The 144179-nt window shown below is 47.8% G+C and overlaps 10 protein-coding genes and 2 long non-coding RNA genes across 12 annotated transcripts in view; 6 read left to right on the forward strand and 6 right to left on the reverse strand.

Moving 5' to 3' along the window:
• The first annotated feature begins 2460 nt into the window (after positions 1 to 2460).
• Positions 2461 to 10088, forward strand: LOC128492588 (rho guanine nucleotide exchange factor 15-like). Its single transcript, XM_053465184.1, has 14 exons — positions 2461 to 3628; positions 4391 to 4427; positions 4545 to 4600; positions 4798 to 5042; positions 5764 to 5924; positions 6969 to 7121; positions 7386 to 7515; positions 7638 to 7712; positions 7808 to 7900; positions 8394 to 8551; positions 8739 to 8885; positions 9061 to 9146; positions 9235 to 9339; positions 9840 to 10088. Exons 1-14 carry the CDS (start codon positions 2551 to 2553, stop codon positions 10025 to 10027), a joined length of 2712 nt encoding a protein of 903 aa, XP_053321159.1. The 5' UTR covers positions 2461 to 2550; the 3' UTR covers positions 10028 to 10088.
• Positions 10089 to 16841: 6753 nt separating this feature from the next.
• On the reverse strand, positions 16842 to 27503 carry PLOD3 (procollagen-lysine,2-oxoglutarate 5-dioxygenase 3). The gene is made up of 19 exons (XM_053463406.1): positions 27337 to 27503; positions 24185 to 24276; positions 23963 to 24099; positions 23383 to 23546; positions 23175 to 23287; positions 23021 to 23084; positions 22825 to 22922; positions 22571 to 22672; positions 21191 to 21322; positions 20818 to 20939; positions 20286 to 20390; positions 19976 to 20101; positions 19718 to 19859; positions 19511 to 19624; positions 19321 to 19386; positions 18985 to 19089; positions 17615 to 17761; positions 17203 to 17328; positions 16842 to 17078 (listed from the first exon to the last, which is right to left on the reverse strand). The coding sequence occupies exons 1-19, from the start codon at positions 27422 to 27424 to the stop codon at positions 16923 to 16925; spliced, it is 2199 nt and encodes a 732-aa protein (XP_053319381.1). The 5' UTR covers positions 27425 to 27503; the 3' UTR covers positions 16842 to 16922.
• An 82-nt stretch (positions 27504 to 27585) lies between these two features.
• On the forward strand, positions 27586 to 31191 carry LOC128491181 (axonemal dynein light intermediate polypeptide 1-like). The gene is made up of 2 exons (XM_053463407.1): positions 27586 to 27724; positions 30283 to 31191. Exon 2 carries the CDS (start codon positions 30317 to 30319, stop codon positions 31100 to 31102), a length of 786 nt encoding a protein of 261 aa, XP_053319382.1. The 5' UTR covers positions 27586 to 27724; positions 30283 to 30316; the 3' UTR covers positions 31103 to 31191.
• Positions 31192 to 31539: 348 nt separating this feature from the next.
• Positions 31540 to 34305, forward strand: ZNHIT1 (zinc finger HIT-type containing 1). The gene is made up of 5 exons (XM_053465074.1): positions 31540 to 31658; positions 32413 to 32580; positions 33135 to 33214; positions 33552 to 33721; positions 34173 to 34305. The coding sequence occupies exons 1-5, from the start codon at positions 31637 to 31639 to the stop codon at positions 34192 to 34194; spliced, it is 462 nt and encodes a 153-aa protein (XP_053321049.1). The 5' UTR covers positions 31540 to 31636; the 3' UTR covers positions 34195 to 34305.
• A 1149-nt stretch (positions 34306 to 35454) lies between these two features.
• LOC128492486 (alpha-2,8-sialyltransferase 8E-like) lies at positions 35455 to 59710 on the reverse strand. Its single transcript, XM_053465065.1, has 7 exons — positions 59542 to 59710; positions 50764 to 50844; positions 39184 to 39270; positions 38771 to 38915; positions 37007 to 37119; positions 36800 to 36886; positions 35455 to 36182 (listed from the first exon to the last, which is right to left on the reverse strand). Exons 1-7 carry the CDS (start codon positions 59646 to 59648, stop codon positions 35720 to 35722), a joined length of 1083 nt encoding a protein of 360 aa, XP_053321040.1. The 5' UTR covers positions 59649 to 59710; the 3' UTR covers positions 35455 to 35719.
• Positions 59711 to 62608: 2898 nt separating this feature from the next.
• LOC128492489 (olfactory receptor 1020-like) lies at positions 62609 to 63735 on the reverse strand. Its single transcript, XM_053465071.1, has one exon. The coding sequence runs from the start codon at positions 63542 to 63544 to the stop codon at positions 62609 to 62611; it is 936 nt and encodes a 311-aa protein (XP_053321046.1). The 5' UTR covers positions 63545 to 63735.
• An 8694-nt stretch (positions 63736 to 72429) lies between these two features.
• LOC128492494 (uncharacterized) lies at positions 72430 to 73832 on the forward strand. The gene is made up of 3 exons (XR_008354099.1): positions 72430 to 72465; positions 73114 to 73196; positions 73699 to 73832. It is a non-coding gene; the product is annotated as an uncharacterized LOC128492494 (long non-coding RNA).
• Positions 73833 to 81033: 7201 nt separating this feature from the next.
• LOC128492482 (insulin receptor substrate 1-like) lies at positions 81034 to 92117 on the reverse strand. The gene is made up of 4 exons (XM_053465062.1): positions 91596 to 92117; positions 88643 to 88932; positions 86332 to 88198; positions 81034 to 81650 (listed from the first exon to the last, which is right to left on the reverse strand). The coding sequence occupies exons 1-4, from the start codon at positions 91918 to 91920 to the stop codon at positions 81643 to 81645; spliced, it is 2490 nt and encodes an 829-aa protein (XP_053321037.1). The 5' UTR covers positions 91921 to 92117; the 3' UTR covers positions 81034 to 81642.
• Positions 92118 to 113046: 20929 nt separating this feature from the next.
• NYAP1 (neuronal tyrosine phosphorylated phosphoinositide-3-kinase adaptor 1) lies at positions 113047 to 122302 on the reverse strand. Its single transcript, XM_053465063.1, has 7 exons — positions 122150 to 122302; positions 121884 to 122045; positions 121259 to 121539; positions 119973 to 121061; positions 115333 to 115515; positions 114794 to 114873; positions 113047 to 113762 (listed from the first exon to the last, which is right to left on the reverse strand). The coding sequence occupies exons 2-7, from the start codon at positions 122003 to 122005 to the stop codon at positions 113511 to 113513; spliced, it is 2007 nt and encodes a 668-aa protein (XP_053321038.1). The 5' UTR covers positions 122006 to 122045; positions 122150 to 122302; the 3' UTR covers positions 113047 to 113510.
• Positions 122303 to 122516: 214 nt separating this feature from the next.
• LOC128492495 (uncharacterized) lies at positions 122517 to 123966 on the reverse strand. The gene is made up of 2 exons (XR_008354100.1): positions 123907 to 123966; positions 122517 to 123071 (listed from the first exon to the last, which is right to left on the reverse strand). It is a non-coding gene; the product is annotated as an uncharacterized LOC128492495 (long non-coding RNA).
• Positions 123967 to 129511: 5545 nt separating this feature from the next.
• Positions 129512 to 136122, forward strand: TSC22D4 (TSC22 domain family member 4). Its single transcript, XM_053465072.1, has 5 exons — positions 129512 to 129644; positions 130355 to 130825; positions 131142 to 131299; positions 132053 to 132104; positions 135739 to 136122. The coding sequence occupies exons 2-5, from the start codon at positions 130388 to 130390 to the stop codon at positions 135925 to 135927; spliced, it is 837 nt and encodes a 278-aa protein (XP_053321047.1). The 5' UTR covers positions 129512 to 129644; positions 130355 to 130387; the 3' UTR covers positions 135928 to 136122.
• Positions 136123 to 142279: 6157 nt separating this feature from the next.
• The window catches only part of SRRT (serrate, RNA effector molecule), a 7780-nt gene continuing 5880 nt past the window's right edge, over positions 142280 to 144179 (forward strand). Inside the window, exons 1-3 of the mRNA XM_053465061.1 lie at positions 142280 to 142364; positions 143111 to 143249; positions 143951 to 144079. Of these exons, the coding sequence (XP_053321036.1) occupies positions 143131 to 143249; positions 143951 to 144079 (248 nt within the window). The 5' untranslated portion in view covers positions 142280 to 142364; positions 143111 to 143130. The remainder of the gene's footprint in view (positions 142365 to 143110; positions 143250 to 143950; positions 144080 to 144179) is intronic.

Below are 144179 nucleotides of genomic sequence, written 5' to 3' on the forward strand. Positions count from 1 at the left end.
CAGGTTAACTGCCCGGCTGCCACCTACCTCTGGCTCCCCTTCCCCAGCCTCACTCCTCTTACCCGTCCGTCAGTAACCTGCGAGCCGAGCCTCTCCACCTAATGTATCGGTTTATCCTCATCCGTCAATCCTCGCCTTATCTGACCCCTTACATATATGTATTATTATTTATATATCGCCGTCATACTCCGCAGCGCTGTACAATGTGTGTTATTATTTATATATCTCCGTCATACTCCGCAGCGCTGTACAATGTGTTATTATTATTTATATATCGCCGTCATACTCCGCAGCGCTGTACAATGTGTTATTATTATTATTTATATATCGCCGTCATACTCCGCAGCGCTGTACAATGTGTGTTATTATTATTATTTATATATCGCCGTCATACTCCGCAGCGCTGTACAATGTGTGTTATTATTATTATTATTTATATATCGCTGTCATACTCCGCAGCGCTGTACAATGTGTGTTATTATTATTTATATATCGCCGTCATACTCCGCAGCGCTGTACAATGTGTGTTATTATTATTATTTATATATCGCAGTCATACTCCGCAGCGCTGTACAATGTGTTATTATTATTTATATATCGCCGTCATACTCCGCAGCGCTGTACAATGTGTGTTATTATTATTTATATATCGCCGTCATACTCCGCAGCGCTGTACAATGTGTGTTATTATTATTATTTATATATCGCAGTCATACTCCGCAGCGCTGTACAATGTGTTATTATTATTTATATATCGCCGTCATACTCCGCAGCGCTGTACAATGTGTTATTATTATTATTTATATATCGCCGTCATACTCCGCAGCGCTGTACAATGTGTTATTATTATTTATATATCGCCGTCATACTCCGCAGCGCTGTACAATGTGTTATTATTATTTATATATCGCCGTCATACTCCGCAGCGCTGTACAATGTGTTATTATTATTTATATATCGCCGTCATACTCCGCAGCGCTGTACAATGTGTTATTATTATTTATATATCGCCGTCATACTCCGCAGCGCTGTACAATGTGTGTTATTATTATTATTTATATATCGCCGTCATACTCCGCAGCGCTGTACAATGTGTTATTATTATTTATATATCGCCGTCATACTCCGCAGCGCCGTGCAATGTGTTATTATTATTATTTATATATCGCCGTCATACTCCGCAGCGCTGTACAATGTGTTATTATTATTTATATATCGCCGTCATACTCCGCAGCGCTGTACAATGTGTTATTATTATTTATATATCGCCGTCATACTCCGCAGCGCTGTACAATGTGTGTTATTATTATTATTTATATATCGCCGTCATACTCCGCAGCGCTGTACAATGTGTGTTATTATTATTTATATATCACCGTCATACTCCGCAGCGCTGTACAATGTGTGTTATTATTATTTATATATCGCTGTCATACTCCGCAGCGCTGTACAATGTGTGTTATTATTATTTATATATCGCCGTCATACTCCGCAGCACTGTACAATGTGTATTATTATTATTTATATATCGCCGTCATACTCCGCAGCGCTGTACAATGTGTTATTATTATTTATATATCGCCGTCATACTCCGCACCGCTGTACAATGTGTGTTATTATTTATATATCGCCGTCATACTCCGCAGCACTGTACAATGTGTATTATTATTATTTATATATCGCCGTCATACTCCGCAGCGCTGTACAATGTGTTATTTTTATTATTTATATATCACCGTCATACTCCGCAGCGCTGTACAATGTGTGTTATTATTTATATATCGCCGTCATACTCCGCAGCGCTGTACAATGTGTTATTATTATTTATATATCGCCGTCATACTCCGCAGCGCTGTACAATGTGTGTTATTATTATTATTTATATATCGCCGTCATACTCCGCAGCGCTGTACAATGTGTTATTATTTATATATCACCGTCATACTCCGCAGCGCTGTACAATGTGTGTTATTATTATTTATATATCGCCGTCATACTCCGCAGCGCTGTACAATGTGTGTTATTATATGGAATGGAAGAAAGTTTTACTTTACTGAGAGGGTAGTAGATAAATGGAACAGGCTCCCAGCAGAAGTGGTAGAGGATAATACAGTGAGGGTATTAAACATGCATGGGATAGACATGCGGCTCCTGAATCTAAGACGAGACCAACGGCTGATTAAGGCTTGAGTCTTTACAGACGGGGGCCGGATGGGGCCGATCTGCCAGCGGGTTCTGGGTTTATGTTTAATTCTTTGGGTGCTGGGGGTGAGCAGCTCTTTACAATCCCCCATTGGCACCTGGTAAACGACATGCTCGGGGGCCCAGTCAACCGGTATTTTAATAATATATTTAATTATGAAAGTGTTAAATTCAGCAGAGTAGGCGGAACGGCAGCTTTAACTGGTGCATGACTCGGGAGACTAAGGAGGCTTTAAATAACTGGTCTGATCGCTTCTCGTTACCCCGCCATTAACAACGCTGTTTTCATTTCCCTTCTCAGCTCTTCCGCCCAAGCTCTTCCAGGACCCAGAGGACGGGGCAGTAAAGATGGGATCTTGCCCCCTGCGGGCAGCCTGCCCCTCTCAGTGCCGCTGCGCTTGCCATCAGCAGAGGCCGGGGCTGGTGTTGGTTTGGGTCCCAGAGTCCCTTGTTTCCCGGGGAAGCCATTTAAACGAGGCCTCCGACTCTTCAGACGACAGTGACGTGTTCCACGGGGTCTTATCCATCAACGATGAGCCTGATGAAGGAAAATGGGGGGCCCTAAGAAACAAGATGGCACCTGGGGCCAGCTACCCGGTGAGGCGGAGGTCGCAGAGATACGAGCGCTGTACCCGGGGGGAGGAAGCGGACGGGGTATTTAGTGATAAAGACAGGAACAGCGTGATTCTAACCTCTTACAGGTCCACGAGTGAGTGTGCGTTAAATGGCGAGATGGCTGGTTCCTCCGCTCATGTCTTCTCTCAGAGCACACTTGGGATTAGGAACAAAGAGGATGCTGGTAACTCCACCCCTGAGGATCTTCACTCGGAAGTGCCGGTTCCAAACACAACTTCAAGGGATGGCCCTTTATCACGGACAGACCAATCCAACAAGCAGACCACGAGTGACCCTTGTCTCGTTAATGAAGTATCACCCACGGGAGAGCCGGCTCTTCCTCGGTCTGAACCCCCGCCCTTGAGGAACCATAAATCCAAGACCGAGACGCGCTCAGCGACCGCTGCCACTACTACAGAGTTGGATTGTGCCAGTGGAGAGGCTTTGAGGCCTCAAACTTTGCCTTTAAACATTGCCCCTGCCCCCGAGCCTCCTAACCCTAATGCCCCGACCCTGAGGGACCAGCCAGACTCCCGCGCCATGATCCGCAAACCGGCTCGACGGAGTAAGCTGCCCCCTGTGTCCACCAATGGTTTTGGGGATGTTTCTTTGTTCCCGCCCCCTAGTGCCCCAACCAAACCTCCTCGGGGGGCTGCCCCTCCCCCGCCGCCGGCTCCACCACCGTTCGAGAGGAAAGGGTCCCTCAAGAGGAATCCAGAAGTTACGGTAAAGGAGAAGACGGGGTCATTAACCAGCCTATCGACGGATGGGTCAAACCAGGGCAAGGTCCAATCGGCACCGACGGAGAACAGTACTGGTGGGTGATGGGATCCATTAACCGGTTTCGGTAAATTAACCCCTTCACAGCAGGGTGGTTCAGCCATGAGTCCCCCCCTTTTCCGTGTTTGAGGAACCGGAGCAAATTAGACATTTTTCCAAAAAACTAAAAAATTTGAGAAATGCATAAAATATAATAATGAGTGATATGAGGAAAAAACTGTTAAAATAGGGGAAAAAACCACATTTTTTTGCAGTAGGAGCTACTGATGAACAGTGACCCAATTAATGTTCTGCACCATGCCCCGATCACATTAATACCCCACATACAGAGGGCCACACCCACCCCTTACATTTTACCCCATAGCGTATATTTGTTATTTATTTTACTACTACTGTTTTGGTTTTTTTTACTTGTAGTGTTAGGGAGCCCTTAACAATATATTAAAGTTTTAATTGTTTAATATAATTTTTTTTTTATTACATTTTTTTTTATTTTTTTCTCCCCAGTGGAGATCCCAGTAATTTTTTTTTACATTTATTTTATTTTCCTTTTTTTCATTTAAATTTAATTACCACTGGGCTCCAATTATTATTATTTTTTCTTTACTTTTTTTCATTAATATTGATTAATTTTTATTAATATAATTTTTTTCGTCTGCCTCAATTCTGACTGCCCCTCCCCCTTCCCACGTGGAATGTGTGTATAGGAAATACAGGGTTGATGGGGTTAATCCAGATTTGCGGGGGGTATTTTTTTTGCCCCTGAATGAAGTATTTCTCGTCTCCTGTTTAGATTCACTGGACGGTCCTCAGGAAGACTCTGCGTCCAGGTGAGTGGGGTAATTGTCTGGAGTGGGGTAACCGTGTGGGGGGCTGGGGTAACAGTGTGGGGGGAGGCTGGGCTTTTCATTGTAATCTCATTTTTTTCTTTATATTTTCCCCTTCAGGTTGCAGAAGGTGAGAAGCCCGCAGTCTATAGACTGGGAATCCCACCTGCGGGACGGTGAGTGCATGCGCATCCTACCTTCCTCTTCTCAGGATCTACAGGATTATTCCTCCCCATGAAGTGATCTCCTTCCTGTTGTTCGGTTGCTGATTGGTTCAGATATTGATCGGATAATTCTGATCTCCGCTTCCCAGAGATAGAATGCCCCACGTTCCCTCTTCTTGCACTTATTCCTTCCCTTTGTGCCCCCGCAGAGCCGCTCTACCAGACGTACCGGCAAATAGTCATCAAAAAGGAGATCCGGAGACAGACGGCCCCGCGGAACAGCAGCTTCACCAGCTACGACTCCACGTTAGACAGTCCCCTCTCATCAGGGGGGTCTCCGAGGCTGGGACGGAGATCGGCCGCCCAGCACAACACGTTATGGCAGGAGCTGCCCGCCGTGAAGGAAAGCGGGGTGCTGGAGGGCATGAGCAACGAACAGAAGAAGATGCAAGAGGTAAATGCCCCTCCCCTGCGGGGTAACACGGGGAGCTGGGAGTCTGCTCCTCCCCCTGCGGGGTGAATCAGGGAGCTGGGAGTCTGCCCCTCCCCCTGCAGGGTAACACAGGGGGCTGGGAGTCTGCCCCTCCCCGGGGTGACACAGAGAGCTGGGAGTCTGCCCCTCCCCTACAGGGGGTGACACAGGGAGCTGGGAGTCTGCCCCTCCCCCCTGCGGGGTGACACAGGGAGCTGGGAGACTGCCCTTCCTGGGGCTAATTTATAGGACCGATATAGGCAATTAATACTCTTCCATTAAATATAATGGGTGTTACTAAGATCAGATACTGAGCTCTCTGATTTGCCCCAGGCCATTGTGGTGTGTTCCCCCGGGGCGTTGTGGTGTGTGTGGTGTGTTCCCCCGGGGCGTTGTGTTGTGTGTGGTGTGTTCCCCTGGGGTGTTGTGTTGTGTGTGGTGTGTTCCCCCGGGGCGTTGTGGTGTGTGGTGTGTTCCCCCGGGGCGTTGTGGTGTGTGTGGTGTGTTCCCCCGGGGCGTTGTGGTGTGTGTGGTGTGTTCCCCTGGGGCGTTGTGGTGTGTGTGGTGTGTTGCCCCGGGGCATTGTGTGGTGTGTTGCCCTGATGGGTTGTGGTGGTGTTCCCCCGGGACATTAAGGTGTGATGGCGCGTCGGCACTCCATAGTGTTTAGGCTGTAGTCCCGTCTAACCCCCCCTCCCCCCAGAGCATGTTCGAGGTCCTGACATCAGAGGCGTCCTACCTGCGATCGCTCAACGTCCTCACCGAGCACTTCCTGGGGTCCCGCGAGCTCCTCGACGCCATCATCATCCGCGAGCGCAAGATCCTCTTCTCCAACATCCTCAAGGTCAAGGAGGTCAGCGAGAGGTGAGTGGATAGTGACGCTGAGTGTCTGATGACATAGAGTACTCGGATACCAAACACCACATGCTGTATAACGATAGCGGTTATCTATACTGAGTGATACTCGAGCTGTACGCGTTGTGGGGTATAATGATAGCGAGTATCTATACTGAGTGATACTCGAGCTGTACGCGTTGTGGGGTATAACGATAGCGAGTATCTATACTGAGTGATACTCGTGCTGTACGCATTGTGGGGTATAATGATAGCGAGTATCTATACTGAGTGATACTCGAGCTGTACGCGTTGTGGGGTATAGTGATAGCGAGTATCTATACTGAGTGATACTCGTGCTGTATGCGTTTTGGGGTATAATGATAGCGAGTATCTATACTGAGTGATACTCGAGCTGTACGCGTTGTGGGGTATAACGATAGCGGTTATCTATACTGAGTGATACTCGAGCTGTACGCATTGTGGGGTATAATGATAGCGAGAATCTATACTGAGTGATACTCGAGCTGTACGCATTGTGGGGTATAATGATAGCGAGTATCTATACTGAGTGATACTCGTGCTGTACGCGTTGTGGGGTATAATGATAGCGAGTATCTATACTGAGTGATACTCGTGCTGTACGCGTTGTGGGGTATAATGATAGCGAGTATCTATACTGAGTGATACTCGAGCTGTACGCGTTGTGGGGTATAACGATAGCGAGTATCTATACTGAGTGATACTCGAGCTGTACGCGTTGTGGGGTATAATGATAGCGGTTATCTATACTGAGTGATACTCGTGCTGTACGCGTTGTGGGGTATAATGATAGCGAGTATCTATACTGAGTGATACTCGTGCTGTACGCGTTGTGGGGTATAATGATAGCGAGTATCTATACTGAGTGATACTCGAGCTGTACGCGTTGTGGGGTATAACGATAGCGAGTATCTATACTGAGTGATACTCGAGCTGTACGCGTTGTGGGGTATAATGATAGCGGTTATCTATACTGAGTGATACTCGAGCTGTACGCGTTGTGGGGTATAATGATGGTGAGTATCTCTGCAGGTTCCTGGTGGATCTGGAGGCCCGTGTTGATGACAGTATACTCATTACTGATGTTTGCGACATAATCCATCTCCACGCCGTCAGTCACTTCTCCGTGTATATCGACTACGTGCGGAACCAGCTGTATCAGGAGAAGACGTACAGCGAGCTCATGTGAGTGGCTCTGTGCTCTCCGCGCGCCCCTTCCCCTCTCGGCGCGCCCATCCCCCTTTCCGTGTGCCCCTCCCTGCGCACCGCGCCCCCTCTTTATGCACGCTCCCCCTCTTCCGACACCCGCCTATCCCACTGACTGGGAAGCACGAATTATTTTGGTCTTACCCTGCACAGGGAGGATACCCCACGTCTTGCCCCTATGCCGTTTTGCCCCCCCATCATTGTCCCTCTCCCGTATATTAACCCTTCTGCGTCCTCTTTCAGGGAGAGGAACCCCCAGTTCCACGCGGCCATTTGCCGTTTGCAGGAGTTGCCGCAGTGCCAGCGGCTGCCGTTTATGTCCTTCCTGCTGCTTCCCTTCCAGAGGATCACGCGGATTAAGATGCTCATTGAGGTGAGAGCCCCCCGGGTCCCCCCAGCATTGTCAGCCGCAAAGCGTGACTGGTGGGGGTTGGTGACGGTGGGGGGGGGGGTGCGAGGGCTGTTTGTGATTAATGGACGTTCCGGACTTTTCAGAATATCCTGAAGCGGACGGACGAGGGGTCCGAAAAAGAGCAAAACGCCACGAAAGCCTTAGACGCCGTAACAAAGGTACTGAACCCACGGCATCTGCCCCTCCCCCTGCGGGGTGACCCGCGGCTCCAGCTGCCCCCCGGTAGAGCTCTAATCCTCCTGTCGCTCCGCAGATTATCGAGGAATGCAACCGCGAGGTCGGGCGCATGAAGCAGACGGAGGAGCTGATTCACATCGCGCAGAAGATCGAGTTTGATAAAATCAAGGTTAGACCTTTAAACCCCAGCCTCGACCAATCGTGATGACGGAGTTAGTGGATCCCAAATAATCCCCTCTAATGGGGTCTAAGAATTAAAGTTATCAATATGTTTGTATTAGAACCCCCCTCTTATTTGGATCACATGGGAGCGGCCATCTTAACTTCCTGTTCTCAGGATCTGCAGGATTAAGTTATCCCTGTTGTAAAGTTGCTGATTGGGTGGGGAAGGAGCAGGGAGTTCTCCAGATAATGCTGGCTCTGCCACAGGCTGCCACCAATCCCAGCCCCTGACTCTTAAAAGGGAATATCCCCAAACCATTGTTAAAGTAAAAGGGGGGGTTGGGTGAGTTCATTTAATTATAGCTGGGGGGGTCCCCTTTAATCCACTTTGTGATTGGAGAGCAGGCCTAGGCTTCTCTTTGGCTGGCAGAGGCTTTTTTTGTCTGGAGCACCGGGGGCCACAGCCCTGGCTCTGCATGAACATGGTGTTGTCCCCGCAGGCGATCCCCATTATATCTCGGAGCCGGTTCCTGGAGAAGCAGGGAGAGCTGAATGAGGTGCACCAGAAAGGGAGCCTTTTTGGGATCAAACCGACCAAACTCACCCCCGTCTACCTCTTCCTCTTCAATGACTACCTGCTCATCACCCAGAGGAGGAGGTGAGATCTTGGCAATCAGTTCCGTGTCCCAGTCCCACCATTGACCTCTCCCTCGCTTCATCTATGCTTCCCTTTTGCTCTAATTCCTCCCCGAAGCCCATTTTTTTTCTTCTCTCAATGTCCTCCACTTCCTGTTTCCCTCCCTCTCGGTCCCGTCTCACCTTCTCTGATTTGATTCGCTGTTCAGTTCAGACAAACACCTGGTTCTGGATTACGCTCATCGCTCTCTGGTTCAGCTCCAGTCCTGTCCTACGATGGAGAACGGCTTCTTCCTGACGCTGCTGGAGAATCACCAGGGAAAGACCTGCGACCGGCTCTTTAAAGCATCCAATCAGTGAGTACAACTGGGAGGTAGGAGTTTGCCCCTCCCCCTGCGGGGTGACCCGGGGAGCTGTGAGTCTGCCCCTCCCCCTGCGGGGTGACCCGGGGAGCTGTGAGTCTGCCCCTCCCCCTGCGGGGTGACACTGGAAGCTGCCCATGTGATAATTACTTGGGATTTGTCCTCCTAGGTCTGACCTCCATCGCTGGGTGGCAGCTTTTCCCAGCCAGAAAGATGATGGTTTCTCTGACAGTGACACGATATACGAGGACTGGGGTGAGTCTTCATTCATTCCCCGTCACGCTTCGCCCCGATATGTCTTCTTCTGCTCCTATCTGATTTTGAGTCGCACTTCTCTGCTCAGACTGCCCCCAGGTCCACTGCATAGAACCGTACATTCCTGTACAGACCGATGAGCTCAGCCTCGAACCCGCTGACATCATCAACGTGCTGAGGAAATCCCCCGAGGGTGAGTGGCGGAACTGCAAGCTAGCAGGGCTCTGATACACGGAACCGTAACCCTGCAGAGCTGGTATACAGAGCGGAGACAGCCAGTAATCCACAGAGCAGGCACTCAAATTTACAAAGAGGTTACAGTGTATAGGAGGGAAGGTTAGTGACCCACAGAGCTGACACTCTAATATACAGAGGATTCAGTGGATAGAGATTAGGGTTCGGCTGGTGCTGTGATGTACAGACAGGAGATAACCTGCAGAGGATACAGTGTATAGAGTGGGGGATCTGTAACCTGCAGAGCTGACGCTCTACTATACAGGGAGGATACATTGTATACAGTGGAGGGGTCGGTAACCCACAGAACTAACACTCCAATATACAGTGGTGATGCAGTATATAAAGAAGAGGTATGGGCCACCTGCAGAGCTGACACTCTAAATACAGAGAAGATCCAGTATATAAACAGTAGGGGTCTGTAACCCGCAGAGCTGACACTCTGATTCCCGTTTACAGGCTGGTACGAGGGGATACGGCTGTCGGATGGCAAGAAGGGCTGGTTTCCCGCGAGTCGCGTTCTTGAAATAACGAATGAACACGTAAGACGGAGGAACCTGCGCGAGCGATACCGCGTCCTCCAGGCCGCGCGCCACATTCAGCTGAACCGGCCCAGCGAGCACAAGAAGAAATGCAGCTCTGCGTGAGTGGCCGGTAAACAGGACCGGAAAGGGAGCGCGGCCGGTAAACGGGACCGGAAAGGGAGCGCGGACGGTAAACGGGACCGGAAAGGGAGCGCGACTGGTAAGCGGGAACGGGAGCAGCACGCGGCCTGTAAACGGGACCAGGAGCAGCGCGCGGCCGGTAAACGGGACTGGGAGCGGCCGGTAAACGGGACCGGGAGCGGCATGCGGCCGGCTCTTGTGGCGGATCGTCGTGTGGCCGGATCCGGTCGGACTCCCGGAGATGGAGCAGAAGAACCAGGAGATCAGGAGAAGACTCCGGATTCCGCGCGTCCTGAACATAAAGATCCGGCTCTTTGGGGGGTTTGTTTAGAAACGTGAAACGCCCCAAAACAGCTGCAAAATGACTCCCGACCCCCACTGCGCTACAGGCCGTCGGCGTGGGCTCCCTGGGCGCTCGCACCGCGCGGGGTTATTATGGTCTGCCATCCGTTTCACTCCTCCGGCTCGTCATTCGCTGCGTTCCCCGGGTTATCGTCGGTGAAGCGGATCCTGCCGCCGGAACTTCATTATTTCAATAATCGTGACTCCGTTTTCCATTTCCATGGATTTCTGCCGTTCCTGGCCAGGCTCTCATTGTGAAATGATCAGTATTAGCTGGCGCTGAGCCCAAGAGCTTGCACTCAGGATTAACTCGTTTCACTGCCGGAGAATTGGGGATTATCCCGGACGCGTTATATATATATATATATATATATACATATCTCGGAGGTCAGACTTTCCGCCATCCGTCCGGCCCCGCGGAGAGGCTCTCGTACAGGGTAACTCCTCTCGATGTAGCAAGTGGTTTGCACCGTGATGTAAAGTGATTTCTGTATACATTTTTTTATTGTGTCTCGCGTCATAAACCAATGATTTTCTTTATTACAAACTGGATGCTTTCTGAGGAAAATATTAAAAAAATATGAAAAGCAAACAACTGGTGGGGGACTCGGTGAAGGAACAGTCCTTGGGTAATGCACAGACCTGGGGTCCGGGCCCCGGGGTGGGTGACGAAGAGGTTTTATATCTCACTAATGCTCTGCAGCTAATGGCCAGGGAGTCCGGGGACTGCACATGGGGGGCACGATCTTGACAAGGGGCACTGGGGGCCAATCTTACAAAGGCAAGGGTTAATAACGGGAAAAGGCTGTTTCTCCATCAGCGCCAGTGGAGAGGAGCGGAATATTCCTAATGGTGCGGACGTGGGTGGGGCTAAAGACAAGCTCCTCCCACAAACAGAAGACACGGAAGATAACGTCTTTGTTGAAAAGGTTTTATTGGTGAAAGATCAGACTGGGGGCTGTAGGGTGGTCTTCAGTCTCCGATGTACTGAGAGAGAGGAGGCCTCATCTACACCTGGAAGCTCTGGACCTGTATGGGGCAAATAGGGAGAGTTCATTACAGACGGCAGGAGGGGACGATATGAAATGTGTGTGGGGATCAGGGTAATGGGCAGAAGGTGCGTATGGGGTATTTGTAACTGCTGGGGGGGGGGTTTAAGACGGAGCCATCACAGTATACACTGAATGAGGGAGGCTTGTAGTGTCAGCCAGACGGGGTATCTCTACTTACATACGTACGTGAGTGGCCTCGCCAAACTTTACAAACAACTCCATGAAGTCGGGGAGACGCCGTCTGTCGAGTGGAACAAAGCTGTCCTGGGTGTCGTTCAGGAAGGACGGGATCTCCTGGAACCGCTTCAGTTTCCTTTCAGGAATCTACAAGGAGAAGAGACACAAATGGACAGAGTTAGTGTTGGTCCGGCTTGGTTATTTCTTTACTTACTTGAGGTGGCTGGAAGAACGGGTGATGTCTGATGGAACCGGTCACCCCGAGGCGTTGGAGAGGATCCTTGGCCAAAAGCTGTAAAGGCAGACGAGAGGAACATGTTGTGGATACGTGGTAGCATAAGGAGAGGATCCGTTGAGCATCTTGAAGAGCACCACCCCAAAAGACCACCAGTCTACAGCGGCGCCATAACTGCTCGCATCCATTAAATGCATCTGAGGAGGCAAAGAAACAATGTATCCGACGCTTCCGAGACGTTCTGCCGGAGCCCGGAACCACTTCCATTCTTTATCATTTGTGGATCAACCCCAAACTGTACCCCTCCCCGCCTAATCCGTATCGGCCCTATTACCCCGCAGGGCCCATAATAATATATGAAACACAAGTAGATCCCCTCACCTCTGGAGCCATGTAGGCGAATGTCCCGCAGGCCAAGGTCATGAAGGCGTCTCCGAATATTCCTTCCCCGACCAAACTAAAGTCGCCAATTTTAACGTGGCCGTCCTTATCGAGCAAGATGTTTTCCAGCTTCAGATCCCTGAATGAGAGAATAAATATCTGAGTTATTTGCGCTTATTATACGATGAAGAACCGTGGACTCCGACAACAAAGTGGGCATCGGAGGAGGAGAGAACAGAGGAGAGAGAAAAGGAAGGCGAGCGCTCGCTCACATCGTTTCCTATTTATAGGGGATTTATCACAAAGACATGTTCCGGCCATCTCGCCCTTCGTTGTGATCTCCCCGTTCTCATTATTATAACATTAACTCTGAGAGAGGGGAGGACTAAGACAGACTCTTACTCACCGATGGACAATGCCCTGGGAGTGGAGATACCGGATGCCGCACACCATTTCTGCTGCATAAAACCTACAGGAGAGAAGAAAACACTCAGTGAGATGCATTGTCCAATAGAATCGTCCCGTGATAAATAATCCCAGCGCGTGACCATCTGTGACTTACGTGGCCGTGGTCTCCTCCATACAGCCGATCCTGTCCAGACAGGTCTTCAGGCTTCCTCCAGCCATGTACTCCATGACCAGGAAAGCGCAGTTCTGTGCGGGAGAGAAGAGATGAAGATGCGGGAGAAGCGGGGATGAAGGCGAGACGTTTGGGTGACGTTGTATAGAGGGGCGGCAGTTATCTAAACGGGCAGCGCGGGGAGGTATAGATTAATACTAAGAGGGGCTTTTATTTTTCCAGACCCGGGGAAGTAGGTGATACAATGTAACGCTCCCATTTACTGGTTAATGTATTTGCTGTGATGGGGCATTAAAAACACAAGTTGTAGGAACGATGAGTCTTAGGGGTGGATAATACGCTCAGGAGAGACTCGCTAGAGGGGAACCCTAACAAAGACAGAACAATAGCTTCATCTGGTAGTGGGGACCTCAGTGGTCTCTTCTTCAGATAGAAACAATAAAGCAATGCAGGATAGAAATCTGGAATTGAATACACCTTCCCAAAGGAGCCTCGTCCCAAGAGCGCGTGGAAGTGGAAGCTAAACGCGGACAGCGTGGGCGGTCTCTTCAAGCCCCTCACCGCAAGCTGACGGCTTCCTCCTATTGGATAGAAACAATCGTTATTACAGACACTCGCCGGACACCGGGCGGGATTCAGGGTCTAACAGACAGTAAGAGAGCAGAAAGAGCCCGCAGCGGAAATTCTCTTATCGCCGGCCGTCTCCATCCCCCGTTTTCTCTCCCCGATTCTCTTACCTGCGCTGCTCTGCTCCTCGATGATCCGGCGCTTGACGTCTTGGTCACAGCTGCCTCTGCTGCTCCGGGGACGTTTTTCGGGGCGCTCTCTCTGCACCGCCTTCTCTGGCTCGTTTTTTTTGAGCGATTTCTTAAGGGGACTCTTTCCTCTCTTCCTCCTGTATTCTTCCAGGTCCTCCTGCGGCCTCACGCGCTTGCTTGGCTCCTCCACATCCTTAGCAGCGCGTTTCCTCTCTCTTCTGTCCTCACTCCACTTCCCCGAGGTCACTGGTGAGCTTCCACTCGCACTTTTCTCTTCCTCCATAATCGCTTGTTGGGTCAGCAACACTTGAAATTCACTGACAGCAACTCGCAAGTGTCTAGTATCCACATAGATGTCGCTGATGATGTCACATTGTTACACACGTCTTCGGAGTAGTAGATACTGCATATATAATTGATACTAAGTATCACCAATGCGATTAAACCTTATAAGCGTACTTTTATTTGATGAGAGGGTCTGTACTGAGTTGGGGATGTTAGTGTTGATGGAACATACGCAGCCGCGTCCTTATAACGAGGATGTACAGAGGCTGCGGGGGGGGGGGGTCATGTGATCATCATTCTCCGTCCGTGTGTCACTTTGGGCTCAGACAGATGGACCAACCTGCTGTTCAGTGATAGGAGAAGCTGTCTGCTGTAGGGTTATCTGCTCTGACATTTGATCGCTGACCTTTGACCTTTAGCTATAGGGGCCGTTGGTTCTCCAACCTCTAATGTGATTCCGTTTGCCTAAAATTGTGGAAGTTGCCCAACCCCCAGGGATGGACTGGGGGTGTGAGGGGGTCTGTGTAAATATAATAATCCTGCCCACATTCCCTCCTGCATCAGAAGGGCTTTAATAGCCGCTTCCCTCCTTCTTTGGAGAAAAGAATAAGCTTAACAAATGAGATATAACTTTTACTAATTTCATTAAAAAATTCTAATTTCCTTTACTGAAAAGAAGTAGCTCCATGTCATTAAACTCAAAAAACTTTTACTAATTTCATTAAAAAATTCTAATTTCCTTTACTGAAAAGAAGTAGCCCCATGTCATTAAACTCCATACGCTAGGCTTCCCTTTCAGCCGGGTTTGTAAAGTCGCCGCTAGATGGCGCTCTCAGGTCAATTCCTGCCCAGTAAGAGGGAGGGAGCCTAGAACTCGTACAGAGGCTACCTCCACTCATAAACTTTGCAGAACGGCTCAACGCTAAACCAATGCCCTCGGCAGGTATTTCCAGAAACGATTCGTACAGCGACTCCTGGCGATGGGAGAGGCTCGACGACGAAGATTTCCCTGTGCTCCCTCCCAATAATTATTACCATCCAAACTAATTGCCCGACGCCGGCTACGCCAGGGGCTAGCGGGCCGGATAATTAAAGTGAACCGCGTAAGTGGCGGGGAGCACAGGAAAATCTTCGTCCTCGATGGCGGTCGTACCTCAGGAACGTGTGCCTGTATCAGTGTTACCAATAAACGAATTATAACGGGGTACTACAGCTCACCCAGTGACATCAGAGTTTCCCTGTATGGATGATTACATCACAGAAGCCCCACTAGATCTCTGATAATGATCAAAGTCCTAAATTATTATAAGAGACATTATTAATCCCAAAATAAATCATATTTAATAAACATATCGTGAATATCGGCTGGTGAGCGGTTATCTATCCAACTCCAGAGATTGCTGGGATATTCCGTCCCGGTTAATAATATAATAATATACCAATTGCCCCTGCCAATAGAAATGTAACTTCATATAAAGCAATGTGTTCTGTTTGTAGTTGCACAAAGTAATTGATTGTTGGTTAGAGTTAACCCCTGATGAACTAGACGATGATATAGCCGCACAGAATTAATCCATAATAATTATATATTTTTTTTTTTCTTCCATAATTGACTCCATTTTTCATTTCAATGGATTTCTACCGTTGCTGGCCAAGCTCTCATTGTGCAACGATCTGTATTGGCGCTGAGCCCAAGAGCTTGCGCTCATCATCAAAAATTCATATAAAATCTCGGAGGTTGGAGTTTCTGCCATAAATCCGGCACGTTGTAGACTTGATTACGTCTCGTGTCTCACGCAGAGACATCGTATCTCACACCTGGAGCGAGGGGCAGAAATACCCGTCAGCGTATGAAGTGTTTTTCCCCGTGATGTAAAGGGATTTCTCGGTATAATATTTTGTATCGTGTCTGATTAGGTGGTAAACACAAGAGAAGTATGTAGAAGGAGGGGTGGGGTCATGTTCAGTACATCTCCTATTGGCTGCTGCTACTCATTGACTAAAATAGGAGTTCTACTGAGCACGTGCAAGAGGCATACTGCAGTATGCTCCCTGCTTCCAATAGAGTAAGCCAGGGGAGGAGTCTCATGTTCTCGGATAACTTAAGAACGCGTGCAGTGATTGGCCTGCAGAAACATGCGCTGGATTCATGTACGCTGCAATGGAATATGTCTTTACTATGAACATAGGGCTGGAGGGATCCTTAATAGGACAGATTACTTATATTAACAAAAAAAACCCCGCCGTGGCTCTAAGAACCGAGACATATTTTATTAAAACGCGTTTACATGACTCTGCCTCCAAAAACAATCACTACAAGCAGCGCATCAAATAATTTAAAGCACTTTGTACAAAAGGTTAGAAATCATTTCATCTGCAGCATAAAAAAAAAAGCAAAATCCGGCCCATCCCCCATAATCTGATAAGCGACTTCCCACCGGAATTCACCGACCCGACGGGGTTACCAACGGCGACAAGAAAAATTCTACAAAAATAATCTGCTGGTCCTGCGGATCACACGGATGACTTTTTTGTGCAAAATCCCAGGCTTTTTGGTTAAAATGAAGGCGGACTGAGGTAAAGTAATAGAGGCCGTGAAATGTCCCATACGATACGAGCAGAGTAACGGAAAGAAAAGGCCACACAGGATACGTACGGGACTGGACTAGCGAGCTCAGGGACAGCTCGTCCTTTTCCCGTAAGATTCATGTACAACCGTTCTAACCTCTTCTCCGCGGACCCTCGCCTGCCCCTTAGGGGGGGGTGAAACAAGTAGGGGAGGAATTCAACGCGCCTTTTGTTGGGGACATTGTGAAAAGTCAAAGACAGAAGGGCCTTCGGTAAGTTCTCTTGGGGTGACCTGCAGATGACCTCTTCCGCCGACCATCCTTGGTCACCAACAGGTCTTTATTTCTCTCGATGGACCTTTGTAGCCGGCGTGTAAGACGTGACGCTCAGCGGAAACTTCCCCGACTCCGTCAACCATCAGTTGGGGCAGATGAGAATGTTCTCCACCTGGCGGCGTCTGACCGGTCCGGGGAGGAGAGCGTGGAAAGCGAGGGTGCGGTCAGGGATCTACAAAGGAGACCATGATGTAGCGGGTCCCGCTGGTGGTGGGAAGCCCTTCGTGGTAATGGGTGAGCCGACCCGGGTGAATGAAGGACCAGCCTTTGCGAGGAGCTTCCACTTGGCAGTTGTAGCGGATGAAGCGGCAACCACCTCCCTAAGAGTAGGAAAGACCAAAAGGGTTAGAAAGCAACGGAAAACACGCAGCACTGACTTGTGTCGGCCGGTGGGACCTGTGGAGAAGAACGAAGGAGCGTTACTGGCCGAGGGACCGTCCTGACCTGGAAGTCAACGCCTTTATGGTTGAGCGCGACGTTGATAGTGAAAGTGGAGGCGTCGTGGTGAGGACGGAGAGACGGCTGCTCGTCGGGTCTGTATCGGACAATGAAGTTCAGAAGCGCCTTGGCCTGGTGAGAAAGGACATCTCTTAGACGGAGAGTAATACAAGACCCAAGCGCCCTCCCCACCAGCCATCGCTCCCGCTCTTATTTCCCAGACGCCATCCCTGGGATCCCCAATCGTCAGAAGACGCCCCGTTAGGGGCATACGTCCTACGAGTATAATGATATACGCAGAGCATCTATCAGTCTCCAGACAGAACGGAACCCAACGTGGTTCCCTCTCTGATCTAAAGGCGCAGCGAGGGTACGGAGATACGTCGCCATATGATGTCATCGAGGTTGATGTCATTACCTTGGTGTAATATCCCGGGAAGAGTTTCTCGGTAACGGGCGCAATATATTCCTGCAAGAACTTCAGCCACTCCTCCTGGTAGCCGACCTGCGTCATGTGAATGTCCACGGTTGGCACGTTCTCGTAGCCGCCGGCGAGGCGCTGGTCCTAGAGACGCAAGAAAAAAAAACCTAGATTTAAAAAGGGAATCGTCCTTCTTATTGTCATCGGCGGGCGATTCTTTACTGTATGTCTGAGTGGGGTTCTTGGTGATCTGCACTCGCAGCGGCACGATGGGACAGGGAGAGGTCAACAGTGCGGGAGTTTAATGTTGATAAATGTAAGATAACGCACTTGGGACTCGGAGACTTAAAAGGTAAGACAGGCAATGCAACAAAGCACCGGAAAAAAACAAGCAGGGGGCCGGGTGTAAAGTGGGGGGCATTAGCAGCAGGAAGAGAGTTCTGCCCCCTTCACAGATCTCACCTAGAGTAGTGGGGACAGTTCTGGAGACCCCATTTGCAGAAGGATATTAATATTATGGGGAGAGAAGGTGACTGAAATGGGGACCGGTTTACAGGATAAAAGTGATCAGGAAAGACTAAGGGATCACAATACGTATGGCTTGGGGGGGAGAGAAGAGAGAGGGGGATGGGAGAGTTGTTAACCCCTTAAGGACAAAGCCCGTACATGTACGGGCGGGCTTGCAGTGCAATGTGATAACGACAATGCCCGTGCATGCACGGGCTGCTTTTAAACAGCTGCATGGCGTTTTCACAGTGATCGGCGGCTTTGCAGCATCCACGGAAGCCTCACAAGAGCGGCCGACCGTGGATCCGGGGAGGAAAGCCCCCCCCCCGAAAAAAAATGGCCACCACCGCGGCGATTAACAAAGATCGTGGCGGCGCCTGGCTACAACAGCAAGGTCAATGGAGCCCAGATAGTAGAATCTATTTAGCAGGTTTTTTTCAATCAGTTTTTGCAGATGAGTAAAAGATTTTTTTAAAACAAAATGAGAAAGAAGAAAATCACAGCTAAACAGCAACACTGAAAAACGTCCCAAAATGTACTACGAGTAAGAAACAGTCCTGTCATTAAGGGGTTAAAAGGATGAGAAATGTCACAAGAGGTCACAATCTGACACTAGAGGGTTAGATGTAACATAAGGAAGTTTTACTTTACTGAGAGGGCGTTAAAGATAAATAGAACCGCCTCCCAGCAGAAGCGATAGCGGGAATGTAAACACACATGGGAGACATACGGCTCCTGAATCTAAGACGAGACCAACGACTGATTAAGGAAAAAACAGGCGACTAGACGGGGGCCGGATGGGGCCGATCTGCTTGGGTTCTGGGTTTCTATCCCTCACACCCCGGACCCCCTCCACTCACCTGGTTTTTGCCCCCGGACCACTGGCCAAAATTCTCCATCTCTTCTACAAACTCATCGCACATCACGTCCTTAAAGATGGGGAACCAGTAAACGTCGGGGCAGGGCTGCAAGAACACAGACGGCCGCGGTCACATGACAGGCGGAACACGACAGGCGGAACATGGCAGGCGGAACACTGCAGGCGGAACACGGCAGGCGGAACAGAAACCGCCAGAACGCCTTCCTTTCACCAGCAGGGACTGTTTTATTACCCCAGGAAGCTGAGATCGGAGGCAGCCCGTGGCAGAGCCAGTATTACCTGATCACACACGGAGTGATTGGGGTGGAATAATTACCTGCTCATAATAATCCTCTTCAAAGATCTTGGAGTAATTCTCGTGGATATATTTCTCCTTCCAGTCCTGGAAATAATTAAAAACATTACAGAGTTGATTGGAGCCGCAGCCAGCTCCAGGGGGGGCACAGAGAGTCCGGCCCGGTTACCACTGATAGGGGGGAGTGAAACGCGCACGCGCAGCTTCTTACCACCGGGTTCTCGAAGATCTGCCACAGGTCGCTGTGAAGGTGGGACGTGTTGTATCTGGACGTGGAAATCAGACGCCCGAACTCATCCCGATTACTGATGTGCAGGAAGACGTTCTGGAAGGACAGACAGACGGCGGGGGCTCAGTGCGGACAAGCGGACATTATATGCGGGGGGGGGTCGCAATAACAGGAAGGAGAGAGCGTTACCTGTTCTCGCACGTTTTTACAGAAAGCCATGTCGGGGTCGGTCTGGGAGGAGGTGAAGACGCTTCGTTGGGAGAGCTCCTTGCGGAGGGTTTCCCCCTTGATTAGATACGAGTGAGCGATATACGGGACGTTCCACACACCCCTGAAACGAGACCTGACATTAGTGAAACGGACAGGGGGCGCTGTCTCTGCCTCTCCCCCTGCGGGGTGACCCCAGTGGCTGCCCCTCCCCCCGGGGGGTGACATGGCGGCACTTACACTCTCTTGGCCTGCACTATATCCACATAGTCCTCGGATCGAGCGTAATATCCCTCGGGGCTCAGAGCTCCCCAGAAGTTGGACCAGAGTTTTCCGCTGCGAGACACCATGGGGGCGATGACCTTCCTGCGAAGAGAGAGGCGGGAATTACTGACTGACGAATGAGAGTCTACGGTGGGACGGACTTCATTAGCATTGCCATAAAGCATGAGCTCTGTGTGGTGTCTGAGCTGGGAAATATCACATGACTGACAGCAGCTCCAGGTTTGTAAGTGCCCCCCCGCCCCGCCATTTAATCCCCGACACTCACTTGTTCTCCTGTATCAGTATATACAAAAGATCAGGATTTGTTACAACAACATCTGCATCCAAGCTGAAGTAGTAGTCGCATGTCTCATCCTGCCGGCAGAGATCCCTGCGTTAGGGGGGAAATCACAGGAGAGATTTAAATACGTAAAGGACAGGAGGGAATTTATTTCAGGAGGAGGAAAGTTACAACAAGAGACCGGAATCTAACACTAGAGGAACAGAGACTGGGATGGAACTGAAGGGAGTTTACTAAGCAGTAGATAAGTGGAACAGCCTCCCAGCAGAAGTGGTAGAGGGTAATACAGTGAGGGGATTAAACATGCATGGGATAGACATTCGGCTCCTGAATCTAAGACGAGACCAACAACTGATTAAGGTTTTTATAGCAGAAGAAACGGGCGACGGGGCTGCCGGCTCTTATCTGCCCCACGTGTCACACACATCGGACTCGGAATGTTCCGGCTACACGTGGAGAGGATACAATGTAGCAGTCAGGGGGACCTGGTTATCCGGGGGCCGGCTCCGGCACTCACATGCCCATGTCTCTGGCCTCGCCCTGGGACAGAGCCTCCTCCGGTCCCACCATCTTCACACTCAGGAACTCCTGGCGGTGCTTCTCCCAGAAAGCCTGGATGTGCTTCTCGTGATAAACTTCCTGCGCAAACACAACGGGGAGGAAAAAAAGATGGGAATCTGCCAAACGAACGTCATAACCAGCGAATCGTTTCACAGGGCGCCCGGTGGACCGAGCCTCTCTGTATGCAGACCGTAATCCCACGATAGATACAAAGTATCTCTCCCAGCGGATAAATGACATGCGCGGGGTCCCTACGGGGTATCTGGGAGGGGGAGGGGTCCCGCGCAGATTACAGGGATAGGGAGCGGAGGACGGACGGACGGACTCACGCTGTTATGGATGAAGAGGGACAGGCGATTTCGGGGGTAATCCAACGTCACCAATCTCTCCAGGAACTCGGGGAGGAACGGGGTCGGCTGCTCGATGAACACGGCCAGCAGCACACGCGGCAAATCATCATCCTGTACGGACACGGCAGAGGACATGGTTATTACATGTAACACGAGTAACCCGGTACAGACCGGGCGGACCTCACCGCAGCCGGCCCTCCTGTATAACGCATGGCTCAATCAGCGAGCCGCCTCCCTGTATAACGTATAGATAAATCAGTGACCGGCCCCTGTATAATGTATAGATAAATCAGTGACCGGCCCCTGTATAATGTATAGATAAATCAGTGACCGGCCCCCGTATAATGTATAGATAAATCAGTGACCGGCCCCCTGTATAATGTATAGATAAATCAGTGACCGGCCCCCTATATAATGTATAGATAAATCAGTGACCGGCCCCCTGTATAATGTATAGATAAATCAGTGACCGCCCCCTTGTATAATGTATAGATAAATCAGTGACCGGCCCCCTGTATAATGTATAGATAAATCAGTGACCGGCCCCCTGTATAATGTATAGATAAATCAGTGACCGGCCCCCTGTATAATGTATAGATAAATCAGTGACCGGCCCCCTGTATAACGTATAGATAAATCAGTGACCGGCCCCTGTATAATGTATAGATAAATCAGTGACCGGCCCCCTGTATAATGTATAGATAAATCAGTGACCGGCCCCTGTATAATGTATAGATAAATCAGCGAGCCGGCCCCTGTATAATGTATAGATAAATCAGTGACCGGCCCCCTGTATAATGTATAGATAAATCAGTGCCCGGCCCCTGTATAATGTATAGATAAATCAGTGCCCGGCCCCTGTATAATGTATAGATAAATCAGTGACCGGCCCCCTGTATAATGTATAGATAAATCAGTGACCGGCCCCCTGTATAATGTATAGATAAATCAGTGACCGGCCCCCTGTATAATGTATAGATAAATCAGTGACCGGCCCCCTGTATAACGTATAGATAAATCAGTGACCGGCCCCTGTATAATGTATAGATAAATCAGTGACCGGCCCCCTGTATAATGTATAGATAAATCAGTGACCGGCCCCTGTATAATGTATAGATAAATCAGCGAGCCGGCCCCTGTATAATGTATAGATAAATCAGTGACCGGCCCCCTGTATAATGTATAGATAAATCAGTGCCCGGCCCCTGTATAATGTATAGATAAATCAGTGCCCGGCCCCTGTATAATGTATAGATAAATCAGTGACCGGCCCCCTGTATAATGTATAGATAAGTCAGTGACCGGCCCCCTGTATAATGTATAGATAAATCAGTGCCCGGCCCCTGAGCGCCCCTTTACCTCCAGGCCGGACAGGTCGAGGAGGTCACCGTCACAGATCTCACAGCCGCCTTCGTGGGTCCAGGCGTTTGGGACGTAATTTGCCAGATAATTCAGATGGAGCTGAAATAAAAGCGGGAGAGATGGAGGCCACGAGTAACCCCCACGCGGAGACAGATCCGCCCGCTGCGAGGAAGGGGGGGGGCAGGTGGAACGGACGGGGAGGGGGGGCAGGTGGAACGGACGGGGAGGGGGGCAGGGAGAGCGCGCTGTACCTTTGTGGGGCCGTTTCCGTGAATAACTACAGGGATGGAGTCGTAAGCCACGTTCCGCGCACGCACTTTGTTACTTTCAAACTTCAGGACAACTTCATCTGCAGGGAAAGAAGTCACACGCAGGGTTCCTACAGGCCCAGCGACCCCTCTCTGATGGGGTAAGAAGGCATATCGCACCCCCATCCCCCATGCTTACCGATGGCTCCGTTAAGGTTCTGGAATATCTTGGATTTGTGGTCCAGAGTCATGCTGAACTTCTCCTGGGACGGGAGAGGACGGTTTTATTGACATGGTCAGGGCGTGGAGACACGGGGTTATTAAAGACGAGGGGTAATAGCGAGGGGTCTTACCCGCAGGGACGTGTCCAGGTAGACCTTGGTGTAAAACAGTTGGTCGTCGTCGTTATCCTTGTACTTCCAGAGCTGCGCCATCCGGTAGAGTTGGGGAGCGTAGCCGATAAACCCTGCAGGGATCAGCAACAAGGAAGGGTAAAGTAACTGCCCCAAAATCCGAGGCGTTTATCCCACCCTGCAGACCCCTGAGGGGCCCGGGCCCTACCTCCAGAGTTCAGGAAGCGTTTGCCATTGTTGACGACAGGATACTTCTCGGCCAGCGACCAGTCCGGCCAGCAGAAGCCCTCTGCGGAGAAGACCACCCGGTGGTCAAACTGATGGAACTTCCAGAGGAGCTCGATGGGACTGCCTGCTAGAACCACATCATAGCTGCGGGAGAGAGAGCGAGGAAAAAAGGAAAAGTGAGAAGAAAAAAAAGGAAAAGCGAGAAAAAAAAGGAAAAGCGAGAAAAAAAAAAAAGGAAAAGCGAGAAAAAAAAAAAAGGAAAAGCGAGAAAAAAAAAAAAGGAAAAGCGAGAAAAAAAAATATAGGAAAAGCGAGAAAAAAAAAAGGAAAAGCGAGAAAAAAAAAAGGAAAAGCGAGGAGGAAAAAAGGAAAAGCGAGGAGGAAAAAGAAAAGCGAGGAGGAAAAAGAAAAGCGAGGAGGAAAAAGAAAAGCGAGGAGGAAAAAGAAAAGCAAGAGAGAGACAATAAGTGAAATCGGATAAGAGGGCAGAATGATTGAATTTTCTGAAATTATTTCTTAGTTGCTCTTTTGCTCCCCAGGGGGGTGGGGGGGGTAGTTACCTGTCCACAAACATGATAACCAGGTCCTCCTCCTCCCGGTATTTCTCCAGCTCTTCTTTTAACCATCGCACCTTCTGCCCTCCGCCGACCGTGCGCGCCACATCACCGCCCTTCCATTCCTGCCCCAACCCCAGAGTCTTCCCCGAGAGAGAGAGAGAAGAGGTTAGATGGAGGAGAGACAGCCGAGGGCGAGAGTGTGACGGGAAGGGCGAGAGCGCTCACCCGGACTGTGTAGTTGAAATGCTTGGCCGTGCGCAGGAATCGCTGGTATCCTTCCGTATTTTCCGTGGCGACGGTGATGACCAGGAGCTTCTCTGGGGAGAGGAGAAAAAACATTCAACACTGAGACCCGGTACCCGCCGATTGAGAACCCGACGGGCGTGCCGGAGAGCCACACGCCGATCGAGAACCGCACGGGCGCGCCGGAGAGCCACACGCCGATCGAGAACCGCACGGGCGCGCCGGAGAGCCACACGCCGATCGAGAACCGGACGGGCGCTCCGGAGAGCCACACGCCGATCGAGAACCGGACAGGCGCGCCGGAGAGACACGCCGATTGAGAACCCAAGGGGGCTCTCCGGAGAGCCACACGCCGATTGAGAACCGGACGGGCGCGCCGGAGAGCCACACGCTGATTGAGAACCGCGCGGGGGCGCCGGAGAGCCACACGCCGATCAAGAACCAGACGGATGCGCCGATCGAGAACCAGACGGGCGCGCCGGAGAGCCATGCGCCAATCGAGAACCCGACGGGCGCACCAGAGAGCCACAGGGCAACTCACACCAGTGAACCAAGCTCAACCGGCTGGGAATAAGCCCCACATGGGGCAGAAGACAGCGAGTCAATAAGCCCCCCGTCACGTGGGGCAGAAGACAGGGGCGGGGGTACTAGAGAACGTGGGATCATTCAGGGCCGCTTCGGCCTCTGGGGTATTAATGACCAGAAACGTGGCGTTTACAGTCAGACAAAGAGACCCTTTCACTCCCCCCCCCCCAAAAGACGAGAAAACGAGGGATCCAGTTACCAAAAGGAAAGGAGAGAGCGCCAGAGAGAGAGAGAGAGCGCCAGAGAGAGAGAGAGAGCGCCAGAGAGAGAGAGAGAGCGCCAGAGAGAGAGAGAGAGCGCCAGAGAGAGAGAGAGCGCCAGAGAGAGAGAGAGAGAGAGAGAGCGCCAGAGAGAGAGAGAGAGCGCCAGAGAGAGAGAGAGAGCGCCAGAGAGAGAGAGAGAGAGCGCCAGAGAGAGAGAGAGAGAGAGCGCCAGAGAGAGAGAGAGAGAGAGAGCGCCAGAGAGAGAGAGAGAGAGAGAGAGAGCGCCAGAGAGAGAGAGAGAGAGCGCCAGAGAGAGAGAGAGCGCCAGAGAGAGAGAGAGCGCCAGAGAGAGAGAGAGGGAGAGCGCCAGAGAGAGAGAGAGAGAGGGAGAGCGCCAGAGAGAGAGAGGGAGAGCGCCAGAGAGAGAGAGAGACAGACAGAGCGCCAGAGAGAGAGAGAGACAGACAGAGCGCCAGAGAGAGAGAGAGACAGAGAGACAGAGAGAGAGAGAGAGAGAGCGCCAGAGAGACAGAGAGAGAGAGCGCCAGAGAGAGAGAGAGCGCCCGGGGAAGGGTTATTCTGTGACAGCTAAGACCTGAAACAGAAACCGGGTCACAGGGAGTAAAAGCAGGAGAGGGGGGAGAACTCCCAAGACGGGCGAGAGACCCCCAGGGGCGCGGGCAAAGAGGGGGGGGCCCCCGGGAGTACTGAACGGAGGGAGAGCGTCGCGCAGGCTGATGAGCGGAGCAGCTGCACAGGAAGCCGAGTGACGCGACTGGAATCTTTCCAAAGAACTTTCCGGGGAAAGCAAATATTCCAGAGAAGGAAAAACCAGGGGGGCCGGAGGGGGGCAAATCCACAGCGAGTAATTACAGAACGTGCCCGGCATAAAGCCACGGGGCGACCCCGCGCACAGAGACCCCCAGCGACCCCTCCCTCTGTCACCGCAGCCCGGGGGGGGGGCAGGAGGAATTTGGGACTCCCCCGGAGGCAGGAATGACACTCAGGTGCTGCTGGAATGTGCGAAGGTATGTAATGCCCGGGGGGGGGGGTGAGCACCAAATACACAGGGGCAAACTTAGAACCCCCCCCAATACAACACAACAGCATTAACCCTAAAAACAGAACACGCTACATACATGTCATTACACACGCGATGAGGAGATGTATGGCGGGATGATGATCAGCGAGGAGTACATCGTCGGTACATCACGCCAGGGATGCAACAAATAACCCCGTGTGACCCCGACTCACCCGAAGAGCAGACACTCTACACTTCTCATATCACTCTCAGCCAGACCCTGCATGACCCCGACTGCCCTCTGCAGATACACATCCTCGCCATAAGAGCTGACACTCTACACTTCTCATAACTCCCAGCCAGATCCTGCGTGACCCCGACTGCCCTCTTCAGATACACGTCCTCGCCATAAGAGCTGACACTCTACACTTCTCATAACTCCCAGCCAGATCCTGCGTGACCCCGACTGCCCTCTGCAGATACACGTCCTCGCCATAAGAGCTGACACTCTACACTTCTCATAACTCCCAGCCAGATCCTGCGTGACCCCGACTGCCCTCTTCAGATACACGTCCTCGCCCCAAGAGCAGACACTCTACACTTCTCATATCACTCTCAGCCAGATCATGTGTGACCCCGACTACCCTCTGCAGATACACGTCCTCACCCCAAGAGCAGACACTCTACACTTCTCATATAACTCCCAGCCAGACCCCGCATGACCCCGACTGCCCTCTGCAGATACACATCCTCGCCATAAGAGCTGACACTCTACACTTCTCATAACTCCCAGCCAGATCCTGTGTGACCCCGACTGCCCTCTGCAGATACACGTCCTCACCCCAAGAGCTGACACTCTACACTTCTCATATCACTCTCAGCCAGATCATGCGTGACCCCGACTGCCCTCTGCAGATACACGTCCTCGCCCCAAGAGCAGACACTCTACACTTCTCATATCACTCTCAGCCAGATCATGCGTGACCCCGACTACCCTCTGCAGATACACGTCCTCACCCCAAGAGCTGACACTCTACACTTCTCATATCACTCTCAGCCAGACCCCGCATGACCCCGACTACCCTCTGTAGTCCGGACCAAAAGAGCTGACACTCGAGAGATCTCATCACTCCCAACCAGACTCTGCATGAGCTCGGCTGCCCTGTCTTTGCCCCATGAGCTGACAATCATATACGTCCTAGCCCATTCCCGCAGGTATCCGAGTATTGCGTCACCTATAGGGGGGAGAAGCTCCTCCGCTGCCCGCCAGCAATCCCCGCTTTTTAACCCGAGGAAGCCGGGAGCCCCGTTATGACCCCACTCACCGGGCCGCACCGCCTCCTTGGTCTCCGCCGAACATATCCCAAGCAGGAGTACAGCTCCCAACAGGCTAGCCAGAGCGGTACGCAACATGCTGCACTGTCCGCCCCTCACGCACTCTGAACCGGCTACCAGCACCAGGACAGACCGGGGATCCAGTCTCCACCCGCTGGCGACAGAAAGAACCAATAGGAGCGCAGCACGCGCACACAGCAGCTAATCACTGCACAGACAATCATGCATTAGCCAATGGGCGAGGACGTCACCTACGGGCAACTCCTCAAGAGAACATCCAATCAAAAAGTTCGAAGTGTCAACAGTAGCCAATGGTACAGGCGAGAGTTTGGCACGCATCCAATCACGGAGCAGGAGGCTGGGCTAAGCGGGTATAAAGTAAGGCTGTGTGGGGAGGGCGGCTGGATGGGTGCCACGTAACAGCTGAGGGTGATGGGAATTGGCACTGGGGGAGGAGCGTCTCCTAGCTGGAGGGGCTGTGAGTGGTCACTGATCTAAGAGGGGAGGGTATTCAGCCAATGGCCCTGTATACAGTAATATAATCCCCCAGCGCTGTATACAGTAATATAACCCCCAGCGCTGTATACAGTAATATAACCCCCAGCGCTGTATACAGTAATATAACCCCCAGCGCTGTATACAGTAATATAACCCCCCAGCGCTGTATACAGTTATATAACCCCCAGCGCTGTATACAGTAATATAACCCCCCAGCGCTGTATACAGTAATATAACCCCCAGCACTGTATACAGTAATATAACCCCCAGCGCTGTATACAGTAATATAACCCCCAGCGCTGTATACAGTAATATAACCCCCAGCGCTGTATACAGTAATATAACCCCCAGCGCTGTATACAGTAATATAACCCCCAGCGCTGTATACAGTAATATAACCCCAGCACTGTATACAGTAATATAACCCCCAGCGCTGTATACAGTAATATAACCCCCCAGCGCTGTATACAGTAATATAACCCCCCAGTGCTGTATACAGTAATATAACCCCCAGCGCTGTATACAGTAATATAACCCCCAGCGCTGTATACAGTAATATAACCCCCAGCGCTGTATACAGTAATATAACCCCCAGTGCTGTATACAGTAATATAACCCCCAGCGCTGTATACAGTAATATAACCCCCCAGCGCTGTATACAGTAATATAACCCCCAGCGCTGTATACAGTAATATAACCCCCCAGCTCTGTATACAGTAATAACCCCCCAGCGCTGTATACAGTAATATAACCCCCCCAGCGCTGTATACAGTAATATAACCCCCAGGGCTGTATACAGTAATATAACCCCCAGCGCTGTATACAGTAATATCACCCCCCGCGCTGTATACTGTAATATAACTCCCAGCGCTGTATACAGTAATATAACCCCCCAGCGCTGTATACAGTAATATAACCCCCCAGCGCTGTATACAGTAATATAACCCCCCAGCACTGTATACAGTAATATAACCCCAGCGCTGTATACAGTAATATAACCCCCCAGCACTGTATACAGTAATATAACCCCCCAACGCTGTATACAATAATATAACCCCCCAGCGCTGTATACAGTAATATACCCCCCAGCGCTGTATACAGTAATATAACCCCCAGCGCTGTATACAGTAATATAACCCCCAGCGCTGTATACAGTAATATAACCCCCAGCGCTGTATACAGTAATATAACCCCCAGCGCTGTATACAGTAATATAACCCCAGCACTGTATACAGTAATATAACCCCCAGCGCTGTATACAGTAATATAACCCCCCAGCGCTGTATACAGTAATATAACCCCCCAGTGCTGTATACAGTAATATAACCCCCAGCGCTGTATACAGTAATATAACCCCCAGCGCTGTATACAGTAATATAACCCCCAGCGCTGTATACAGTAATATAACCCCCAGCGCTGTATACAGTAATATAACCCCCAGTGCTGTATACAGTAATATAACCCCCAGCGCTGTATACAGTAATATAACCCCCCAGCGCTGTATACAGTAATATAACCCCCAGCGCTGTATACAGTAATATAACCCCCCAGCTCTGTATACAGTAATAACCCCCCAGCGCTGTATACAGTAATATAACCCCCCCAGCGCTGTATACAGTAATATAACCCCCAGGGCTGTATACAGTAATATAACCCCCAGGGCTGTATACAGTAATATAACCCCCAGCGCTGTATACAGTAATATCACCCCCCGCGCTGTATACTGTAATATAACTCCCAGCGCTGTATACAGTAATATAACCCCCAGCACTGTATACAGTAATATAACCCCCCCAGCGCTGTATACAGTAATATAACCCCCAGGGCTGTATACAGTAATATAACCCCCAGGGCTGTATACAGTAATATAACCCCCAGCGCTGTATACAGTAATATCACCCCCCGCGCTGTATACTGTAATATAACTCCCAGCGCTGTATACAGTAATATAACCCCCCAGCGCTGTATACAGTAATATAACCCCCCAGCGCTGTATACAGTAATATAACCCCCCAGCACTGTATACAGTAATATAACCCCAGCGCTGTATACAGTAATATAACCCCAGGGCGTGAAATATTATTATATGCCCCCGGGCAGGACAAGGAGGGGGGGGTATTCAGCTGGAAATACTTCCAAATGGAAAACATGAGTCTATAACATATACATTGCAGAGGTTTCCAAAGGGTTAACACAGGACCTGCCCCATCCACTGGCAGGATTCAGGAAGGCAAATGCCTCAGAGCCCTGGGAATGAGCAGGAAGTTCCCTGTCCCGACTACCGCTAGGATCAGGCACTTTCACTCCTACAGCTCTCTGCATCATGTGACCGAGGAGTCACATGACCTGATGACATCAGAAGCTGGGCGGGCATTAGCTGCTAGCATTCGGTTGCCTAGGAGACGCTGCAGTGTTGGTTACTCGCTCTCTGCTTGCAGTTGCCCGTCCGGTGAGTCTGAAGCGGCTGCCGCCATGAGCTCCCCGGCCGACTCGCTGCTCAAATACGACAACCCGGTCCTCGTCAGCACCAAAAGCGAGAGGAAGTCCCCCAAATCCCGCACCCTGAGACCCATCGCCCCGGTGCCGCCCCCGCTCACCGCCCCGGTGCCCCCCCCGCTCACCGCCCCGGTGCCCCCGCCCCCGAAGAGCCTCACGCCGGACACCAGCAGGCCCCCCGAGGAGATCCTTGACGCCGTCCTGCCCCCCCGCCAATGGACGGAGAGCGAGCAGGCGTGGATCCAGCGGGTGTCGAGCGCGCCGAGCACGCGCATGGACGTCGTCCGCCTGCAGGAGGAGCTGGACGCCAAGCTGCAGCAGAGGCAGGCGCGGGAGACCGGCATCTGCCCCGTGCGCAGAGAGCTCTACTCCCAGTGCTTCGACGAGCTCATCCGCCACGTGACCATTAACTGCGCCGAGAGAGGCGTCCTGCTCCTGCGCGTGCGCGACGAGATCAACATGACCGTCTCGGCCTACCAGACCCTGTACGAGAGCAGCGTGGCCTTCGGGATGAGGAAGGCCCTGCAGGCCGAGCAGGGGAAGTCCGACATGGAGGGCCGGATCGGACAGCTGGAGCTGGACAAGAAAGAGCTGGAGAGGCAGCTGAACGAGCAGAAGGCCAAGTGCGAGGCCACCGAGAAGCGGGAGGCCGAGCGGCGCCAGGCGGAGGAGAAGAAGCACGCCGAGGAGGTCCAGTTCCTCAAGAGAACCAACCAGCAGCTCAAGGCTCAGCTCGAGGGGATTATCGCCCCCAAGAAGTGACCAACCCCACTGGGAGCCCTGACAGATAACCACTACTCCTTTACACGGTGGACGTGACAGGGCTGTTGGTTACTTTGTTGCCGCGTTTCCTCCGCTTCGCTGTAGCGGCCGCCGTTAAAGCCACACCGTAAATTTCTAATTTGCCAAATCCTGGTGAAATTGAAGTCACTGTGAAGTAAGAGGGTGTTTTTTAGGTGGAAACAAAATGTTCATCATCGTTTTCCCTTTTGCTTTGTTGTATTAATAATAATAATAATTAATAATAAAATGTAAAATAATAAAATCATTGTATTTCTCTGTTTTTGGAAACTCGTTTACGGTATCTTATTCTAATGACGTTGCTGCCGCCTAGTGGCTGGTCGCGGTAACTACATGTGCCCGCTGATTGAAACGCATGCGCGCTGCATGTAACTCCTCCCGTTCTGCCAACCAAGCGTGTGTACGCGATGTCTTAGTACTGCCCTCCAGCCGCAGTGCGCAGACGTGAACAGACTTCTCGCGTATGCGCATACTCGGCGCACTGTGTACGGAACCATGCAAGAGAAGAAGCCTTCAGGTCGGTGTATTATTGTTCGCACCTCGGTCGCCGGGCGCACCGGCCACCGGGACCCCTGCCTGCGCGTTCCGGCCTCCCTGACGGGGCTCTGCGCAGTGGTCGATCGCTCGGTGCATGATGGGATTTGTAGTCATGTGTTCATGCAGTCCAACTGAGGGGGCAGTTACAATGGTTACCTAAGGAGTTGGGGTGGATACATAGCAAGGCGTACCAGGGGAGGTGGGAAAGGTTGATCTTCCCCTCATAGTTATATGAGGGCATCGGGCAGGGCACATATGGGTCGAGCCACATAGACTGGGCATTTAATGGCGCTCCGGGGGCTTGCATTCATTGCGCTGTACGTGTTCTTTGCGAACCCCCCCGCCTCCCCACGGAGGATTTCCTGCGCACCCAGTGGGGTCGTGTGAGTTCATGGGGCAGTTACTCATGATCAGGCGGGGTAATAATGATGGGGGGGGCTTACACACTGATCGGGGGTGTAGATCGCTGAGGGATCGGGGTAATAAGAGGGGCAAATAACATTTAAAAATAAATGAGACATTTGTAAAGGCCCCGGAGACGCCGCCGGACTCGGGGGTCCGTCTGGTTACAAGAGAGACCCCCGAGGGATTTCTGGATGTTTCTGCCACGCCCCCTGAACACGCCCCTGCGGAGCCGCTGCTGCCCCTGGAGTAACATGGCCGCCCCCGCCAGTGATCGCTGCGCCGGGTATCTGCGCCTCGCTGCTCGTTATTAACATTCTGTCTCCCCCCAGTCCGCTCCAATGACCCGTCCCAGCGGCGCGTGCTGGACTCCGCCACCCGGAAGAGGCGGCTGAACCGTCAGCTCGATGCTCTGGAGAAGGATAATTTCCAGGACGACCCTCACGCCAACCTCCCGCAGCTGAAGCGCCTGCCGCAGTTCGATGACGACGCCGAGACCGGTCAGCGCTTTACGTGATTGGCTGACGGAGAGCAGTGGTGCAAACTTCCCTGTAACAGCGGGACTGTGCCGAGCCTGATATATATATATATAGATAAATGTGTATATATAGCGCCAACATGTGCCGCAGCGCAGTATCTGTGTTAGTGCCGGGGTCTCTGCTCCTGTATAACAGCCGGGTCACAGGCACCCCGCACACATACAAACCCAGAGCCTGCCGGCAGATCGGCCCCATCCGGCCCCCGTCTGTAAAGACTCCAACCTTAATCAGACGTTGATCTCGTCTTAGATTCAGGAGCCGTATGTCTATCCCATGCATGTTTAATACCCTCACTGCATTACCCTCTACCACCTCTGCTGGGAGGCTGTTCCGCGTCTCTACCACCCTCTCAGTAAAGTAAATGTCCTTCTGTTCCATCCCAGTCTCTGATCCCCTAGTGTTAGATTCCGGTCATCTCCAGCTCTGTCCCCACTACTCCTGCGGGCAGCGTAGGGGCGAGGATCGCTCCCTCCCGTCAGAAATATCAATTCCTGAATGTCTGTTTTTTGTTCCAGGAAAGAAGAAAAAGAAGACGCGAGGCGATCACTTCAAACAGCGATTCCGGAAGAACTTCCAGGCGCTACTAGAAGAGCAGGTAACGGGAACCGTGTCACCCCGCAGGGGGAGGGGCAGCTTCCTGTGTCACCCTGCAGGGGGAGGGGCAGACTCCCAGCTCCCGTGTCACCCCGCAGAGGGAGGGGCAGCTTCCTGTGTCACCCTGCAGGGGGAGGGGCAGACTCCCAGCTCCCGTGTCACCCCGCAGAGGGAGGGGAAGCTCCCCGTGTCACCCCGCAGGGGGAGGGCAGACTCCCAGCTTCCTGTGTCACCCCGCAGGGGGAGGGGCAGACTCCCAGCTCCCCGTGTCACCCCACAGTGGGAGGGGCAGACTCGCAGCTCCCCGTGTCACCCAGCCTTTTTTTTCCTCCCCACAGAATTTAAGCACGGCCGACGGACCCAATTACCTGACGGCGTGCGCTCTCCCGTCTGACTTCCCCCAGCGCCACTTCTGCTCCGTCTGCGGCTTCCCGTCGAATTACTCGTGCGTGTCGTGCGGCGCGCGCTACTGCTGCGTGAAGTGTTTGGGAACCCACCAGGAAACACGGTAAGAGCGCGAGCGGCACCGGAACCGACGGCATGCGGGGGCCGGCAGCCTCACCGAATCAACAAACCTTTTATTATTATCCGATAAAGCGAACCGACGGGAATTCTCACCGGATCTCCCCGAAACGCGCCATAACGTGGCGCAATCATGTAATAAATCCTATAACGGGATTAACCCCCGCCATACCAAGGTTCCCCAGTCCCCTCCGTACCGTACGTTTTTTGTCATTCTTATATTTGGGTTGAAATAATCCCCGTTTCGGTATTCGGTGAATTTGATGACGTTTTACATCCTTTTATTTATTTTTTTATTTATTATTATTATTATTTTGCTCGTTGCTATACGGGTTTAGGGTTATGCGTGCCAGTGATGTCACAATGACGTCACTAAGCTCACTTTAAATTTTAATGTATATTTCAATTTAAAAAAATCTTTTTTTTTTTTTTTTTAGGTGTCTGAAGTGGACCGTGTAATATCCGTGTAATATCCGTGTAATATCCGTGTTTTTACGGCGTCCCAGCGACCTTTAATGTGTTTCTTTTCTGTAAATATCGATCTCTGTAAAATAAATGTTTTTTGTATTATCTTTATTATTATGTTTTTACACAAATAATCTTTTATCTCTTGTATTGGAGACTCTTGGACGCTGTAAACGCCAAAATCAGGTAATCGTTTATTTCCAGCGGAACTTCGGCCTCCGCAGCCGTTGGTGCCGTGAATCTTATTGATTTTCGCCGTTTGAATGTCAATCAGTTCAAGAGATTTGGGGGGTGGGGGGTTAATGGTTATCTTCGTGGAAGCTGGGATCGCCGGCAGCCTGTGGCAGAGCCGGAATGATCTGACCAGCTTCCTGTCTGCCGTAGAAAGGCTGCCTGAACCAATGAACAATGAGATACGTAACAGGGGAGGAATGATCGTGCAGATCCTGAGAACAGGAAGTTAAGACGGCCGCTTCCATGGGATGCTCATTAAGGGGGGGGTTCTGATTCTCCATCGGTACGGTTTGGGAATAAGAGAGAGATTCGCTTTAACTCAAAATACATTTTAATATGGGGGTTTTTTTTATGATGTACAAATGAGGTGAAAAAAATGATAAAGGGGGAAAAAAGCTAAATAAACATTTAATTTTTTTTACTTTTGCTCCGGATTCAGTAACCTCTATGTTAAAATATCCCCAGAGATTTAATTCTCCCCCCCCCACAAAATCCTACAAACTTCTTTGTTTGATGCCCAAACCTGGCTTGTTGGCTAGAATTTAGGAGGAAATCGAACACATGATTTGATTCGCTTGGTCTATCTGGCACTAATATTATGCGATATGTTCTTACATCATCGCTTACATCATCAGACAGCCTGTGGCCTTAAAGTGCAACCTCACCATCACCAGTCAGGCCCATATTCTTATAAAAATAGCCCTTTGGACCCCATAGAACCTCTGGGGTTCTTCCCAAAGTATTTTAGTGAATAGCGGTGTTTATACTCCCCCTTCCCCGTTCTACACGTCGTCCATACGTCTCAAAGCTATGGCCGCCAGGAGAGAGGACACGTGACCATTCCAGATACCCAGAGGTCCGGTAGACCTGGAGGAGATCTTCTGGTCTGGAGACCCTAGCCCTTTAATGGAACGTGGGATGCTGATGATGATGATGACGATGTTAGTAGATCTTGCCCTTCCCAATTAAATGCTGTAACAGCTTGTGTAAAAAAAAATAAAAAATGCTGGCGATGGACTTGTTTTTTACAGGAAAGTTACTTTCATGACCCAGAAGCAGCAAAGATTGATTCAACCGAAATACATAAACAAAGCATCGCAGTCCCTCAGCCCAAAGCAGGTTCACCTCCTTGGGTGTTGGTTGAGAAAGTCCGCTCTTGGAATCGAGTGGGAACTCATCGCTTTTATTACGGATGGGTTTGGTGAAACCATTTACCCCCCGAGAAGGAGTCGCAAACGTCTCTTACGTGACCCATTTTACCCGACCCTCCTCTGACGCCAACATCTCAAAAGCATCTTCCCACTTTTAGTCGGAGGACTCCCATGCTGTGCATCTTGGTATAGAAGAAGAACTCGTCGGACATGGAGTGGAAGCCTGGTTTGGGAAGTTTGTTGTCGTAGTAGTGATGAGGAATTGGTTTTCCCGTTGCTCCCTGTGGAAACGGCCAGAACCCGTACATCGAGACCTCATCACAAAGCTCAAGGGCGATGCTGACTATCATGAGGCCGGAAGACAGACGTCGGACCTTCAGCCCCTTACCCTTCCAGTGGAGAGCAAGGTTCTTCAGATACGTCGGGTGGAAGAAGAGAACCTTCTGCTCCGACTCAAAGTCTTGCAGGGCGTAGAAAACCTTGAAGGACACGTCGGTGTTGCTCGCAAAGGAGAAAGCGGGCATCAGGAGAGAGGCTGACTTGTAGGCCTTCAGCATTTCGACAAAGGGTCGCCTTTTCTTGTCCAATCTCGAGTAGCTTTGGGGAAAGAGTTGGATAAAAAAATGGAGAGCGTGAAACCAAATTATTCAAACCGTACCCAACAGAACGGCTTGCGGCTATTAAAGATCCTCGCACCCCGCGATTAACACGAGTGAGATAGAGAAGGAGTTATCGAGGTGGAGGCTTGGAGAAAGGGATGACTGCAAGGAGAAATGAGAACAACGGATTATAGGGTAGGAAAAAGAACTGTAGAAACATGGAAGGGATGATTAAAAAATGGCGGATTACACGGGATAAAGGAGAACGGCTAGACTATGAGAGGAATGATTACAAGGAGAAAAGAAAATGGCGGACTACACTGGATGTCTAATGGTTAGAATATGGAAGGGATGATTACAAGGAGAGAAGGAAACCGATTACATGGGACGTAGGGGGATGGTTAGAATACGGAAGGGATGATTACAAGGAGAGAAGGGAACATATTACACAGGATGAAGGGGGATGGTTAGAATACGGAAGGGATGATTACATGCGATAAGGGAGGGGAAGGAAGTTAGGATTGGCCTGGAAAAGGAGGAAATAACCCAGTGACCGGCAGCGAGGGCATGTATGGTGTCCCTGTATAGCGATGCTGAGTATCTACGCCTCATTACTTGTTGTGCAGAATACTGGGGTTGGCGGTGACCAGATCCGTCTTGGTCCCGATGTCATACGAGTAATTCATCGGTGGCAAATTTAACCTGTGTGGAGTAGAGGGGACAGGAGAGGGTTAAGAACTACAAATAGGGGATGCTTACATGTCATTGAGTTGATTAACCCTTCGTGCTTTGGAATCCGGCACCCTCGCCCCAATCGCTTACCTGAAGACGTAGTCGGCTTGGTCTATTTCGGAACCACAGCAGCTGTTGAGTAAAACGCCGCCGTTTCCCACCACCGCGCAGCGCCGGAAGGGCTTATCCGGGAACGGCGAGGTCTGCCACAAAAATTGAGAGCTGCGTTTACAAAGATCAGTCCCGGTGCAAATTGCTAGAGGTGGAGCAGTTACCATGGCGACCGATGGACTGCTCCAGCTGATCACCCCTCGCTTTGTGCACCCCCCCCCCCAAACAAGACCATATTTATCAAGAGGTTCTGGAGAGACATATTAGGGCGGATTCACTAAAGGTTGTGATGTTGGTCCAGTTAAGGGTTAACTCCACATACCCCAGGTGAGAGGTGGATCACATACCATCTTTATTATTATTATTATTATTATTATATTGATATTCATACTGCTTATAGATGTAATAGAGACACGAGTATCGACGTGCTATACTGATAATTATAATATTTATCTATATTCATACGTTAGATAAAAATACACACTGTCAATCACACAGCGTCAAACATACGTACATAAAGTAACTAAGAACATCTGATATGTTTATTAATAAATACTTTGAAAAGCGTCCATGAGTGTATATTTATCATTATTATTATAATTGCTGTTATTAATAGTAGCAGTATATGTATTATTATTAGTAGTACTAGTATATTTATTGTTATTTATTTATATTTAATATTTGTAGTAGTAGTGGAAGTAGAAGTATATCTATTATTTTTTATTATTTGTGGTAGTAGTATATTATTTTTTTATTAGTAGTAGTATATTTATTATGTTTTTATTAGTAGTAGTAGTATATTTATTAATTATTATTATTAGTATATTATTATTTTTTTAGTAGTATATTTATTATTAATAGTTTTAGTAGTTTTTTTTGTAGTAGTAGTTGTAGTATATTTATTATTTTTTATTATTGTTAGAAGTACTATATATTTTTTTTGTAGTAGTAGTATATTTATTTTTCTGTAGTAGTAGTAGTATATTTATTATTTTTAATTAGTAGTAGTATATTTATTATTAATTATTATTATTAGTAGTAGTATATTTATTATATTTTTATTAGTAGTAGTATATTTATTATTAATTATTAGTAGTAGTATATTTATTATTGATTATTATTATAAGTAGTAGTTTATTTATTATTTATTATTATTATTAGTTGTATATTTATTATTGATTATTATTATTATTATTATTTATAGTATATTTATATTTATTATTCATTATTATTATTATAAGTAGTAGTATATTTATTATTGATTATTATTATTAGTAGTAGTAGTAGTAGTAGAATATTTATTATATTTTTAGTAGTAGTAGTATATTTATTATTAATATTTTTAGTAGTAGTATATTTATTATTAATTCTTCTTATTATTAGTAGTAGTATATTTATTATTAATATTTTTAGTAGTAGTAGTAGTAGTAGTAGAATATTTATTATATTATTAGTAGAAGTAGTATATTTATTATTAATATTTTTAGTAGTAGTATATTTATTATTAATTCTTCTTATTATTAGTAGTAGTATATTTATTATTAATATTTTTAGTAGTAGTATCATATACACTTGGCACTTGAGTATTTGCACTCTATTGCTGTCTCTTTGCGGTTTTGTATATTTATTTGTTGCCTAGTTCATATATTTTTTAATTAATTATTGGACGGGGTGGGGTATCTATTGAGGTCTTGGTGGGTGTCACTGCGCATGTTTCTCAGGGTTCCGTGGGGGCGGAGTTACCTGGGGAAGCATTTGATGGATTTGTTCTGTTATCTTTATTTGTCTGTTGCTCTGAGTCTCGTAAGTGATGACATCTCCGATCCGGGTGTTTTCTTGCGTGACTAGGAGGCCGCCGGTGGCGTTACAGCAGGATGCGAGCTCCGACCTGCAATCATACAACACACGTGATCCACGCTAACAGGCAGGGCTGGTAGTTTAACCCTTATATGCAATACCTGCGTGTGTGCGGAAGTACACTGCTAGCCAAACCCACAGAATGCCCCCCTTCTATCTGCCCCTTTGTCTACCGGTCTGTTTTATGTCTCACTGTTCAGGTCGGCCCCCGGCATACCGGGGAACCCTGTGGGGTCGGCCCCCCCATATTACAGGAGCACAGTAATATGTTCTCATTCAGCATGGACAGACAGACTCACCTTACTTCATGCAGCATCATTGTGTTCAGGGACCAGGGGCATCTTTGCAGACTTTTAACATTTTTCATCAGATTGATGGCATTTACCCTGAAATGGAGGTGATTCGATAAACTTCTAAATAAGAGTCATATTACATACTAAAATACACGAGGTCCCCGCACTGAGCTCCATTATATTTACACAAGTTTTTTCTACATATTGGTTGCTGTTGAGTGACTGACTCTCTGACTAATGAAAGTCTATGGGGGACGGACTTCATTAGCATCGCCATAAAGCATCAGCTCAGTGCATGTTATGCGGGACCTAGGGCAACACGGATGATGCACCCGCTATGCAGAGACGGTAGCGTAGCACAGCGCAAAGGGTATAGGAAATTCCACGGTCGAGGCAGGCAGCACAGGAGCAAAGTCGGTACACAAGCCAAGGTCGGGGCAGGTAGCACAGGATCACAAGACGATAAACAAGCCAAGGTCGGTGCAGGTAGCACAGAATCACAAGACGATAAACAAGCCAAGGTCGGTGCAGGTAGCACAGGATCACAAGACGATAAACAAGCCAAGGTCGGTGCAGGTAGCACAGAATCGAAGTCAGGAAACAAAGCCGAGGTCAGGTACCCGTAGATCAATCAGTAACGAACAAAAGCGCCATAACCCAGAGATACACGCAAGTGACTCTTTGAACGGGCACTGCAGTAATGGGACAGGAGGTTTAAATAAGAATAAGGGCGGGAAAAAACATAATTAACCAATGAGACGTGTGTGACGTCATCGCGACCGGCGCACACTAATGGCGTCGGCGCGATAAACAATAAACAAACGGCATCTGAGTGTGCTACACCCGCGAGCGCCGGCAGATGCTGGGGTAGTCAAGCCCTGCGAACGATTCCCGGCAACCCGCTCATAACACTGCGAGTGCCGCCGCTCGCTCATTGTTACAGGTGCGTCGTGGGCGTGCCGCGTCGACGCGACCCTCCCTCTGTGTACGGGCCGCGCGCACACTACACCGAGAAGATGTGTGCGCGGCACGTTACACTGAGAGGACGGGTGCGCGTCATCCTGCAAGTGCCGCCCACCAGTGGCCGACCGGCGAGGGGCCGCGGCGGACACGGTAGGTATCACAGTGCACAGTTTGGGCCAAGAAAGTCTCCCAAAATATCACATGACTGACAGCGACAGCGCCTCCAGGTCTGCAGATAAAGGGAGTTTATTGGAACAAAATGAGATAAAACCAGTAATGTCACCGACTGACATTACTGTATACAGCGCTGGGGGTTATTACTGTATACAGTGCTGGGGGGTTATATTACTGTATACAGCGCTGGGGGTTATTACTGTATACAGCGCTGGGGGTTATTACTGTATACAGCGCTGGGGGTTATATTACTGTATACAGCGCTGGGGGTTATATTACTGTATACAGCGCTGGGGGGTTATATTACTGTATACAGCGCTGGGGGTTATATTACTGTATACAGCGCTGGGGGGGTATATTACTGTATACAGCGCTGGGGGGGTATATTACTGTATACAGTGCTGGGGGTTATATCACTGTATACAGCGCTGGGGGGTTATATTACTGTATACAGCGCTGGGGGGTTATATTACTGTATACAGTGCTGGGGGGTTATATCACTGTATACAGTGCTGGGGGTTATATCACTGTATACAGCGCTGGGGGGTTATATTACTGTATACAGCGCTGGGGGGTTATATTACTGTATACAGTGCTGGGGGTTATATTACTGTATACAGTGCTGGGGGTTATATTACTGTATACAGCGCTGGGGGGTTATATTACTGTATACAGCGCTGGGGGGGTTATATTACTGTATACAGCGCTGGGGGGTTATATTACTATATACAGCGCTGGGGGGTTATATTACTGTATACAGTGCTGGGGGGTTATATTACTGTATACAGCGCTGGGGGTTATATTACTGTATACAGCGCTGGGGGGGTATATTACTGTATACAGCGCTGGGGGGGTATATTACTGTATACAGCGCTGGGGGGTTATATTACTGTATACAGCCCTGGGGGGTTATATTACTGTATACAGTGCTGGGGGGTTATATTACTCTATACAGTGCTGGGGGTTATATCACTGTATACAGCGCTGGGGGGTTATATTACTGTATACAGCGCTGGGGGGTTATATTACTGTATACAGCGCTGGGGGTTGTATTACTGTATACAGCGCTGGGGGTTATATTACTGTATACAGTGCTGGGGGTTATATTACTGTATACAGCGCTGGGGTATATTACTGTATACAGCGCTGGGGGTTATATTACTGTATACAGTGCTGGAGGTTATATTACTGTACACAGCGCTGGGGGTTATATTACTGTATACAGCGCTGGGGGGTTATATTACTGTATACAGCGCTGGGGGGGTTATATTACTGTATACAGCGCTGGGGGTTATATTACTGTACACAGCGCTGGGGGTTATATTACTGTATACAGCGCTGGGGGGTTATATTACTGTATACAGCGCTGGGGGGGTTATATTACTGTATACAGCGCTGGGGGGTTATATTACTGTATACAGCGCTGGGGGTTATATTACTGTATACAGCGCTGGGGGTTATATTACTGTATACAGCGCTGGGGGTTATATTACTGTATATATCGCTGGGGGTTATATTACTGTATACAGCGCTGGGGGTTATATTACTGTATACAGCGCTGGGGGTTATATTACTGTATACAGCGCTGGGGGTTATATTACTGTATACAGCGCTGGGGGTTATATTACTGTATACAGCGCTGGGGGGTTATATTACTGTATACAGCGCTGGGGGTTATATTACTGTATACAGTGCTGGGGGGTTATATTACTGTATACAGCGCTGGAGGGGGTTATATTACTGTATACAGCGCTGGGGGGTTATATTACTGTATACAGCGCTGGGGGTTATATTACTGTATACAGCGCTGGGGGTTATATTACTGTATACAGTGCTGGGGGTTATATTACTGTATACAGCGCTGGGGGGTTATATTACTGTATACAGCGCTGGGGGGTTATATTACTCTATACAGTGCTGGGGGATATATTACTGTATACAGCGCTGGGGGTTATATTACTGTATACAGCGCTGGGGGGTTATATTACTGTATACAGCACTGGGGGTTATATTAATGTATACAGCGCTGGGGGTTATATTACTGTATACAGTGCTGGGGGTTATATTACTGTATACAGCGCTGGGGGTTATATTACTGTATACAGCGCTGGGGGTTATATTACTGTATACAGCGCTGGGGGGGTTATATTACTGTATACAGAGGTGGGGGGATATATTACTGTATACAGCGCTGGGGGTTGTATTACTGTATACAGCGCTGGGGGTTATATTACTGTATACAGCGCTGGGGGTTATATTACTGTATACAGCGCTGGGGGTTATTACTGTATACAGCGCTGGGGGGTTATATTACTGTATACAGTGCCGGGGGGTTATATTACTGTATACAGCGCTGGGGGTTGTATTACTGTATACAGCGCTGGGGGTTATATTACTGTATACAGCGCTGGGGGGTTATATTACTGTATACAGTGCTGGGGGTTATATTACTGTATACAGTGCTGGGGGATATATTACTGTATACAGCGCTGGGGGTTATTACTGTATACAGCGCTGGGGGTTATATTACTGTATACAGAGCTGGGGGTTATATTACTGTATACAGCGCTGGGGGGTTATATTACTGTATACAGCGCTGGGGGTTATATTACTGTATACAGTGCTGGGGGTTATATTACTGTATACAGTGCTGGGGGTTATATTACTGTATACAGCGCTGGGGGTTATATTACTGTATGCAGCGCTGGGGGGTTATATTACTGTATACAGTGCTGGGGGGTTATATTACTGTATACAGCGCTGGGGGGTTATATTACTGTATACAGCGCTGGGGTTATATTACTGTATACAGTGCTGGGGGTTATATTACTGTATACAGTGCTGGGGGTTATATCACTGTATACAGCGCTGGGGGGTATATTACTGTATACAGCGCTGGGGGTTATATTACTGTATACAGCGCTGGGGGGTTATATTACTGTATACAGTGCTGGGGGGTTATATCACTGTATACAGTGCTGGGGGTTATATTACTGTATACAGTGCTGGGGGTTATATTACTGTATACAGCGCTGGGGGGTTATATTACTGTATACAGTGCTGGGGGGTTATATCACTGTATACAGTGCTGGGGGTTATATTACTGTATACAGTGCTGGGGGTTATATTACTGTATACAGCGCTGGGGGGTTATATTACTGTATACAGCGCTGGGGGTTATATTACTGTATACAGCGCTGGGGGTTATATTACTGTATACAGCGCTGGGGGGTTATATTACTGTATACAGCGCTGGGGGTTATATTACTGTATACAGTGCTGGGGGTTATATTACTGTATACAGTGCTGGGGGTTATATTACTGTATACAGCGCTGGGGGGTTATATTACTATATACAGCGCTGGGGGGTTATATTACTATATACAGCGCTGGGGGGTTATATTACTGTATACAGTGCTGGGGGGTTATATTACTGTATACAGCGCTGGGGGTTATATTACTGTATACAGCGCTGGGGGGGTATATTACTGTATACAGCGCTGGGGGGGTATATTACTGTATACAGCGCTGGGGGGGTATATTACTGTATACAGCGCTGGGGGGGTATATTACTGTATACAGCGCTGGGGGGTTATATTACTGTATACAGCCCTGGGGGGTTATATTACTGTATACAGTGCTGGGGGGTTATATTACTCTATACAGCGCTGGGGGTTATATCACTGTATACAGCGCTGGGGGGTTATATTACTGTATACAGCGCTGGGGGGTATATTACTGTATACAGTGCTGGGGGTTATATTACTGTATACAGCGCTGGGGTATATTACTGTATACAGCGCTGGGGGTTATATTACTGTATACAGCGCTGGGGGGTTATATTACTGTATACAGTGCTGGGGGTTATATTACTGTATACAGCGCTGGGGGTTATATTACTGTATACAGTGCTGGGGGTTATATTACTGTATACAGCGCTGGGGGGTTATATTACTGTATACAGCGCTGGGGGGTTATATTACTGTATACAGCGCTGGGGGGTTATATTACTGTATACAGCGCTGGGGGGGTATATTACTGTATACAGCGCTGGGGGTTATATTACTGTATACAGCGCTGGGGGTTATATTACTGTATACAGCGCTGGGGGGTTATATTACTGTATACAGCGCTGGGGGTTATATTACTGTATACAGTGCTGGGGGTTATATTACTGTATACAGCGCTGGGGGTTATATTACTGTATACAGCGCTGGGGGTTATATTACTGTATACAGCGCTGGGGGGTTATTACTGTATACAGCGCTGGGGGGGTTATATTACTGTATACAGAGGTGGGGGGATATATTACTGTATACAGCGCTGGGGGTTGTATTACTGTATACAGCGCTGGGGGTTATATTACTGTATACAGCGCTGGGGGTTATATTACTGTATACAGCGCTGGGGGTTATTACTGTATACAGCGCTGGGGGGTTATATTACTGTATACAGTGCCGGGGGGTTATATTACTGTATACAGCGCTGGGGGTTATATTACTGTATACAGCGCTGGGGGGTTATATTACTGTATACAGCGCTGGGGTTATATTACTGTATACAGCGCTGGGGGGTTATATTACTGTATACAGCGCTGGGGGGGTTATATTACTGTATACAGCGCTGGGGGTTATATTACTGTATACAGCGCTGGGGGGGTTATATTACTGTATACAGCGCTGGGGGTTATATTACTGTATACAGCGCTGGGGGTTATATTACTGTATACAGTGCTGGGGGTTATATTACTGTATACAGTGCTGGGGGGTTATATTACTGTATACAGCGCTGGGGGGTTATATTACTGTATACAGCGCTGGGGTTATATTACTGTATACAGTGCTGGGGGTTATATTACTGTATACAGTGCTGGGGGTTATATCACTGTATACAGCGCTGGGGGGTATATTACTGTATACAGCGCTGGGGGTTATATTACTGTATACAGCGCTGGGGGGTTATATTACTGTATACAGTGCTGGGGGGTTATATCACTGTATACAGTGCTGGGGGTTATATTACTGTATACAGTGCTGGGGGTTATATTACTGTATACAGCGCTGGGGGGTTATATTACTGTATACAGTGCTGGGGGGTTATATCACTGTATACAGTGCTGGGGGTTATATTACTGTATACAGTGCTGGGGGTTATATTACTGTATACAGCGCTGGGGGGTTATATTACTGTATACAGCGCTGGGGGTTATATTACTGTATACAGCGCTGGGGGTTATATTACTGTATACAGCGCTGGGGGGTTATATTACTGTATACAGTGCTGGGGGTTATATTACTGTATACAGTGCTGGGGGTTATATTACTGTATACAGTGCTGGGGGTTATATTACTGTATACAGCGCTGGGGGGTTATTACTGTATACAGTGCTGGGGGTTATATTACTGTATACAGCGCTGGGGGGTTATATTACTGTATACAGTGCTGGGGGGTTATATTACTGTATACAGTGCTGGGGGTTATATCACTGTATACAGCGCTGGGGGGTTATATTACTGTATACAGCGCTGGGGGGTTATATTACTGTATACAGCGCTGGGGGGTTATATTACTGTATACAGTGCTGGGGGGTTATATCACTGTATATAGTGCTGGGGGTTATATTACTGTATACAGCGCTGGGGGGTTATATTACTGTATACAGTGCTGGGGGGTTATATTACTGTATACAGCGCTGGGGGTTATATTACTGTATACAGCGCTGGGGGGTATATTACTGTATACAGCGCTGGGGGGGTATATTACTGTATACAGCGCTGGGGGGTTATATTACTATATACAGCGCTGGGGGGTTATATTACTGTATACAGCGCTGGGGGGTTATATTACTGTATACAGTGCTGGGGGGTTATATTACTGTATACAGCGCTGGGGGTTATATTACTGTATACAGCGCTGGGGGTTATATTACTGTATACAGCGCTGGGGGGTATATTACTGTATACAGCGCTGGGGGGGTATATTACTGTATACAGCGCTGGGGGGTTATATTACTGTATACAGCCCTGGGGGGTTATATTACTGTATACAGCGCTGGGGGTTATATCACTGTATACAGTGCTGGGGGGTTATATTACTCTATACAGTGCTGGGGGTTATATCACTGTATACAGCGCTGGGGGTTATATTACTGTATACAGAGCTGGGGTTATATTACTGTATACAGTGCTGGGGGGTTATATTACTGTATACAGTGCTGGGGGTTATATTACTGTATACAGTGCTGGGGGGTTATATTACTGTATACAGCGCTGGGGTTATATTACTGTATACAGTGCTGGGGGTATATTACTGTATACAGCGCTGGGGGGTTATATTACTGTATACAGCGCTGGGGGGTATATTACTGTATACAGTGCTGGGGGTTATATTACTGTATACAGCGCTGGGGGGTTATATTACTGTATACAGCGCTGGGGTATATTACTGTATACAGCGCTGGGGGTTATATTACTGTATACAGCGCTGGGGGTTATTACTGTATACAGCGCTGGGGGTTATATTACTGTATACAGCGCTGGGGGTTATATTACTGTATACAGCGCTGGGGGTTATATTACTGTATACACCGCTGGGGGATATATTACTGTATACAGCGCTGGGGGGTTATATTACTGTATACAGTGCTGGGGGTTATATTACTGTATACAGTGCTGGGGGTATATTACTGTATACAGCGCTGGGGGGTTATATTACTGTATACAGTGCTGGGGGTTATATTACTGTATACAGTGCTGGGGGTATATTACTGTATACAGCGCTGGGGGGTTATATTACTGTATACAGCGCTGGGGGGTTATATTACTGTATACAGCGCTGGGGGGTATATTACTGTATACAGTGCTGGGGGTTATATTACTGTATACAGCGCTGGGGGTTATATTACTGTATACAGCGCTGGGGGGTTATATTACTATATACAGCGCTGGGGGGTTATATTACTATATACAGCGCTGGGGGGTTATATTACTGTATACAGCGCTGGGGGTTATATTACTGTATACAGCGCTGGGGGTTATATTACTGTATACAGCGTTGGGGGTTATATTACTGTATACAGCGCTGGGGGTTATATTACTGTATACAGTGCTGGGGGTTATATTACTGTATACAGTGCTGGGGGTTATATTACTGTATACAGCGCTGGGGGTTATATTACTGTATACAGCGCTGGGGGTTATATTACTGTATACAGTGCTGGGGGTTATATTACTGTATACAGCGCTGGGGGTTATATTACTGTATACAGTGCTGGGGGTTATATTACTGTATACAGCGCTGGGGGGTTATATTACTGTATACAGCGCTGGGGGGTTATATTACTGTATACAGCGCTGGGGGGTTATATTACTGTATACAGTGCTGGGGGATATATTACTGTATACAGCGCTGGGGGTTATATTACTGTATACAGCGCTGGGGGGTTATATTACTGTATACAGCGCTGGGGGTTATATTACTGTATACAGCGCTGGGGGTTATATTACTGTATACAGCGCTGGGGGTTATATTACTGTATACAGCGCTGGGGGTTATATTACTGTATACAGCGCTGGGGGTTATATTACTGTATACAGCGCTGGGGGGTTATTACTGTATACAGCGCTGGGGGGTTATATTACTGTATACAGCGCTGGGGGTTATATTACTGTATACAGCGTGGGGGTTATATTACTGTATACAGCGCTGGGAGTTATATTACTGTATACAGCGCTGGGGGTTATATTACTGTATACAGCGCTGGGAGTTATATTACTGTATACAGCGCTGGGGGGTTATATTACTGTATACAGCGCTGGGGGTTATATTACTGTATACAGCGCTGGGGGTTATATTACTGTATCCAGCGCTGGGGGTTATATTACTGTATACAGCGCTGGGGGTTATATTACTGTATACAGCGCTGGGGGTTATATTACTGTATACAGCGCTGGGGGTTATATTACTGTATACAGTGCTGGGTGGTTATATTACTGTATACAGCGCTGGGGGGTTATATTACTGTATACAGCGCTGGGGGTTATATTACTGTATACAGTGCTGGGGTTATATTACTGTATACAGCGCTGGGGGTTATATTACTGTATACAGTGCTGGGGTTATATTACTGTATACAGCACTGGGGGTTATATTACTGTATACAGCGCTGTACAATGTGTATTATTATTTATATATCGCCGTCATACTCCGCAGCGCCGTACAATGTGTGTTATTATTATTTATATATCGCCGTCATACTCCGCAGCGCTGTACAATGTGTGTTATTATTATTATTTATATATCGCCGTCATACTCCACAGCGCTGTACAATGTGTTATTATTATTTATATATCGCCGTCATACTCCGCAGCGCTGTACAATGTGTGTTATTATTATTTATATATCGCCGTCATACTCCGCAGCGCTGTACAATGTGTTATTATTATTTATATATCGCCGTCATACTCCGCAGCGCTGTACAATGTGTTATTATTATTTATATATCGCCGTCATACACCGCAGCGCTGTACAATGTGTTATTATTATTTATATATCGCCGTCATACTCCGCAGCGCTGTACAATGTGTTATTATTATTTATATATCGCCGTCATACTCCGCAGCGCTGTACAATGTGTTATTATTATTATTTATATATCACCGTCATACTCCGCAGCGCTGTACAATGTGTGTTATTATTATTTATATATCGCCGTCATACTCTGCAGCGCTGTACAATTTGTGTTATTATTATTTATATATCACCGTCATACTCCGCAGCGCTGTACAATGTGTTATTATTATTTATATATCGCCGTCATACTCCGCAGCGCTGTACAATGTGTTATTATTATTTATATATCGCCGTCATACTCCGCAGCGCTGTACAATGTGTGTTATTATTATTATTTATATATCGCCGTCATACTCCGCAGCGCTGTACAATGTGTGTTATTATTATTTCTTTATATATCACCGTCATACTCCGCAGCGCTGTACAATGTGTGTTATTATTATTATTTATATATCGCCGTCATACTCCGCAGCGCTGTACAATGTGTTATTATTATTATTTATATATCGCCGTCATACTCCGCAGCGCTGTACAATGTGTTATTATTATTTATATATCGCTGTCATACTCCGCAGCGCTGTACAATGTGTGTTATTATTTATATATCGCCGTCATACTCCGCAGCGCTGTACAATGTGTTATTATTATTATTTATATATCGCCGTCATACTCCGCAGCGCTGTACAATGTGTGTTATTATTATTATTTATATATCGCCGTCATACTCCGCAGCGCTGTACAATGTGTGTTATTATTATTTATATATCGCCGTCATACTCCGCAGCGCTGTACAATGTGTGTTATTATTATTTATATATCGCCGTCATACTCCGCAGCGCTGTACAATGTGTTATTATTATTTATATATCGCCGTCATACTCCGCAGCGCTGTACAATGTGTGTTATTATTTATATATCGCCGTCATACTCCGCAGCGCTGTACAATGTGTGTTATTATTATTATTTATATATCGCCGTCATACTCCGCAGCGCTGTACAATGTGTGTTATTATTATTTATATATCGCCGTCATACTCCGCAGCGCTGTACAATGTGTGTTATTATTATTTATATATCGCCGTCATACTCCGCAGCGCTGTACAATGTGTGTTATTATTATTATTTATATATCACCGTCATACTCCGCAGCGCTGTACAATGTGTGTTATTATTATTTATATATCGCCGTCATACTCCGCAGCGCTGTACAATGTGTTATTATTATTTATATATCGCCGTCATACTCGGCAGCGCTGTACAATGTGTTATTATTATTATTTATATATCACCGTCATACTCCGCAGCGCTGTACAATGTGTGTTATTATTATTATTTATATATCGCTGTCATACTCCGCAGCGCTGTACAATGTGTGTTATTATTATTATTTATATATCGCCGTCATACTCCGCAGCGCTGTACAATGTGTGTTATTATTATTTATATATCGCCGTCATACTCCGCAGCGCTGTACAATGTGTGTTATTATTATTATTTATATATCGCCGTCATACTCCGCAGCGCTGTACAATGTGTGTTATTATTATTTCTTTATATAGCTCCACTTTATTGCTCGGTATTGTACTGTAACCCCTCAGCAGTGGCTTTTATCTTATCTCTGTATGAGGGGTAATTTATTAACCCCTTCAGGTCTCTCCACCTCCTCAACTTCACCTGGAATTCAGCAGGAGATTACGGCAGCATCACGGAAGTCTCTTTTTCGATGGCTCAGCGACAATAAAATGTAATAAAACTGAGCCGCTTATCTTTTCGCCAAACACAGATCTCCTCTATACAGGGTGCTCTAGGAACATGGATAGGGGGGAAAGTCGGCTCCATAATTAATTAACCCCTAAGACGAAGCTGGGGGTGACTTACTTTTCCAGAGGTGTCTGGATGATGGATTTCTTGATTCTCTGGCACGTTTTTTTCGGTACCCACCAAGTCGCACGACGGGAGCTGGGGGTGAAAACAAACACAATGGTCAATGTCCCTACCAGGGATACCCCTGTTACCCCTCTGCCTCCGCCCAGCGTATAATATTATATCACTATAATACTATTATATCACTTTTACACTATCATATCACTATTATACTAATATAACTATTATACTATATAACTATATTACTATCATATCACTATTACACTATTATATCACTATTACACTATCATATCACTATTATACTATTATACAACTATAATACTATCATATCACTATTACACTATCATATCACTATTACACTGTATAACTATAATACTATCATATCACTATTATACAACTATTATATCACTATTATACTATATAACTATAATACTATTATATCACTTGTATACTATATAACTATAATACTATTATATCACTATTACACTATTATATCACTATTACACTGTATAACTATAATACTATCATATCGCTATTATACAACTATTATATCACTATTATACTATATAACTATAATACTATTATATCACTTGTATACTATATAACTATAATACTATTATATCACTATTACACTATTATATCACTATTACACTATTATATCACTATTACACTGTATAACTATAATACTATTATATCACTATTATACTATATAACTATAATACTATTATATCACTATTACACTATTATACAACTATAATACTAATATATCACTATTACACTGTATAACTATAATACTATTATATCACTATTACACTTTATAACTATAATACTATCATATCACTATTATACTATATAACTATAATACTATTATATCACTATTACACTATTATACAACTATAATACTATTATATCACTATTACACTGTATAACTATAATACTATTATATCACTATTACACTTTATAACTATAATACTATCATATCACTATTATACTATATAACTATTATACTATCATATCACTATTACACTGTATAACTATAATACTATCATATCACTATTACACTGTATAACTATAATACTATTATATCACTATTACACTATTATACAACTATTATACTATCATATCACTATTACACTGTATGACTATAATACTATTATATCACAATTACCAGGGGAGGGCTGGCAGCCTAAGGCCTGGGGGGCAAGTCTAGTCAACTGGCCCATTGCACCATCAAAGCGGCTGCGAGCGACATTGAAAGTGGCCGTCGTGCGGCAGTCACTTCTCCAGCGCCTAATGAAATTAAAGTGGCCGGTGTGCATTCACCGCATGCCTCAGCTCTTCATCACACCCCTTTTAAGACGTGGGAAGAGGAGCTGAGGAATGGCCGTTGGGTCGGACAGCCGCCTGATGCAGGGGCGTACCTAGAGTATTTGGCACCTGTGGCAGACCCTGTATGTGGCACCCCCCCACACACACACTTTAAAACTGCATAGTTTCTATGGTTAGGCAAACATTGACAGGGGTACAGCATAACTGTTATCATTATATACTTAGGGATTACGCAGCACCACCATCAATGTGTGCCTATACACTGAGCCAGACACTGACAACCCCTATAACTATATACTAAGCCAAACATTGATGTGGTGTAGGCCTACCACTTTAGTGACTGGCTTAATATATAGTAGGGATGCACCGAAATGAAAATTCTGGACTGAAACTGAAAATTCAGCATTCACTTGGCCAAAACTGAAAAAAAAAAAACAACAAAAAAAAAACTTTCAAATACTTTATTAAAAGTAACACAAAAAATAAAACAAAAAAATCAACAACAATATTAACATATATATATATATATCTATATATATATATACAGACACATATATATAACAACAATCACAATCCTATCATGCCCAGGTTCTAGCATGTGCTAGCTGACTTAGCATGATAGGAGTGTGATTGCTGTTTGCAATTATATATATAATTATTCTGCCCAATAAAAGTGTTAACACACCGAAGTTGGACCAAAAAATAAGTTATAACAGCAATCACACTCCTATCATGCCTAGGCAGCCACTACATGCTGGAATCTGGGCATGAAAGGAATGTGATTACGGACTCCCTATGCCAAGCTATCCCCCAACACTTACACATCCATGCTATCTGAAACCCTCATTCACAAACATTCAGCATAACACCCATCACTTTCACACACTTACATTCAGCATAACACCCATCACTCTCACACACTTACATTAGGCATAACACCCATCACTCTCACACACTTACATTCAGCATAACACCCATCACTCTCACACACTTACATTCAGCATAACACCCATCACTCTCACACACTTACATTCAGCATAACACCCATCACTCTCACACACTTACATTAGGCATAACACCCATCACTCTCACACACTTACATTAGGCATAACACCCATCACTCTCACACACTTACATTCAGCATAACACCCATCACTCTCACACACTTACATTCAGCATAACACCCATCACTCTCACACACTTACATTCAGCATAACACCCATCACTCTCACACACTTACTAATCCACTCTCTCCTACCTTTTCTTCTTTCACTCTCACTTTTCCTCCTCTTCTTCTTCTTCTTCCTGTCCTGTGCACTGAGCGTGGAAGACGGTGGGCGTGGCTTCAGTGTCCCGGCGCACAGCCACAGTTGCCGCGCGCATCTTTTCTGGAGGCGTGCCGGCATGGTGGCACCCCTCAGATGAGCGGCAGCGGGGGCGGACCGCCCCCCCCCCCGCCAGGTACGCATGACGGCCGCATTCAATCCTGCTCACGGCCGCTTAGTTTTTAACTTTGCGGCCGCAGCCGCATTGAATGTTCGTCTGCCGGTCGTCCGGCCCACCGGCCCGGGGCAACTATTACACTATTATACAACTATGACGCTATCATATCATTGTTATACTACATAACTATAATACTATTATATCACTATTATATAACTATTATACTATCATATCACTATTATACTATATAACTATAATACTATTATATCACTATTATACTATTATACAACTATTATACTATCATATCACTATTATACTATATAACTATATTACTATTATATCACTATTACACTATCATATCACTATTATACTGTATAACTATAATACTATTATATCACTATTATACAACTATTATATCACTATTATAATGTATAACTATTATACTATCATATCGCTATTATAATATACGGTAGAACTAGTATACCATTATATCACTACTATTAAAGCACTATTAAACTATCATGTAGCTATTATACAATATAACCATTATGCTATATCACTATTATACTATTATATCACTTGTATATCACTATTATACTATCATATTACTTTTATACTATATCACTATTGTACTATACCACTATTATACTATTATATCACTATTATACTATCATATCACTATTATACTATATCACCATTGTACTATACCACTATTATACTATTATATCACTATTATACTATCATATCACTATTATACTGTATAGTTATAATACTATTATATCACTATTACACTATTATACAACTATTATACTATATAACTATAATACTATTATATCACTATTATACAACTATTATATCACTATTATAATGTATAACTATAATACTATTATATCACTATTACACTATTATACAACTATGACACTATCATATCATTGTTATACTACATAACTATAATACTATTATATCACTATTATATAACTATTATACTATCATATCACTATTATACTATATAACTATAATACTATTATATCACTATTACACTATTATACAACTATTATACTATCATATCACTATTACACTGTATAACTATAATACTATTATATCACTATTATACTATTATACAACTATTATACTATCATATCACTATTATACTATATAACTATAATACTATTATATCACAATTATACAACTATTATATCACTATTATAATGTATAACTATAATACTATTATATCACTATTACACTATTATACAACTATGACACTATCATATCATTGTTATACTACATAACTATAATACTATTATATCACTATTATATAACTATTATACTATCATATCACTATTATACTATATAACTATAATACTATTATATCACTATTATACTATTATACAACTATTATACTATCATATCACTATTATACTATATAACTATAATACTATTATATCACTATTACACTATTATACAACTATTATACTATCATATCACTATTACACTGTATAACTATAATACTATTATATCACTATTACACTATTATACAACTATTATACTATCATATCACTATTACACTGTATAACTATAATACTATTATATCACTATTACACTATTATACAACTATTATACTATCATATCACTATTATACTATATAACTATAATACTACCATATCACTATTACACTATTATACAACTATTATACTATCATATCACTATTATACTATATAACTATAATACCGTATTTGCTCGATTATAAGACGAGGTTTTTTCCAGAGCAAATGCTCTGAAAAATACCCCTCGTCTTATAATCGGGGTCGTCTTCTAATCAGACCCCAAAAAAATGCTGGCGCCATGCTGCTTACCGGTCGCGAGCAGCGTCTCTTCTGTTAGAAGCAGGGCAGGAAGCTTGCAGCGTCCTCACAGAACTCTATCTCCCCCCTCCCTCCTCTGAGGGCGGGGCCAGAGAAGTTGCTACAGCCGGTCCCCTGCAGAAGTCTGCGAGTGGGAGATCTGCAGTTCAGGTGAGGGGGTGGGGGAGGGTTTTTGAGTATGTGTGAAGTGTGTGTGATTAAGGGAATGAATGAGTATTTAAATGTTTGTGAATGAGTGTGAGTGTGTGTGTGATAGCATGGATGTGTAAGGGGGGTGGGGGTTGTAGCATGGCATATGGAGGCTGTAATCCCACTGCTATCATCCCCAGGTTCCAGCATGTACTGGCTGCCTTGGCTTGATAGGAGTGTGATTGCTGTTAGCAGTTTGATATATATATATATATATATATATATCAAACTGCTAACAGCAATCACACTCCTATCAAGCCAAGGCAGCCAGTACATGCTGGGTTAAAAGGCATATCATGGGGCTGAGTGGCATATAGGGGGTTAAAATGCATTTCTGGACCTCCAGAAATGCATTTTAACCCCCTATATGCCACTCAGCCCCATGATATGCCTATATACCTCCAGAAATGCTTTATACCCCCCTATATGCCACTCAGCCCCATGATATGCCTTTTAACCCCCTATATGCCAGAGTGGCATACAGGGGTATAAGGCATATCATGGGGCAGAGTGGCAAATAGGGGGGTATAAAGCATTTCTGGGGGCAGAGTGGCATAACTGGGGGGGGCAGGTTGGCAAATAAAAGGAAATTTAAAAAATATATTTTTCTCAATCATAGCTTTTATTAAACATGAAAATAATTTACATTAATTAATATTTACTGGTAAAACTTTTTCCCTATAGGGTAGTCTTATATTCAGGCTTTTTGTTTTTTTCCTAAATTAATATTTTGATTTTGGGGGGTCGTCTTATAATCGGGGTCGTCTTATAATCGAGCAAATACGGTACTATTATATCACTATTATACTATTATACAACTATTATACTATCATATCACTATTATACTATATAACTATAATACTATTATATCACTATTATACTAATATACAACTATTATACTATCATATCACTATTATACTGTATAACTATAATACTATTATATCACTATTATACAACTATTATATCACTATTATAATTTATAACTATTATACTATCATAGCGCTATTATAATATACGGTAGAACTAGTATACCATTATATCACTACTATTAAAGCAGTATTATACTATCATGTAGCTATTATACTATATAACTATTATGCTATATCACTATTATACTATTATATCACTTGTATATCACTATTATACTATCATATTACTTTTATACTATATCACTATTGTACTATACCACTATTATACTATTATATCACTATTATACTATCATATCACTATTATACTATATCACTATTGTACTATACCACTATTATACTATTATATCACTATTATAGTATCATATCACTATTATACTATATAACTATTATACTATTATGTCACTTTTATACTATATCAGTATTATACTATTATATCACTATTATACTATCATATCACTATTATACTATATCACTATTGTACTATACCACTATTATACTATTATATCACTATTATACTATCATATCACTATTATACTATATAACTATTATACTATTATATCACTTTTATACTATACCACTATTATACTATTATATCACTATTATACTATCATATCACTATTATACTATATACCTATTATACTATTATATCAGTAATATACTATCTCACTATTATATCACTTTTATACGATAATATATCACTTTTATACTATATAATTTTATGGAGTGTTCAGACTGAGGAGAGTGACACACTGCCTCTCTAGTAGAGGATTGGGTCCTGCAGTGTGTGGCTGCGTCTAAATCATTAAAGTGCCAGGGCCACTTAGTCCTCCCCAGTCTAGCTCTGGTATTAACCCCCAATAGGTGTGATATCACAGTGGTGCACAAGCCAAGTGTTAAGTCCCTGTGAGCTGCCTCTGTCCACGTTGGTGATAACCACAAGGGGAAGATTCATTCCCCTTACACCCGTGGCACCTTGTGGCCATTATTATTGCGTTTAAAAGCGTAAAACACTGCGGAGTCTGATGGTGAGGTGAAATAGGTAAAAGTGTCATGAACAGCAGTTAAACAATCTCTAACAGAGAAATATAGATACAGAGCCGTGTAAACATCACATTTTATGAGTGCGATGAGCCTGCTGAACCTGACACTGCTGATAGGTTGTTGCCATAGAAGCGGATTAGGGTTTCTGAGCTGTTTTTATAATGTCATTAAAACCTTCCGAGGAGTGCTTAATGTACCGGACGGGGCACGGAATGGAATGTCTAAGTGGCACTGCACATTCAAAAGACGTGGCGGTGGGTTTTACATGTTGGGGGAACAGCGGACAGAGAAAGCAGACATGAAGCGGTACCAAGTACCGTCCTAATGAAGAGTCCGTCCTTCACGCGGGCTCGTTCACGCGTCAGACAATGCGATCTGAACACCACATCAGCCTCTCGCTCGTATAATTAAACGTCTATAATAACAGGTTTTGCAAGTCAAGGAATTTGCCCTGAGACGGAAGGGACCGGTTGAGACCCTACCCCTGACCACCTTGATTACTATAACCCAAGGTAACGCACCCGACAACCGTACACAAACACTCGATGGGACCTCCGGCAACGCAGAGTGCAGGGGAGGGGAAAAAAAGAACATTGCAACCCCGACGCTTCTTAAAAGTGTCCGAGCTGATTTTTTTATGATGTGATTACACTTTCAAGGGAAACAATAAAAATGACAGATCTGCTGAGAGGGTCGCTTCGGGGGATTCACTGAAGCCTTTCGCCAGTAATCCCTAAAATAGTCTTTATAGAATATACCCCAGGGCTGCCCCGACTGACCCCGGCAGGAATTATTCAGACATCTATCTCAATGATATATTGTGGTATTTAGATAAAAAAAAAATAATAAGGTCTCAATTCACATAAATGGATGGCAGGGAAGGCTCAGCCGACTACAGACATAAAAAAAACATACCTACTGTTGTGGTTAAATGGAACAGCCTCCCAGCAGAAGTGGTAGAGAGTAATACAGTGAGGGGATTAAACACGCATGGGATAGACATACGGCTCCTGAATCTAAGACGAGACCAACGGCTGATTAAGGTTTGAGTCATCACAGCAGGAGAAACGGGCGACTAGACGGGGGCCGGATGGGGCCGATCTGCTGGCAGGTTCTGTGTTTCTATGTTTCTGACCGTTTAAGTGTTAAACTTTTTCAAAATCTTGCCGTTTTGCACCAATTTCTTCAAAATTCACGCCGAAGCATCATGCTATTCAAATGTAATCCCCCCATTTAACGTGATACTGGGTAAGGTGGGCACCCATCTGCAATCAGCCGATCAGCATTCCCTGCCCCCCCACACTGCAAGGGGTGTGCAGTGATGAATTACCCCCCAGTGTTACATCAGAAAGGTCCTCTTTTTGGGATTTAATTTAGTGTTCTGTATATCCCATAATACCCGAGAAAAAAATCACTAAGGACAGACTGGAAGATGAATTTTAAGGGGTTAATAACTGGTTAACGAATTAGAACGGGTTAAAGTAACACATATATATATATATAGGTTTCATTTTACTGCGAGGAATTAAAGAGCTAATTACTTTAAACGGGATGTTAACCTCTATAAGATCTGGTTTTCCAACAGATCAGATATTTTCATCGGGGAGGAAAAATTAAAAAAAAACCCAACAATTAATTTATATTCCTATATTTCTAATTTCGTTAGTTCTACAAAAATTATTGACAGTTCCAAAGGCAGATCACTCAAAATGCAAAAAAAAATAATATATATATATATATATATATATATATATATATATATATATATATATATATATATATAAATTAAATATATTAAAAAATTTGTACAGAAAATCAAACTGAAATGAATAAACTAATTCAGGCAATTTTTTTACATCAAATAATATAATTTTTTTTTAGGAATTAAAGATGCGATTTCTTCAGGTCAACGAACGAAATAAAAAGTATTTAAATTTAATTTTCGTGCTGGAAAAAAATGAAATTCTGGACGTACTCACCCCGTACAGACATCTGCCCGTTTCTGAATGTTTTTGTAAAAGCCGAAAAGAGATAAAAAAATGAGGAGAAAAAGGAGATAGAGGAATCTGCTTCTTCTGCGGGACATGGTGGACAGGGCACTGCTCTCCAGCGGGGATGGTGGCCGTCACCTTGGGTGTTTCCTTTACAGGTGTGTTCAGGTGACGACCTTCAGAGCCCAGATTAGCAGGTAAAACTTGTGAGGTCATATAATCTGCGCTTTCAGACAGGTGCTTCTCCGCTTCATTGGGCAGATGACAAGGAATGCGTAGAGAAGAACCCTGTACCGGGGCAAATGGGATTCCCCCGGCTCGTGAGTTTGAGGTCTGGAATTTAGCTGGTATCCGGATTTTTGGAATTATCAAAGGTAGGGGCCCCAAAGTTATTCCCCCCCCCCACGTAGCCAGTGCTGAGAGAAAAACCTCATTAGTCCCCCGCTCATGCGGTCTTGTGCTCTTGGAGACCCCTCATTTGGTCCTTTGCTTTGAGGCAGCCCTCATTAGTTCCTGCGCATGTGCTTCTGTCCTGTGAGAGGTCTCATTACTTATTTGTCCCTGCCTACCAGAACCTCAAAAAATCTGGGGGGATAGCTCAATCCTGCCCCTGAGTCTCACGCATACACTGTTCGTACACGCTGCCTTTACACACACCTGCCCACTAACACCCATATACACATACACTGCCCTTACACACCACTGCCCATATTGATGCCCACGGGGGCCAGCATGGCCAGAGCGGGCCCTGACTGGGATCCCGAGTAGGGCCGGGCTTTGACGCCAATGTTTCATAAGTTGGGAGTGGGGTTGTGACACGAGGCTGAGGGACATTTTGTTTGTTGTGTTATGTTGGGGTATTTATGCTGTCGGGCGGGGAGCTTACCAGGCATCTAGGGGGTGTGAATGCTCTGGGGGAGAGCGTTTGGTGGGAGGCTTCCGGTAGGTGGTGCCGGGAGCCTCAGGTTTGGCCGTCTTGTCGGTCCCTGTGTGGCTGTTCAGTGTTTGCGTGGAAGGCTTTATGGTTTTTGTTAATTATTTATATTTATTTATTATATTTATGTGTTCAGTTCCATAGTCTTTGCCCTTTTAATGCAGCAAGGTGTTGGGCCTAAGGTTGCGCGGCAATGACTTGGTTAATAAATATTTTTTTTTTTCAGATGTCTGTCGTTATTGGGAAATTGGGTGGGGGGCCGGCATAGAGGGTACTTCAGTCAACACGCATATACACATACACTGCCCTTACACACACCTACCCATAAACATACATATACCCATAAACCCACATATACACACACAGCCTATAGACACCCCTACCCATAAACACGCATATACACATACACTGTCCTTACACACACCTACCCATAAACATACATATACCCATAAACCCACATATACACACACAGCCTATAGACACCCCTACCCATAAACACGCATATACACATACACTGCCCTTACACACACCTACCCATAAACATACATATACCCATAAACCCACATATACACACACAGCCTATAGACACCCCTACCCATAAACACGCATATACACATACACTGCCCTTACACACACCTACCCATAAACATACATATACACATACAGCCTATAGACACCCCTACCGATAAACACGCATATACACACACAACTGCCCTTACACACAACTGCCCATACACACACCTACCCATAAACACATATACACACCAGCTTACAAACACACAAATACCTACACTGCTCTTACACACAACTGCCCCTATATACACACACACCAGCTTACAAACACCGACACATATATACACATACACTGCTCTTACACCCCTTTCTCCCCATCTCTTACCTTTCCTATCCTCCATTCTCCATCTTCCATCCTGTCGTAGGAGCGCGGGGTCTTTCACTTCAGATCTCTGCTTTATTGCTCCCTCATCACTATGCGCGGGGTATGACATCATATCACGGCACTCGGCATCATTTGCCGGCACGAAGTGATTAGGGAGCACAGAAGCCAAGATCTGAAGTGACCGACCCCGCTCGTGATCTCCCCAACCAGTCCCGCAGGCTGTGTGCCCCCAAAAAATCTCTGCTGCTGTGGACTACTCTTCCAGTGATACTCAGCCGGCATTATGGTGGACACCTGGCTGGCTGAGAATCATGGGAATTGTAGTTCACAGCTAGCATCTGCAGCTTTACTGTTGACTGCACTTCCCATGACTCTCAGCCAGCATCATGGAAGCAGTACGTCTGGCTGAGCCCCATGGGAATTCAGTGTGTTGGTTATTTTTAACATGCGTGACGAAGCGTGTTTTACGTGGCGGTGCGAGCGCGGCATGGTAACGTGCGATTGGGAGAGCGATCTCAACAAACAAACCGTCCCCGCATCCTGGGGGCCGCCATACATTTCCCAGCGACCGCTTCTCAAAGAAAACGTTCAGATGCCGGGCGGCAGGACGGGTTTTTCGGGAGTTATTTTCCACGCGCTTCGTCTCCATTTAGTTTATTGTGCAACAAAACCAACAGAACGATGTCTGTAAAAGCCACGTGACATTTCTGCTCCGACCGGTTATCATTGTCTTTTACCATTCACCCATTGTACAGCACTACAGAATATGACGGCGCTATATAAAGAAATGCGCATAAAAGCCCTGCATACCCCCCATATGTATTTGCCCCTTCCCTCACCCCCCGGGGTTTCTTCGGCTGCTGGTATACTCCCTGACAGTCAGCTCGAGCAGTGGCTCCGTGAGGGTTCACATTTGCATGCGCAGAGAGCGCTCCCATTGATTTCATTGGGAACACTTTCCTGCCACTGATTGGCTTCAAGTAATTAAATATATATTTTTTTTAAGAAAAACCATGAAAATGTATGTTTCTAAGCAACCTATAGATAACCTCACGTAAAGCAATTCTGTTATTTTTCCAGTCTATACACCCCTCACATACTGTGTATCCCACAGAAGCGGCCATCTTAACCCTACTCTGCCCAAAAGAGAGATGTCTTCTCCAAGCTTTTTTATGATAACGTGGTCCATATCCCTCGTTGACGTCTTGGTTGGGGGTCAGGTGTCAGCGAGATGCCATTTTGCGCAAAGTGTCCATGATAATCTGCTTAACCTGTTGGTTCCTCAGGCTGTATATCAGAGGATTGAGCATCGGGGTAACCACCGAGTAGAAGACGGACACCACCTTATCTACTTTATCAGACGCGCTGGAAGAAGGGCGCAAGTAAATGAAGAACACGGTGCCGTAGAAGATGGAAACGCACGTGAGGTGAGAGGAGCAAGTGTTGAAGGCCTTCTGTCTGCCCTCGGCAGAGTTCATCTGAAGGACCGAGGAGATAATGAGAGCGTACGAGACAAGGACGGTCATAAGTGAGCCTACGCCGCAAGACAACGTGAAGAACATGGTGACCATTTCACAGGAGACCGTTTCGGAACAGGAGAGCTTTAGTAATGGCCCGATGTCACAATAGAAATGGTCGATCAGGTTCCCACCGCAGAAGCAAAGGCTGAATACGCAGCTGGTCTGGACCAATGACTGGAGGAAGCCGAGGGCAGAAGACAGGAGAACCAGCCACAGACACTTCTTCACGGTCATTATGGAGGCATATCGCAGAGGGTGGCATATAGCAACGTATCGGTCGTACGACATGCCCGAGAGCAGAAGAGCCTCGGTTACTGCCAAGGCTGCGAAGAAGAAAAGTTGAAGGGCGCAACCGTTGAACGAGATGGACTTTCTCTTGGAGACCAGGTCGGACAGCATCTTGGGGGTGATCACCGTGGAGTATAGGAGGTCCACCAAGGAGAGGAAACCCAAGAAGTAGTACATAGGGGTGTGAAGAAACGAGGTGTTGTAGACTAGACTCATCATTCCAAAGTTACCTGCCATGGTGACCAGGTAGACAATTAGGAAGAACAGGAAGAGGAAAGGAACAAGCGATTCTTTATCAGTCAGTCCAAAAAATACAAACTCTCTCACCTTGGTCTGGTTCAAGAGATCCATCGAGCTCGGATCCTACTGTAGAATATCACCCCATTAGTCACAGCCACAACATGACAGACTTATCTGCCCTAATCTGCCCCACTTCCTTTAGTAATTGCCTATTGAGGAGAGGACATGGGTTCGTGGTTGACCTCGGTCAGAATGGAACTCCATTAGAATGCCCTTCTTCAGGTCTAGGGTGTCATAGAATATGGTGGCCATGTCTACAGGACCTCAATCATCTTAACGTACCATACATTTTATTAAACTAGTTTTCTTTGGACTAATCTGGTTCCAGACGTACAAAAGACGCCTCCTTGACCAAGGACAACGGGGTTCAGTCCAGTTCTGCAAGCCCAACTTACGCAATCAGTTCTGGAAACCGAACATAGAACATTACGGACCTAGAACGTTGTGTTCCGCTCCAGCCTCCGGCCGAATGATTTTACATTCCGTTCCAGAGAGGAGATTTCACAAAGTTTTGTGTCCAGCGGACCCGCCCAGCGTCGGAGACAAGTGATCCGTGTCACACGAGGAAGCTGCGCCTCGGGCTACATTCAGTTCTAGAGGCGAGACATCTACTCTATTCATAGTCTTATTATTTCTTTGGTGTTCTCTCGTCAGCGTAACCCGCCGACGGGTCAGGCTCCGAGCTCGCCTATAGTCCCCCCCGTGGTTACCGGCGACGTGTCAGCGCTTGCCCGTGTTTCCTTTAACGCGCCTCCTAGCTCGGAGCGCACGTTATCTGCTCCAAAGCAGATAAGAGCGAGGTGACCGAGAGTCTCCAGCTCATCCGACACCCGGCGGCTAACCTTAAACCCGCCGGAGCAAAATCCAGCTAGTCGGAGAGATACGTCATCGCAGGCCACCGCGTTCCCACGATCTAGAGCGGCTCCGCTCGTCGCGGGTTCCAGAACGCAAAGCCAATCAATGCCCGGATATCTGACCGCTATACATGTTAATATTAAATGGGAATGGATTAACCCCGTGAGCGCCAGGGTCGTGTGCAAAGATATCCAGACGGCTCCGAAGGGGTTAATTTAACAATGGGAATGTAACGATTTGAGACTAATGTAAATACATTTTGAATTATTATTTAAAGTTTTCTGATAGTGTTATTCTTACAGCTAAGTTCATTATTTTATTATTTATAATTAATATTAAAATAGTAAAAAATAATAAGAATAAATATTTTCATTTAATGTTTTAATGTCTGTCGAACATCCTTTGGAAATAAATCCTCGCTGCATTTTAATCAGTCGTTTTCAGGAGCCGTACGCCTATCCCATGCATGTTGAATCCCCTTGCTGTATTACCCTCTACCACCTCTGCTGGGAGGCTGTTCCACCTATCTACCACCGCCGCCATACCTTAAAATGTCCTTACATTACATCTAAGCCTCTGAGGTCATAAAATCCTTTCTGCTTTCACCGAAGCGTTTAACGAAGATGACCCGATTTAATAAACGCATTTTATTTACGCTAAATCCCTGCCGTCCTGCGCCCATACTGGCTTTTCATGAAAAAAATGAATTTATTCATCGGTCGAGGCTTCTTAAAAAAAAAAAAAACAAAAAAAAAAAAGACTATTCCTAGGTTGTTTTTAAAAAAAAAAAATTTTTTAATCCAAATAATGTTTCCTATCGCCGCCAGCTCTGTTTATACAAAAACTACTGTTTTTAGAAAATGGAGAAAATGTTATAATTACATAAAATGATAACGGTAAGTTACCTGGGACTTTGCGGGGTTAATCCTCTGTCTGCCGCACAGGCGGGAAAGCGTTTAATATCTTACCTGGCAGTTTATATATTAAAGCGGAAGCTCCGGGGGAAAGCATTTCCATCCCAGGGGGCAAACCAATCACCATCCAGCAAACTCGCAGCAATTAACGTTATTTTCCCTCCGAGGACACCGCGAATCCCCGTCCGCGCCTCCATATCCAATTCATTTCATGAAAATCACAGAAAGCCTCATGAAAAGAAATCGAAGGCGGAAATCACGGAGATTTTGGCCAAAACCATTTCCCGATTCTAACCTGGAATGGCGAATATCGGTCGCCGACGGTTACCATGTTATGCTCACGACAGCGCTGTAACCTGGATACCGACAGACGGAAATGGATCGTTCTTAAAGGACAGTGCTAAGCCCCCCATTCATATTTGTCCCTCCCTTTTTAGCATGCCCCACCCCTTTCCTGTCTCTGCCCCGCCCACAGTGCCTATTTAAGCAATTTCTTTCCAGAGCTAAGGGTACAATTGCTCCCAGAATATAAATATGGCCCTGGCTTTGGGTATTTGTATTTTTTACTTTACTGAGAGGGTGGTAGATTAGTGGAAAAGCTTCCCAGCAGAAGTGGTAGAGGGTAATACAGTGAGGGTATTAAACATGGGATGGGCATACGGCTCCTGAATCTAAGACAAGACCAGCGACTGATTAAGGTTTGAGTCTTTACAGCAGGAGAAACGGGCGACTAGACGGGGGCCGGATTGGGCCGATCTGATGGTGGGTTCTGGGTCCAGATATCACATTTCTCATCCTGAATCCCCAAACCCTTGTTGGGAAAAACTTTCATAATATAACATTTTATTTCAGTGAGAAGTTTTATCGGGAACACTTAAATATCATGTGACAGAAAAGTGGGCACTGATAGGTTGTTGCCATAGAAAGTGATTTTTTAATTAAACCCTCAGAGGGAGGAATAAAATGGCAGATCTGCTGAGGTTTATTTCCTTAACAAAAACATTGTTTTGGGTAAAACATTCCTCCCGCTGAGCGCCGTGGCGACACTCTCCGTCAGCCATTGTCCCGAGAATCTAAATTCTTTGACGGTAAGAGATGCCATTGTCTCGGAAGGGATTCATCCCCAGAAGCGACACGCCTCGGAGGTCTCCGCTTCGCAACACGTCTGAATTCAGCGCTCGGAAGCCTTTTCTCATTGTTCCATCGGATTACTTCATTATTCACATTTTTTGAACTGTAAAAAAAATATTTACTATGAAAAAAATGTTAAATATGTTTAAAATGCACAATAGGTGTTATTTTTGTTCTTACGCATGTTGTGCATCGCGGCGTCCCGGACAGGCTTTCGACGTCACTCCGTGTTAATAATTTGAAAAATGAAAGAAATCGGGAAAAATGCAATATTTCATAGTTTTATGTCCATTCACCACGGCCGCCCATAAGCAGGAATAGCCTGGGCTCTCTTGAGACGGTCCACATCTTCCCTGCATTAAAAGGCGCGCTGTGACTTTAAGACGTGGAGCACCAGGAGATGACATCATATCCCGGCGCTCTGTGTCGTAAGGGGGCGGAGCCTTCTTATGCTATCTATGGAGACTGCGTTGAGTCAGTGCGGCCACAGCTAGGAATCTCCTGGCTACCCGGGGACCCCCTTCCTGACAGATGAGTATGAAGCCACGCCCATTGTGGGCGACCCCACAGACGACATTTTTTTGTCCCTCCTACTTCCGTTTATGGTCCCGCCCATGTCAGCGCATGGTCCGACCGAAATCAGTTTGTGGCCCCGCCTGCGTCAGTTTGTGGTCCCGCCCACATCAGTTTACGGGACACTCCCTATTTTAAAAAAAATAAAATCAAGGCGAATTACTAATATTACACCGCTAAACCGCTAAAATTAAAGCCTAAAACGTGTAGATTAAAGACCCGCAAGTCCGCCGAGAACGACAGGAAATTTTATGCCGAAATCTATGAGTTTGGTAAAAATCGGGGAGGTCCCAACGTTCATCTTTTTTATATTATAATCACAATGGCGTCTGTTTCAAAGAAGATTTTATCTATAAAATATTTCCAAACACAAAAATGCAAAACGACGGCTGAGATGGGATGGAAGGAAGTTTTACTGTACCGAGAGGGTGATAGATAAGTGGAACGGCTTCCCAGCAGTGGTAGAGGGTAATACAGTGAGGGTATTAAACATGCATGAGATAGACATACGGCTCCTGAATCTAAGACGAGACCAACGACTGATTTAGGTTTGAGTCGTTACAGCAGGAGAAACGGGCGACTAGACGGGGGCCGCCGGGGGCCGATCTGCCGGCAGAGTCTGGGTTTCTAGAAGGATGTTTGCAACAGAGAAAGTAAATACCGGAGATGATTTAATAAAACGACATTTTAAAGCCCCAAAAATGTTAAAAGCAATAATTCAAATAATTTACATAAAAATAAAATTGGTCCCGGAGGCTGATTTGTGAGGGAAGCAGAGTAAAACATTTCAATAACAGACATTATTACAAAGAAAATTACATTCTGGAGACAGCTCTGCGAGGGCGTCACAGTAAAATCCCTAAAAAGTATAAAAGTAACCCAAATAATTACAATTAAATTAAAAAAAAATAGTAATTCCGGAGACAGAATTTTGAGGGGGACAAAACTAAAACCCCAAAGGAGATAACAGAAATTATTAAAATAAAAAAACAAAATTAAAATTAATTTCTGGAGCTAGAGTTTGGAGACACGGACGCACGTAGGACACGAGGAGCAGGCGGGTTCAAGGTCAAAGCCAAGCCAAGGTCAAACACTGAAGGGCACTTATAAAAGATGGGAAATGACGCGGCACCAATTAGAGGTTTTAGCGCCAAAATATAAAAAATCTGACGTCACTTCCCAGCTGGTGGACTCCAGCGGCCATGTTGAGTGTGGCAAGACCGTAATCTATAGGCGCCTGCAGTTCTAGGTCTTGCCACCAGAGGGCGGCTGCCGATTCAGGTAGGTGACGGTAAGTAACAGAAATAAGTAAAATAAACACACACAAAAAAAAAAAAAAAAGAAATTCTGGAGAAAGGCATGGAAGGGTGACATTAAAAATTGTAAAAAAGTAAAATAAATAATTCAAATGAAAACAAACAAAATTAGAATTAAATTCTGGAGATTTGTGAGGGTGACATTAAAATTCAAAAATTTTGAAAGTAACGGAAATAATTAAAATAGAAATAAACAAAAATTAAAATTACATGCTTGAGACAGATTTTTGAGGGTGGCATTAAAAACGCTAAAATTTAAAAAGTAAGTAACTGAAATGATTAAAATAAGAACAAACAAACAAAATAAACTGAATTCCGGAGATAGATTTGTGAGGGGGCGAAATCAAAATTCTAAAATTTTTAAAGTAACAGAAACAATTCAAATAAAAATAAACAAAATTAAAAAATTTTGGAGACAGATTTGCGAGGGGGGCATAAAAAAATTCTAAAATTTTAAAAGTAATTAACAGGAATAATTAAAAAAAAAAAAAAGAAATTTGTGAGGGGAAGATACTGGGGGGGGGCACACGAATATTAAGTATTTTTATACCGTTCATAAGACTTGGGGGATCTGAACCCCCAGAGCCTACAGTTCATTATGTCTGGTAATGGAGCCAATTATCAAGGGGTTAATTAACACGCTTGTTAAAGGAACAATTCTCTGCTTTCTCGGCATAATTTAATCCTCGCAGTGACAATTACTTATTTAGTTAATTAGTTACCCCGGATTAATCCACTGAAGGGGGCGTGTACTTTGTTTAACCCTTTCCCCTGGTGAGAGGCGGGGTCAGGTTTCATAATTCGATTTCCCGGTGAGCGTAGGCAAGGAATCATCTAGCACTCGATTAAGAATCCCGTGCGGCGGGAGAGCACCCCGGCCATGCAGCGCCTCAAAGGGAGTTCACTGACGCGAGAGGCTGTGTTTATGTGGAGATGGAGAGACCCCTTGAAACATGGCGGAGAAAGAGCGGAGTGTACGCTCACTCATGTAAGCACTCAACGGTAGAGATTCCTCAGGACGTAGCAATAAAAAGGCCCCACCACCCATACCCGGGGGGAAATCCGGATTATAGCGAATGGGGGTCAGGGGCGAGGGGTATGAAGTCAAATGGGCAACGTGCAAAACCGCAAGGGAGGCCCCGACACAAAAGGACTATCCCCGGCCGCACGGCGCGCAGCACCCGGATCTAACCACGGCAGAACACGAATGGGGACGGAGGCGGCGGCTGCTTCCAGAGCTATCCACGATTTATGAGGCGGGCGGTGACATCATTCCAACGTTTGCAGTAGATGGCAAGCAATGCAGTAGGTGTGAAGTCATGGCAAACCCAGACCACCCTCAGCCTTAGGTTTTTGTAGCAAGGAGATCGCCAACCGCGGGGATTTACCCGCCCAGATGAAAGAAATAAAAAGCACGAGGTATCCTAACAGGTAAAGCCTGCAACACTCCGGGGGGGACATTCATCTTACATTAATCCGTCCCACCCACGAAACGTAGAGAGAGTTCCAAGCCACAATATTTTTCCTTATCGCCTCGAGAAGAGGGAGCACCATCGAAACGGGAGCGCAGAGGACAGAGAGTCCACTTCAACCGGGGGGGGGGGCGTTCAACAACTCGGACTTGGAGAAATTGATTTTCAAATTGGAGAGGTAGCCGTAGGTGCGAAATTCCTCCATGAGCACCGGCAAGGATCTCCCACTGCTGCAAGAAAGGACGAAAAGCATAGGGGACAGGGGGCAGCCCTGCCTAGTACCATTGGTTTTGGGAAACGAGGGGGAGAGTGCGCCATTGATCCTAACTCTCGCAGAGGGTACAGAGTAGAGGGAGGCAATCCACCGAAGCATATGAGGGGCCAAAACCCATACCCCTGAGAACAGTGAACATGAAGGACCAGTCAAGGCGATCGAACAGGAGAGAAGCACAGCCCCAGAACCCGAGCGTTTAAGTAAGTGAATGAGGATGAGGGCGCGGATTGTACCATTCCTACACTCCCTCGCGGGGACAAAGCCGGATTGCTCTGAATGGATCAGTGTCGGCAGAAACCAACCGACCCGTAAAGCTAAAATTTTTGCGCACAGTTTGAGATCTACGTTTAAAAGGGATATGGGCCGATAATTCCCGCACAGCTCAGCATCTCTCCCGTCTTTAGGAATTAGCGATATATCGTGGCAGAAGGGTATGGGGATGGGAAGACGCACCGTCTCAGATAGAATTATAAACCGCCAGCAATCGGGCACCCAAAACGCCAAAGAATTTTTTAGAATAGACCAGGGAGAACCCGTCCGGCCCAGGGCATTTCCCCGTCCTAGAGAGCTTGAGTGCCGTCTCCAACTCGAGAAGCATCTAGTGTATCTACGAGTATCCTCACCGTCCGGAGATGTCTGCGAGGGGGAGCAGTCGTACGGGTCGGAGTAATAAGAGACAAACGTCGCAGCTATATCAGGAGGTGGCCTTTTTCTTTTCCGAACCCAAACGAATCAACAGCCCCCGCAGCATGCATTTATCTGCCTCCCAGACCGTAGCGGGGGGCACCTCCGGTGTCGATCTCTGAGGGTAGAATCAGCGGAATCACACACTACAGCGTCAGAGGAGTCATTCAGACGCCAAGTGAGCTGAGCAGGTCTATGGAGGGAAGGGACAGCGCGGGGGGGCATGGTCCCACCAAGCGATAGAGCCATAGCGGGCCTGCACCAGGGAGGGCAGATGGTAAAGCGGGAGGAACAGACAATCTATGCGGGAATAACGCGCATGAGGGATAGAGAAGCAACTGAATCCCTGTCTGAGGGATATAAAGCTCTCCAGCAACCCACCAACCGCGCCCCTCGCAATACAGCTCGTATCTTCCGGATCACAGAGGCCGGGACTGGCCAGTAGAGGAATCCAACTTCGGGTCCAGGACCACAGTAAGGTCACCACCAAAAACCAGGACCCCTTCCTGGAAATCACACAAAGGCCACAAAGTTTTAGAGAGCCGCACATGCTGCTCGGTATTGGGAACATAAATATTGGCGAACGCATACATCACGTCAGCCACCTTCCCCTTCATAAAAGGAACCGTCCCTCATCGTCGGATAGGCAGCCAAAATCCCGAGCGGTCAACTGCGGGTGAGAGGAACCGCGAAAACGAGAAACGCGACAGACACACGGTGATGGTTCAAGTCTCGAAGCAGCGTAGAGCGCTTCTCGGGGACATTAAGACCCCGAGTATTGAGGGAGGACAGCACCAAACCGGCAGGACGGAAAGCCATGTCTACCAAGCCAAGGGTTTAGCGAGAAGGGCAGACAGACAAAGAGTAAAGGAGAGAGAGAGAGAAGAAAAGAGAAGAGAGAGAAGAAGAAAGAAAAGAGGAAAAAAAGGGGGGGCAACAAACACCAACAAAGAAGGAGAGCAGGTAAGGAAAGACAGGGGAAGGAACAGAGGGGAAAGGAATCAAGTACCTAGGGTGTCAGCCAGGAACACGAACGGGAGAGCGGGAAATCTCCTCCACGGCGAACCAATGACACCTACAGCGAGACGGCTACGAAAACCCCAAACAACCCGGCCAACGAGAGCAATCGCTCTGTGAACAAAACCGAACAATCGCACGGATAAATCTACCCACCAGCAACCTAACCTGTACAGAAAAAGACAAATCGCGTGGACTCTGTGCGTACATGGAAAATAATGAAACAAACCCCCCCACCCCACCCACTCACCTACCACCCCACCCCACCCACTCACCTCCCACTCACCTCGCACTCACCTCGCACTCACCTCCCATAATATGCAGCTGCCTGAAAACATTATATGATGGGACAAAGACTACAACTGGGGTAAAAAGGAAAACTGTGAAATATTTTTTTATTTTTAATATTTATAATAAACATTTATAAAAAAACACGTCTGTCCCTTTAAGAGGCATCGCCTTGTGGCTGTGGTTCCCTTGTCCCGCCTCTGGGTGGCAGTGCGGGGTCAGGCAGACACCCAGCGAGTCCTCCGGCCGGCAGGGGGCGGCGATGCGGGGAGGTGACGCTGCTGACGCGAGGTTCTTGCCGCAGCGCCCCATAGCGGGGTCACCCGGAACTACAGGCATGCTTTCCATTACTCACGCGTTGATGTGGCAGCGCCATCTAGCGGCATCCGAATGCAATCACTGGATCTGCCCCAGCGCGTCCACCCGGAGACCCTCTGCGGAGCATCAAGTACCCCAAGATGAACTATTGTTACATTTACCCCGGGCCCCCTTGGCCCTAGACTGGCCTCCCTCCAGGGCTCCCCTGGCCTAGAATTGCCCCCCCCGGCTCCCTTGGCCCGAGCTGGATTTTGGGGCATATTATAGTCTGGGGTCCGCCTCACCATCAGTGCGGCGTTGGCTGAGGGTAGTGTGAGTTATATCACACTCCTAACCAGTACTCACCCCGTGATGCATTCTGGTGGGGGCTGGAAGCAGTCTGAGGGAACTGGGGGGCAAATGTTGTAGGAGGGGCATTTAAAGCTCGGTTGGTGGGAAGGCCATGTGGAGCAGTTATGGAGGAATTACAGCAACTGCCCCATTGTACAGAATGATAACCCCCCTTAATAGTGTTACCCTGCCCCCAATTACCCCTGTCCCCTAAATAATGCTACCTCATGCACCCCTGCCCCCTAAATAATGTTAAACCATGCACCCCATTATCCCTGCCCCCCAATAATATTACCCATCACCCCATTACCTCTGCCCCTAGTAATGTTACGCTGCCCCCCATTACCCCTGCCTTCCCAGTCATTATATCATGAGCCCCATTACCTTCTGGCTTGTTACCCCTTTAGATAATGCCCCGGGGTATTTGATGCCCTCTCCTTGTTGATAGATGACCTGGGAGCCGGCGTGCCGCCTGAACGACGATGAGGATGGAGACTGGAGCGAAGAGGAAGGCAGTGACGGCGACTCGGGGTGAGAGACGATCACCAATACCCCCCCTGCACCAGTCCTAGAAGTTTGGAGGTTTGGAGCTATGGCCCCTGCGCCAGTCCTAGAGGTTTGGAGGTTTGGAGCTATGGCCCCTGCACCAGTCCTAGAGGTTTGGAGCTATGGCCCCCTGCGCCAGTCCTAGAGGTTTGGAGCTATGGCCCCTGCACCAGTCCTAGAGGTTTGGAGCTATGGCCCCCTGCGCCAGTCCTAGAGGTGCCCGGAAATAACCCCCACTGTGTTATAGAAACTTACAAACTCAGGCTCTGCCGGCAGATCGGCCCCTTCCGGCCCCCGTCTGTAAAGACTCAAACCTTAATCAGTCGTTGGTCTCGTCTTAGATTCAGGAGCCGTATATCTATCCCATGCATGTTTATATCCCCTCACTGTATTACCCTCTACCACTTCTGCTGGGAGGCTGTTCCACTTATCTACCACCCTCTCAGTAAAGTAAAATGTCTCCCTGTATGATGTCTCCTGTGTCCAGGTCTGCAGAGGACTCTACAGACACCGAAGAACGTCCCCTCTGCCCGACCCCCTGGGGTTTTACCTGCACAGGTGAGCATCCGATCCAGATCCCCAGAACCAACGTCCCCCGCTGGGAGATACCATCTGGAGGGGTTTCTTTCTTTGTAGGTGGAAGGGCGCTGGGGAGTTCAGCCATCAGCCAGACCTCTAGGGCAATCTACCACCCCTCCTTTGAAGCCTACTACGCAGCCGTGGCCATACTCCAGAAATCAGAGTCCCCCTGGCTACACGAGAAGCTGGAAGAAGGTAAAGATTTCATATTCACCCGCTCCCCCCCGAGTGTCCACCTGGCTCCCCCGAGTGTCCAACTGGGCCACCGCCCCCCCCCCGAGTGTCCACCTGGCCCCCCGAGTGTCCAACTGTGCCACCGCCCCCCCCCCGAGTGCCCACCTGGCCTACCGCCCCCCCCGAGTGTCCACCTGGCCTGACGCCCCCCCGAGTGTCCACCTGGCCCGACCCTCCCCCCCGAGCCTCCCCCCCGAGCTTTCACCCGGCCCAGTGCTCCACCCCGAGCGTTCCCCCGGCATGCCATCCCCAGTGTTGCGCTCTTCTCTGTAATTCAGCTTCATTTCTCGGGGGCGGTTCTTTTTCACGGGTTCTGCCCCCGCTCTCCGCTCCCTCAGGATTATTCCACCCTATAATTTACCCCTCGGGGCAGGAAATGGATTGGATAATGCTGGCTCTGCCACCGGCTGCCGCCGGTCTCAGCTTCCCCAAGGCTTTTAAACAAAATATCTCCAAAACAGGCCCTTGAGGACCGGGAGGCGGCTCCGGCACTTTAAGGCCAATGGCTGCCCGATGATGTCATCGTGGGCGGTGGCTGCACTTTATGCCGCATGCTGTGAGCGGGTTGCCGGATGGCCGGCCTGGACCTGCTCTCTCTCCTGCTCTCTCTCACTCTCTCATGCGCTCTCTCCCACTCTCTGTCTCTCACGCTCTATCTCCAGCTCGCTTTCCCGCTCTCCCCTGCTCTCCCGCTCGCTCTCTCTCTCCCGCTCTCTCTCCCGCTCTCTCTCTCCCCCGCTCTCTCTCTCCCCCCGCTCTCCCTCTCTCTCTCACGCGCTCTCTCACGCGCTCTCTCACGCTGTGTACCCTGTAAACAGAGTCGCGCGGCTGTTTGCTCAGTGAGTGCACTCACACAATGGCCGCTGGATGATAGCGGCGAGCGCGGCTCCGGGTGCAGCGACCGAATAGATTGATCCGGAATATTCCAGATCCCCGGCTGTAGAAATCAGGGACTGTTTAACCCCGTGGGATGTGGGGCCGGTGGCAGAAGCAGCATTATCTGATCCATTCCCTCCATTCACTGTTATATTAACCCTGCCTGAACCAGTCAGCAACTTAACTTAATGGGGAGGAATAACCCCACATGAAGTTCAGACGGCCGCTCCCATGTGATACACAGGAGGGGGGTCTCTAATATATATATTATATATGTTATAGAAATATATTATTTATGTGTAAACAGCGTTATATTAAATATGCCCCTAACCTGCCATTACTGCACCCCGCGGGTTACTGACCCAAACCTTTCCTCTGAGTCGGCGGCCTCATCTCTACTACTACTGTGCATTTACCGGTATTTTCTGTACATTCAGGTTTCAATATTAACAACGGAGATTATTTCTACACGGACCCCTCGCTGAGCGCCGGACACCGCGTCTACAACTGCCTGTCACCGGCTGCGCAGAATGTGAGTGTCCCCCCGCAGGGGGAGGGGCAGACTCCCAGCTCCACGTGTCACCCCGCAGAGGGAGGGGCAGACTCCCAGCTCCCCGCGTCACCCCGCAGGGGGAGGGGCAGACTCCCAGCTCCCCGCGTCACCCCGCAGGGGGAGGGGCAGACTCCCAGCTCCCCGCGTCACCCCGCAGGGGGAGGGGCAGACTCCCAGCAAACTGCATCACCCCGCAGGGGGAGGGGCAGACTCCCAGCTCCCCGCGTCACCCCGCAGGGGGAGGGGCAGACTCCCAGCTCCCCGCGTCACCCCGCAGGGGGAGGGGCAGACTCCCAGCTCCCCGGGTCACCCCGCAGGGGGAGGGGCGGACTCCCAGCTCCCCGTGTCACCCCGTAGGGGGAGGGGCAAACCCATCTTTTTAACATTTCCTATTTTTTTTAGGTTTTCGGCTGTTTCCGCCTTAATACCCCCCCTCCAATCATGTCTCCCTGTGTTTATGCGCCAACTACAGCAACCCCCGGCCCGTCCGGTGAGCTGGGAGACCATCCATGTACAACCAAACCAGATCCTATTGATTACCCTCATCCCTGCCCTACACCAGGGGATCCGGTGACCGGAGATTACCCTCATCCCTGCCCTACACCAGGGGATCCGGTGACCGGAGATTACCAATATCCCTGCCCTACACCAGGGGATCCAGCGACCGGAGATTACCAGTATCCCTGCCCTACACCAGGGGATCCAGCGTCCGGAGATTACCAGTATCCCTGCCCTACACCAGGGGATCCAGCGTCCGGAGATTACCAATATCCCTGCCCTACACCAGGGGATCCAGCGTCCGGAGATTACCAGTATCCCTGCCCTACACCAGGGGATCCGGTGACCGGAGATTACCAATATCCCTGCCCTACACCAGGGGATCCAGCGACCGGAGATTACCAATATCCCTGCCCTACACCAGGGGATCCGGTGACCAGAGATTACCAATATCCCTGCCCTACACCAGGGGATCCGGTGACCAGAGATTACCAATATCCCTGCCCTACACCAGGGGATCCGGCGTCCGGAGATTACCAATATCCCTGCCCTACACCAGGGGATCCAGCGACCGGAGATTACCAATATCCCTGCCCTACACCAGGGGATCCAGCGACCGGAGATTACCAGTATCCCTGCCCTACACCAGGGGATCCAGCGTCCGGAGATTACCAAGATCCTCGCTCTACACCAGGGGATCCAGTGACCGGAGATTACCCTCATCCCTGCCCTACACCAGGGGATCCGGCGTCCGGAGATTACCAAGATCCTCGCTCTACATTATGGGATCCAATAATCAGAAATGACCAATATCTCTGTCCTACATTGTGGGATCCGGTGACCGGTGATCACCAAAATCCGTGCCATACGTCAGGGGATCCGGCGACCAGAGACTATCCAGATCCTTATCCTACACTAAGTGATCCTGTGACCGGGGATTACCGAGATCCTTGCTCTACGTCATGGAATCCAGCGGCCAGAGATCGCCCTGATCCCGGCCCTACGGGTTTTGGGGCAGAATGCGCCGTTTCCGTTCCTCTCACCTCGGCGGAGGTAGAAGCCGTCTGCGGCCTCCTCCGGCTCTCTGACCACTAGAGGGAGTAATTCCTCCCCGATCGCTTGTTTACTTTTCTTATTTGTTTAAAGAAGTGGTTTTTTATGTTTATTAATCATTTAACTAAAATCTGTTTATCTAAAACAAAATCTGCACCCTGTAAAGTTATTTTTCTCACCGCGACACCCAATGTTTAATCTCCAAAATAAACACTTTGCACTAAAATAAAAAGGCGCCCGAGTGCTGCGGGAACTTTTCACAGAAACGGTAAAAAGTGGGTGAAATAATGAAAATGTTATTTTTACTGCCACCCCTCCCCCTCGCGAGGTTATACAGCGATGCCTGGAATCAGAGTGACATTTTTCCGGATGGAGGGGGTTTAAACCGCTGTCAGTCATTGGTCAGGTGCTATAGTGAGGTAGCCTTATGTCTATCCCATGCACTGGGTTAGCCTTTACCACTTCGGCTGGGAGGCAGCTCCAATTATCTACTACCCTCGGAGTGAAGCACTTCCTTCCGTTACATGTAAGTCTCTCTCTCTCTTCTCTCCTCCAAGCCGGACATATAAAACTCTTTAATTTCCTGATAATCTGCGTCCCCCGTTCCTCTAACATTAAACTGCAGCCGCCGCGCTCTCCCCATTCTCCTAACATTAAACTGCAGCCGCCGCGCTCTCCCCCATTCTTCTAACATTAAACTGCAGCCACCGCGCTCTCCCCCATTCTTCTAACATTAAACTGCAGCCGCCGCGCTCTCCCCATTCTCCTAACATTAAACTGCAGCCGCCGTGCTCTCCCCCATTCTTCTAACATTAAACTGCAGCTGCCGCGCTCTCCCCCATTCTCCTAACATTAAACTGCAGCCGCCGCGCTCTCCCCCATTCTTCTAACATTAAACTGCAGCCGCCGCGCTCTCCCCCATTCTTCTAACATTAAACTGCAGCCGCCGTGCTCTCCCCCATTCTCCTAACATTAAACTGCAGCTGCCGCGCTCTCCCCCATTCCTCTAACGTTAAACTGCAGTCGCTGCGCTCTCCGTTCTTCTAACATTAAACTGCAGCGGCCACGCTCTCCCCCATTCTCCTAACATTAAACTGCAGCCGCCGCGCTCTCCCCCATTCTTCTATCATTAAACTGCAGCCGCCACGCTCTCCCCCATTCTTCTATCATTAAACTGCAGCCGCCACGCTCTCCCCCATTCTCCTAACATTAAACTGCAGCCGCCGTGCTCTCCCCCATTCTCCTAACATTAAACTGCAGCCGCCGCACTCTCCCCCATTCTCCTAACATTAAACTGCAGCCGCCGCGCTCTCCCCCATTCTCCTAACATTAAACTGCAGCCGCCGCGCTCTCCCCCATTCTTCTAACATTAAACTGCAGCCGTTGCGCTCTCCCCCATTCCTCTAACATTAAACTGCAGCCGCCGCGCTCTCCCCATTCTCCTAACATTAAACTGCAGCCGCCGCACTCTCCCCCATTCTCCTAACATTAAACTGCAGCCGCCGCGCTCTCCCCTATTCTTCTAACATTAAACTGCAGCCGCCGCGCTCTCCCCCATTCCTCTAACATTAAACTGCAGCCACCGCGCTCTCCCCCATTCTCCTAACATTAAACTGCAGCCGCCACGCTCTCCCCCATTCTTCTAACATTAAACTGCAGCCGCCGCGCTCTCCCCCATTCTCCTGACATTAAACTGCAGCCACCGCTCTCTCCCCCATTCTTCTAACATTAAACTGCAGCCGCCGCGCTCTCCCCCCATTCTCCTAACATTAAACTGCAGCCGCTGCACTCTCCCCCATTCTTCTAACATTAAACTGCAGCCGCCGCGCTCTCCCCCATTCTTCTAACATTAAACTGCAGCCGCCACGCTCTCCCCCATTCTCCTAACATTAAACTGCAGCCGCCGTGCTCTCCGCCATTCCTCTAACATTAAACTGCAGTCGCTGCGCTCTCCGTTCTTCTAACATTAAACTGCAGCGGCCGCGCTCTCCCCCATTCTCTTAACATTAAACTGCAGCCGCCGCGCTCTCCCCCATTCTTCTATCATTAAACTGCAGCCGCCACGCTCTCCCCCATTCTCCTAACATTAAACTGCAGCCGCCGCGCTCTCCCCCATTCTCCTAACATTAAACTGCAGCCGCCGCGCTCTCCCCCATTCTTCTAACATTAAACTGCAGCCGCCGCGCGCTCTCCCCATTCTCCTAACATTAAACTGCAGCCGCCGCGCTCTCCCCCGTTCTTCTAACATTAAACTGCAGCCGTTGCGCTCTCCCCCATTCCTCTAACATTAAACTGCAGCCGCCGCGCTCTCCCCATTCTCCTAACATTAAACTGCAGCCGCCGTGCTCTCCCCCATTCTCCTAACATTAAACTGCAGCCGCCGCACTCTCCCCCATTCTCCTAACATTAAACTGCAGCCGCCGCGCTCTCCCCCATTCTTCTAACATTAAACTGCAGCCGCCGCGCTCTCCCCCATTCTCCTAACATTAAACTGCAGCCGCCACGCTCTCCCCCATTCTTCTAACATTAAACTGCAGCCGCCGCGCTCTCCCCCATTCTCCTGACATTAAACTGCAGCCGCCGCGCTCTCCCCCATTCTCCTAACATTAAACTGCAGCCGCTGCGCTCTCCCCCATTCTTCTAACATTAAACTGCAGCCGCCGCGCTCTCCCCCATTCTCCTAACATTAAACTGCAGCCGCCGTGCTCTCCGCCATTCCTCTAACGTTAAACTGCAGTCGCTGCGCTCTCCGTTCTTCTAACATTAAACTGCAGCGGCCGCGCTCTCCCCCATTCTCCTAACATTAAACTGCAGCCGCCGCGCTCTCCCCCATTCTTCTATCATTAAACTGCAGCCGCCACGCTCTCCCCCATTCTTCTATCATTAAACTGCAGCCGCCACGCTCTCCCCCATTCTCCTAACATTAAACTGCAGCCGCCGCGCTCTCCCCCATTCCTCTAACATTAAACTGCAGCCACCGCGCTCTCCCCCATTCTTCTAACATTAAACTGCAGCCGCCGCGCTCTCCCCCATTCTTCTAACATTAAACTGCAGCCGCTGCGCTCTCCGCCTCTACTCTGCTGCAGACCTTTATATCATTCGCAGAGACCGACCTCAGCATTAACAGCTTCTGTAACCCTTTGCCTCCCCTCCTCACCCCTGTGCCCATAACCCCCCTCTCACCCTGTGCCCACACCCCTCCGCACCATGGCGGACCAAATACATTAAACTTCCATTAATGAAAACGCGCAGCCAATAATCATGAACTTTTAATATATTAAGCAGATTTTTCCGCGCCGGATTTAGAACCGACGCCAACATTTCAACTGCCGAAAAATTCATCAACTTAACATTTTCCCCCCCAGAACCAGAAACAACATTTAGTAATTTGCCCCAAAACTCATTTCTTTATAGACGTAGCTTATGTGACGATCGCCGAGGATCCGCGAGTAACGAGGAGCAGCAGCCATTCCGTGAGAAGTCCAAAAAGTCTTAGCGGTGCCATCGGGTTCCTTTATAGGCAATGGTCGGGAGGGGGAGGGGGGACACGAGGAACGGAGGATCCTCATTGGCTCAGATTGTTATCATTCTATCAGTCCCGCCCCTTCAGTTTTTGGAATGTTCCATTCGATCACGAAAATCAGGGGGTGGAGGGAGAACAGCTCACCCTGTCGAGTCTCAACGTTATTTTTCTGACCTTTTGATCGCCGGTCGGCGCGCCGTCTGCCCCCCCGAGCCGATCGATCATCCGTGTGCAAAAACTTCGATTTCATCCTAAAAAGTGTCTCGCCGATAATACTTTTACCTTTCCTATATATTATTTCAACACACATTCTATATATTTTTTTGGTTTCAGTAAATTCTTCAAAAAAAAAAAAAAAAAACTCCAGACGACCCCCGTCGGTTGGGGCGAAAATCCCAAAATCCCGCCGCTGCCCCACCGAAAATTAAAGTGATTAGTAATAGTGCCGATTTTTTCCACCGAAACACAAATATATATATTTTTTTAACATTTTAGGCAATTCAGTGCCGTTTTAGTCACTTTGTGACGTTCTAATAGCGTACATTTTTTTATTATTTATTTTTTGTTTGTACCGCTTTAAGAGGGCGGCCATTTTGTACCGGATTTTGAAGCAGCTTCCGTGTACCCCGTCTTGGACCCCCAAGGGGGGGGTATTTAGGCCCTGTCCATCACAAACGCTCTGCTTTTAACCCCTTGTATACCAGAATGCACAGTCTGGAACGCGGAGCGCGCGGTGGGACGGAAACCGCGGACCCCCATAAATTAAGGGTGATTTGGTTAAATATGGCTTTACCACCGAGCACAAAAAAAAACACAACTTCCTGAAACTCCTTACATAAAAATTGCACATTTTTCTTTACGCCGTATCCGTGGATACTCCACAGTAAGGCTTTGCGGCCCGGCGTCGGCAAAACCCGGAAATCGGTGACGGATTCCCATTTTATGGGAAAAAAGGCACTTTAAAAAAAAAAAATTTAAACGAAAGACAGACGCGTCGTAAAAATTCGTGTAGGATTTTTGAGTGCAAATACACAGAATCTTCCACGTGGTTCCACGCCTGCCCCGTGTCCCCTCCGGGGGGGCTCCCGCGCATGGTCTCCAGCCGTGACGGGGATCTAGCACTCTAAGGGGAGAGAAAAAAAAACAGACAAAAGCCCCATTATACAAGACGGCAAAGTGCGGGTTTCTGCAAGTAAAGAGAAGGGTAATTTCCAGCACGGGTGGGGGAGGGGGGGCCGCAGAGGGCCAGTCACTTAAAAAAAAAATACATACATTAATCAAGGGAATGTACTCCGCGTGTTAACCCCTTCAGCAGCCACACAGATCTATGCAGCTCTTTATAAAGTTCCTCCCGTTGGTGATTAAGAGGTTAAAAAGCTGGACAGTGGGGGGGGAGGTAGGCAGCAGAGCAAATTCCTAAATTATTACACAGTTGCCCCCCCTCCCCAGATACCGGGGTAGTTAACGCAGCATATTATTGGCGACTGAGATGTTGGGGCAGAATATTATTTAGCCAGATACAGTAAATGGGGCAAATTATGAGTAGGCTGGACACAGGGGTAGTTAATGGGGCAGATTATCACCGAGCAGGGGCAGTTAACAAGGCAGATTATTAAAGACCCAAGAGTAGGGGCAGTAAACAGGTAGATTATTAAATAAAAAATATACAGAATGGGGAGCTCACAACCTAAAACATTCAGATTCCGGGGTCGCTGCTGGAATAAATACACAAAATAAAAAGAAATCACCCCATACCCAGCGAACAGCAGTCAAAAAAATATTGGGGGTACTAAGTCAAAGTACCCCAAGTGGGGTGGCTGCTGTCTAATAGATATATCGCTTACCGACGAGCTGAAGCAGTGGGACTGCACCTTAACCCACTGAGACAATTTAAAGCCCTCTATGGACCCCCCCATATTTATGCCCCATTGGGGTATTTTGGATGGTATCTGCCGGGCATGCGCTGAATTGGAGGGCAGTTAAGGGGGCAGATTATTTCCAGGACCCGTAAGGAGGGCCGGTTTTTACGGGGCAGATTATTGCTGATCTGCACACAGGGGCAATAAACAGGGCAGATTATTACTGAGCTGCTGGTATAGAAGCGTCTGTCCCAGTAGGTCTCAGATTGCCTCCCACCCCCCACAGGAAGACCCCCTGACATCACAGCTGTGACCCCCCCCCCTTCTCTCCCCTCTCAAATCCTCCACATCTGCTCCGGTCATAAATAACCTCCAGGCAGGGGCTGGGGTGACCCCCGGGGCGCGCGGGGGGGGGGGCATTGGGCGGGTGATGGTAACAGGTGAAACGCAGCTCGAGGCTGCCGCGAATGCCACGTGTGCCCCAGCCTGCGAGACACACAAGGGCCCCGAAACCCACGCAGGGGGCCGTAGAAACAGACAAAACATCCCCCAAATGTCCCTCTGTGGTCTCCAAAGCCCTGAGTCCCATCTCTCCCCCCCTGATGTCCCCCTCTCCCCCCCTGATGCCCCTCTCTCCTCCCCTGATGCCCCTCTTTTCTAGGAGGTCAGAATGTTTACTGGGTATGAGGGGATCGCAGGGTTCTACGGCCCTAAAAGCCCCGATAATGTGTATAGAAACAGCAGGAAACGGCTCTATAAATTAACCCGTTATTCTCCTAATAGCCCCGCCTCTAACATGGAAAATATATATATATTTTTTTTTATTCATTTCAGAAAAAAATAAAGAGGGAAAAGGAATAAAAGGCGCTTTGTTTACCGGCAGAATTTCCTTTCTGGTGATCAGAGAATATATTTAAAGACACCGTTTATGGCCGAGGAAAGGGGCAAATATAAGACAAAGGGTGGTTAGGGCACAATGTTTAAGGGGCAAATATAAGAGGTTGAAGCACAAAGGGCAGACAGTGGGGGGATGGAGGACAAAACGGGGCAAGAGAGGAAAAGAAAACAAGAAATATTCAGTCTGCTTATTATGAGCAAACCAGAGACAGAACCTTCCAGAAACAGCCTGGCAGCCAAAATATAACGCGCTCCGTGCCAACGCTCTGACTTCCCAGCCACACGAAGAGCCCAGAGCACTCTGGGAGTTCTGGGCGGAGACATGCAGATTAGGACACAAGGTATGCAGGTATTGGTATTACTTGTGATCGTCTGAATATTATTTATTACGTAGCACCGTCACAGGCTGTAGCGCGGTAATTATCCACCGGTATCCACCTGCACCTCCCAGAGTGCTTAGGGAACTTTTCTCTGTCACTGCCCCTCCATCCTGCCCCACACACAGCTCTGTCACTGCCCCTCCATCCTGCCCCGCAGCCCTCTCTGCTATTCCTATACTAACCCCCCACACACAGCTCTGTCACTGCCCCTCCATCCTGCCCCGCAGCCCTCTCTGCTATTCCTATACTAACCCCACACACACAGCTCTGTCACTGCCCCTCCATCCTGCCCCGCAGCCCTCTCTGCTATTCCTATACTAACCCCACACACACACAGCTCTGTCACTGCCCCTCCATCCTGCCCCGCAGCCCTCTCTGCTATTCCTATACTAACCCCACACACACAGCTCTGTCACTGCCCCTCCATCCTGCCCCGCAGCCCTCTCTGCTATTCCTATACTAACCCCGCACACACACAGCTCTGTCACTGCCCCTCCATCCTGCCCCGCAGCCCTCTCTGCTATTCCTATACTAACCCCTCACACACACACAGCTCTGTCACTGCCCCTCCATCCTGCCCCGCAGCCCTCTCTGCTATTCCTATACTAACCCCCCACACACACAGCTCTGTCACTGCCCCTCCATCCTGCCCCGCAGCCCTCTCTGCTATTCCTATACTAACCCCCCCCCACACACAGAGCTCTGTCACTGCCCCTCCATCCTACCCCGCAGCCCTCTCTGCTATTCCTATACTAACCCCGCACACACAGCTCTGTCACTGCCCCTCCATCCTGCCCCGCAGCCCTCTCTGCTATTCCTATACTAACCCCGCACACACAGCTCTGTCACTGCCCCTCCATCCTGCCCCGCAGCCCTCTCTGCTATTCCTATACTAACCCCACACACACACAGCTCTGTCACTGCCCCTCCATCCTGCCCCGCAGCCCTCTCTGCTATTCCTATACTAACCCTGCACACACAGCTCTGTCACTGCCCCTCCATCCTGCCCCGCAGCCCTCTCTGCTATTCCTATACTAACCCCCCCACACACACACAGCTCTGTCACTGCCCCTCCATCCTGCCCCGCAGCCCTCTCTGCTATTCCTATACTAACCCCCCACACACACAGCTCTGTCACTGCCCCTCCATCCTGCCCCGCAGCCCTCTCTGCTATTCCTATACTAACCCCGCACACAGCTCTGTCACTGCCCCTCCATCCTGCCCCGCAGCCCTCTCTGCTATTCCTATACTAACCCCGCACACACACAGCTCTGTCACTGCCCCTCCATCCTGCCCCGCAGCCCTCTCTGCTATTCCTATACTAACCCCGCACACACAGCTCTGTCACTGCCCCTCCATCCTGCCCCGCAGCCCTCTCTGCTATTCCTATACTAACCCCCCCCCACACACACACACAGCTCTGTCACTGCCCCTCCATCCTGCCCCGCAGCCCTCTCTGCTATTCCTATACTAACCCCCCCACACACACAGCTCTGTCACTGCCCCTCCATCCTGCCCCGCAGCCCTCTCTGCTATTCCTATACTAACCCCCCGCACACACACAGCTCTGTCACTGCCCCTACATCCTGCCCCGCAGCCCTCTCTGCTATTCCTATACTAACCCCCCGCACACACAGCTCTGACACTGCCCCTCCATCCTGCCCCGCAGCCCTCTCTGCTATTCCTATACTAACCCCACACACACAGCTCTGTCACTGCCCCTCCATCCTGCCCCGCAGCCCTCTCTGCTATTCCTATACTAACCCCGCACACACACAGCTCTGTCACTGCCCCTCCATCCTGCCCCGCAGCCCTCTCTGCTATTCCTATACTAACCCCCCACACACAGCTCTGTCACTGCCCCTCCATCCTGCCCCGCAGCCCTCTCTGCTATTCCTATACTAACCCCCCACACACACAGCTCTGTCACTGCCCCTCCATCCTGCCCCGCAGCCCTCTCTGCTATTCCTATACTAACCCCCCCCCACACACAGCTCTGTCACTGCCCCTCCATCCTGCCCCGCAGCCCTCTCTGCTATTCCTATACTAACCCCCCACACACACAGCTCTGTCACTGCCCCTCCATCCTGCCCCGCAGCCCTCTCTGCTATTCCTATACTAACCCCCCCACACAGCTCTGTCACTGCCCCTCCATCCTGCCCCGCAGCCCTCTCTGCTATTCCTATACTAACCCCCCACACACACACAGCTCTGTCACTGCCCCTCCATCCTGCCCCGCAGCCCTCTCTGCTATTCCTATACTAACCCCCCCCACACACAGCTCTGTCACTGCCCCTCCATCCTGCCCCGCAGCCCTCTCTGCTATTCCTATACTAACCCCCCACACACACACAGCTCTGTCACTGCCCCTCCATCCTGCCCCGCAGCCCTCTCTGCTATTCCTATACTAACCCCCCCACACACAGCTCTGTCACTGCCCCTCCATCCTGCCCCGCAGCCCTCTCTGCTATTCCTATAGTAACCCCCCCCACACACACAGCTCTGTCACTGCCCCTCCATCCTGCCCCGCAGCCCTCTCTGCTATTCCTATACTAACCCCGCACACACACACAGCTCTGTCACTGCCCCTCCATCCAGACTCAATAACCCATCCAATCAGTGTTGTAGTGTCACTCTGCTTTTCCACAGCAGTCATGCATTATCATACCTGTCCCGTCTTTGCTGTTCCTCCTCAGTTCCCCTGACATCTGGAAATCAATGCTGGCGTACATGTTGCTGCAGGGAGTGGCCCCCAGTGGACAGCTTTTTGTTGCCTGTGTCATCGTGGTGCCTACAAGTGCAGCCGTAGGGATCGTCCCTCCATCTTTGGCCAGATCAAGGTCAATATAATTGAGACCAGACTCAGCTGGCAGGCGATTTCCATTACAGGAGGAGGCAGAAGCGAGGGTATCAGAGCAGTGTCTTGCCCGGGCAGGAGGGTCGCTCCTCACTGCTTTTACACGATCCATCCCCTTGAGGAGACCGCATCCTGCGACGGCTGTCACCAGAGGCCTCATCTCCCCATCCTCAATGGCTGGTCGTGCGGCCAAGGCTTTTTCTAGAAGCCCAAAAGCACCGTCTGGGGAGACCTCGGGTGCCAATTTTGCGTTAGGATACAGCATTTCCTTGGGTATCTTCTGCCGAAAGGTCTTATCTGTGGTCATCGCCGGCCAAAAGTCTTTATTTGTCGAGGGCTTTACAGACTTTTCCATGGCAGGTCTCATTTTTGTTTCTGTGGCTGGCATCGAGACAAACAAGTTTTCTGTAATAGGCCTTAAGGCCTTCTCCGTGGTAGGTCCACAGGTTGGTTTTGTTTGAGGCTGGACGTTATTAAGTCCTAAAACCATTTCGGTGTAGTCTCCGTTGGATGCTTGGGGGTGCTGCATCTCCATGGCAATATATTCTTGCGGAGGAATGTCTATGTCTTTAGAGGTTGTCCTCTCTTGATGGGTTCTGAAGTGGATGCTAACATACTCTCCGGGGCTGGGAGGTCGACAATAGTTCCCCATCATGGTGGTGGTCCTCCAAGAATCCACAGAAACACTGAGAGGCCTGCGATTCCTCCCGGCACTCGCCTCTTCCAGACTGTCTGAAGATGAGGATCCTGAGGTGTGGGCAAGGTGCGATGGGTCCATCTTGTAGGAACGAGGCAACGAACGATAGGAGGCAGGGATTCTTGATGGCTTTCCAAAAGACGACGGAGCGGACTCCTGCGGAGGTGGCGTGCTGGAGGCCGAACGACTCAACGGCCACATGTTCATGTAGTCCGAGGAGTGGCTGTCTGCGCTGCCAACAGAAATTTCTCCAGAGGGTGGCCAGCTGGTCCTCTCCGTCTCAGGAGAACAGCTGCCAAGTGGAGACATCATCACATATCCTGCCAGTTCCAAAGGAGCGGGTGGGGAAATGCTGTTGGGTGTCATAGGCATGTAATCTTGACACCTCGTGCCAGGTAACATGGGCATGTAACCAGCTTCACGACGATCGCTTCTGCCCATCATGGCATAGTTATCCTCATCGTCAAAATGCGCGACCCGGTTTCCTTCCTCTTCTGCCGTTCCGATGTTGGAAGTGCTCGTGTCCACCACTAAAGACTTCCTCCCGTCTTGTGCCATTGAAATGTAGTTGGTTCCTCCTGACACAGGAGATGGTGGGAGGAAGGCTGGGGTCTCGAGCATGCTGGGGCTGGAACCGTACTCATCGGAAGAGGCCGAGGCATTGTCAACCAGCGGTTGGGCCGATTCCATCCGTGAACGTTTCTCTTCTTCTTCCTCTGGGGACGGCGGGCTGTGATCCCTAGGCGATGAGTGGGATTTGGTGGTTAGAGAACTCTCGGGATTGGCTTCCGCTCTGGAACGCCGGGAAAAACCCACCTGGCTGGGTGGGGGAGGGTTAGGAAGGTGGCGTCGTGATGGCACAGTGATAGGTGTGGAGGAGAGAGACTGACTCTTGGTCCGTGGACGAAATTCTTCACTTAGGGACTTCATAGCCTCCAATATGGTTTCATGCATGTTCTGGGCGACAACAGAGTCCTCCACCTAAAAAAAACATTAAGCAGGCCGGAAATTAACAAGTACCTGAGAACATGCGCAACACACCTGAGTGATATTACCTACGGGTCAGCGTAACGGGATTTAACACTAAAATATTCGGTAGATTAGCCCAACAATGGAAAGGGATGGACTCCGGCCAAGGGTCATGAGAGTTAAATTAAAAATAGCAGATATTTTAAAATGTATTTTAGCAGGGATTGGGGTGATGTGCGGCCCTCCCGTTTTGTTAAAATGTAGGTCGGCATTGGGGAAAAAAACCTGGTTTTATCTCATTTTCCCCCAATAAACCCCCTTTATTTGCAGACCTGGAGCCGCCGTTGCTGTCAGTCATGTGATATTTGGGGTGAGTTTCCCGGCTCAATCACCACACTGAGCTGACGCTTTATGGCGATGCTAATTAAGTCCCTTCCTCCATAGGCACAACATTACCTGCATCCAGAGCTCCCCGGGGCCGGTGACGGCGGAGCGTCCCACCTCCACAAAAAAGAAGTTGTCGGAATGGCCGCAGCGCCGCACGTTCATCAGCTGGAGGGTGACGGAGGGCGCGTCGGCGCGCAGGCGGACCAGGCTCAGGGTGCGTTCAGTCAGGCAGAGGCGGTAAATGCCAGAGAGGTTCCGGCTCTGTCCCAGGCCCCTGGGGCGCACACTCACCTGCCAGACCTCCCTGAACGCCGGACCCGGCCACACCGTGGACTCCGGGGAGGAAGAGAGGCATCGAGCTGGGGAAGAAACACACGGCACGAGACGAATTAGAATCTCCTTATTTTCTGGTCGGCCCAACCGAGAGTCACAGACCCGCCACGCGCATGCCACAAACACGCGCACTCTCCCGGTGCCATATCGCCAAATGGAGGGCCGAGCTGCTGGAAGGGTAACTATCAACGGTTACAAAAGCCCCGGCGGGTGCGAAGGGGTAACACGAGGCTCTGAGCCGGTTACACCTGCCCCGTTGGGGTAATTTCCTGCCCAGGCACCTGACGCTGGCCGTGGCTTGGGACTTTGGGGGGCAGCAAAGGCGTCCATGGAACTTGAGTTTCTGCGCAGGGCCCGGCTGTATACATATGTATGACGATGCTTGTACACGTACATACAGCAACGCACACGCATGCAGCTCCAAAGCGGCTGTGACTCAGAAGGTCAAGAGTTAATATAGGGACCATCTGCAGAAAAACAAAACCAATGACGCCAGCGTTTCCATAGCAATGCACCTTTAACGTGCACTGTTCCCGTCGCCATGGCAACAGGAGTTTTACTTCCAGCCTTGGAAATCAATGTGGGGTGTGAGTGAGAAAGGAGAGAAGTACCCCAAAACTACGGGGCATACAGCGCGGCCCTGAGAGCCATGGGGGCATTACTGGGGTATATACGGGGGAATCAGCCTCCCCTTACACACTACTACACCATCACACCTATACACAGCGCAGACACACACTACTACGCCATGACACGTATACACAGCGCAGACACACACTACTACACCACGACACCTATACACAGCGCAGACACACACTACTACACCACGACACATATACACAGCGCAGACACACACTACTACACCACGACACATATACACAGCGCAGACACACACTACTACACCACGACACATATACACAGCGCAGACACACACTACTACGCCATGACACGTATACACAGCGCACACACACACTAATAAACCACGCCACCTATACATAGCGCAGACACACACTACTACACCACGACACATACACAGCGCAGACACACACTACTACACCACGCCACCTATACACAGCGCAGACACACACTACTACACCACGCCACCTATACACAGCGCAGACACACACTACTACACCACGACACATATACACAGCGCAGACACACACTACTACGCCATGACACATACACAGCGCAGACACACGCTACTACACATATACACAGCGCAGACACACACTACTACACCACAACACATATACACAGCGTAGACACACACTACTACACCATGACACCTATACACAGCGCAGACACACACTACTACACCACGTATACACAGCGCAGGCACACACTACTACACCACGACACATACACAGCGCAGGCACACACTACTACACCACGCCACCTATACACAGCGCAGACACACTACTACACCACGCCACCTATACACAGCACAGACACACTACTACACCACAACACATATACACAGCGCAGACACACACTACTACACCACGACACATATACACAGTGCAGACACACACTACTACACCACGACACATATACACAGCGCAGACACACACTACTACACCACAACACATATACACAGCGCAGATACACACTACTACACCACGTATACACAGCGCAGACACACACTACTACACCACGACACATATACACAGCGCAGACACACACTACTACACCACGACACATATACACAGCGCATACACTACTACACCACAACACATATACACAGCGCAGAAACACTACTACACCACAACACATATACACAGCGCAGACACACACTACTACACCACAACACATATACACAGCGCAGACACACACTACTACACCACAACACATATACACAGCGCAGACACACTACTACGCCATGACACGTATACTTCTGTGGGGTTATTAATGCTCCCAAGTCCCCTCTTCACTCGTCTATAAGCGAGATCCCGGCTACACGGCCGCCCTTCTCCCCCTCTATCCTGTTCTGCGTATTATTCCTCCTTTTCCAAGTATAAAGGTCTCGGCCCGGCGTCCAAATTACTCCTGGAACGGGCTGTGGAAAATCTGGGCAAACAGAACCCCAGAAGTTCCGACTACATGCGGACCGTGAGCTTGGTGCGTGTCCACGCCACACATTTAAAGCCAAATCTGTGCCGGGGCGGGGGGCATCCGCTGGCATTAACTCTATTAATCTGGGGGGCTCATGGAAACTGGAAATCTAATTTCCATTGGGAGAAATGCCACATTCATCAGGGTCATTTAAGCCAACGGAGCGTGGATTCCCTGCCTTAAGTACACAGCAGGAATAAAGAACTTTACCGAGAGGGTGGTGGATAGGTGGAACAGCCTACCAGCAGAAGTGGTAGAGGGTAATACAGCGAGGGGATTTAACATGCATGGGATAGACATACGACTCCTGAATCTAAGACGAGACCAACGACTGACTAACGGCTAGCCGGGGGCCGATCTAGGTTCTAACACTGCCATGAAATATGGGTCCCATATGACGCTCGGCTAACCTGATGGGGCCCGAGGCTGGCGGCATGGTCCGGTTACCCGCAGAATAATAACAGAAGGTCGAAGTGTCCCGACCCGGCTAACCTTACCGCACCCACCTGGGTGCAGATCCCTCGCTACACACCAACACAACACACACACACACACACACGTAGGGTTCTTTTACCCTGCGCCAGGAGCTCCATGATGGCGCCGTACCACTCCTCCTGTTCTTCTTCGCCCTCGGCCGACACGGTGAGGCCACCATCGCGCGTGTAGAGAACCAGTAGATGTTTCCTCTTGGCGTCCGCCCTTTTATTCACCCCGATTGTCTCCTCCAAGTTGAGGGTCCCGCGGGGACCCCCAGATCCTTCCACCAGCCTGAACTTCTTTTCATTCTCATAGTACTCGAGCCGCGCAGGAGCTCGCGATCCGCCGCCGCGGAGAACGAAGAACCTCCTCCTCATGGACTTCTGCTTCCGCAAATAACCGCTTTTCTTCACGTCCTCCATCTCTCGGGAACCCAAAATCACCGATTCCGGCTTATTACGATCTCAAGGTTGATGGATTTTTTTGCCCATAAACCTCAAAAACAGGCCAAAATTAGATTAAATAGTCCAGAAAGTTGCATGTAAGTCAGTTTATGGACGACCCTCGACTGATAAAAGCACCGGGGGGGAAAAAAAACAGCACCAATCGTTTCACAATAAGCCATGAACCTTTAAATAAAGTTGTTGAAGGTTTGCAAAAATTGTCCAAACAAGTCAACTTTCACCAAAAAAAAGACGTATCGCTGATTTATTTTGAAAGTTCATTCTCCGATTCGGGAAAAAATTGCTACAAAGTCTCAATTTAATTGATAATAAAGCTTATTTCTGAAGAAGCTGTACCCCCCCTCTTATAAGTAGCACAATTGCATTGTAAGAAAAAAAAAAAAAAATAAGGAAAAAAATAGGTTTTTTTTCCACCAGGCCTCAAAAAAAAAAAAAAATTAAAATCAGAATTTATGAATAAACCAAAGCGCCATCACCCCAAATAGAAAAAAATCTGACTATTTAGAGTTCGGGGTAAAAAAAAAAAATTAAAAAAAAACAAAAAACAGATTTTCTTTTAATTCCCAAAGACGACCTTTTTCTGTTTTTTTTCCCCAAATTGAGATCGTCCAAGTATACTTTTAAATCAATTTTGAAAAATTAAAAAAAAAAAAACACAATGCAGTGAATTTTTTTTTATTTTTTTTTATGTACCAGAATAACAAAAAAAAAAAAAAAAACTTTTATCAAAACAAAAAATCTAATTGGGGAAACAAATCGAAGCGCTATGGGGGCGCAAATTAACAATAATCACACTGCTCGAAAAAAAAAAATCAAATATTGTGGCGAGCTAGAAATAGAATGTTTCTATCAGATTTCTTTTTCTTCAACAGGCTTAATTATGACATCATACTCGTCATCACATAAAATATTTTATAATTATAGCAACAGCTCAGTTTGTGTTGCCGTTTAAGAGAAATTGTAAAAAAAAAAAAAAAAAAAAATAATAAAAAAAAAAAAATGGGAGCAGCCAGTTTCAAGTAATTTACTGGTTTTTTTGTTACGGAAAAAGGCACAACGTTGGATTTAATGATATTTGTTTACCAAACGAGGCAAAATTTATACTCTTTGGATATTAAGGGGGCATTAAAATAATTGGCCGAAAAAAACAAAAATAACATAAAAATCTAGATTTCTATTGGCTACCAGCTTTTTTCTTTGGAAATGCTGTTTTGCACTTTAATTGCAACATGCAATTTCAAAAAAATACAGAATTTGGAACAAATTAAATACTCTCTTATTTCTCTAAATTTAAGTAATTTTTATATTTGGCAATTATATTAAAAAAAAATAGCAGAAATTAAAAATTATTTGCAGATAAGGCAGTTACTGTATTTTCTGCTGAAAAAAAAATCTATTCTGGGTTTTTAAAGAAAAAACAAACAAAAAAAAAACCTATATATTATTCTTTATATATTTTTCTGTACCTTCCAGTCAACAGACACATTTACACATATGTTGCGTGATATTTTGGCTATGATTACATTTAAAGCACCAAAAAAACAAAAAAAAAACACATATATATATATATAAATATATACACACACAATTATAACCTGAGAATATATCCCAAAAGTTGGGTTTTTCGTTAAAAAAAAAAAAAAAAAAAGTAAATTCACAGTGACACGTCGAGTTAAAAAAAAAAAAAAAATTGTAAGCAAAATGAGTTTCTCTTAAGAGTTTGGTAAAAGCTCGAGGCTCCAGAAACCGGCAGCTAGAAAAGGAGGCTTTCAGGAGAAGGAAGATTAAAAAAAAAAAAAAAAAGTTGAACAAAAAATGCTGAGTATCAGAAATTCTGCAATTCATAAATTTGCATGTTTGAGTCTTGCAGAAAAATTTAAAAATCTATATCTATTTAAAATGCAGGAAAAAAACCAGAAAAAATTATACATGCGCTACAATGTATCAGTTTAAAAAAAAAATGTCAGGCCTTTTTTTTTTCCTGGAAAAATTGTGAAATTAACCGGTTAAATAAAAAAATAATAAAAATCCAGAATTCTTCTGCAACTGTTGCGTTTCTAAATACTCTACCCTGAATTGTCAGATTTTACCCCACCTAAAAAAACATGAAAAATGACCCCCCTCCTTCCCTGCAAACCCTGAAGTAATTCTGTGTTTTGAAGGATTTCTGGTGAAATAAATGCTATTTTCGCACGCGTGTTTCGGGGGAATTTCTCTCCTATTTGCTCTGGAGGCTTTTGCAATGAGCCTGTCCTTTGCCCTGAATTGCGAATGGGTGCAGGAGTCTGCCCTGCAGGGGGGGAGCAGCCATGCAGCTGCCCATGTGCTCTCCCTGCCCTTGCTGGGGGCAGACTGGGCCACACATGCAGGGACCCCTCTGCTACTCTGGGGAGGAAATACCTTTTCTGAGCATGCACTGCGCTCCTTCCATGCAGAGTGTGGCTGAGGGGGCTCTCCTAGTCCTCATGCAGCTCTCCCCCGCAGGGGCCCAGGGGTGCAGGATCAGTGCTGAGCATGCTGGGGGCGGGCGGGGGGCAGCAGGGTGCTTCAGTGGGGGGGTTGCATGGCTGTGTGCAGGCTGGCAGAGAGGGGCAGATAGAGGGGCAGATAGAGGGGAGGCAGTCTGCTAACTAAACTTGTTTTCTTCAATCTCCTCCCATGGTCAGAGGGCTGCCTCCTGGCAGGGTCCTAGAGGTAGCAGGATACGAGTCCTAGTGGTTGGAAGGGGAGGTGCAGGCGTGGGGTTTGGGGCATGCCGGGCATGTCTGCTGCTGCTGCTGCTGCTGCTGCTGCTGCTGCTGCTGCTGCTGCTGTGTTTGGGGCTCAGCTGCTGGGGCTGGCGGGGCAGCTGGTAAATGGGGCTATTATTACATGTATGTAACATGTGGAGATATATATATACATATGTGTTCACGTGTCGGTGCACCGGTGACATCGGTATGAAGAGACGCCCGAACCCGGCCATCACGGGAGCGTCCTTTGAAATAATTATTATTACTCCCCAGTCTACTGCCCCCACTCACCAGTTATATCGTCCCCACTCACCCAGTATACTGCCCCCACTCACCCAGTCTACTGCCCCCACTCACCGGTTATACCATCCCTACTCACGTAGTATACTGGCCCCACTCGCCGGTTAGACCATCCCCACTCACACATTATACTGCCCCCACTCGCCGGTTATACCATTCCCACTCACACAGTATACTGCCCCCACTCACCCAGTCTACTGCCCCCACTCACCCAGTCTACTGCCCCCACTCACCCAGTATTCCGCCCCACTCGCCCAGTATACTGCCCCCACTCGCCAGTTATACCGCCCGCAGTCGACAGTTATACTGCCCCACTCACCGCTTATACTGCCCCCACTCACCCAGTAAACTGCCCCCGCTCACCAGTTATACTGCCCCGACGCACCGTTATGACACGCTGAGTCCCTGCCCACAGGGAGCCAGAGCCGGAAAGTTCCTAAGTATGTCCCCAACAGTCCCGTGTTTTGTAGGACAGTCCAGATTTTCAGGCAATGGGGAGGGTGCGCTGGTTGGGGGATCCTCTGATCTCGCCTAACTACCCCAGGGGGTCTATGGCAACAAAGCTCTCCACTGGAGCCTTATGCCGATCCCATGCATGTTTCAATTCCCGCTACCACTTCTGCTGGGAGGCAGTTCCGGTCTCCCTGCCGCATTGTACAGGTTATGTGTGGGGTTCGAGGCGTGTGGCAGTAAATCACTGGATGAGGTGTTTGCGCTTGAAGCACCGGGTTTGTTTTTTTCTGATTTGTGTTGTTGCAGGTTTTGTTTTTTGCGCCCCGCAGGGGGTAATTAAAGGAACGCGTCACGCAATTCCCTCCTGCCCCCGTGCCGTGCCTCTGGGGGCTGGGACTCTACCCTTTGCCCCCGCAGGGCTCGGATGGCATAGGCATGGCGCCATACATCCCAACTCTCCCGGTTTCATTTGTCCGATTCCTCTCACAAACCCTTCCACCCCTCTTTCCTCCCCTGATGCCCTCCCTCCTCCTCTCTCCTCCGCTCTCCTACCCTGCTGCCCGTACCTCTAGGTCAGGTATAGCAACAGCCAAGGCCTGGTACTAGCGTGACCACATTTTATTTCTGCCATTCAGAGACACGCTATGAGGCCCATGAGATCACACACACAGGTGTATATATATATATCTGCGTTATATATATATTATAATATGTACTTATCTCTTTATAGTAAAGACCTTGATTGAAATACGACTTCAAAATAACAGCTGAACTGTGCAGTTCTCTTTAATATAACCCCCTGCTGCTGATATATATATATATATATTAATATTACCCCCTGCTGATATATATATATATTAATATTACACCCTGCTGCTGATATATATATATATATATATTAATATTACACCCTGCTGATATATATATATATTAATATTACACCCTGCTGCTGATATATATATAAATATTAATATTACACCCTGCTGATATATATATATATTAATATTACACCCTGCTGATATATATATATATATATATATATATATTAATATTACACCCTGCTGATATATATATATATATTAATATTACACCCTGCTGATATATATATATATATATATATTAATATTACCCCCTGCTGCCTATATATATATATTAATATTACCCCCTGCTGTCGATACATTTTATATTGACAAAAATTGGACTCTACACAAGCATTTCCTTGGGCCCCGCTTCTTGTTTGTCCAGACGGCCCCCGCACTACAGGGGGGATAACACAGGCGGGGAAATCCATCGTATCCCTTAATCCCCTCACCTGATACATCCCCTGTGACCCCCCGAGCTGATGGGGTTTGGGGTTGGGTTCTGTGTCCCCCCCGAGCTGATGGGGTTTGGGTTCTGTGTCCTCCCTGAGCTGATGGGGTTTGGGGTTGGGTTCTGGGTACCCCCCCGAGCTGAAGGGGTTTGGGGTTGGGTTCTGTGTCCTCCCCGAGCTGATGGGGTTTGGGGTCGGGTTCTGTGTCCTCCCCGAGCTGATGGGGGTTGGGTTCTGTGTCCCCCCCGAGCTGATGGGGTTTGGGGTTGGGTTCTGTGTCCTCCCCGAGCTGATGGGGTTTGGGGTCGGGTTCTGTGTCCTCCCCGAGCTGATGGGGTTTGGGGTCGGGTTCTGTGTCCTCCCCGAGCTGATGGGGTTTGGGGTTGGGTTCTGGGTACTCCCCGAGCTGATGGGGTTTGGGTTCTGGGTACTCCCCGAGCTGATGGGGTTTGGGGTTGGATTCTGGGTACTCCCCGAGCTGATGGGGTTTGGGGTTGGGTTCTGTGTCCTCCCCGAGCTGATGGGGTTTGGGGTTGGGTTCTGGGTACTCCCCGAGCTGATGGGGTTTGGGGTTGGGTTCTGTGTCGTCCCCGAGCTGATGGGGTTTGGGTTCTGTGTCCTCCCCGAGCTGATGGGGTTTGGGGTTAGGTTCTGTGTCCTCCCCGAGCTGATGGGGTTTGGGTTCTGGGTACTCCCCGAGCTGATGGGGTTTGGGGTTGGGTTCTGTGTCCTCCCCGAGCTGATGGGGTTTGGGGTTGTGTTCTGTGTACTCCCCGAGCTGATGGGGTTTGGGGTTGGGTTCTGTGTCCTCCCCGAGCTGATGGGGTTTGGGGTTCTGGGTGTGTTGAGAACGTCTGGTAAAGGAATGTTGATAGAGTGAAGGATTTATATAAGTTCTGTGTGTTTGTAATAAAAGTGGTTCTTGTGTTACGGCACGATTGTTGGTCTGACTGATCAGTGGATAGCAGGGGTGCCCAGCCTTGGTACGGTGACCCTGTAACACATGCCAGGCGCAGAATAACCTGATTTATTAGGGGCCGAGGTGGCCGGCCCTGGTGTGTAGATGAGCCGCCGGCGAGGATGACAAACACGACATCTAATACCGGCAGCGCATTTAATTTAACAAACTGAGAAAACCCTGGGGAGGGACACAAAGGGTTAATACGGAGGCAGTTTTCAGTATTTGGGTAAAAACCTGTTATTACACATTAAAAATGTCACTTGCTGTGTTTTTAAAACAAACACAGGCGTTTGCTACCAACAAAGCCGGAGATAAGAAAGAGGGGCAGGGGGTGCAAACAGGAGTGACTCCAGATTAAAGGAGCAGAAAAACAGAGCTGGGTGCAAACAGGAGTGACTCCAGATTAAAGGAGCAGAAAAACAGAGCTGGGGGTGCAAACAGGAGTGACTCCTGATTGAAGGAGTGGAATAACAGAGCTGGGGTGCAAACAGGAGTGACTTCAGATTAAAGGAGTGGAATAACAGAGCTGGGGGTGCAAACAGGAGTGACTCCAGATTAAAGGAGTGGGATAACAGAGCTGGGGGTGCAAACAGGAGTGACTCCAGATAAAAGGAGCGGAATAACAGAGCTGGGGGTGCAAACAGGAGTGACTCCAGATTAAAGGAGTGGAATAACAGAGCTGGGGGTGCAAACAGGAGTGACTCCAGATTAAAGAAGTGGAAAAACAGAGCTGGGGGTGCAAACAGGAGTGACTCCTGATTAAAGGAGTGGAATAACAGAGCTGGGGGTGCAAATAGGAGTGACTCCAAATTAAAAGAGTGGAATAACAGAGCTAGCGGTGCAAACAGGAGTGACTCCAGATTAAAGGAGTGGAATAATTTAAATCAACATAAAATAACACCAAATTTCCAGATGATGTTCTGTAGGTGTTATATACAGTAAAAAAACGAATTAGAAAAAAATAAGTAATTTTAAATTTATTTAAAAAAAAAAATTCCAACAAAAAGCAGCATAAATTAATGCAACATTAGCCGATGGCATTCAGTGGGTGTGGCCTACGGGAAAAAAAAGAAGAAAAAAATAATAATTAAAAAAAATTTAGATTTCTGTCATTTTTTATTTATTTCAAAAGCAAAAACATTCAAACCAAAAAATCAGCATAAAATAATGCAAAAATTGCAGGTTTTTCGTAAGCGTGGTATACGATAAGAAAAAAAAGTGTGTATTTTATCAATGGCTCAATGAGAAGCGCATATTGTGACATCCGCAGCCTTTGATTGATATAATATACACCGCGCCCGTTTGGCGTAATTTATAGAAACTTTTTTTTTGCCCCAAAAATTCCAAATTTTTACATTTTCAGGAAAAAAAAAATATTAATTTTGGTAAAATTCAGTGACAACTGCCCCAGTGACATTGTTTTTCTTGTTGGCACGTGACGGCGCAGGCTAGGAGGCCGCGTGGATCTGTAACTGTGCTTTTGTTGCCATTGAGCGATAACACGGCTTTGCCGAGAGCCCCCCCCCCCACGCACGCACGCGCGCCTTATCTCGGAGCCTCAGGTGTATGAATAACCAGGCCTGTTTTGTCCCTTTTTGTATATTGTTGTGTTATTGGCAACAGTCACACAGCCCACGGTGATAACATCGCCATGTTTACACATATCACACTGTAACACAAATAATATCTGAGAAGTGTGTCCTATAAACACAAAACTCTCTATTTTGACACATTTCTAACATACCACAAAGTGCTGTGTATATGTGTTGTGGTGTAGTAGTGTGTGAGGGGGAGGTCGGTGCTGTGTATATGTGTTGTGGTGTAGTAGTGTGTGAGGGGGAGGTCGGTGCTGTGTATATGTGTCGTGGTGTAGTAGTGTGTGAGGGGAGGTCGGTGCTGTGTATATGTGTTGTGGTGTAGTAGTGTGTGAGGGGAGGTCGGCGCTGTGTATATGTGTTGTGGTGTAGTAGTGTGTGAGGGGAGGTCGGTGCTGTGTATATGTGTTGTGGTGTAGTAGTGTGTGAGGGGAGGTCGGTGCTGTGTATATGTGTTGTGGTGTAGTAGTGTGTGAGGGGGAGGTCGGTGCTGTGTATATGTGTTGTGGTGTAGTAGTGTGTGAGGGGAGGTCGGTGCTGTGTATATGCGTCGTGGTGTAGTAGTGTGTGAGGGGAGGTTGGCGCTGTGTATATGTGTTGTGGTGTAGTAGTGTGTGAGGGGGAGGTCGGTGCTGTGTATATGTGCCGTGGTGTAGTAATGTGTGAGAGGGAGGTGCTGTGTATATGTGTCGTGGTGTAGTAGTGTGTGAGGGGAGGTCGGTGCTGTGTATATGTGTTGTGGTGTAGTAGTGTGTGAGGGGGAGGTCGGTGCTGTGTATATGTGCCGTGGTGTAGTAATGTGTGAGGGGGAGGTGCTGTGTATATGTGTTGTGGTGTAGTAGTGTGTGAGGGGGAGGTCGGTGCTGTGTATATGTGTTGTGGTGTAGTAGTGTATGAGGGGAGGTCGGTGCTGTGTATATGTGTTGTGGTGTAGTAGTGTGTGAGGGGAGGTCGGTGCTGTGTATATGTGTTGTGGTGTAGTAGTGTGTGAGGGGGAGGTCGGTGCTGTGTATATGTGTTGTGGTGTAGTAGTAGTGTGTGAGGGGAGGTCGGTGCTGTGTATATGTGCCGTGGTGTAGTAATGTGTGAGGGGGAGGTGCTGTGTATATGTGTTGTGGTGTAGTAGTGTGTGAGGGGAGGTCGGTGCTGTGTATATGTGTTGTGGTGTAGTAGTGTGTGAGGGGGAGGTCGGTGCTGTGTATATGTGTTGTGGTGTAGTAGTGTGTGAGGGGAGGTCGGTGCTGTGTATATGTGTTGTGGTGTAGTAGTGTGTGAGGGGGAGGTCGGTGCTGTGTATATGTGTTGTGGTGTAGTAGTAGTGTGTGAGGGGAGGTCGGTGCTGTGTATATGTGTTGTGGTGTAGTAGTGTGTGAGGGGGAGGTGCTGTGTATATGTGTCACGGTGTAGTAGTGTGTGAGGGAAGGTCGGTGCTGTGTATATGTGTTGTGGTGTAGTCAGGGCCGGCCTTAGGGGTGTGCGACCTGTGCGACCGGACTATACCGGCGCTCAACATGAAATGCCGGCAGAGCGAGAAGACGGATGCCTCCCGCTCTTACCGCAGGACTCCGGCAACAAGGTAAGTGGGGGGGGGTAGTTTGAAGGGGCAGAGGGGGGGTAGTTTGAAGGGGCAGAGGGGGGGGTAGTTTGAAGGGGCAGAGGGGGGGGTAGTTTGAAGGGGTAGAGGGGAGGGGTAGTTTGAGGGGGGGTAGTTTAAAGGGGCAGAGAGGGCGGGTGGTTTGAAGGGGCAGAGGGGGGGTAGTGAGGGCGGGGCAGAGAGGGGGGGTAGTGAGGGCGGGGCAGAGGAGTAGTCCGCACAGGGCGCCACAACGCCTAAGGCCGGCTCTGGGTGTAGTAGTGTGTGAGGGGAGGTCGGTGCTGTGTATATGTGTTGTGGTGTAGTAATGTGTGAGGGGGAGGTCGGCGCTGTGTATATGTGTCGTGGTGTAGTAGTGTGTAAGGGGGAGGTGCTGTGTATATGTGTTGTGGTGTAGTAGTGTGTGAGGGGAGGTCGGTGCTGTGTATATGTGTCGTGGTGTAGTAGTGTGTGAGGGAGAGGTTGGTGCTGTGTATATGTGTTGTGGTGTAGTAGTGTGTGAGGGGAGGTCGGTGCTGTGTATATGTGTCGTGGTGTAGTAGTGTGTGAGGGGGAGGTGCTGTGTATATGTGTTGTGGTGTAGTAGTGTGTGAGGGGAGGTCGGTGCTGTGTATATGTGTTGTGGTGTAGTAGTGTGTGATGGGGAGGTTGGTGCTGTGTATATGTGTTGTGGTGTAGTAGTGTGTGAGGGGAGGTCGGTGCTGTGTATATGTGTTGTGGTGTAGTAGTAGTGTGTGAGGGGAGGTCGGTGCTGTGTATACTTGTTGTGGTGTAGTAGTGTGTGATGGGGAGGTTGGTGCTGTGTATATGTGTTGTGGTGTAGTAGTGTGTGAGGGGGAGGTCGGTGCTGTGTATATGTGTTGTGGTGTAGTAGTAGTGTGTGAGGGGAGGTCGGTGCTGTGTATACTTGTTGTGGTGTAGTAGTGTGTGATGGGGAGGTTGGTGCTGTGTATATGTGTTGTGGTGTAGTAGTGTGTGAGGGGAGGTCGGTGCTGTGTATATGTGTTGTGGTGTAGTAGTGTGTGAGGGGGAGGTCGGTGCTGTGTATATGTGTTGTGATGTAGTAGTGTGTGATGGGAGGTCGGTGCTGTGTATATGTGTTGTGGTGTAGTAGTGTGTGATGGGGAGGTTGGTGCTGTGTATATGTGTTGTGGTGTAGTAGTGTGTGAGGGGAGGTCGGTGCTGTGTATATGTGTCGTGGTGTAGTAGTGTGTGAGGGGGAGGTCGGCGCTGTGTATACTTGTTGTGGTGTAGTAGTGTGTGAGGTGGAGGTGCTGTGTATATGTGTTGTGGTGTAGTAGTGTGTGAGGGGGAGGTCGGTGCTGTGTATATGTGTTGTGGTGTAGTAGTGTGTGATGGGGAGGTTGGTGCTGTGTATATGTGTTGTGGTGTAGTAGTAGTGTGTGAGGGGAAGTCGGTGCTGTGTATATGTGTCGTGGTGTAGTAGTGTGTGAGGGGGAGGTCGGCGCTGTGTATACTTGTTGTGGTGTAGCAGTCTGCGCTGTACCTGCACTTTGTGGATTATGATAGAAATGTGTATTTATTAGGTGCTCATCCATTAGTTGCTATGGTAACAGTTAACTTCCTGGCATCATTTACGGGAAGAAATTATTTTGCCTGTGGGAGGGTGAGTTGATGCTCTAGGAGATCATCATCCTACAGAGAGAAGCTGGGAATGGACTTTGAGTCTGCCCCTCCCCCTGCGGGGTGACACAGGGACCTGGGAGTCTGCCCCTCCCCCTGCGGGGTGACACAGGGAGCTGGGAGTCTGCCCCTCCCCCTGCAGGGTGACACAGGGAGCTGGGAGTCTGCCCCTCCCCCTGCGGGGTGACACAGGGACCTGGGAGTCCGCCCCTCCCCCTGCGGGGTGACACAGGGACCTGGGAGTCTGGCCCGGGGCATAGTTATCCATAGTGTATAGGGGCTGATTACTAGGGAGACCAAATGGCCTGCGGAGCACTAGGGGGCCTGATCGCCATACCTGGGAACGTCTGGGCTCCAGCTACCCGGAGCCTTCCCTTGCGGGACGCGGCCAGGACTGCCCACTGACGGCAGCGGGAAACAGCCCCATGTTACGGGAAAATGGGCGGGGAGCGGGGCGTGTCAGGACCCCGTTCCCACGACCTGGAGGATCCGGGTCTTGACCCGGAGAAGCGGAGAGGTCCCAGGTATGCTGATCGCTCGGTAGGGTTATCTTGTCAGATATTTTATGATAGAAAACATGTATTCCATATATTCTGTATTTTACATGAGCACAAAATGGAGTCAGAGCCATTTTATTTTACTTAATCATGTAGTGATTATTTCTTTTTGTCCTTGTTCCCTCTATAATTGAGAACAAAGGAGCATTCATGTATAATGATGTTTCAGCGTATATATGATACAAGTAATGTTATCTTCCATGAGAAAGTTAAGGAGTAGACACTGCATATCTTTAGGAATGTAACTTGGAATGGGGGATACATGGGAAGACCACCAAGGCCTGAGTTACTATCTAGGAAGTAACATTTGGCGATTAGGGTGACCAAGGATAAATTCCAAACACATATGTAATGGTTTTAAGTTAATTCTTAGACCAGAGCGTCTCTCACAGGTAAATTAAGAAATTACAACGGTGTAAATATGAGTAGAAGTCCTAATTATAATGGGTAAAACCCACCGTTATGATTGGAGAATTCCAATCAAGAGGTGGAGGCTTTGATAATGAGCCCTGTCTTTAAAAGCTTATGTCTTTAATAATTTAAAAAACGGACCATAAAAAAAAATCGCACCCTGAAATAGACCGTCCCGGACGGACTCATTCACCAAATTTACCCCAGAGAATTGGAATCTTAAGATCCTGGCACCATATTTCACTCTTAGAGTTACTTTGAGTTCTAACCTATATAACTGGTAGAAAGTTATATTCTTTCCCACTTAATTTCTTGCCACTGAACCTGGATTAATTTCTACAAGGACCAGTTGGACCACAGCAACAAGTGGTGGTAATTATAATTGTTTTATTATTCTGAATAGAGATGAATTTTGTCTTCTTCGTATAGAATTCCCTGTTTCTGGGAAGTAGTATATTGCATTATTGTATATGACGTTATTATATATGGTGTTATTGTATATGGTGTTATTGTATATGATATTATTGTATATGACGGCTTGTGAGACTGCAGCTTATAACCCGTGATTATAACAATAATGAAAAGGTATTTTTACCTATAGATGAAGTTTGACATTATTTGCATCTATTAGGGACTTCACTAATACTCTTAGACACAATTAAATTATTTTTAATTTGTTATATTAGTTGAACTAATATATAGATAGAGTTAGTGATATTTTTATTACTGCCCTGATTATTATTATTTTGGTTGCTGAGTGGACTGGAAATTAATTGTGTGTTAGACTCATAAAGTAGTAACTCATATTGATAACTATCGATAATATACTGTATTTGAATTGATTTATTTTTGACATGTTTAAGAACTTTGTGTTTTATATCATGCACTGTGTGACTCATATATAGATTTTATAAATTGTAATTTCAATAAATAATATTTTTGATTGACTATCGTGGCGAGATATATCTGATTTGAATTATAATTTTCGGCGATCTGAAAGAATTTAGGGTCGGAGATAAAATATAGGGTATCTCCTTAAATTAATATTGTGGATGTGGTTCTACAATATTTGGTAGCATCGTTATTTTATGTATGTGATAAAATATTGGTTTTGCCTATTTTGTCTCATTAATATCCAGCAGAGGTGCTGTCACTAACCACAGGCCAGACATAGAAGACCTCTGAACGCCGAGCACCGTGCGCTGATCAGAGACCTGTGACAGGGCCAGGTGAACTGGAGTTGTCCCGGACCACCTGTCCCAGGGCAGAGACATTTTCGTGGTTGTTTGGGGGCAGTCTGCACAAGTGTTTTGTTGTGTGAGGGTGTTTTGGGGGTCTTTGTTGGGGATTGGTGTGCGGTTTAGCCGGGTCATGGAGTGCGTCTGTGTCCTGTTTCTGATCCAGTGGCCCGGTAATATTTTATAATGTGATTTATGGGGTGGGGTTCTGTGTTTATTGAGAACATATGGTAAAGGAATGTTAATAGAATTAATATATATATATATATATATATATATATAATATATAATGTATTTATGTGTATGTGACGGTGTGTATATGTGAATCAGTGTGTATGTGATATATATATATATATATATATATATATAATATATAATGTATGTTATGTGTATGTGACGGTGTGTATATGGGAATCAGTGTGTATGTGATATATATAATATATAATGTATTTATGTGTATGTGACGGTGTGTATATGTGAATCAGTGTATATGTGATATATATATAATATAAAATGTATGTTATGTGTATGTGACGGTGTGTATATGTGAATCAGTGTGTATGTGATATATATATATATATAATATATAATGTATGTTATGTGTATGTGACGGTGTGTATATGGGAATCAGTGTGTATGTGATATATATATATAATATATAATGTATGTTATGTGTATGTGACGGTGTGTATATGGGAATCAGTGTGTATGTGATATATATAATATAAAATGTATTTATGTGTATGTGACGGTGTGTATATGTGAATCAGTGTGTATGTGATATATATATAATATAAAATGTATGTTATGTGTATGTGACGGTGTGTATATGTGAATCAGTGTGTATGTGATATATATATATATAATATAAAATGTATGTTATGTGTATGTGACGGTGTGTATATGTGAATCAGTGTGTATGTGATATATATATATATATAATATATAAAATGTATGTTATGTGTATGTGACGGTGTGTATATGTGAATCAGTGTGTATGTGATATATATAATATAAAATGTATGTTATGTGTATGTGACGGTGTATATGTGAATCAGCGTGTATGTGATATATATAATATATAAAATGTATGTTATGTGTATGTGACGGTGTGTATATGTGAATCAGTGTGTATGTGATATATATATAATATAAAATGTATGTTATGTGTATGTGACGGTGTGTGTATGTGAATCAACGTGTATGTGATATATATATAATATAAAATGTATGTTATGTGTATGTGACGGTGTGTATATGTGAATCAGTGTGTATGTGATATATATATATAATATAAAATGTATGATATGTGTATGTGACGGTGTGTATATGTGAATCAGTGTGTATGTGATATATATAATATAAAATGTATGTTATGTGTATGTGACGGTGTGTATATGTGAATCAGTGTGTATGTGATATATATATAATATAAAATGTATTTATGTGTATGTGACGGTGTGTATATGTGAATCAGTGTGTATGTGATATATATAATATAAAATGTATTTATGTGTATGTGACGGTGTGTATATGTGAATCAGTGTGTATGTGATATATATATATATATATATAATATATAATGTATGTTATGTGTATGTGACGGTGTGTGTATGTGAATGAGTGTGTATGTGATATATATATATAATATAAAATGTATTTATGTGTATGTGACGGTGTGTATATGTGAATCAGCGTGTATGTGATATATATATAATATGTAATGTATTTATGTGTATGTGACGGTGTGTATATGTGAATCAGTGTGTATGTGATATATATATATATATATAATAAATAATGTATTTATGTGTATGTGACGGTGTGTATATGTGAATCAGTGTGTATGTGATATATATAATATAAAATGTATTTATGTGTATGTGACGGTGTGTATATGTGAATCAGTGTGTATGTGATATATATATATATATATATATAATATAAAATGTATTTATGTGTATGTGACGGTGTGTATATGTGAATCAGTGTGTATGTGATATATATATATATATATAATAAATAATGTATTTATGTGTATGTGACGGTGTGTATATGTGAATCAGTGTGTATGTGATATATATAATATAAAATGTATTTATGTGTATGTGACGGTGTGTATATGTGAATCAGTGTGTATGTGATATATATAATATAAAATGTATTTATGTGTATGTGACGGTGTGTATGTGAATCAGTGTGTATGTGATATATATATAATATATAATGTATGTTATGTGTATGTGACGGTGTGTATGTGAATCAGGGTGTATGTGATATATATATATTATATATAATGTATTTATGTGTATGTGACGGTGTGTATATGTGAATCAGTGTGTATGTGATATATATAATATAAAATGTATTTATGTGTAAGTGACGGTGTGTATATGTGAATCAGTGTGTATGTGATATATATATATATATATAATAAATAATGTATTTATGTGTATGTGACGGTGTGTATATGTGAATCAGTGTGTATGTGATATATATAATATAAAATGTATTTATGTGTATGTGACGGTGTGTATATGTGAATCAGTGTGTATGTGATATATATAATATAAAATGTATTTATGTGTATGTGACGGTGTATATGTGAATCAGTGTGTATGTGATATATATATAATATATAATGTATTTATGTGTATGTGACGGTGTGTATATGTGAATCAGTGTGTATGTGATATATATATATATATATATAATAAATAATGTATTTATGTGTATGTGACGGTGTGTATATGTGAATCAGTGTGTATGTGATATATATAATATAAAATGTATTTATGTGTATGTGACGGTGTGTATATGTGAATCAGTGTGTATGTGATATGTATATAATATAAAATGTATGTTATGTGTATGTGACGGTGTGTATATGTGAATCAGTGTGTATGTGATATATATAATATAAAATGTATTTATGTGTATGTGACGGTGTGTATATGTGAATCAGTGTGTATGTGATATATATAATATAAAATGTATTTATGTGTATGTGACGGTGTATATGTGAATCAGTGTGTATGTGATATATATATAATATATAATGTATTTATGTGTATGTGACGGTGTGTAAATGTGAATCAGTGTGTATGTGATATATATATATAATATATAATGTATGTTATGTGTATGTGACGGTGTGTATATGTGAATCAGTGTGTATGTGATATATATATAATATATAAAATGTATTTATGTGTATGTGACGGTGTGTATATGTGAATCAGCGTGTATGTGAGATATATATATATATATATATGTATATATATAATATATAATGTATGTTATGTGTATGTGACGGTGTGTATATGTGAATCAGTGTGTATGTGATATATATATATATATATATAATATATAATGTATGTTATGTGTATGTGACGGTGTGTGTATGTGAATGAGTGTGTATGTGATATATATATAATATAAAATGTATTTATGTGTATGTGACGGTGTGTATATGTGAATCAGCGTGTATGTGATATATATATAATATGTAATGTATTTATGTGTATGTGACGGTGTGTATATGTGAATCAGTGTGTATGTGATATATATATATATATATAATAAATAATGTATTTATGTGTATGTGACGGTGTGTATATGTGAATCAGTGTGTATGTGATATATATAATATAAAATGTATTTATGTGTATGTGACGGTGTGTATATGTGAATCAGTGTGTATGTGATATATATAATATAAAATGTATTTATGTGTATGTGACGGTGTATATGTGAATCAGTGTGTATGTGATATATATATAATATATAATGTATTTATGTGTATGTGACGGTGTGTATATGTGAATCAGTGTGTATGTGATATATATATATATATATAATAAATAATGTATTTATGTGTATGTGACGGTGTGTATATGTGAATCAGTGTGTATGTGATATATATAATATAAAATGTATTTATGTGTATGTGACGGTGTATATGTGAATCAGTGTGTATGTGATATATATATAATAAATAATGTATTTATGTGTATGTGACGGTGTGTATATGTGAATCAGTGTGTATGTGATATATATATATAATATATAATGTATGTTATGTGTATGTGACGGTGTGTATATGTGAATCAGTGTGTATGTGATATATATATAATATATAAAATGTATTTATGTGTATGTGACGGTGTGTATATGTGAATCAGCGTGTATGTGAGATATATATATATATATATATATATAATATAAAATGTATTTATGTGTATGTGACGGTGTGTATGTGAATCAGTGTGTATGTGATATATATATAATATATAATGTATGTTATGTGTATGTGACGGTGTGTATATGTGAATCAGGGTGTATGTGATATGTATATAATATAAAATGTATGTTATGTGTATGTGACGGTGTGTATATGTGAATCAGTGTGTATGTGATATATATAATATAAAATGTATTTATGTGTATGTGACGGTGTGTATATGTGAATCAGCGTGTATGTGATATATATATAATATAAAATGTATTTATGTGTATGTGACGGTGTGTATATGTGAATCAGTGTGTATGTGATATATATATATATATATATATATAATATAAAATGTATGTTATGTGTATGTGACGGTGTGTATATGTGAATCAGTGTGTATGTGATATATATATAATATAAAATGTATTTATGTGTATGTGACGGTGTGTATATGTGAATCAGTGTGTATGTGATATATATATAATATATAATGTATGTTATGTGTATGTGACGGTGTGTATATGTGAATCAGGGTGTATGTGATATGTATATAATATAAAATGTATGTTATGTGTATGTGACGGTGTGTATATGTGAATCAGTGTGTATGTGATATATATAATATAAAATGTATGTTATGTGTATGTGACGGTGTGTATATGTGAATCAGCGTGTATGTGATATATATATAATATATTTATGTGTATGTGACGGTGTGTATATGTGAATCAGCGTGTATGTGATATATATATAATATAAAATGTATTTATGTGTATGTGACGGTGTGTATATGTGAATCAGTGTGTATGTGATATATATATAATATAAAATGTATTTATGTGTATGTGACGGTGTGTATATGTGAATCAGCATGTATGTGATATATATATAACCTTCTGTAGGTTGCTCCCAGAAGAATAATCCTGAGGGAAAGACGTTGCGATCGTCCAGGGGTGATTATTGTTGGATTAACCTCGTTATATAAAATTCAGCTTGTTATTTAAAAAAAAGTTATTCTTCTTTACGATAAAACCCCATAATCTCTGATTAATCGCGCTTTTCTTTTTCCTCCTCAGTAAATCTTTGACGTCTGGTTTAGTTTGTAAGCGGCACAAATGATCATTACAACAAAAAACACTGCGTAGGTTTCTGTACTTATACGGTTAATAAACGTCTTCTGATTTAATGATATCCGAGGGTCCCGATTGGTTCTGTTCTCCCTGCTATGTCACAGCTGGAATCCCTGCTTGAACACAGGTGACTCCATTCAGAATATCTGTACCTCCTGACCATTCACGGTTTCCACAACAACCGTTGCCACCATTAACCAGCCAGCACAGTAACGTCTGTGTGATGGGCTATGAAAGGGTTAATATTTGGGGGTCTCCGGGGTCTCAGAACGCTGCAGTTTGGGTCGTTAGGACTCTTTGGCCCGGCTGCATTCTGACTCTCAGGCACCAAGTACTTTTGGCCCAGAATACCGGTCCGACCACCAGCTGCCGGCCCGTCGCCTGAGGTTGTGCTTTCGGCGGATAATATTGTTTTGTTTTTCCTCCTCGCTCGTACATCGACTTGTGTTGAGTATCGGATTCTATTTGCAGTAAAATGGAAGCAGATGTGGACTGGGTTTTGGTTCGGTGCCGGAGTAACACAGACCTGTAATTAAAACGAAACGCAGACGGGGTTCTGGGGACTAGAAGAGGACAGACGAATTCCACAAGAGATCCACATATCGGGTGAGACTTCCTGGCCAAAATGCTTCAAGGAGAAGCCCATGAGGGCGACCCGTGCCACACGCGTGCATTAACCACACGGGATACACAGAAGCTTAACCCCGTATTATTATGTGCCTGACATTGTGGTGAAGTGTTTGTTGCCCTTTACCTCCCATAGTTTAGTTTGTCTTCCTTAACCCCTTAATGACAAAGCTCGTACATGTACGGGCTCAAAATGCATTGTTTGGGATTAGGGACTGCCCATTGCCCTTAAGGGGTTAACCGTGAGACGGCGTTGTTGGGTGCCGTCCCAGGCCTTTAATGGCTTCCCGGTTGTGTTTCCGGCACAGGCTCCTCGTTTCTGCCAGGGTCTATGGAGGCTTTACCGAGCCATAGCATCAACTGGCCAGTTGGGGGCATCAGAGAGATCTGCCCTGTAACCTGCCCTAGAGATCTACCCCGCCCCCCGGTTTTGCGTCAAGGGGGCTGCCGTCCCAGACCTCGGATACGTCGCTGACCTCATCTACAGAGTCGTCACATAAATTTCATTATTTAGAGCCGTCCCTAAGAGAAAATATGTATAGAAAAGAAAGAACGCGTCGTCATATCTGTAAAACAGCATTTTATTCCTTATTCCTTGGACACATTCATCCATTTTGGCCCCTGGACGGTGCAATAATTATTTTTTTTCCCCTTTCTTTCAAGCACAATCTTCAGAAGAAAATACAGAAAACAACAACAACAAAAATATAATTAAAAAAAATACGGGGAACAACAATATTTTTTTGCTGGATACAAGAATATTAATATGAATTTACAGACAAATGCATTTAAATTGTTAGAAAAAAAAAAAGAATTACCAAAAGAATATTTTAAACATGAAAAAAAAAAATAAATAAAAATAATTTATTAAAATATTTCAAATAAATAAAAAAAAAAATAAAAACATATTAAAATTATATTCAGAATCCAAATGTTGGCGTAACGAATACAAAGTGCATACAGATTAATACATTCTTTAACATCCTGGAAGAAACTAAAAGCATTGACATTTTAAGCAATAAATAGGTAAGAAAAGGCAATAGCGAAATTTTCCGAAACTTTTGGTGCCGTCGCATATAATCTGTTGGCAAAAAAAAAAAAAAAAAACTTTTTTGGAAATCTGAATTTAAATAAAAAGAGAAAATAATTTAACGATATTTCGAAATTTTAAGAAAACGTTAACAGAGCTTCTACTTTTTTTTTTTCTTTTCGGAATTTGAAAAAAATATTTTTTGAAAGCCAAGCACATGTAATAAAAAAAAACAAAAAAAAAACATTAGTGATATTTATCATATAGTTTATATTCTTATGAAACATATCAATAATTTTACCTTCCATAAATAAATGCAAAAAAAAAAAAAAAAAAATTAATTAATAATATATAAAATAATATAAATGAAAATGTTCCACGTAACATTCACATTTTCAACAGAAATTGAAAGAATTTTTAAATAAGGCGAAACGAGTCAATAGAAAATGTAAATAAATTACAATATAATTGGATTTTAAATAAGAAAATGAAATTACAGTCTTCACGTCCTTTCCCGTTCTTCCTATATATACAAAAAAAAAAAGTTTATATACACAGATAAATATTTCAAATTTTTCTATTTCGGTTTCAGAAAATTACCCTAGGGATTCCTGTAGATGTTCATTTTGTTTTTTTAATAAAAATGGTGATTTTACCAAAAATTTGTAAAATGGATTTACCCTTTTTTTTAACAAATATTTGATAATTTCCCCCACAGCAATCCCTAATATTTCTCCTACTGGGTATGTCTGATGGGATGAGAGGACATTTTGTCTATAAGGTTATCTAGAAAGTGAGCACGACGAGGAAAACGCTCTTTAACCAACGCGAGGGACTAAGGCAAGTGACCTCACCCACTTACGGGGCAAAATGGCTCCCCTTCTCAACCTGGTGAAGGGTCGACGTTGGGATCCATTGGGAAACTGGGTCCTATCGCACGTTTGACTAAGATCTAGACTTTCCGACCTTGTGAACGCCCTTCCGAACCCTGGGCGATTTCAGAGCCCAAAAAGGTCTGCCTTCTTTCCCCATCAGAACCCTGTCTTGCCCTGCCTTGTCGGCGGTTGTGTGTCAGTGCAGAAGTCCTATGCCCTCCTGAACTTATTCCTTCCCGTAGTAATGGTCATCCCGATCTCCATTAGCCGTTGGTTGTATTTGCTGAGCTTGTCACCCATAATGTCTCCTTTTACCTCTACCACTCTTAGCTCATCTTGGGAAACCTCTCCAACCTCACCCCTCACTTGTGTTGCAGGACATCTGGCTTTCTCTATCGATGACCGTCCCGTCACCATCTTGAAGAGCACCTTCTTTCTCCATGTTTGCCCTCAGTCCCCTTACTCTCAGCTGGCCAGCGACACCGTATCTACTACACTCTGTAGGTTTTTTACCTGCTGACCGTCATCACGTTGACTCCACACACAAGATCCCAAGTCTGCCGCGGACCACTCACCTCACGCAGACGGTCACACATCACGTATAATTTCTCTAATTTCCTGCAGAACCTTACCAGTTCCTTGGTATCTCAGGCTCTACAATATAGTACCCCTCCCCCACCTCCCTATTGTCCTTGTAGGACATCTTTCACTCCCCGCAGTATGTATGTACCCCTAACAATTGCCCCTTTCCCCTATGAAGCACCTTAACGCCTGTGCAGCTTATCTTCTGCCTGGCCCTCTTTAGCCTCAGGGTTTCGTCCAGCGTCCCTGGGAGGAGGGTAGGGGCAGATAACCTTAGATGGCAGTGTCCCACAGCACAGCCTGCTGTCGGTGGCATGGCGGAGTGCCCCCTTTGCGTCCCTCAGAGCCGCGACGCCAGCTGGGCAGGATGGGCAGGCTCTCCTGCTTGCACAATCCCCGTTCCGCCCTGGGCTGCCGCGACTTGATCTCATGGCAAAGGAAGCGCTTTCTCTCAATGACCTCCTGCAATTTCCCGTCGCGTTCTCGGCTACTGGTGGGCACCGGTGTAGATGGAGGAAGCACAGCCTGTCGAGGGAAAGAGGTGTGAGGTGGTGTAGGAAGCCAACAAAGTTCTGCTTCACTTTATTTGTTCCCTTTACAATTTGTGCCCCTTATGTAAAAGCTCTCAGGCTCTCCTCCCTTCGAGAGTAATGATTTTCTTATTTGGGGGGGGGAGAACCTCTTCAGGTTTAAGGTATCCACCTACAAGAATCATTCAAGGTCAATTGAAGGATCTTTTGAAGCCTCAGCGATATGCTTCATGGTTATAGATGTTTAGGGAAATTTTTGTTTAACAGACGCGGAATCCAGATTCCATCAATACAAACAGAAACATATATATATACGTTTCTAACAAAACCGGACTTGCAGGAAAACGTTCAACACCCCCCCCCCCAGTCTCTTCTCTCACTGAAACCAACGTTCTCGGGAAACGCTCGGGTCTGAAAACAGACTGACTGTTTTGGCCACACCAACCATTCCTGACCGTTAGCAAACCATAGCTCTCCTACCAAGGCCTATGTGGTGGTCCTTCTGTGGATCTTCATCCGCTGGTCCGGTACCAGGACACATCCAGAACCTGCTGCACTTAACTTCTCCACCTCACTTCAAGGACGCTTCCAGAATGGGACTTCCTACACCACTATACTCCAGTACCAGCGCGTATGGAGATCAAGGAACATCCTACCGTTGACCTCAATCTTCTCCTAGAAACCATTGAGGGGTTTGGGGATTTGTTGCATGTTTTTGCCTTGGTTTTTTTGGATTCACCTTCCATGGCATATCTTTACAATTATGACTATTCCTAGATCATCCATCTTTCAGCAACAAACTCTCCTCTGGTGGGCTTTTAGTACCACCTCAAAGCCAACATTTGCCTTTCCCTCCTTCGTTGTCACTTCTCCCTCCCTATCTGCTTCCGCTGAGGGGTACAGAGCACCTACGAGAGCTTTCTTCCGCTTCTACCCTGTGCCAAAACTCACCTGAAATGTGAATTAACCCTATCATATCAGTCCATTCCGCTAAGGGTATAGCGTGCGCAGAAAAGTAATACGTACCTGGCTTTGCCTCTGGGTGGATGTTTGACGCACCCCGGAGGTGGACGCAGAGCGACCGAGGCGGTAACCTCCACCAAATTCTGTTAATACGTAGAAAATGAGAAAGGGTTACAATTGTGGAGGAGACTGTGAATTTGCAGTTGGTTTTAAGAGTCCATGCGGAAAACTGCATCCAATCAGAAAACTTATTTCTGTGTGAACATGACCCATGGTAGAAAAGTGTGCAGATCCTAGAAACAACCACTAGAGGGCAGCAGACACCATGACAGGGAGTCTTCATGTGTCCTGAGATCCCCAAATTTTAACCATTTAATGGCCCATCACACACACACCCTATTGCAGTGACTCGCTGATGGTGGGAAACCGTGATTGGTCAGGAGGTAAAGATATTCTGAATTAAGTCACCTGTATTCAAGCAGGGAATCCAGCTGTGATATAGCAGGGAGATGCAGGACCCTGGACGGGTTATTATATAAAGTGGCTCCATGGCGGGGCCCCGTATAAGGCATGTGATACCATTATGCCAGGCTGCGTGTTACCTGTGTTTCTGTGGCACGCTGGGAAGGTCTGGCATGGCACAGGGACACTTGCCCGGCCGCGCATGATCGCACTGTCCAGGCTCTGTTGGCTCCGCACGGGAATCCCTGACCCCACTGGTGTGTGGCTTCCCTTCTCTGGCCGACCAGGAGTCCCGTTCCACACCCGGGAGACGTCTGCCAGGGCTATGGAGAGATAACAGCAGCGTAGAGTGATACAGAGTATCCAGAAACAGAACAGAGCTGCACATCAATACACTGACCCCGCGCACGCCGGGGCACCGGGACCGCCATCGGGGGGGCATGCCCGGTACTGCGTGGCCGCAGGGTTGGGCTGAGTGTAAACCCTAGAGATGGTTTGGGTGAAAATCCCGGCAGATCTGCGGTTTCTGAAATACTCAGACCGGCCCGCCTGGCACCAACAACCACCGTGCCGCGTTCAAAGTCACTGAAATCCGCTTTCTGCCCCGCTCTGATGCTCGGTTTGAAAGTTGTCTTGACGGCGTCGAGCTGCTGCCATGTGATTGGACGATTAGCTATTTGTGTTAACGAGCAATGGAGCCGGTGTACCTAAAGTGGCCGGTGAGAGTATATATATATATATATATATATATATATATATATATATATATATATATATGTAGAGGCTGTTTACAGCATGTATTTGTGGGAGGGGTCTTAAGGGGTCTTTATACCCCCCCCTGTTCCAGCAGCCCCTCCTTCATGGCGTTACGCTTGCGTTATTCCCGCCGGTTCCCATCCTCGGTTCACTCGTCCCTCACTTTCTATACTCTCTCTTTCCTATCCCTCTTCCTTCTCCTTCCCGTGACGCAGGGCCCTTTCCTACCTACCTAAAGGGGGCGTTCGGGGGTCTAAGCAACCTATCCAGACCCGCTGGGTGCGTGTTTTACCCCTACCACAAATATATATGTATAGTGTATGTATGGAGTCAGTGTGTGTGTATATATATATGTATGTATATAGTATCTATAGAGCATATAGTAGAAGTATTATTATTAAACACTCATCTACAGACACCAGACACTTGTTTTTCCCTCAGAAATCTCATGGTGCTGCCACAACCACAAGGGATTCTGGGTAGGCGCATGCAAATAAGGTCAACAATGATCACCTTTTGCCTCCATATCTGCTTTATACATGGAATCCGTGCATAAAGTGGATATGGAGGGAAAAGGTGATTGTGGCTGTGGCAGCACCATGAGATTTCTGAGGGAAAAAACAAGTGTCTGGTGTCTGTAGATGAGTGTTTAATAATAATGCTTCTACTACCCCCTATATATATATATGTATAGTGTATGTATAAAGTCAGTGTGTATATCATGTGTATATCATTATGTTGTGTGTGTGTTTATTGGTGTATGGTGTTAGCATGCCTGGGTAAGAGTGCATGGTGTTAGCGTGTGCGTTACAGCAAGTTATTAGTATCTGTGATTATGTGATGTTAGCATGTGTGTGCCTGTCAGTGTATGGTGTTAGCCTGAGTGCGTGTGTTAGTATTTGGTGTTAGCGTGTGTGTGTGTGGGTGTCATGGGTAAGCCTAGGGTTTCTGGCACCTGGGAGATCGAGAGGAAGAGCAGGCATGTTTGTGTAAGTGTAGGGTGTTACAGTGAGAGGGTGTTAGAGCGTCCGCGCTGTATGATGATACCGAGTATCTATACTCAACACCCTGCACTGTATAATGATACCGAGTATCTATACTCAACACCCCGCGCTGTATAATGATACCGAGTATCTATACTCAACACCCCGCACTGTATAATGATACCGAGTATCTATACTCAACACCCCACGCTGTATAATGATACCGAGTATCTATACTCAACACCCCGCGCTGTATAATGATACTGAATATCTATACTCAACACCCTGCGCTGTATAATAATACCGAGTATCTATACTCAACACCCCGCGCTGTATAATAATACCGAGTATCTATACTCAACACCCCGCACTGTATAATGATACCGAGAATCTATACTCAACACCCTGCACTGTATAATGATACCGAGTATCTATACTCAACACCCTGCGCTGTATAATAATACCGAGTATCTATACTCAACACCCTGCACTGTATAATGATACCGAGTATCTATACTCAACACCCTGCACTGTATAATGATACCGAGTATCTATACTCAACACCCTGCGCTGTATAATGATACCGAGTATCTATACTCAACACCCCGCGGTGTATAATGATACCGAGTATCTATACTCAACACCCCGCGCTGTATAATGATACCGAGTATCTATACTCAACACCCCGCACTGTATAATGATACCGAGTATCTATACTCAACACCCCGCGCTGTATAATGATACCGAGTATCTATACTCAACACCCCGCGCTGTATAATGATACCGAGTATCTATACTCAACACCCTGCGCTGTATAATGATACCGAGTATCTATACTCAACACCCCGCGCTGTATAATGATACCGAGTATCTATACTCAACACCCCGTGATGTATAATGATACCGAGTATCTATACTCAACACCCCGCGCTGTATAATGATACTGAGTATCTATACTCAACACCCCGCGCTGTATAATGATACCGAGCATCTATACTCAACACCCCACGCTGTATAATGATACCGAGTATCTATACCCCCCGCGCTGTATAATAATACCGAGTATCTATACCCCCCGCGCTGTATAATAATACCGAGTATCTATACCCCCCCGCGCTGTATAATAATACCGAGTATCTATACCCCCCCGCGCTGTATAATAATACCGAGTATCTATACTAAACACCCCGCGCTGTATAATAATACCGAGTATCTATACCCCCCGCGCTGTATAATAATACCGAGTATCTATACCCCCCCGCGCTGTATAATAATACCGAGTATCTATACCCCCGCGTTGTATAATAATACCGAGTATCTATACCCCCCGCGCTGTATAATAATACCGAGTATCTATACCCCCCGCGCTGTATAATGATACAGAGTATCTATACCCTACACCCCGCTGTATAATAATACCAAGTATCTATACCCCCCGCGCTGTATAATAATACCGAGTATCTATACCCCCCGCGCTGTATAATAATACCGAGTATCTATACCCCCCGCGCTGTATAATAATACCGAGTATCTATACCCCCCGCGCTGTATAATAATACCGAGTATCTATACCCCCCGCGCTGTATAATGATACAGAGTATCTATACCCTACACCCCGCTGTATAATAATACCAAGTATCTATACCCCCTGCGCTGTATAATAATACCGAGTATCTATACCCCCCACGCTGTATAATAATACCGAGTATCTATACCCCCCGCGCTGTATAATAATACCGAGTATCTATACCCCCCGCGCTGTATAATAATACCGAGTATCTATACACCCCGTGCTGTATAATAATACCGAGTATCTATACCCCCCCGTGCTGTATAATAATACCCAGTATATATACCCCCCCGCGCTGTATAATAATACCGAGTATCTATACCCCCCGCGCTGTATAATAATACCGAGTATCTATATCCCCCTGCACTGTATAATAATACCGAGTATCTATACCCCCCGCGCTGTATAATAATACCGAGTATCTATACCCCCCGCGCTGTATAATAATACCGAGTATCTATACCCCCCCGTGCTGTATAATAATACCGAGTATCTATACCCCGCGCTGTATAATAATACCGAGTATCTATACCCCCCGCGCTGTATAATAATACCGAGTATCTATACCCCCGCGCTGTATAATAATACCGAGTATCTATACCCCCCGCGCTGTATAATAATACCGAGTATCTATACCCCCCCGCGCTGTATAATAATACCGAGTATCTACACCCCCCCGCACTGTATAATAATACTAATAATACCGAGTATCTATACCCCCCGCGCTGTATAATAATACCGAGTATCTATACTAAACACCCCGCGCGCTATAATGCTCTGGAGCAGGTTGTAGTTGGTGGGGTGGGGGAGCTGTCCACACAGTCTGGTGCTGCAAAAGGAGGAGGGAGCTGTAGGCGTCTGCCATCAGGGAAAGGGAGGACTCTGAAGCAGGCCCTGCCACCACTACAGCTACAGTGACCCAGAGACAAGGAGTTTTTAACTGCCCCTTCCTCTGCGGGGTGACACAGGGAGCTGGGAGTCTGTCCCTCCCCCTGCGGGGTGACACAGGGAGCTGGGAGTCTGCCCCTCCCCCTACAGGGTGACACAGGGAACTGGGAGTCTGCCCCTTCCCCTGCGGGGTGACACGGGGAGCTGGGAGTCTGCCCCTCCCCTACGGGGTGACACAGGGAGCTGGGAGTCTGTCCCTCCCCCTGCGGGGTGACACAGGGAGCTGGGAGTCTGCCCCTCCTCCTGCGAGGTGACACGGGGAGCTGGGATTCTGCCCCTTCCCCTGCGGGGTGACACGGGGAGCTGGGATTCTGCCCCTTCCCCTGCGGGGTGACACGGAGAGCTGGGAGTCTGCCCCTCCCTCTGCGGGGTGACACGGGGAGCTGGGAGTCTGCCCCTCCCCCTGCGCGGTGACACGGGGAGCTGGCAGTCTGCCCCTCCCCCTTCGGGGTGACACGGGGCGCTGGGAGTCTGCCCCTCCCCCTGCAGACAAATCGAGTAGTAAACAGTAAAAGTGACTCACGTTCCCCGGTCTGACTTCTCCTGCCACACGACATCCGTCTCTGTAACTCCCAAACATTCCCCGCTGCGTCTTCCTCCGCCGGGGTTCTTCCTCGTGGTTCCGTGGCCTGGACTCCTGCCGAGCCTCTCTTTACACTGTTCTCATAAGCTGGCGGCCTCCTGCCAGCAGGATACGTCCACACTGTGGGAGAAGCCTGCTCCCTCTGCCCCTGGTGGAGATGCGCTGATGGCGGACGGCTGGGCAATTGTGTCCCAGCCACACGAGACGTCGGGCAGATCAGACCGGCCAATACTGAGATCTCCCGCTCAGTCTTCTCTTCCACCTGAGCGGCTGGAAGCAGGGAATGAGTGACTTTAACAGAAGAGTAGACCATGGTGTATGAGAGGGCTTTGTCCCGTGTATGCCCATGAGGAATAGGCAACATTGAAGCCCCTTTCTCCTGAAGGCATCCCGACCCTCGAGAACTTGGAGTTTCGGAGTCTGGCCTGCGCTGAGCAGATGTATGAGGAGGAAGAGGAGTCGAGTGACTACGTGCGCGACCAGATGGAGGCAGATGAATGGAAGCCAAGGAAGCTGCATGTGGCAGCTCTTTGTGTGGGATGGGCAGCTTTGATGTGATGGGAGGTGCAGGTTTTGGAGTCTTGTGCCCCTTCCCGGTGGGAGCTCCTAGTAGTGCTGGGCGATGCTGCAACAGGTTTGGAAACGGTGGTGGAATGTCCACTTCTGGAGTCCTGGGAGGGGGAAGGCGACGTCGCTGTGGATGCCGCTGTTGGGATGGCTGCTCATCCTGGTGCGGATATTTCATTTCCTCGTAGATGGCCTCCTCTTCACCATCTGATTCTTCCTCGGGGGGAGCTGGAGTGGGAGGCGGAGGAGGCCTCTGCCGAGAGGCGTTGCCCACCATTTCTATGTAGACAGGTTCCTCGGGTGAGGGAGAAGAGGGTCGGGTTGTTGGAGGGAACGCAGCAGATGAGGAAGCAGGGCGAGGGATGTAGGTCTCATCAAAGGAAGCAGACAGGTGCGTGTGAGGGCTTCGTTGAGGCTTCTGAGGGGGCATTCGGCGACAATCAGAGGCACTTTTTAGGGACCCTGGAGAGGAGACATGAGACATTAGGACGTTTTGGACCACATGGATCATAACAGAGGTTCATGGGCAAGTGTGTCACGGACCGCAACAGGTAGAACACAATTTGGCACCTCGAGGACCGCTATAGGGCCTAGACGATGCTTCGGAACTTCTACAGGAGCTCCTCTACGAGGAGAATAGAGGCTGCAAGAACGCTTACCTTCCTTTCGGATCTTGCGCTCCTCGCGTTGGTTTCCATCTGCACCCAGGCTGAGTTTCGTACTGGGATTTCTCTTCGGTTTGGCTGGAGGTCTCCTGCCCGGTGGTCCAACTTCACTGCCGCTGTCATCAGGAGCACTTCCCACCGAGTGGCAGGAGAGGGATCTGGGTGCCAGAGCATTGGCACATGGTAAGGGCTCTCTCTCCTGTGAGGCAGGCATTGTCATAAAGCCCATACGAAAGTGCCGACGGAACGAGGTCATGTCTCGTACCTTACCCGAGCTGGGAACGGAGAAATACAACAAGTAAAATACTGCCCTGATCCCGAGTCCTCCATCTTTCACTCTTCGTTGGACTTTCTGCCTATGACTTCCTTCTTCATATATATCTGCTTTCTGCCACCATCTCCAGAAGGGGATTATGATTACCGTCCAGAGACGGGCCACACGCTATTTGGTTATAAGGTCGTCTGGTTGACCCACCACCTGTTCTTGCCATATAAACCACAAGACTGGCCCATTAATATCGACCAAACCAAGTGACAACCTGAGGGGCCAAGCTGGTTGGAACATGAAGTCCAACTCAATGTCCAGCCATTTAAACCCTAGGGCTGGCTCGGAGCTTACCTTTTCTTTGGCTCCTCCTCTTTCTGCTTCCACTCCACCCTACTCTTCCTGTACAACAGGTTCATGGCTCCGCCCTTTTCAATACCAAATATGGTCACAATGTCAGAGGAGCCGGTTGTCATCTTCTGGAGCGAGACCACTGGATCCTCGTGGAAGGAGAGACTGCAGAGAGAGAGAGAGTGGAATGCATCACGTTATCCGGTGAGACCCAATGACAATAATGGGATTTAAACTCCAATATGGATGCCAACCACAAATGTTCTCACCTTGAGCTCCCTCGGTTTGGCGGTGTCACCACCCAGCCATCCCCGTTGATGCTGCATTTGGGTTAGAACCTCGTATCAAGCTCCTTATGACTACTTTACGCCCTAAAACTGCTATCCAAGAGATCGAACCCAGTTTTGGGCCTTATTCCAAGGATTTTAGTTAAAAAAAAAAGTCCTCCTGTATCCTATGGTGGAAGGTAGACACTCGTTTGACCACAATATACAATATACGCAATGGGTGAAAGTTTTTGCCAAACAATACAGAAGTAGCCCAAAAATACCCAATCCAATCCGGATTGCGAGATTAGCGTTCCTCCAGCGGTTTCTTTAAATTATTTTAGAAAAAAAAAGCCCTTTTTTTAAGGAATTTTGGATTTTTATTGGAAGGAGGTGTTACGGAGGTTCGCCTTGTTTTTTGTCTTTCTGTGGAAAGTCGGTGAGTTGGTGTTCATTGCGTCTCGGCCCTCGTGGTAAAACGCAGAGATGTAGGTTCTCGGTGAAGGCCAGCTCCTCATCCTTTTTTTTTCTGGAGGTGTTAGGCCATAAAATGCCAAAGTCTATCGCCGTCGAGGCTTTTGGGTAAAAATAATGTGACCAACCCCAATCATGTTACAAAAGGTTCTAATCCATTGTATGACCTTTGACCTTCTTCCAATGTATAGGAGTGTTCCTTCCCGTTGATGAATCCGACGACCTGCGCAGGTACATGGATGGGAATCCTGGAGATGGCGTTATGGGTTCTCCTTAGAGGGCTGGGGGCTTACAGTTTGCCATCTGTAGGGCACCCGAGCCGTCTTCTCCTCGTAGGACTCCATAGCAAGGCTTCCATGAGGAACCTTAGGCCGGTCTAATATGTCTTCTGCAGAAGGTCCTGTTCATAACAGCGTAGGGTCTGGAAAGATGGAAGACATGTTTGAGAGTCCTAGAGGGAGAGGTCACAGAAGACAAGCGAGCAATTATCAAGAAGAGATTCACCCACGCATGTCACCGGGCACCAGAGAATGGGTTCATGTAGCCTGGCAGTTAGCACTGAAAGGGTTAATATCTACTGGAGGTTAATTTCGTCTAGGCAACGGGGGAGGGGAACGGGTTAAGTGCTGGTGATGAAATAGTTAATTCCAGTTATAATCCGGATAGCGAATGGTTAAAATGTCGCCAGGTGCCGGTTGGGTTAATAGATTAGTGGACATCACATGTCCCGTATGACGGATACGTGTTGACATACAACATGGCACGCTCCACGCACAGCTGTGTCAGGCTCCCGTATTATCACACGCCTGGCCCCCCGTAGGGTAACACACGGTGTTACAGCGTGTGCGTGATGTGTTTACACATCCAGTTTCCCGACGTGGCGAGTAAACGTGAAGGCTGCGTGCAGGGCACACACGTATGATATATGTGCTGGTATAATTGCACCTGCCGTGTATGTCCGTCTCTCGTGTACGCAGGGGCCTGGGTTCCGCAGAAATGTAAACGTGTTCGGTGAAAGCGTGTGCTGGAGACACGGAGGGGGTCGTATGTTTACACGGAATTATTATACGCGTGTTTTGATGTGTTGCGTGTGCAGGAGTGTATCGTATTTCTAATGACGTGTGTGATATGCGTGTGTCGGTGTGTCACCTGCGTGTCCGTGTCAGGTTATTGGGGCAGGAGGATTCAGGGGCCATTAATACACCCCTGGGGCCCCCCCACTGACCCTGCCCTCCGTCTGTCTGTCCATCCATTCACTGGCGTTCCTCCCCGTCCCCCCATCTTACCTCCGGTACCGGCAGGCGGAGAGATGGCAGGCTGGATGCGAGGGAGATGGCTGGATGTGTGAGGGGAGGGAGCGAGGAGAGAGGAGGGAGGAGGGAGGAGGGGAGGCATCCTGCACACTGCGGCTGTGTGAGGTGTATGCATAATGTGTGTGTGACACGGACAACCAACACAACGCGTGCGACACGGACAACCAACACAACGCGTGCGACACGGACAACCAACACAACGCGTGCGACACGGACAACCAACACAACGCGTGCGACACGGACAACCAACACAACGCGTGCGACACGGACAACCAACACAATGCCCAGCGCTGTACACAGTAATAACCCCCCCCCGCTGTATACAGTAATATAACCCCCCAGCACTGTATACAGTAATAACCCCCCCGCTGTATACAGTAATATCACCCCCCAGCGCTGTATACAGTAATATAACCCCCAGCGCTGTATACAGTAATATAACCCCCCCCGCTGTATACAGTAATATCACCCCCCAGCGCTGTATACAGTAATATAACCCCCAGCGCTGTATACAGTAATATAACCCCCAGCGCTGTATACAGTAATATAACCCCCAGCACTGTATACAGTAATAACCTCCCCCGCTGTATACAGTAATATAACCCCCAGCGCTGTATACAGTAATATAACCCCCCAGCGCTGTATACAGTAATATAACCCCCAGCGCTGTATACAATAATATAACCCCAGCGCTGTATACAGTAATAACCCCCAGCGCTGTATACAGTAATATAACCCCCAGCGCTGTATACAGTAATATAACCCCCAGCACTGTATACAGTAATATAACACCCCAGCACTGTATACAGTAATATAACCCCCAGCGCTGTATACAGTAATATAACCCCCAGCACTGTATACAGTAATATAACCCCCAGCGCTGTATACAGTAATATAACCCCCCAGCACTGTATACAGTAATATAACCCCCCAGCGCTGTATACAGTAATGTAACCCCCCAGCGCTGTATACAGTAATATAACCCCCAGCACTGTATACAGTAATATAACCCCCCAGCGCTGTATACAGTAATATAACCCCCAGCACTGTATACAGTAATATAACCCCCAGCACTGTATACAGTAATATAACCCCCAGTGCTGTATACAGTAATATAACCCCCAGCACTGTATACAGTAATATAACCCCCAGCGCTGTATACAGTAATAAAACCCCCCAGCACTGTATACAGTAATATAACCCCCAGCGCTGTATACAGTAATATAACCCCCAGCACTGTATACAGTAATATAACCCCCAGTGCTGTATACAGTAATATAACCCCCCAGCGCTGTATACAGTAATATAACCCCCCAGCGCTGTATACAGTAATATAACCCCCCAGCGCTGTATACAGTAATATAACCCCCAGCGCTGTATACAGTAATATAACCCCCAGAGCTGTATACAGTAATATAACCCCCCAGCACTGTATACAGTAATATAACCCCCAGCGCTATATACAGTAATATAACCCCCAGCGCTGTATACAGTAATATAACCCCCAGCGCTGTATACAGTAATATAACCCCCAGCGCTGTATACAGTAATATAACACCCAGCGCTGTATACAGTAATATAACCCCCAGCGCTGTATACAGTAATATAACCCCCAGTGCTGTATACAGTAATATAACCCCCCAGCGCTGTATACAGTAATATAACCCCCCAGTGCTGTATACAGTAATATAACCCCCCAGCGCTGTATACAGTAATATAACCCCCAGCGCTGTATACAGTAATATAACCCCCAGAGCTGTATACAGTAATATAACCCCCAGCGCTGTATACAGTAATAAAACCCCCCAGCACTGTATACAGTAATATAACCCCCCAGCACTGTATACAGTGATATAACCCCCAGCGCTGTATACAGTAATATAACCCCCAGCGCTGTATACAGTAATAAAACCCCCCAGCACTGTATACAGTAATATAACCCCCAGCACTGTATACAGTAATATAACCCCCAGTGCTGTATACAGTAATATAACCCCCAGCACTGTATACAGTGATATAACCCCCAGCGCTGTATACAGTAATATAACCCCCAGCGCTGTATACAGTAATAAAACCCCCCAGCACTGTATACAGTAATATAACCCCCAGCGCTGTATACAGTAATATAACCCCCAGTGCTGTATACAGTAATATAACCCCCAGCACTGTATACAGTAAATAATAAACTCCATTTATCTGCAGATCTGGAGCTGCCGTTGCTGTCAGTCATGTGATATTTTGGGTGGCTTTCTCGGCTCTGTCACCACACTGAGCTGATGCTTTATGGCGATGCTAATGAAGTCCGTTCCTCCATAGCCTTGCATTAGTCAGTGAGTCCGACTGGGTGGTTAAGACTGAGCCATTCTATTGCTTCCACAGGCAGTATGATAAGGAGTCGGGGGGTTTAGTAGATCGGGGATCAGATAACAGAGCGAGAATCATACAAACGGCTGATACGCAGCTGTCTGAAAGCGTTATATTATGTATTATGTATATTATGTATATTTTGTTTTTTAAAGACTAAGTTTATTGCGAAAACCAATAATGAAGTTCCTGTTTAAGGGGTCCTTAGACTTATGGAGGCCCCCCACAGTTGCCCCGTCTGCTTCTGTGGTGAGCCACATTAGCATATTAGTGCCTGTGCCGGGGTCGGAATGCTCAGCATCCAGGCGGGCGATTGCCCCGTACGGACATATACTGCATACAGTGATAAGCGCCACCTGCTGGGCTGTTAACTCACTACAATCTGGGCAATCTGTAAAATCCTGCGCGTCTTACATTCAGGAGCCGTATGTCTATCCCGTGCATGTTTAATACCCTCACTGTATTACCCTCTACCACCTCTGCTGGGAGGCTGTTCCACTTATCTACCACCCTCTCAGTAAAGTAAATGTGACACAATCTGGTTTGAGTGGACATTTAAAAAAATATTATTATGGTTATTGTTATTATTTTTGTTAATTAAAATATTACTCTGATCATTATTTATTTATAACATTTTTTTTATTGGGTGGAAGGGGGTTATAAAGTGGGGGGGCACCTGTGACATCACAATCTCTGGTACCCGCAATCAGCTCCATGGGTCGATTATTGCCTGATGACGGTGATCAGGACTTCATTTTCACGTTGGAGACGCTGCGTCCTGAAATGCGATTGGCTCCTGGGGTCCACTTTGCCAGCCACCTATCATACAGGCTGAGCGCTGAAAGGGTTAATGGATTGGCATATAGCGTGGCGCCATCTTTACCTGGTGGCCTGGTGCAGATACTACAGGCCCGTCTCCCAGCCCATGGGGCGTTATATCCGTCACATGAGCCACGGGTCCGAGCCGCGTCTGCAATAGAAACCCAGAACCTGCCGGCAGATCGGCCCCATCCGGCCCCCGTCGGTAACGACTCCAACCTTACTCAGTCTTAGATTCAGGAGCCGTATGTCTATCCCATGCATGTTTAATCCCCTCACTGTATTACCCTCTACCACTTCTGCTGGGAGGCTGTTCCACTTACCTACCACTCTCAATTAAGTAAAAATCAGTTCTGTGAATACGGTTTCTATACGGGGAAGGAGAGAGGGGCAATCGGGACTGGAGAGGGACAGGGACACTTGGCAGGTATTGAATGGAGAAGAGCACATTGTCAGGATCTGGGAATATTCCGGGGTCAGGCAGGTCAGGTGGGCATTAATCACAATCCCCAGAATAGGGTCAAGGGCAATTAACCCAACATTGCCCATAAAGGGCCTCCAAGGGCCATAGTGCCATGAACTGAACAGTTCAGGTCGGGCCGGGCAGTAGAGCCGCGCATGTGCTGATGGGGATCCTGAACCTGCCAAGGCTGGGGGGCAATTATTTGTATGACTCTCTGCTTCCTACTGGGGCAGTTTGTTTGCAGCAGCCCAGTTACCCCAGGGCTAGGCAGCCCACCACTGACACCGTGAACATGCTACACATCAGGAACACGCTACACGTGACTCTGCTGCTGATCTGGTTTTTGACCTCTGCAGCCCGTTCTACCAACTTCACCTGTTCCCAGATCTCAGCCCTGCGACTCCACGTCCACTCCGAGGATTCTCCCCAGCTGGGTTTGGGGTAGAGTTACCTCTGGGGGGGGGGAGTTGGAGGCTAAGATGGAAGGAAGTTTTACTTTACTGAGAGGGAGGTAGATAAGTGGAACAGCCTCCCAGCAGAAGCGGTAGAGGTTACAGATACTCGTCAGCACTATGCTGCGCGGCGGATTACAGATTACAGACACCTGGCCGCGCTGAGAGACACCCGGCCACGCTACTCGGCAGCTCTGTGAGATACCCGGCAGCGCTGTGAGATACCCGGCAGCGCTGTGAGATACCCGGCAGAGTTGTGCGAGCGGCGGGTTGCAGATACTCGGCAGTGCTGTGAGATACCCGGCAGCTCTGTGAGAGACCCGGCAGCACTATGTAGGCGCGCGGCGGGTTACAGATACCCGGCAGCGCTGTGAGATACCCGGCAGAGTTGTGCGCGCGGCGGGTTACAGATACCCGGCAGCGCTGTGAGATACCCGGCAGAGTTGTGCGAGCGGAGGGTTACAGATACCCGGCAGTGCTGTGAGATACCCGGCAGAGTTGTGCGAGCGGAGGGTTACAGATACCCGGCAGTGCTGTGAGATACCCGGCAGAGTTGTGCGAGCGGCGGGTTGCAGATACTCGGCAGTGCTGTGAGGTACCCGGCAGCACTATGTAGGCGCGCGGCGGGTTACAGATACCCGGCAGCGCTGTGAGATACCCGGCAGAGTTGTGCGAGCGGAGGGTTACAGATACTCGGCAGCGCTGTGAGATACCCGGCAGTGCTGTGAGATACCCGGCAGAGTTGTGCGAGCGGAGGGTTGCAGATACTCGGCAGCTCTGTGAGATACCCGGCAGCGCTCTGAGATACTCAGCAGTGCTGTGAGATACCCGGCAGCGCTGTGAGATACCAGGCAGCACTATGTAGGCGCGCGGCGGGTTACAGATACTCGGCAGCGCTGTGCGTGCGCGGCGGGTGCATCCTGACAGTGGCGGGGAGGAGGGAGGAGGCTTCACAGTGAAGCTGTTGAGAAGTTGCCAATATATACAGAGTGAGAAATGGGGGGAAGAGAAGGAGAAAGTGAGAAGGGGGAGGGGGGAGAAACAGGGGAGGGAGGCAGAGAGAGGAATGGAGAGAGAGGAGTGGAGGACAGAGGAAAGGAGGGGAGAAGGAGAGAGAAGGAAGCAGAGAGGGGGACAGACAGACAGAAGAGGCAGGACTTCCTGACAGAAGAAATGTCAACAGGCTAAGGGGGTAACAAGGAAGAGACGGCAGAGAGACAGCGAGAAAAAGTTAGGGAGACAGAGAGAGAGAGACAGAGGAGAGAGACAGACAGAGGAGAGAGACAGACAGAGGAGAGAGAAGAGAGAGAAGGAGACAGGAGAGAGAGAGAGGATAGAGAGGAGAGAGAGACAGAGAGGGACAGGAGAGAGAGAGAAAGAGAGATAGAGGACAGACTGCAGCGAGAGAAAGGAGTGGAGCCTTAAGGAGAAAGTGATAGAATGTGCTAAGAAAGTGGGAGAGTGAAGGAGTGCAGCGAGAGATAGTGAAGGAGTGCAGCGAGAGGGAGTGAAGGGTGCACGCAGGGTGAGTGTGAGTGTTGCTGGAGGGAATCTGCCCTCCTCCCCGCTCAGCCCTACAGCCCTGGGGTAAGAGGAGCCCCGGAGGGCAGGAGGTGAGAATCCAGCACTCCGTTCTCGATCGGTGGCCTAGGGGTAATCGCGTCCCTCTCCTGGCGGACGTGTGCTGGGGTAGAAGTGCTGCGCAGAATGGGTGATATGGGGCGGGCTGCTGGGGGGCAGTATGGGGCGTTTGGGGTAAACAGAGTGATCTGGGGCGTGGTGCTGGGGGCAGTATGGCGAGGTGCAGATCGAAAGGCCGCTTTATTATTTGGGGGTCCGGGGGATATTTCTGGGGCACGTCCCCTGAAGTTACCCCGCTCTCTGGACAGAAACATCTGCTGGGCCGTAAATTGTCTTGGCTGGGATTTTAGTTGGTGGCCATTAGCAGGGGCTTAGGGGACCGGGTTTTAGGAGCCCGGGGGTTTGGGGATCCGGGGTTTAGGAGCCCGTTGGGTTTGGGGGTCCGGTTTCCCTGTTGTTTTCGTTCCTCTCTGTGTTCCAGATTTATCTTCTATGTAAGAATCCTCAAAAACCAATGGTTTGGCCGGCTTTACCACCTCTGGGGCAAACATCGTCAGAGCTGGTGTGTGGGGGAGGGGCACTGAGCTGGCACTGTGGGGGAGGAGCCCTGAGCTGGCACCGTGGGGGAGGAGCCCTGAGCTGGCACCGTGGGGGGAGGGTGCCACCATGTAGGGGATGTGGTACTTGGGGGTTGTGGCGCCCCCCGGTTTCGAGGCTGTGATTTGTGTCCTTGTATTTGCAGACGGTGGGATCTGCCCTCTCCACCCCGTGACGGATGCCCCGGAGCACCTGCCCCTCTCCAGGTGCCATGAGCGTAGGCAAGAAGCGCAGCGGCTTTCAGATTACCAGCGTTACCAACGACTACCAGCCCTCCTCCCCCGAGGAGCTCCATCTCCCCACTTTGTCCCCCAATGGGCCCCGCTCCCCACCACCCTCACGCTTCCGAGTGGTCCGCCTGGACCATGACCCCATGGGAGGAGGTCGAAGGTACCAGAGAGGGCGCTGGACGTGTGTGGACTTTTACCACCCTGAGGTGGGGGGGCAGCAGCGGGCGGGGGCAGGGCACTCTTTGGACTCAGGACTGTCACGTGCCACCCCAATCCGCTCCCCCCATTTACTGCCCCCAGGAGCTGGCGGGAAGGCACAGCAAGTTCCACGGTCACAGGGGGCCCCTGTGCTTGGAGTAACCACAGAAAAAGGGACTGGAGCGCAGGTGAGAAACGGCAGCGGGGCAAATAAACAGCCCCGGGAGGCAATTATTATCCACGGCTTTCAGTTACTTCTAAAATACCCCCATTTTCTGCATCGCGCAATCTAGCTTTGGCTCCTAAACCTGCTGTCACCACATAAATAGCCCCGCAGGGGGAGGGGCAGACTCCCAGCTCCCTGTGTCACCCCACAGGGGGAGGAGCAGACTCCCAGCTCCCTGTGTCACCCCACAAGGGGGAGGAGAAAACTCCCAGCTCCCTGTGTTGCCCCGCAGTGGGAGGGGCAGACTGACTGACATGTTAAATCTTGTTTTCTTGCAGCTCTCTCCTCCTCCAGAGCCCACGTCTCCCCCGCCGTCTCCTGCCCCCGCACTGCGGAGTGATTCTCGCCCCGGCAGGCCCGTTTCTGATGTTTTCAGTGAACGTCTCATTCTAGCGCGATCCGTTTTTGGTCTCGGGGAAGAAAGTGATCACGACAGGTACTATTACTGCCCCCTGCGGGTGTTGGGGGGGCGGACCCTCTGCCCCTGCGGGTGTGGGATGGGCAGCCCCTCTGCCCCTGCGGGTGTTGGGGGGGCCCCTCTGCCCCTGCGGGTGTTAGGGGGGTAGCCCCTCTGCCCCTGCTGGTGTTAGGGGGGGTAGCCCCTCTGCCCCTGCAGGTGTTAGGGGGGCCCCTTTGCCCCTGCGGATGTTGGGGGGGCGGCCCTCTGCCCCTGCGGGTGTTAGGGGAGTAGCCCCTCTGCCCCTTCGGGTGTTGGGGGGGCACAATCTCCACACTCTGGTGGGGAATGTAAGGTGGGAATTTCACACAAACGCTAAACTAACACCGGCTACCGGCATGTACTACTCTGTGCATACCACCCAAGTATCCCGATGTACGAGGGACAGTCTCCAGAGCCCTGTCCTCCCCCGATGCCCCTCTCTCCCCTCTCTCCCCTCCCCTGATGCCCCTCTCTCCTCCCCTGATGCCCCTCTCGCCTCCCCCTGATGCCCCTCTTTTCTAGGAGGTCAGAATGTTTGCTGGGTATGAGGGGATCGCAGGGTTCTACAGCTGTATAAATTAACCCGTTATTCTCCTTCTTATAGCCCCGCCCCAGTCACCCCTCTAACTACACCCCCTCAAACAAAAGTGCCCCTCTGTGGCCATTTGGAGGGGCTCCTTTACCTGGAAACAGACTGAGGGGCAAAATCAGGGGACTTCATTCTTTTTCTCAAACTCTGTCTCCCCCCAGCGGCTCCAGTAACAGCCTCATCGCGATCGACAACAAGATCGAGCAAGCCATGGTGAGTACAACCGGACTGCACTACCGCGTCACTACAACCCCACACACAGCTCTGTCACTGCCCCTCCATCTTACCCCGCAGCCCTCTCTGCTATTCCTATACTAACCCCCCACACAGCTCTGTCACTGCCCCTCCATCCTGCCCCGCAGCCCTCTCTGCTATTCCTATACTAACCCCCCCCCACACACAGCTCTGTCACTGCCCCTCCATCCTGCCCCGCAGCCCTCTCTGCTATTCCTATACTAACCCCCCACACACACAGCTCTGTCACTGCCCCTCCATCCTGCCCCGCAGCCCTCTCTGCTATTCCTATACTAACCCCTCACACACAGCTCTGTCACTGCCCCTCCGTCCTGCCCCGCAGCCCTCTCTGCTATTCCTATACTAACCCCGCACACACACACAGCTCTGTCACTGCCCCTCCATCCTGCCCCGCAGCCCTCTCTGCTATTCCTATACTAACCCCCCACACACACAGATCTGTCACTGCCCCTCCATCCTGCCCCGCAGCCCTCTCTGCTATTCCTATACTAACCCCCCACACACACAGCTCTGTCACTGCCCCTCCATCCTGCCCCGCAGCCCTCTCTGCTATTCCTATACTAACCCCCCACACACACAGCTCTGTCACTGCCCCTCCATCCTGCCCCGCAGCCCTCTCTGCTATTCCTATACTAACCCCCCCACACACAGCTCTGTCACTGCCCCTCCATCCTGCCCCGCAGCCCTCTCTGCTATTCCTATACTAACCCCCCACACACACAGCTCTGTCACTGCCCCTCCATCCTGCCCCGCAGCCCTCTCTGCTATTCCTATACTAACCCCGCACACACAGCTCTGCCACTGCCCCTCCATCCTGCCCCGCAGCCCTCTCTGCTATTCCTATACTAACCCCGCACACACACAGCTCTGTCACTGCCCCTCCATCCTGCCCCGCAGCCCTCTCTGCTATTCCTATACTAACCCCCCACACACAGCTCTGTCACTGCCCCTCCATCCTGCCCCGCAGCCCTCTCTGCTATTCCTATACTAACCCCGCACACACAGCTCTGCCACTGCCCCTCCATCCTGCCCCGCAGCCCTCTCTGCTATTCCTATACTAACCCCCCACACACACAGCTCTGTCACTGCCCCTCCATCCTGCCCCGCAGCCCTCTCTGCTATTCCTATACTAACCCCACACACACAGCTCTGTCACTGCCCCTCCATCCTGCCCCGCAGCCCTCTCTGCTATTCCTATACTAACCCCCCACACACAGCTCTGTCACTGCCCCTCAATCCTGCCCCGCAGCCCTCTCTGCTATTCCTATACTAACCCCCCCACACACACACAGCTCTGTCACTGCCCCTCCATCCTGCCCCGCAGCCCTTTCTGCTATTCCTATACTAACCCCCCCACACACAGCTCTGTCACTGCCCCTCCATCCTGCCCCCGCAGCCCTCTCTGCTATTCCTATACTAACCCCCCACACACACAGCTCTGTCACTGCCCCTCCATCCTGCCCCGCAGCCCTCCCTGCTATTCCTATACTAACCCCACACACACAGCTCTGTCACTGCCCCTCCATCCTGCCCCGCAGCCCTCTCTGCTATTCCTATACTAACCCCCCACACACACAGCTCTGTCACTGCCCCTCCATCCTGCCCCGCAGCCCTCTCTGCTATTCCTATACTAACCCCGCACACACACAGCTCTGTCACTGCCCCTCCATCCTGCCCCGCAGCCCTCTCTGCTATTCCTATACTAACCCCCCACACACAGCTCTGTCACTGCCCCTCCATCCTGCCCCGCAGCCCTCTCTGCTATTCCTATACTAACCCCCCCACACACAGCTCTGCCACTGCCCCTCCATCCTGCCCCGCAGCCCTCTCTGCTATTCCTATACTAACCCCCCCCACACACAGCTCTGTCACTGCCCCTCCATCCTGCCCCGCAGCCCTCTCTGCTATTCCTATACTAACCCCCCCACACACAGCTCTGTCACTGCCCCTCCATCCTGCCCCGCAGCCCTCTCTGCTATTCCTATACTAACCCCCCACACACACAGCTCTGTCACTGCCCCTCCATCCTGCCCCGCAGCCCTCTCTGCTATTCCTATACTAACCCCGCACACACAGCTCTGCCACTGCCCCTCCATCCTGCCCCGCAGCCCTCTCTGCTATTCCTATACTAACCCCCCACACACACAGCTCTGTCACTGCCCCTCCATCCTGCCCCGCAGCCCTCTCTGCTATTCCTATACTAACCCCACACACACACAGCTCTGTCACTGCCCCTCCATCCTGCCCCGCAGCCCTCTCTGCTATTCCTATACTAACCCCCCCACACACAGCTCTGTCACTGCCCCTCCATCCTGCCCCGCAGCCCTCTCTGCTATTCCTATACTAACCCCCCACACACACAGCTCTGTCACTGCCCCTCCATCCTGCCCCGCAGCCCTCTCTGCTATTCCTATACTAACCCCGCACACACAGCTCTGCCACTGCCCCTCCATCCTGCCCTGCAGCCCTCTCTGCTATTCCTATACTAACCCCCCGCACACACAGCTCTGTCACTGCCCCTCCATCCTGCCCCGCAGCCCTCTCTGCTATTCCTATACTAACCCCCCACACACAGCTCTGTCACTGCCCCTCCATCCTGCCCCGCAGCCCTCTCTGCTATTCCTATACTAACCCCGCACACACAGCTCTGCCACTGCCCCTCCATCCTGCCCCGCAGCCCTCTCTGCTATTCCTATACTAACCCCCCACACACACAGCTCTGTCACTGCCCCTCCATCCTGCCCCGCAGCCCTCTCTGCTATTCCTATACTAACCCCCCACACACAGCTCTGTCACTGCCCCTCAATCCTGCCCCGCAGCCCTCTCTGCTATTCCTATACTAACCCCCCCACACACACACAGCTCTGTCACTGCCCCTCCATCCTGCCCCGCAGCCCTCTCTGCTATTCCTATACTAACCCCGCACACACACAGCTCTGTCACTGCCCCTCCATCCTGCCCCCGCAGCCCTCTCTGCTATTCCTATACTAACCCCCCACACACACAGCTCTATCACTGCCCCTCCATCCTGCCCCGCAGCCCTCCCTGCTATTCCTATACTAACCCCACACACACAGCTCTGTCACTGCCCCTCCATCCTGCCCCGCAGCCCTCTCTGCTATTCCTATACTAACCCCCCCCCACACACAGCTCTGTCACTGCCCCTCCATCCTGCCCCGCAGCCCTCTCTGCTATTCCTATACTAACCCCGCACACACACAGCTCTGTCACTGCCCCTCCATCCTGCCCCGCAGCCCTCTCTGCTATTCCTATACTAACCCCGCACACACAGCTCTGTCACTGCCCCTCCATCCTGCCCCGCAGCCCTCTCTGCTATTCCTATACTAACCCCCCACACACACAGCTCTGTCACTGCCCCTCCATCCTGCCCCGCAGCCCTCTCTGCTATTCCTATACTAACCCCCCACACACACAGCTCTGTCACTGCCCCTCCATCCTGCCCCGCAGCCCTCTCTGCTATTCCTATACTAACCCCCCACACACACAGCTCTGTCACTGCCCCTCCATCCTGTACTCCCATACCTCCCCTTTTTTCCTCCCCATGTAACTTTTTCTGTTTTCCCCCTCTTAGGACTTAGTTAAGACTCACCTTCTCTTTGCCGTCCGCGAGGAGGTCGAGATATTAAACGAGCAGATAAAAGACCTCACGGAGCGGAACAGTCTCTTGGAGCATGAGAACAGTCTCTTGCGCTCTCTCTCTACACCCCAGCAGCTGTCTGAAATGCAGTCTCGCATCCAGGCTTCTAGGAAGGGCCTCTGAACTCTCCAATCCGTGTAGAGAATGTACCCCAGGGTCACTAAAGTGTTTGCCCCTTCCTAACATCAGAGGGGCAGACAGCACGGAGTTCTTCCAACCCTGTGCCAGCGGCGCTACCGAGGCCGGGAAGAAGATGTCTGTCGGAGAAAAAGAGATCGTCGGGCACCAGAGGGGCAGATGTCGGGCAGACCGGGGGTATCTTCCACTTTAACCAAACCGATTAACTCCGAGTGTTTAATTAATCCGATTAATGATGATGACGATGTGAATTACGGACACTGCCGGGTCGGCGCTGCCCGGTCGCCGCGTCCTACACCCTCTCGACGAGCTGCTTTATAACCTTCATGAAGCCACGTACCTGCGGGGGCCCGAAAACGGAGGGGACAGCAACTCAGTTGGGGGCAGATTGGGGACTATTCAATCAGGGGTAGGGCAGACAGGGACAGTACAGTCCGGGGTGGAGGGTAGATGGGGGGGCTGTATGGTCGGGGTATGGGTTAGATGGGGGGGCTGTATGGTCGGGGTATGGGTTAGATGGGGGGCTGTATGGTCGGGGTATGGGTTAGATAGGGGGATGTATGGTCGGGGGAAGGGTTAAATGGGGGGCTGTATGGTCGGGGTATGGGTTATATAGGGGGCTGTATGGTCGGGGTATGGGTTAGATGGGGGGGCTGTATGGTCGGGGGAAGAGTTAGATGGGGGCTGTATGGTCGGGGTATGGGTTAGATGGGGGGATGTATGGTCAGGGGAGAGGTCAGATGGGGGGCTGTATGGTCGGGGGAGAGGTTAGATGGGGGAGAGGTTAGATGGGGGACTGTATGGTCGAGGTAAAGGTTAAATGGGGGCTGTATGGTCGGGGTATGGGTTAGATGGGGGGCTGTATGGTCGGGGTATGGGTTAGATGGGGGGGCTGTATGGTCGGGGAAGAGGTTAGATGGGGGGCTGTATGGTCGGAGTATGTGTTAGATGAGGGGGCTGTATGGTCGGGGTATGGATTAGGTGGGGGGCTGTATGGTCGGGGTATGGGTTAGATGGGGAGCTGTATGGTCGGGGGAGAGGTTAGATGGGGGGCTGTATGGTCGGGGTATGGGTTAGGGGTACGACACCCCTCATGAATATTCGTTGATGCTGCTTGATTACAATGTATGATGCCGGGGGCTCCGGAGGGGCTGGGTTTACATAACATTGGCTGCCATGTTGGATGCTACCAGCGCGGGGGCAGGGGGTGGAACTGGCTACGGTCTTACGGTGAGATTCCGCGGTCGCGTTACAAGGTACTACAAGTGTCCGTTAGTTTACCACGCGAGGAACGTGGCTCCGGGGGGGGGGGGGTGAGTGTTGGCCACTGTGAATACAAATGAATATACTGTAACTCTACTGATAAAGTATTTTTTTACCCCATTTACCCCATTGCCTCTTTTTTTCATTGTGAGCGGCATGAAGAGCATCCCACCCAACCGTAGGAGTCCACTGGTCCACATGAGTCGAGGAAAGGGACATATATTCTAATATGCCGCCCCCTCCCCATAACTCCCATAGTTGATGGATCTAGAAGGGTCTCCGGAGGAACCCCCCCAGGTGCTAGCGAGTTGGGTTACCTCGGTACAGCAGCCCCCCCCTGTAGAGGTCACAGTGAAGGACTTCCTGTTGGATGGGGGTCGGGCTGCCGCCATCAATCATCTATAGCTGTGATTACTCCTCCGTGGCCTGGAAGGTTTCTGGAGGAACGTGTTCCTCGGCTGCATTCCTCATCCGCCTCTGGGCCGAGGGCCAGGAAACACTCCGGAGCTTGGATCCAAACGCGGTCAGGAGACCTGGCCAGGGTCCCACCCCACGAAAAACACGATATCCTGACTCCCGGGTCTGGTGACAAGACACACGGCATGCGCCAGCCCCGCAGCTCGTTATCCCCGTGGGTCTCCTCATAGCTGCTGGACCAGGGCATTAACCGGCCACGTTGGGTTTGAGACCCTCACCGAGTAGGGGGGGTCCCGATTCAACGAGCCAATCAAAAGAGAGTCACAGGAGAGGCAGCAAAAGGCAAACACGAAAGTAGTCTGCAGTGCCTGGCTGTGATGAGCTTCTGCCGTGGCAATAACAGCGATTGATGTTACGGGACACAGGGTGGATAGGAGACAGGAATCAGCGCACGCCGGGCTGTGATTGGGGGATGATTCCTGTGAAAGCAGCAGCACCAGGTGGTTTATGATCTGCCGCCCAGAGTTGGAGGTGCCCCAACGCCTCATTCGATATGACCAAGCAATGGAAATATTAACGCGTTCAGACAATAGAAGAGTTATTTGCAGCGGCGTCCCGGCGGCCGCCGCACACACGGAGCCTTTGTCTCGCTTTTAGTGAACAAATCCATTGTTTTTCCACCCCGTTCAGGTCTAATTAACAAAGTCCTGTCCTCTCAGCCATTTCGTCTTCCTGCCACCATATGTCCCGGTCCTGTGTAATAATAATAATGATACCCACCAACAATACCCGCCAACTTACCTGAATATCGGCCGCCGGCGATTCATTGCGTGTTGTACACGCCGGGATCACACGGCAAGAACATATGTATAGAACTCGGGAGTGTTTACAGCTCTGCCCCCACTGCCCCGGGGTAGGCAGCAGCCGGGCCTGCACTGTGGCCCTTTATAGGGATTGGGGTGAAGGACGGCCTCCCATGGGGCAGAGCCGGCACCCAGAGCTGGCACCGGGGCATCCGGGCAAAACCCCACAGACTCCGCTGCTTGGTGTTCTTTAATGGGGCTCCTTCTACCGGGGGGCTGCTGGGGGCATTAGGCTGTCTCTTTAATACAGAGTCACTGGGGGGCTGCGGGGGGCATTAGGCCGTCCCTTTAATACAGAGTCACTGGGGGGCTGCGGGGGACATTAGGCCGTCCCTTTAATGTTTTCACAAGCTGAACACTGAAGTCTGCCAGGGATCCGCCTCCCCGCTGCTAACACAACACTCTGTACCGAAAATAGGGGATTCCAGCCAAATATCTCCGGGCGACACTCAGAGCAACGAACACAAAATCCCCCCGCAAACAACACACCTCACAGCACGACACGGGCGCACCGGGGGCGGAGTTATCTGCGGACCGCCCACCACGGAGACACGGGGAATACCCCCCCTGCACCTAATAACCCCCCCCCCGGGGGCAACTTCCTGGGAAGATTCTCACTGTCGGCTTCATTCACGTGACTCATCCAAGAGCGGGACTTATTAATATATCGCCGTCATACTCCGCAGCGCTGTACAATGTGTGTTATTATTATTTATATATCGCCGTCATACTCCGCAGCGCTGTACAATGTGTGTTATTATTATTTATATATCGCCGTCATACTCCGCAGCGCTGTACAATGTGTGTTATTATTTATATATCGCCGTCATACTCCGCAGCGCTGTACAATGTGTGTTATTATTATTTATATATCGCCGTCATACTCCGCAGCGCTGTACAATGTGTTATTATTATTTATATATCGCCGTCATACTCCGCAGCGCTGTACAATGTGTGTTATTATTATTTATATATCGCCATCATACTCCGCAGCGCTGTACAACGTGTTATTATTATTATTTATATATCGCCGTCATACTCCGCAGCGCTGTACAATGTGTGTTATTATTATTATTTATATATCGCCGTCATACTCCGCAGCGCTGTACAATGTGTGTTATTATTATTATTTATATATCACCGTCATACTCCGCAGCGCTGTACAATGTGTGTTATTATTATTTATATATCGCCGTCATACTCCGCAGCGCTGTACAATGTGTGTTATTATTATTATTTATATATCGCCGTCATACTCCGCAGCGCTGTACAATGTGTTATTATTATTATTTATATATCGCCGTCATACTCCGCAGCGCTGTACAATGTGTTATTATTATTATTTATATATCGCCGTCATACTCCGCAGCGCTGTACAATGTGTTATTATTATTTATATATCGCCGTCATACTCCGCAGCGCTGTACAATGTGTGTTATTATTATTAATATATCGCCGTCATACTCCGCAGCGCTGTACAATGTGTGTTATTATTTATATATCGCCGTCATACTCCGCAGCGCTGTACAATGTGTTATTATTATTATTTATATATCGCCGTCATACTCCGCAGCGCTGTACAATGTGTGTTATTATTATTATTTATATATCGCCGTCATACTCCGCAGCGCTGTACAATGTGTGTTATTATTATTTATATATCACCGTCATACTCCGCAGCGCTGTACAATGTGTGTTATTATTATTTATATATCGCCGTCATACTCCGCAGCGCTGTACAATGTGTTATTATTATTTATATATCGCCGTCATACTCCGCAGCGCTGTACAATGTGTTATTATTATTATTTATATATCGCCGTCATACTCCGCAGCGCTGTACAATGTGTGTTATTATTATTTATATATCGCCGTCATACTCCGCAGCGCTGTACAATGTGTGTTATTATTATTTATATATCGCCGTCATACTCCGCAGCGCTGTACAATGTGTTATTATTATTTATATATCGCCGTCATACTCCGCAGCGCTGTACAATGTGTTATTATTATTTATATATCGCCGTCATACTCCGCGGCGCTGTACAATGTGTGTTATTATTATTTATATATCGCCGTCATACTCCGCAGCGCTGTACAATGTGTGTTATTATTATTTATATATCGCCGTCATACTCCGCAGCGCTGTACAATGTGTTATTATTATTTATATATCGCCGTCATACTCCGCAGCGCTGTACAATGTGTGTTATTATTATTATTTATATATCACCGTCATACTCCGCAGCGCTGTACAATGTGTGTTATTATTATTTATATATCGCCGTCATACTCCGCAGCGCTGTACAATGTGTGTTATTATTATTTATATATCGCCGTCATTCTCCGCAGCGCTGTACAATGTGTTATTATTATTATTTATATATCGCCGTCATACTCCGCAGCGCTGTACAATGTGTGTTATTATTTATATATCGCCGTCATACTCCGCAGCGCTGTACAATGTGTGTTATTATTTATATATCGCCGTCATACTCCGCAGCGCTGTACAATGTGTGTTATTATTTATATATCGCCGTCATACTCCGCAGCGCTGTACAATGTGTGTTATTATTATTTATATATCGCTGTCATACTCCGCAGCGCTGTACAATGTGTGTTATTATTATTTATATATCGCCGTCATACTCCGCAGCGCTGTACAATGTGTGTTATTATTATTTATATATCGCCGTCATACTCCGCAGCGCTGTACAATGTGTGTTATTATTATTTATATATCGCTGTCATACTCCGCAGCGCTGTACAATGTGTGTTATTATTATTATTTATATATCGCCGTCATACTCCGCAGCGCTGTACAATGTGTTATTATTATTATTTATATATCGCCGTCATACTCCGCAGCGCTGTACAATGTGTGTTATTATTATTTATATATCACCGTCATACTCCGCAGCGCTGTACAATGTGTGTTATTATTATTTATATATCGCCCTCATACTCCGCAGCGCTGTACAATGTGTGCTATTATTATTTATATATCGCCGTCATACTCCGCAGCGCTGTACAATGTGTGTTATTATTACGGTATTATTTATATATCGCCGTCATACTCCGCAGCGCTGTACAATGTGTTATTATTTATATATCGCCGTCATACTCCGCAGCGCTGTATAATGTTATTATTATTTATATATCGCCGTCATACTCCGCAGCGCTGTACAATGTGTGTTATTATTATTATTTATATATCGCCGTCATACTCCGCAGCGCTGTACAATGTGTGTTATTATATATATCTATTGCTCATAGATTGCAAGCTCTTTACATTTCTGTACCGTTACGTCTTATACGTTGCCGGTTTTAATGTTATTGTTAATAGTAGGGTCTCTGCCACCATATCAATAAATGTAGTAATAAAAATAATGATAATGATGACGTCACTATGATCTATATTTCATCTTAAATATTGTGCTCTTTAGTTTATATAGAACTATTCTTCCATGTGGCTCCTAAAGGCCCAGAGCCCCCTGTGGCCGGAAATTCACCAGAGGGGCCCTTGTTGTCCCACTCCGTTGAGTGTAGACTTTTTGACGCCTTGGCCGCCATGTTTGTTACTGGCAAGGGGGGTATGGCGGTCCATAGTTTTGCAATAACCGGTGTAATGCCGCTGGCCAGCCCCCCACCCCGAGCACGCTACTACTACATATCGATTCATACAGGAATACCTCCACGTTTCACGCTTCCAGCGGCACTGCTGCCCTTATCAAAGATGGGGGACGGAATCCCAAAGCTCCACGTTCCCCCGCCCCTTCCCGCCACGGGAAGGAAGTGACTTAAGGAACCGCCTTCCGGTTCCTGTTGTGTGCACCGCGGCCTCGAAGACGGGAGGAAAGCGATCTCGGCGGATACAATGTAATGAGAGGGCTATACCGAGGCAGAAATCGTGATACGGGGGAGATAGGAAGTATAATGGAGGGGGGTTTGTCACCGTCGAGATACCGGGTGTGAGGGAGGCCGAGGAGAGCGGCGGTATGGCGGGAGCTGATACCGGGTGTTAGGGAGGCCGAGGAGAGCGGCGGGAGATACCGGGTGTGAGGGAGGACGTGGAGAGCGGCGGTATGGCGGGAGCTGATACCGGGTGTGAGGGAGGACGTGGAGAGCGGCGGTATGGCGGGAGCTGATACCGGGTGTGAGGGAGAGCGGCGGGAGATACCGGGTGTGAGGGAGGCCGAGGAGAGAGGCGGTATGGCGGGGGGGGAGATACCGGGTGTGAGGGAGGCCGTGGAGAGAGGTGGTATGGCGGGGGTAGATACCGGGTGTGATCGAGGCCGAGGAGAGCGGCGGGAGATACCGGGTGTGAGGGAGGCTGAGGAGGGCGGCGGTATGGCGGGGAAACCGTTGGGGGCATATACTGGGGTAGAGAGGGATGTATGTGATGGGCCTCATGCAGGGTGAGGGAACCTCGTAGTGGAGGGGGGGTATATTGGGGCACATACGCCGGGGCTGGGCACATACGCCGGGGCTGGGCACATACGCCGGGGCTGGGCACATACGCCGGGGCTGGGCACATACGCCGGGGCTGGGCACATACGCCGGGGCTGGGAACATACGTCGGGTCCGGTCTCTCTGCATCCTAATCACAGACGCATCTTCTTTAGCGACCGGCAGCGTGTGAAACATGGCGGACAGCGATGACGAGTACGACCGCAGGCGCAGAGACAAGTTCCGGAGAGAGAGGAGCGACTACGACCGCTCGCGGGAGAGAGAGGAGAGACGGAGGGACGACTGGAGCGACAGGTCAGCCACTGCCTTGTAATCCCAGCCCTGGGCGCTGTATACACGTATACACATGGGTACCCCGCATCGATCACACAGCCCCGGGCACTATATACACATGGGTACCCCGCATCGATCACACAGCCCCGGGCACTATATACACATATATACACATGGGTACCCTGCACAGATCACACAGCCCCGGGCGCTGTATACACATATATACACATGGGTACCCCGCACCGATCACACAGCCCCGGGCGCTGTATACACGTATATACACATGGGTACCCTGCACAGATCACACAGCCCCGGGCGCTATATACACATATATACACATGGGTACCCTGCACAGATCACACAGCCCCGGGCGCTGTATACACATATATACACATGGGTACCCCGCACCGATCACACAGCCCCGGGCGCTGTATACACGTATATACACATGGGTACCCCGCACAGATCACACAGCCCCGGGCGCTGTATACACATATATACACATGGGTACCCCGCACCGATCACACAGCCCTGGGCGCTGTATACACATATATACACATGGGTACCCTGCACTGATCACACAGCCCCGGGCGCTGTATACACCTATATACACATGGGTACCCCGCACTAATCACACAGCCCCGGGCGCTGTATACAGATATACGGGGGGCAGTGCCCCCTGCCCCGGGGTATCGGGCCGTCATCATGCTCTCTCCTTGCAGGGAATGGGATCGAGGACGCGAGCGGCGGAGTCGGGGAGAATACAGAGACTACGACAGGAGCCGGCGGGAACGCTTCTCCCCGCCGCGCCACGAGCTCAGCCCGCCCCAGAAGCGCATGCGGAGGGACTGGTGGGTATATCCGAGCTGTACGCCAGTACTGTTACCCATGTAGAAAAGATGGCTCGTTATCCTTTATTTCCTGGGGAGGGATACGGCCGTCCGGGTAAAT

Source organism: Spea bombifrons, chromosome 4, assembly GCF_027358695.1.
Source record: "Spea bombifrons isolate aSpeBom1 chromosome 4, aSpeBom1.2.pri, whole genome shotgun sequence".
NCBI classification, from domain to species: Eukaryota; Metazoa; Chordata; class Amphibia; order Anura; family Pelobatidae; genus Spea; species Spea bombifrons.

Coding starts and splice junctions, on each gene's coding strand:
- LOC128492588 (XM_053465184.1), top strand. CDS start 2,551: ATGGGATCTTGCCCCCTGCGGGCAGCCTGCCCCTCTCAGTGCCGCTGC. Junction 7,122..7,385: donor AAGACGTACAGCGAGCTCAT/GTGAGTGGCTCT, acceptor GTCCTCTTTCAG/GGAGAGGAACCCCCAGTTCC. Junction 9,147..9,234: donor CACGATATACGAGGACTGGG/GTGAGTCTTCAT, acceptor TTCTCTGCTCAG/ACTGCCCCCAGGTCCACTGC.
- LOC128492489 (XM_053465071.1), bottom strand. CDS start 63,544: ATGGATCTCTTGAACCAGACCAAGGTGAGAGAGTTTGTATTTTTTGGA.
- LOC128492482 (XM_053465062.1), bottom strand. CDS start 91,920: ATGGAGGACGTGAAGAAAAGCGGTTATTTGCGGAAGCAGAAGTCCATG. Junction 88,933..91,595: donor CATGGAGCTCCTGGCGCAGG/GTAAAAGAACCC, acceptor TTTCTTCCCCAG/CTCGATGCCTCTCTTCCTCC. Junction 88,199..88,642: donor CCGGGGAGCTCTGGATGCAG/GTAATGTTGTGC, acceptor TGTTTTTTTTAG/GTGGAGGACTCTGTTGTCGC.
- LOC128491181 (XM_053463407.1), top strand. CDS start 30,317: ATGAGCTCCCCGGCCGACTCGCTGCTCAAATACGACAACCCGGTCCTC.
- NYAP1 (XM_053465063.1), bottom strand. CDS start 122,005: ATGACAACCGGCTCCTCTGACATTGTGACCATATTTGGTATTGAAAAG. Junction 121,540..121,883: donor GAGGAGGAGCCAAAGAAAAG/GTAAGCTCCGAG, acceptor CTCCGTTCCCAG/CTCGGGTAAGGTACGAGACA. Junction 121,062..121,258: donor GCGCAAGATCCGAAAGGAAG/GTAAGCGTTCTT, acceptor TCTCCTCTCCAG/GGTCCCTAAAAAGTGCCTCT.
- LOC128492486 (XM_053465065.1), bottom strand. CDS start 59,648: ATGTCCCGCAGAAGAAGCAGATTCCTCTATCTCCTTTTTCTCCTCATT. Junction 38,916..39,183: donor ATGATGCTGCATGAAGTAAG/GTGAGTCTGTCT, acceptor GTATGATTGCAG/GTCGGAGCTCGCATCCTGCT. Junction 36,887..37,006: donor CAAGCCGACTACGTCTTCAG/GTAAGCGATTGG, acceptor TACTCCACACAG/GTTAAATTTGCCACCGATGA.
- TSC22D4 (XM_053465072.1), top strand. CDS start 130,388: ATGCCCCGGAGCACCTGCCCCTCTCCAGGTGCCATGAGCGTAGGCAAG. Junction 130,826..131,141: donor AAAAAGGGACTGGAGCGCAG/GTGAGAAACGGC, acceptor GTTTTCTTGCAG/CTCTCTCCTCCTCCAGAGCC. Junction 132,105..135,738: donor ACAAGATCGAGCAAGCCATG/GTGAGTACAACC, acceptor TCCCCCTCTTAG/GACTTAGTTAAGACTCACCT.
- ZNHIT1 (XM_053465074.1), top strand. CDS start 31,637: ATGCAAGAGAAGAAGCCTTCAG. Junction 31,659..32,412: donor GCAAGAGAAGAAGCCTTCAG/GTCGGTGTATTA, acceptor GTCTCCCCCCAG/TCCGCTCCAATGACCCGTCC. Junction 32,581..33,134: donor CGATGACGACGCCGAGACCG/GTCAGCGCTTTA, acceptor TTTTTGTTCCAG/GAAAGAAGAAAAAGAAGACG.
- PLOD3 (XM_053463406.1), bottom strand. CDS start 27,424: ATGTTGCGTACCGCTCTGGCTAGCCTGTTGGGAGCTGTACTCCTGCTT. Junction 22,673..22,824: donor ACGGAAACGGCCCCACAAAG/GTACAGCGCGCT, acceptor CTTTTATTTCAG/CTCCATCTGAATTATCTGGC. Junction 17,329..17,614: donor TCCCGGGATATTACACCAAG/GTAATGACATCA, acceptor CTTTCTCACCAG/GCCAAGGCGCTTCTGAACTT.